This window comes from Pygocentrus nattereri, chromosome 7 (assembly GCF_015220715.1).
Source record: "Pygocentrus nattereri isolate fPygNat1 chromosome 7, fPygNat1.pri, whole genome shotgun sequence".
NCBI lineage: Eukaryota > Metazoa > Chordata > Actinopteri > Characiformes > Serrasalmidae > Pygocentrus > Pygocentrus nattereri.
In genome coordinates this window covers 11815632-11959810 of record NC_051217.1, presented here as the reverse complement: position 1 = coordinate 11959810, position 144179 = coordinate 11815632, and the positions used below count along the sequence as shown (strand labels likewise).

The 144179-nt window shown below is 38.6% G+C and overlaps 6 protein-coding genes across 8 annotated transcripts in view; all 6 read right to left on the bottom strand.

Moving 5' to 3' along the window:
• Positions 1–22300, bottom strand: part of tcf25 (transcription factor 25 (basic helix-loop-helix)) — a 23733-nt gene extending 1433 nt beyond the window's left edge. The window contains exons 1-17 of the mRNA XM_017710897.2: positions 22079–22300; positions 21834–21959; positions 20630–20707; positions 20377–20504; positions 20146–20211; positions 19956–20038; positions 19065–19195; positions 17569–17668; positions 13468–13561; positions 12900–12992; positions 12596–12701; positions 11791–11950; positions 8165–8252; positions 7844–8002; positions 5304–5394; positions 4925–5004; positions 3303–3378 (exon numbers count right to left, since the gene is read on the bottom strand). Coding sequence (XP_017566386.1) covers positions 3303–3378; positions 4925–5004; positions 5304–5394; positions 7844–8002; positions 8165–8252; positions 11791–11950; positions 12596–12701; positions 12900–12992; positions 13468–13561; positions 17569–17668; positions 19065–19195; positions 19956–20038; positions 20146–20211; positions 20377–20504; positions 20630–20707; positions 21834–21959; positions 22079–22300 — 1881 coding nt within the window. The remainder of the gene's footprint in view (positions 1–3302; positions 3379–4924; positions 5005–5303; positions 5395–7843; positions 8003–8164; positions 8253–11790; positions 11951–12595; positions 12702–12899; positions 12993–13467; positions 13562–17568; positions 17669–19064; positions 19196–19955; positions 20039–20145; positions 20212–20376; positions 20505–20629; positions 20708–21833; positions 21960–22078) is intronic.
• Positions 22301–25099: 2799 nt separating this feature from the next.
• LOC108435264 (cytochrome b-245 light chain) lies at positions 25100–29498 on the bottom strand. The gene is made up of 6 exons (XM_017711029.2): positions 28993–29498; positions 28564–28633; positions 27624–27698; positions 27417–27500; positions 27074–27155; positions 25100–26256 (listed from the first exon to the last, which is right to left on the bottom strand). The coding sequence occupies exons 1-6, from the start codon at positions 29048–29050 to the stop codon at positions 26062–26064; spliced, it is 564 nt and encodes a 187-aa protein (XP_017566518.1). The 5' UTR covers positions 29051–29498; the 3' UTR covers positions 25100–26061.
• A 113-nt stretch (positions 29499–29611) lies between these two features.
• Positions 29612–34961, bottom strand: mvda (mevalonate (diphospho) decarboxylase a). Its single transcript, XM_017689644.2, has 10 exons — positions 34780–34961; positions 34529–34599; positions 34289–34403; positions 33898–34041; positions 33600–33799; positions 33146–33220; positions 32716–32934; positions 30586–30701; positions 30032–30140; positions 29612–29840 (listed from the first exon to the last, which is right to left on the bottom strand). The coding sequence occupies exons 1-10, from the start codon at positions 34853–34855 to the stop codon at positions 29760–29762; spliced, it is 1206 nt and encodes a 401-aa protein (XP_017545133.1). The 5' UTR covers positions 34856–34961; the 3' UTR covers positions 29612–29759.
• A 1487-nt stretch (positions 34962–36448) lies between these two features.
• pdcd5 (programmed cell death 5) lies at positions 36449–40593 on the bottom strand. 2 transcript variants are annotated; one of them, XM_017711233.2, is made up of 6 exons: positions 40374–40593; positions 38414–38454; positions 38256–38317; positions 37194–37285; positions 37038–37109; positions 36449–36910 (listed from the first exon to the last, which is right to left on the bottom strand). In XM_017711233.2, the coding sequence occupies exons 1-6, from the start codon at positions 40437–40439 to the stop codon at positions 36863–36865; spliced, it is 381 nt and encodes a 126-aa protein (XP_017566722.1). In that variant the 5' UTR covers positions 40440–40593; the 3' UTR covers positions 36449–36862. The 2 variants fall into 2 exon arrangements, with proteins under 2 accessions (XP_017566722.1, XP_037395712.1); XM_037539815.1 differs by lacking the exon at positions 40374–40593 and adding an exon at positions 39249–39272.
• A 2483-nt stretch (positions 40594–43076) lies between these two features.
• uraha (urate (5-hydroxyiso-) hydrolase a) lies at positions 43077–45449 on the bottom strand. Of its 2 annotated transcripts, XM_017690080.2 has the most exons (5): positions 45363–45449; positions 44986–45078; positions 44316–44458; positions 43835–43970; positions 43077–43759 (listed from the first exon to the last, which is right to left on the bottom strand). In XM_017690080.2, the coding sequence occupies exons 2-5, from the start codon at positions 45034–45036 to the stop codon at positions 43670–43672; spliced, it is 420 nt and encodes a 139-aa protein (XP_017545569.1). In that variant the 5' UTR covers positions 45037–45078; positions 45363–45449; the 3' UTR covers positions 43077–43669. The 2 variants fall into 2 exon arrangements, with proteins under 2 accessions (XP_017545569.1, XP_017545708.1); XM_017690219.2 differs by lacking the exon at positions 45363–45449 and having other exon boundaries at positions 44316–44492; positions 44986–45065.
• Positions 45450–48081: 2632 nt separating this feature from the next.
• On the bottom strand, positions 48082–139238 carry LOC108435460 (heterogeneous nuclear ribonucleoprotein C-like). The gene is made up of 8 exons (XM_017711359.2): positions 138990–139238; positions 126158–126236; positions 69531–69581; positions 58615–58772; positions 57125–57238; positions 54764–54921; positions 50438–50491; positions 48082–49522 (listed from the first exon to the last, which is right to left on the bottom strand). Exons 1-7 carry the CDS (start codon positions 139024–139026, stop codon positions 50453–50455), a joined length of 636 nt encoding a protein of 211 aa, XP_017566848.1. The 5' UTR covers positions 139027–139238; the 3' UTR covers positions 48082–49522; positions 50438–50452.
• Between the last annotated feature and the right edge of the window lie 4941 nt (positions 139239–144179).

Here is a 144179-nt window from a genome sequence, read left to right as displayed (position 1 = left end):
TTGAGGTGGGCAATATGATTGTAACTGTGATAAATTACATCATTAGTACTTAAAGAACACTGACCAACTGCATGTTCCATTACAAAAAGAGTATAATTAGGCCTGTTAAATTAAATTTACTGCAACTCAGTATGTAAAACACAGAATAAAAAACCCTGTTTTCAGTTTTTGATAATACTTTCTAAAATGTGGCACTACACGTTTCATCATATCAGACCTCAGAAAACCTCAATTTCAGATTCATATTGGATATTGTGAAAATGTTGGTATCATGATTTGTATTTTTGCCATACTAACCACACCACTTGTTACGTGAGTGTGAACAAGTAATAGAGTATTCTATTAACCATTCTGGTGCTGGCCTAAAATCACTATTCACTTTCATAGTATCACTTGAGTTGTTAACGGATTCTCCATTCTTTAACGGTTACAGATACATGAATATCAAAATTAGTTGCAATGCACATCTACATTTGTTAAAATATGAAGTTGTTTTCACCCAGTTTGGAATGACAAAACATTTTTACAGAGTTGGAAATGCATTAATAACCAATTATAAAGTAATTGGTTACTACTAGCACAGTACATGAAATGCTGATAAAAACAAAGCAGTGATAAGTAAATTCTCTCTGGTCTGCAGTATATTTAAAATAGCACAAAAACAATATATTTACACTTTTTGAACTTCACAGTTTTCGTTCCAAACAACTGGGGGGGGGGGCATTGTTTACCACTGTGTTACATTACCTTACCTTTTAACAGCACTTAAACATAGTGGGACTGAAGATGCCAAGTGATCCAATTTTGAAAGAGTAAATTTTTGCCACTCTTCTAAGAGTCTTCAGGTGTGCAACCACAGAAGGTTTTTGTTGTCTTATTTTGAGCTTAATAAGAAGTTTCCAATGTTTCTTGCAGACAGCCAAGTCTAGCACCTACTCTCTCTGATTAAACAGCTATGCTGTTGCAACATGTGCAGAATGTAGCTTGATGTTGTCATGCTGACATAAGCATAGGTGTCCTGGAAAAAGACATTGTATAAAAGCCAACATATTTTGCTCCAAAACATGTTCAGTGTTAATTTCACAGATGTACAGGTTACCCATTAATGCCACAACAGAACCTGGCTTTTAAGCTTTAGGCTACTAACAATCTGGATGGTCCTTTTCTTCTTTAGTCTAGAGAACACAACGTCCATTATTTCCATAAACAATCTAAAAGGTTGACTCATTAGACGATAGCACGTTTCCACCATGCATCAGTCCATTTCAGATGAGCTCAGACCCAGAAAAGCCGACAGTGACATAGTTTTTGTCACGCACTGTCTTTACAGCAACGCAGTGTTTACTGACAAGGGTTTGTCAAAGTATTCCAGAGCTTATGCGATGAAATCCATCAAAGAATAATTACGTTTTTTATGTGCTGCTGTCTCAGGAAAGGAAATGGCATTCAGTTGTTTTGGAATTGGGTTTGTATAAGAATGATATTTACTATGGCATGGTAACATTAAATCAGTTGTGAGTTCCATTTATTTCAAGGAAAATTAGAATATTATACAGAAACCAATGTATTGTTCCTTAGATTTGTACAGACTGATGCAGAATCAGCATGCATTCATTTGCCTGCTCTGAATAAAATATATGAATGAAATCTATAGCAAAGAGAAGCAAAAGGATGAAAAAGACCAAGATGCAGAAAGCCATAATCATATCTTGACTAAAAAATTCTTAAGGTACTATTTTAATATTAAGACAGTGAAGTAAAATGTGTTATTTTGTTGCATAGTTATGAAATGTATAATTCAGATCAAAAGATGCATATAAGGCTGAAGTACTGAAAGTGATTTTATTTCTGGGTATTGTTTTTACAAAGGTAATTTTTGCATTTATTCCATCACCAGAGTCTTCATACTCTAAAATGCACTGTCAACATAACTGCATCCTTTTTGAGCTAATGCTTGCTTGATGGGGTCGGGGTGGGGGGGGGGGGGTGTTCTGACTTTAATTTCCTCTTCAACATCTGAAATACTGCTCAATTGTTTTTTAAATAAGCCAACTGACTTGGCTAGTTCTGCATGTCCCACTTTTTCTATCAGTAATATTTATTATGTAGAACAAATTTTTAAATTACTGTGTTACTATATTATGAATATCTGTCTGGAAAATTTGGAGGCATTTTTGTGGACATGGACGATGGTTCTGTAAACTTCAGAATTCATTTGGCTGCTACCTGTCATCAATAAAGATGGGTGAGCCAGTACAAGAGGAAGCCATGTGCGCACGTCAAGACACTGCCTTGTGGGTTTACAGTCATTTGCAGTCCCTCTCTTTTGCCATACTCTGTCTTTTCTATCACACTGGTAAATATCAATCTGTATCTTATAAGCAAATTTCGTTCCACTGTTTTTTGGAGAACTTTTCTACCATCAGCTGCTGTGACTGTCCTTGAAAGACTTTCATCATTGCAAACAAACAAGAGCTTCTTAGTTTTCAAAGTATTTAATTTTGTTTATATTGAAAATTGTACAAATCTCAACTGCAGTAGTTCTAACTAAGATTTGCCAAGCTATTAATCTACAGGCTTATGATATAGCTATTATGATCGTTTTCATCTAAAGAAATACCATTAGCAACCCCTCTGAAATACAGTCTCAATATTTATGCTAAAGCAAACTGGGGGGGCCTAAACATATAAAACAAGATTGGTCCAATGAAAACCTTATCCAGAAATAAAAGCTGTTATTTTGTATGTTTGTAATATTCAACTTTTGATCTGAAATAGAAATTTGATGAATATTCAAGACATAGACAGTGACTTTCAGAACAAAACCTTGTATCTCAAAACATAAAATAAAATAAAATAAAAAAGTAACTTCACAGGAATAAAAAATGTTCTAAACTCGCAGGTTAAAGCGGCAAGACAGTGTACTGTTTATTAAGAAATTTTGACACAGTAGAAAGAGTAGCTGATATTATAAATTATGTTAAAAACAGGCAAAAATGGACAGCAAAGATAACCAATTTCACTTCACATGAGAATTTTTATCCTTATCATTGCTGTCAGGACAAAAACTTTATTATAATTAGAAAAAAAAAACAAGCTGCTTTTTATACTTTGTAAAACTACTAAACCAATAGCAATGATCCAGATCACCTTCACAAGGTTTTGTTCTGACAGCATCATTACACTTCTCACTTCATGAGTTGTTTTTAAACATGTGTCTGCAGTTCTGCTCCTCTATTCTTCAAAGGCCAATCAGGGATGATAAGACATTCACCAATGCAAGCACCTTCAAGTCAACTCACCTGCAGGTTGAAGTTCGGCAGCAGAGAGCGGAACAACAGAGATAAAGTGCTCTCATTAGAGGCTCGTGCATTCTGCCTACAAGGGTATAGAGAAAATTAAATCACCCAAATGTGACAGTATGTTCATGTGTATTCGACTTGTGTTCTGTATCACATATTGTATCATCAAAAATCAAAGCTTTACATCAACTACAGATACAGAAAAAAATAAACAAAACAAATGTAAAATAAATGGGTCAGACATTATGAAAGCCACTTAAAGTAAGTAATGCTGTCTTCAGTGAAATTAGTCTCATTTGGGGCCACTGTCACATACTTAAGGAACAACCATCTAACTCTCAAATTTCTCATTAACAAATATCACAAGACCTGAGTTCCAAACTAGCTCCAAATTATGGCGTGGCTGCTGTTTAACACACAGATTAACAGAACATGGAAAAGTAATGACTGCATGTGTGCTTGTAATCCTAACAGTGGGAGTAAGGTCTAGTATCATAATGTATTTCAGTCTGTCCTTATACAGTGACAAAATAATAATAATAATAATAATAACTTCATTATACAGAAATAAGAAATAAGTATTCAGACACCACATCTTATGTCTGGGGTTGTTGTCTTGTTGAACTTCCTTCTTCTCCCCAGTTAGAGTTTCTTGACCAATGAGAAATAATTCTCCTCTATGTCCTGATAAATTGCCCCATTTATATTTTCTTCAATAATATGCAATGCTCGAGCTATTTTGCAGATAAGCAAGAGCACTGTGGGGTGTTGTTTTATGAATTATACGTATAACCCTTCTTCGTCCAAACATGATTTAAATGATCTGAAAAAGTTTCATCTTACAAGTGCATTGCTCCAAAAGTGCTCTGGTTTGTCTACATGCTTGTTTGCATATTTCAGATGCATGCTTCTTGTCTAGCATAGGATTTTTGTGTAGGGCGTTGGAACAGAGTACTGTGAGGCACTTCATTACTTATGTAATTGTTGTTCCTGCCGCTTTCAGGTCATCCTGCAACTCTTTTCAAGTGACTGCTGGCTTCTCTCTTACCCTTCTTATTAGTCTGAGAGCACATTATATAAATGTTGCAGGTCGCATCTGTCCAGGAACAGTTACTTGTGGTTCCATGAACATTCTACTTGTTACATGTTTAAGTTCTTTCCTATGGTGCTGTAGCTTTTTTCATAGAAGTGTTGTTTAATAATGTTGTCCCTGCAAACTTTGGAATGCTCCTTCACGTTGACTATGACTGCTACTAGCTGTGTGAAATCTTTGACACTAATGGAAGCATCTTTTACAATAACACAAGTTTGTACCAGAAGTTGTTTTTGCACCATTAATATCCCAAATCTAAATACATATAAATATATTTAGTCTCTGAATTGTTTTTCCCTTTAACAATTTTGTCTCACATATCTTTATTTATGCTTATGAATACATTTTTTTATGGCATTTATTAGTATTAGACATTATATGTGCAAATTCTGTAGTGTATATAAGCACTGCAGTTATACTGAAAAACAAATAAAGTGACTGCCTGTTTCCCCCCACTGTGAACTATAAAACCAAAAAGAACACAATAGCATTGTCCAGAAAGAAAAGAGTTACTTGGAGAGTACAGTACCTTTCTGGTCTTGTGTAGGACATTATAGAATCCAGAGGGGGGAGCGGGTCATAACTCATCACTGGCTGTGTGGTCACTTCCTGCAAAGAAAATAAACTACATGATACATTCAAAGCACTGGGTACAGCAATATTCATACAAACAACAAGTTAACAAACTATGTATTTCCAAAGCAGTGTATTTATACTAGCCATCAACATGCTAAGTATGCTAAGAATTTATTTTAACAAACACATACAATCTTTTTCTGTAGAAACAAGGCATGCCAATAGGTTAAATAAATTTTAAATGAAAATGATGCTTCTTCATGAAACTCCTGGGTCAGCTAAGTTCCACTGAGTAAGTCTGAGTGAATTTGAGTTCAAAAAGTCTCCCTCACCAGAGGCAGTGTAGATGTGGCCTCTTTAATCTCAGACAGAAGCACATGCCTGTGGATGCTCCTGGGAGCACTCTGGTACCGCTGCTTCCTCCTGACCATGAAAGGAAAAAAAAAAAAAGAAAAAAAAAAAAAAAACACACGCGCACACACACACACACACACACACACACAAAGTATGCATTTATATATATATATATATATATATGCACACAGCATTAAGAATCAGGGCACTTCTGAAAAACCTTTTTTCAGAAGAATTCTGTCACTAGCCTTAAGCACTATGTGGTCTCGATGCCCGCTGTATGAACGTCACACATTAAGAAATTGGTTTGCACTGATTCCAAGACCTTATCTGAATGTTTATCTGAATGTTTGAGCTGTCTAAAATGATTAGACTGCCCCTACTGTAGTGTGATCATGAGAAATATAAACAAGTTCTAGAAGCACAGGCATAACTACTTATAACATCACAGATGTTTGGTAGCAACAATTACAGAAACTTAGTGAATATCAACCCTCTTACTGCAAAAGTCGTGCAAAAGTCTGAGGCAGCTGAGAAAAGAGATTGATCTGGGAAAGCATGCACAATCCTTTTTTACTATATTATGTCTTCTTTGCAGTGTGCAAGCCACATTTCTTAAGTTAATCTTCGAAAAAATGTGTGTAAATAGCTCTTCTTAACTATCTCCGAAGCACTACTTTACAAAGCTCAGAATTTACAATTGCCGTTCAACACCTAGCTCAGCTAATCAATCCCTCATGAATTAAATCCAGTGTGCTGCTGATAAAAATCTAACAAATCCATGCAATAACTGGGATGCATTGAGAAATCAGGAACCAAACCTAACTGTATTCTTCTAATCAAGATATTAAGACATTAAATTATAAGATGTATTATCATTTTTTTAAAAACAAAACTTTTGTTTAATTGTATTTATTTATTTGTATTTATTCGAATGAGTGTTTTACATCATACATTGGGGGGGTATGGGAAGGGGGTTGCTGGAGCCTATCCCAGCTGTCATTGTGCAGAAGGCAGGATACACCCTGGACAGGTCGCCAGTCCATCGCAGGGCAGACAGACATCAATATGTTCAATCACAGAGTGACAAATTACATGACAATACAGTTTTCTAAGTATATTGTGGATATCACTAGTTCTTACTGAACATCTGCATGTTTCACTACAAAAAAGAGCATAATTAGGCCTGTTGAACTGGATTCACTGCAGCACAGGCTGACAAACAGTACCACTTAGTGTTATAGCATTTAACATGTTAAATAACCGGTCACTGGCTGCACTCAAGTCTGAGCTCCAAATTATCTCTGGAAGCAATGCCAACACAAAAACTGTTCAGATAACCAGCACCATGCCAAATGTTCAGCGGAACTGCTGTTGGACTCTGGAGCAGTGGAAACAAGCTTTTTTATGTTTGGGGAGATCCCTTTACTCAGGGGAAAGAAACTGTAAAGCCACATTTTAGAGAAATGTGTACTTCCAACTTTGTGGTGGAAGGTCAGGAAGGTCCTTTCCTGTTTCATGAAGATAATGCCTTATGCACAAAGCAAGGTCCTTAAGGTTTTTTCTGGAAGTTTGGTGTGGAAGAACTTGACTGGCCTACACAGAGCCCTTTGAACACCTTTGGAACATCATTGCTTGACTTTATAATGCTCTTGTGGCTGAATGGATAAGAATTTCATCCCCAACACTAAGCACAAATCTCATACTAAAGCCTATGGTTTTAGCCATATAGAGTAAATAATACCTAATACCCTCTAAGTTTTACATTAACCATTTAAATGTGTATGGTTCTTAATGACACACATTGGATCTGAATACTCTTGATGTGTATCTAAAAACAAGCTGGATCCATGAAAGCTATACATAAAAAAGCTGAGAAAAGAGCTGGATAGGCACAGCAGAGTGTCCTCTCGCATGTCAGATGACTCTCGTTTAGCTACGATGAAAAGTGGAGACACACTTATCAGTGCCTGCCTTGTAGAAATGTTCCAGTCTGATGCAATGTGAGTCAATGATAGACAAAACTAAAACAGATTGATGAAGGCACATTAAGGCTTGTCCCAAATGCTGAAACTTGTCCAAAATGCTGCAGTCTGCACTCTGAAAGTTACCTCACATGACTTTTATTTTAGGATCACTATATTAGCTAGCCAGCTAGTTTATTTTGACTTCGTCTGAATCAGCGTTGATCTGCTCCTATTGCATGTGTTACTCCTTATTTTTGGTCACTTTTTTTTAGTTGCATTTTATTTTGCCAATGTGATAATGGGCTCTGTCTTCATGTTTACTGCTGTTTTCTCCCTTGTCTCATTCAATAGTTCGCTGTTAACTTTTGAATAAAAAGAGCTATTTAACTCAAGTACTATTACTACTATTATTTAGCCCCATTGCAATGAATTATATCAAGTAATTAACTCATAATATTTTTTTTAAAGGCCTAATATTTATTATTATTATTCAACATGGTAAGGGTAGCAGAAGTCCTTAAGGAAAGTCCTACACATAAATGTGTTCTTACTTGTTTTGGCAGTCATCCACCAAGGGATCCTGTGAATCAACCCTTTTCAGCACCTCACGAACATTGCCCTCCATCCAAAGCATCACTCCTGCCTCCTTCCAGAGGCTGTGACAGCGACCCACATAAAGCCCTTCCAGCTCTGTCAGAGCAGGGGGCTGCCTGAGAGAGAGAGAGGGAGGAGCCAATATGATTACATTTTTTTGTTTAAAATAGCAATAATCTTCATACCAATAAATGAAAATTGTAATCCAGTTTAATTTAAATGCACCTGAGGCATTTCTCATTTTAAAAAATTTGAAACATACAGACATCAGTAATTACCCAAAACGGCTTTTAGGTCCAAAGAATGCATGGGAAGAGACAGCTGCATCAGGCTGGACTGTGCACAGGTCCAATAAAGGCATCAACACTGTAACACACAGAACCATAGTGACAGCCACAATTTTGTAACCATCAAAGATAAGACAGACTTTTATTATCCCACTGGGGGAAATTTGCATTGTAACAAAACAAAAAAGATCAGTGTAGTCCAAAATCACAATTAACACTGACATAAAAACCCTGAATGACAACATTAAAATGACTATTTCCCCATTGCCCATATAAATATCTATAACCTTTTGATACACTGTTTTGTCAAAAGCTGAGACTAGGTATGTGCTCAGTGTAGAGTTAACAGAGTTACCATGGTAACAGTCCCCACTGATGGTAAAAACTGGTTTACCACTCGTTAAAAATAAAAGTTGTTAATTATTGATTTACTTCATGCAAACTGAAGCAAGACACTAGTATTTCCACATGTAAACTTGAAAATGAATTTTTCGATGTTGGGTGACGTGATATACTGTTATTATCATAGTTAAAGAAACTAATATAGATGAGACTGTTCTAGAAATGCAGCTGTGCTGGATAAATGTACAGTGTAGACAGATATTAAGCCTGTACAAAAAGCCACATACACTATATTTCCGAAAATATTCACTCAACCATCCAAATCATTGAATTCAGGTGTTCCAATCACATCCATGGCCACAGGTGTATAAATCCAAGCACCTAGGCCTGCAGACTGCTTCTACAAACATTTGTGAAAGAATGGGACGCTCTCAGGAACTCCATGAATTCCAGTGTGGTACCGTGATAGGATGCCACCTGTGCAACAAATCCAGTCGTGAAATTTCCTTGCTATTAAATATTCCAATCAACTTTCACTGCTATTATAACAAAGTGGAAGCGACTGGGAATGACAGCAACTCAGCCAAGAAGTGGTAGGCCATGTAAAATGACAGAACGGAGTCAGCAGATACTGAGATGCAAAGGTCGCCAACTTTCTGCAGAGCCAATCGCTACAGACCTTCAAACCTCATGCGGCCTTCAGATTAGCTCAAGGACAGTGCGTAGAGAACTTCATGGAATGGGTTTCCATCACTGAACAGCTGCATCCAAGCCTTACATCACCAAGCGCAATGCAAAGTGTGAAATGCAGTGGAGTAAAGTGCCACCACTGGAGTCTAGAGCAGTAAAGACGTGTTCTCTGGAGTGAAAAATCACACTTCTGTCTGGCTGGATGGATGAGTCTAGATTTGGCAGTAACCAGGAGACCGGTACTTGTCTGACTGCATTGTGCCAAGTGTACATTTTGGTGAAGGGGTTGTTTTTCAGGAGTTGGGCTCGGACCCTTAGTTACAGTGAAAGGAACTCCTAATGCTTCAGAAGACTAAAAGATTTTGGACAATTTCATACTCCCAACTTTTTGGGAACAGTTCTAGGATGGCCTCTTCCTATTCCAACATCACACAAAGCAAAGCCCGTTAAGACATGGATGAGCAAGTTTGGTGTGGAAGAACTTGACTGGCCTACACAGAGTCCTGACCTCAACCCAAGAGAACACCTTTGGGATGAATTAGAGCAGCGACTGCGAGCCAGGCCTTCTCGTCCAACAACAGTGTCTGACCTCACAAATGCACTTCTGGAAAAATGATCAAAAATTCCCATAAACAGACAAAACCTTGTGGAAAGCCTTCCCAGAAGAGTTGAAGCTGTTATAGCTGCAAGGGGTGGGCCAACATCATAATAAACCCTACGGATCCCAGTAAAACCTGAAATAATAATTTAAAAGTCAGAGGTGTCAGGGCGAATTATAAATTTTTGTGAATCCAGAGATCAGCATTATACTAATGAAGATGACAATAGTAGGTATTACAATGTAATTACAATTACATCTACGAAAGACACATCACTAACCAAGTTTTGACCGAGTTCTTTTTCCATACTCTTGCAACCATCAGATTCAGCCACTCATGAGTGTCAGAATTGTAATCGATATTACTAGAATGTTCTTCCACATGTTGCGTGCATTTCCACATTTCCACCAGAGAGGTTTCCAAATCCCCACATCTTACATAGTATTGTTCTACTTACAGTTCTGTGGCCAAATCAAAGTCATACTACAACCACAACTGTTATTGATCCACCCTCTTCAGTGTAAGGGGCCATCACAAAATTACTAGACGAAAAGGTGAAATAGAAGAAAGTCTCCTCCTTCCAACCTAGTTTAACTGCTTACCATGGTTACTTTCCACATGGCTACATGTGAGGAATGTCAGGCTTGGCAGAGATATTTATTTATAGAGTTTTTATCTATGATTTTTAAATCTTCCATACATTCAAATATGACTATTTTGAATCTTAAGAGTTGACTGGGACAAAGAGAAAATATTTTCAAGGCAGCTTAACATGTAATATTAAATAAACACACTTTTAAAAACAATTACACAGTTTTAAAAGACTTCTGTGCAACAGTATCAGCCTTAGACAATGGCAAGTGGATATACAAATTAATGCAATAGTTGTGATTTAGCAGAGTGCAAAATCTCAAAACAAAAAGTTTCGTTAAAGAATTAAGATTTATGTGTGTGAAACTTCTTATGAAACTTCTAAATAACTGTTACAATCCCTGCTTTGTAATTCCTCTGATCGTTTGACATAAACACAGCTAAGGCTAGTCCACATTTAGATACAACCAGACAGAGTCAGACATAGTTAATGCAAATATGTCTTAAGCAGCTGAAAGATCTGCGCCAGCTTGAATTAAAACCTCATTTTTTATTTGGCTTGGAACTACCCATTAAGGAGACCATGAAAGATCCTGCACAGCACAAAAAAAGGTCAAAACTCTCTCTTTCTCTTATAACATGCATGCACGCACACACACAAAAGGTATGTGAGTAAACATCTGTAATTTAAGAACAAAGTCCCTAAGAATGAGAACATTCAATCAAACGTGGTGCTATCCATAGAAGCATGTTGCTAAACTGAGTCACAGCTAACAAGCTAATGAGAGACAACACAGCCAGGCCCTTTTAATGCACATAAACACTTAGGATTTACTTTCCCGAAATAACATTTCATGGCATCGCTACTGAAAGCTGCGAGTCAGCATACTGTGTGCATACTAGGGATGTGCATGGGCTGTCAAGTTAAACATGCCAGTATTCATTATTTTTGTATTTTTATATTTTGTTAATACATTTTCAAAACCTGTAAAAAAAAAATTGTGCTGTATTTTCATTAAAGCGAGCCAAATCACCTAATTTCTCTGACAAACTAACATGTTGGTCCACTGAGGCTACCTTTTGTAAGACAACCTTACAAAGTCCACATCAGCACCCAGCATTGTACAACTTAGTTCAAACCAGAGTTTTAGCTCACTTTTTTCAAATGCATTCATCTGCTTACTGCTAATTCTTTCATGCTACTCATTTTCACTCTCAACACCAGTTTCATCACTTTTACAAGTAAGCCTCCAGCTTCAGCCCTACATTAATGTGAGCTGAAGGACCTTTTTTGGCTGTTTTTTGTCTTCCACATGGATAACTGCATGTCAGATCAACTCTTGCCATTATCAAAATGAGTCAGACCACAGACCCACGTGTGCATGTGATTCTCACCTCCTGGGAACATGATAAGAGCTTCCTGCAGCATTATGTCTGATTTAACTTTCATGCGCTGGCTCTCATCAGATGTAGTCTCCTCCTGCTGACTCAGATGGTAGCAAGCCAGCGCTACTGAGAAGGCAAAGTTAGGCAGCTGGGAGAGGTTACGATGGACCTAAACCAACACAGCAGATCACACGGCATTCAATAGTTACTAATAACAAGAGTCAAACAAATACATTTGGCTACATTTTTAATAAGCCATTCTTGTTTTCATAAGGCTGCCTAATATAGACCAAATGTAGTTTTCTTGACCAAACTGTAATTTGCTAAAATATGATGACATAATAGCATGATGAAAAGTATGCACAAAGTTATGTAACCTTAGGAAAGAATCCCTGTTAATTTGAAACTGATATAAATTTGAGTTATTGTGATTGTGTTTGGTCACTTGCATACAATGAACCCAAAAAGTTTTTGTATACGTGTCGTATTTCTGTTGATTATATTCGGTAATTAAATGTCACATTAAATTGTATTTATTTTAAACAAACCATTTTAAGTCCTTTCAAAGGTGACTGGTGTGTGTCAGATCATTGTCCTACTTCCTTTTTTTTTCTTTAAACAAGTTTGCATCCAAAAAGGTCTGATACATTTCATGATCCCATCAATAAACAAAAGCAACCAATTTCTTATAATTTAGCTTTAAGTCTTGAAAGGTTAATCTTTTTTTTTCTCTCTCTGAACAGTGTTAGCACACTAAAAGCTGTAGGAGCAGTCAGTTATAAAAAAAAGATGGGGTCTGGACAAGAATTCTCACCTTCCACTCCTCATAAAGTCGGATGAGGGAAGCATACTCCCGACAGCGCAGACACAGGAAATCAATCAGCAGCAGCATACACAGAGGATCATTATCTGGGTCCAAACTACACACATACACAAACACATATGTGTTAAAAAGGTTATACAGTTCACAGACTTTTTGCTTAGTCTATGTCATCTATTAATATAACCACACAAAACATGTCTGGGAACTAGACATAAAAAGAAAAGAAGTTCTTATTATGCTTTACACAGACAGACAGTACATTTGATTTGCAGGTGAGCAGTCTGAATAAGTTTACCTCAGAATGAGTTTGCAGTACTCCAGAGCAGTGCGGGGACAGCCTCTCTTCTCCAGGAACATCATATGCTTATAAACTGCTAGATAAAAGGCTCTGCACAGTACAAAGGGACTGAACTAAAATACTGAACACATTACTGAAACATTACAATTCTGAAACATTTACTTCTCCTCATATATCTGGCATGGGAAATTCAAAATTTGGTTTTATAAACAGATAAATAAACACAGACATGGTGTTGCAACTCCATGCAAACACTTGGTCATGACAGAAAGTTAATCATGTGTTACATGCAATCTTAAAAGCCCATCTTAAAATATATTTTTAATATATTTAAAACATATTTTAAAAATGTTAAAAATTGTGAGATATAAACGCACAGCAACTTTACAACTATTTTTAAGCTTAACAATAGCTTTTAAAAATTATGTAGATTTTAAACAAAAAATTTTCAATGACACCTTATTTGAAATCATAATGGTAAAATGGTAAACAGACCACTCTTCCTAGAGAACAGAATGACGACAAATGTGCAGAGTTTCGAGGAAGGAAGAAGAGAAGCACTAACCTGTTCTCTGGTCTGCGGTAGTCCAACCTGCTGGTACCTGAGGTCAAACTGAAAACTGGGTGGAATGCACACTCAAAGCTGTACAAAGCCCTCTCTGAAAACAGTAAACACAAACACAGACACAAACATATGTTAAGTGAAAGCATAAAAAAGCAAAACGGGTAACTAAAATGATAAATACAAATCAATTGCTTGTCATTGAAAAATAGAAAATGACTTATTTAGCAGGGATCACTGCTAAATAACAGAGATTCAACAAGCAAGAAATAAATCTGAAAAGTCAACTATGCACACATTATGTAACAAATTTACACATACAATAGCTGCAACAGGCTAGTTTTTGTTATGTTTGTTAATAGGATCATTAATGACTGCGATGCTTGTTTAGTAGTGATATATGGAAAGAAAAACAAAAGAACTACCCATTTCTTAGAACATGATCAGACTGTCAGCAAGAGCAGTCCATCCACAGCTACACAGAAAGGAATATTATACTACAGTTACAAACATACACCCCTTATTACAAGATGAATGCACACTTGCGAGTTCCATGATGTAAAATCCATCAGCACTGATGGAAAATCTGTGCCAAAACACATTGAAGCTCTTCTGGTGGCTCATGGTGGTCCATAAAACACTTCAGGGTTTCAGTCAGGAGACAGGAAAGAAGAATGATGAAGGTTCTGTATTTGAGACCACACTGCAACATCAGCCTGCAATGCCCCAGCCTGACTGAAGCTTCACACTGCCTGTTAATGTACCATTATTGACGGCATATAGCACACCAGTTCCCTTGGCATTTAATGGCGGGAGCTATGTGTAACAAACACCTATGCCTTGAAAGGCCTTGTAAACTGGCCTGGAAACTTTATAATAGTCTTAAAAATATGCAGCAAGCAACTGTTAGACTGGTGTGTGCTTAGAAACATACAGATATGTAAAATGTTCAAATTGTAATTTAAAAGTGCACAGCAATTTAAGCTTGCGCCAAGTGACAATGATACTGACACAAAATTACAAATATTTTCCATCAGTCAAGACTGTCAGTAAAGTCAGATGATTTAAATGCCTGAAAACATGCTGTCAGCAGCTTTACAACACGTACACAAAAAAATGTTTTCTTTTAAGATTTTTTCTTATGAATCAGCCCTGATACATTGTCTGCTTTAGAATATCTAGTACCAGCATGATATACATTTTTGTCCACACCCCTTGCCATGCAGGAACCTTCTATGCACAAAGCTTCATCCCTCATCACAAATGAACTGGGGAGTAAAAGATTATTTCTATGTTATAATTACACAAGATATTAAAAACAAGAAAGAAGTAGCTATGCATTTGTAACAGTAGTCTTTAGGCTACTTCACACAGTTGAGCTTAAACTGTTTTATTATTCTAACAAGAAGCAATTCAGAGCCTGTTAACACAAATTATAGCAAAACCTACTAAATCACGCCAAATATACCAAAACCATACACACATCTAAGCCACTTCTCCTTCTGGGTCGTGGGGTGTGCTGGAGCCTATCCCAGCAGTCAATGGGTGGAAGGCAGGATACACCCTGGACAGGTCACCAGTCCATCACAGGGCAACCAGACAGACACATGCACTCACACATTCACACCTTGGGGCAATTTACCATGTCCAATTGGCCTGACTTTGGGGGGAAACCAGAGTACCCAGAGGAAACCCACGCAGACACGGGGAGACCATGCAAACTCCAGACAGAAAGGACCCTGGTCACCCGGCCAGGAAATCAAACCCAGGGCCTACTTGCTGTAAGGCTACGCCACTGTCCTGCCCCTACCAAACCATAGCAAAAACTAAATTTTCTGAGGAGTAAGTATGTTTGTTTAAGCAGGCATAATGTACTTTTGTGGCCACAACCTGCCATGTTCAAACAGATTAATGGAGAAAGGTGCTGCATGGATTATGGATTAAGAGGATCTTCCGTGAATGGGCACAAGGGGCAGCCCGCAGCTTGTATTTACAGCTCCTTTTTTCTTGCAGCCGCGTCCTGATATTATTGTCAACCACGATGAACAATAGTATAGTGCACACAATATCACACACCTACAAGCATCAGAAGCAATGTTATATAAATGTCACGTCTATCTGTGATCTATATAAATGTATAGATCACAAGCAAATCCAAGGCTAGGTTCTGATAAAGAAGAGACTCCTCTGGTCTCTTACAGTGCACCAAGCTAAAATAGCAACACTTAATAGGAAATGTTCACAAGAATATGAAGATGAATGAAATAAGAGTAACATTATGCTGTTCTATGCAGAGAATTACACTCTATGTCTCCGTCTACTGGCTAAAGCTGTATATTACACCATCATCTCTTTCTTCAACAGACTTCTTTACATTTACATTTATGGCATTTGGCTGACGCTCTTATCCAGAGCAACTTACAATTTTGATCATTTTACACAGGTAGGCCAAGGTGCTGTTAGGAGTCTTGCCCAAGGACTCTTATTGGTACAGTGTAGGATGTTTGCCCAGGTGGGGATTGAATCCCAGTCCACAGCGTAGAAGGCAGAGGTGTTAACCACTACACTAACCAACCAACCAACCTATCTTTAAAGTGATGTCAGCTTAACCCAGTATTCAGAAAGAAAAACAATTTAATTTACACTCATTTATGAACATTTAAGGTCTTCAAAAAAAATTAATCACATTACAGATGTGCTAGTTCAATAACCTGACTGAAATCTCCATTCAATTATATTATAAGCTTTAATGCTAATGTAAAGAAACCAAACAGGTTTTAAAGACAATCTAAAGCGACCTTCTTAAATCACTGTGGTCACTTATAGATAACAAAAAATTTCATGTAAATATCCCTGGTAACAGAGACATAACAAGCAAATGGCCAGCATGCTCATTTCTCATAACAAGGTTTCCCTGAAAAAGACAGCAGCAGTCATAAGCTTAATCTCATTTTAAAGCTGCTTATCTCAGGCTTCTGCAGCTGCACTGTTGATAAATCATAAATCATAGCTGAAGGAATTTCAGATATGGCTTTAAAAAAAGTGACCAACTGATCTGAATCTGATATTTATTCTGTACACTGCTGTGCAATTACACTTAAGGTTACTCTATACTGATACATTCAAAAAAGAAGCAGTTACATTAACTCCCTAAATTAATTCTACTGCCTTTGCCCTCATCAGTTTGATCCAGGAAAGCTGATTTGATTAGATAATCATATCATCAGTGGGTCTACGAAACCACACGCAACAAATTCACATATTACACAAGTGCATACAGAGGACTGAGAGTCTATTACAACAAACTGAATGATCCTTGACAACAGATTTTATACTTCTAGGATGGCTAGATGCTGGAAATTGCTGTGAGGATTTGACTGTATTCAGTAAACATTACTGAAGTGAGTGCTGGATCACAAATGCCAAACTCATCCCAAAAGTATTCAATGGTGCTTTTTCACCCCGTTTCACAGCCCATTGCTGAGGGGGCTTGAGATCCCTATAGTCAACACCTGGCATTAGGCAGGCTGATGTGCTGCTGGCAACTTTTTCCAATGGAGATTATTTAAGCTGTATGCTTGTGTCAGAAATGGGCATTTAACCTTAAAATAGCTTAATTGGAAGGAGCCTGAAATTATCAAATTATTGATAAAGACGGAATAATGCAGGAAATTAATAATAATAATAATAATAATAATAGGGAAGTGACTGGAGAAGAAAACGGAGCAGACGTTTAAGAAAACGTGAACAGTGTCAGGATTATGATTGTCCGTAATACAGTCACAAGATTGAAATTAGTTTTTTTTCCGCTGTGCCATTAGCAAAGTTCCACCAAGGGCCAAAACAGCTGCTTAGGTTTTCTCATTATTGCCCATGGGGGCCACCTGGGCACACCTGGACAATCAAGGCCTGAGAAGAAATGTCATGATACTTTTGGTGATACATACAATGTCGTGATACATTACAAAATTACATTAGACACTATACAATTACAATGTTTTAGATTTTGACAGCCACAACTTCAATTTCTAAAGTTTCTGGCACTTTACACCATGAGGAAAGGAACAATTAAAATGACGTTGCTCTTTGAAAGGACTTTCTCACCAATCAAATCCCTGGCAGTCTCTTGGTCCTCTTGGATGCGACAGACATCAGAAAGTTGCAGTAATGAGTCAACATGGTAGGGGTTGAGCTGCAGGAGAACCTGTTCAAAGATAGAGACTTAATAACTTTCATTTTCTCTATGAATCTTGAATCATCTAGATTAAAGTACAAACCTCAGTAAAATGTAAAATGCAAATGAAAATAATGCAGTGGTCTGTAAATCCACTTTGACCTGTACATAAACAAAAATAGAACAAAAAAGGTATTTGCTTTGTTTTAATATTAAATAAATCCTCATTCTGAAATTGTCTGATGTTAAAAAAAAAGTCACAGGGCAATTTAAGACTAGGAACATTTTACAATGTTCAAAAACATCATAAATAGGTAATGCAATCAACCAATAAACACAACTGAATGATCATGATGTTCAATCGCTTAAAAAAAAAAAACAACAAAAAAACAGCATGCCTCTGTGATGGATATCACCACATAGGCTCAGGAATACTTTGAGAAACCACCATCAAAACACATTGCTTGTAGCTGCATGCACAAATTAAGGTTAAGACTGTCTTATGTACAGTGGAAGTCAAATGTCAACAATGTCCAAAAATGCCACCAACTTCTCTGGGCTTGAGCTGAAGCACAGTGGTAATGTGTATTATAGTCTGACTAGTCAACCCTTTATCATGTTATCGGAGCCAAAGTACAAAAGGATCCTCCAGAATGTTACCAGTGTAAAGTTTAAAAAAAAAAACTTTACACTGGTAACATTCGGGAAAAAAGGGTTCTATCTTGGTCTGTCTGTCTATTAGTACCATGGCATATGTAAATTGCACATCTGTGAAGGCACCATCTTTCACCAACACTGAAAGATATATAGATGTTTTGGAGAAACATATACAACATATGTAATGTTCATGGTTATATCAACTTGACAACAGCAAGCCACAATCTGCATGCGTGACAACAGCACAGCTGCATATTCATGGAGTGCTGGTGCCGGACTGACCTGCCTGCAGACCAGACCTGTCTCCCATTGAAAACGCAAGGAGCACTACGAAGCTTAAAGTATGACAACAGCCCAGTACAGCTGCACAGTTGAAGACTTACGTAAAAGAATGGCAAAAAAATTCCACTTTAAAAATTGGATCAACTGGTGTCTTCAGTACCCAAAATATTACATGTCATTAAAAGGAAAGGTGAAGCAACACAATGGTGAACACCTATCCCAAATTTTAGAAACATGTTGCAACATCAAACTTGGAATGACCATATACTATAATATATACATATACATTTTTTTTTTAAGTTGAACAGCAAATTTTGTGTTTTTGTACTGTTTTCAGTTCAATACATGTGAAATTTACTTATCACCTCTTTCTGTTTTTATTAGTATTTCACACACAGTCCCAACTTTTTGTGAACTGGGGTTAGCAGAAAACATAAACTGACATACACAAACACTCTGTATATGAACAATGCTGTTATTTATTTACCACAATGTTATTAGGATCCATGGATTCCACAGCATCAAAGAATTTGAACTGGACCTGCTGGTAATCACGACTGTGCTCAAACACAAAGAACTGGAGACCGTCTTTGGACTCCAGCAGGCTCATAGAAATACCTCAGGGACAAAATAACAGAGGTAAAGAGGGTTAAGCAATTTTGTTTTGTTTGTTTGATGTTAACACTATACCATTTCATTATGTTTCTTTTTTTAAATGACAATCATGTCAGAAAATATTTATTTTTCAAATGAAAAAAAATTAATTAGGTTCCATTTACAAAGCAAGTACTCATTCATGCAAATAAGCTTCAAGGAAACCCACCACCAGTAATAAATAGGGTCTCAATGGTAATGCTACTTGGATTCTCTAGAGAAAATAAACAATATAATCTTTGGTATGGTCCCATTCTTCCTAGGAACTGGGAGGTCATAACCACAGGACCCACATCAACAGAGTTAAATTAACACCTTGAGCCCTGCAGGCCTTGGGAAATATTCAGTGGCACTGGCAGTGTTAAATGACCCTGAAACTGTCTTTTAAAAGCATACAAGACTTATTTCAAAGCCAACACTGAGATAGGAGCTCTAAGAGGGTAAGGGTATATTTGGTAAGGGTTTCTGTGAGCAGTCACATTATCAGAAGTCAAAAGAAGGCATGACTGTGTATCTTTCCCTAAAGGGAAACTAAAAAGCTAAAAGACTAACACAACACTGTCAACTTGTTATGCAATAATCAAGGTGACAGTGGATGTTATTCAGCGGCCAGACAGCTATTTTAGATCACTTGTTTCACTGTATCAGTGATACTGCAAAAGTCAAATGACCTTTACAAAGACTTGAGAATATTTGGCTCGGTGTCAGAGTGTACTAGGCATACCTGGTCGGCTAAAGCGAGGCCAAGTGTCTTTGGGTGTGGTCATCCATGTGTTGCGGTGAAACTGTCTCTGTCTTTGTCTTGGCCTTAATTGAATACAGTGAATGCATCAGGCACATACACATACAAATAACTCACAAAGACTACCTGAAGGTACATAAACATTTTCACAGCAAAAAAAAAACAAACCAACTTTTGGTCTCCTAGAACAGCCCGAGCTCCAAAATATCTCTTCAGTTCATTCTCTGAATTAAGATTCCTAAAAGACAAATAAATAAAATAAAACAGATGAAAGGATGATGTACTGTCATATGATAATGATGATGTCATAGCTTTTTACATACTGAACAACAATCAAATCTTTAACAGCAACATTTAATATAAATAGAGTTTAAATAGAGTTTTAAGCAAAAACAACTTTTACCTGTGTTCCACATACAGCACAGGTCTATAGCCTGGAGCTCCACAGTCCTCACTCGTATGTGACAGGCCATTGGTCTTTTTTATGGTTTCCAACAATGCATCTATGTCGTCCCCTGCACCTGATTCCTCCTACGAAAACATGTTACACATTGCAGATAATATGAAAACATAAACACACAGATAATCACTCGTTCAAAGCCCCGTGTTTAAATGTTCGCGATGTGAAAAGACCAAACGTGATAGGCAGGTCATACCTGCACATCCCCAGCAGAAGCCTTTTTTTTCTTCCGCTTCTTTTTTTTCTTATTATTCAGTTTCCTGTCACCATCAGACTAGGAAAAACAAGTAAGGGTTAAGATTAGGATGTTTTCTAATGAAAAATTAGAACCTCTTCTCTGAAAAACAAGGTCCTCATTTTACATCATCATTAACCTGCACATTTTATTAGGGATACAAAATGTTACCACAGTGGCAGATAACTGTTTTAAAAACTTTTAGCAGCACTGAGCCAATGTTTAGATTGATATCCAAAATGAAATTTAATTAAGCATTTATTGTACTCTTGCAATGCTGGGTTACAACACACATATTTACATTTTTATTCATTTTTTTGTATTTGCCTCCCCTCGGTAAATAAGTTGTATTTCTCCTTAATGCCAATTAATCTAGTCTCAGTTTCTACATTTTGTAATGGCATCAGTAGAAATGTACACAAATACATATTTTGGTATTGCTTGAGAATTCCCATATAAGTGCATTGCTAAACAGGGTTCGTCGATATTAAAATAATTATCACTTTCGTGAAAAATTATATTACAATATGCCTCTCTGAGTACATTGTAAATATCAGCAGTACTTAAACAACACCTCACAAATGCATGTTTGATTACATGCATGTTTTGATCATTAATTCTGTTTAAATTTTGTGTAGCAAAGTGTGTTATCAATTAATACTGAATAAAAATCACTGTGTATAGATGTTTATTCACTGCGTAATATATATACACACACACACACACACACACACACACACACACATACACATACATACATAGATACATATAGACGTACATTCAGTAACATATCATGTGTCACAAAAACTAGCACTGTGATTACATTTTTGCCTTGTCAACCAGCTCTATGACTAAATAGTTACACTTTCATAATTTGAAAGTGCCTATTGTCTTTTACATTTTGTGTAATTCTCATGATGAATGGTCCAGCAGAAATGGATTACTTGGAAAAAAGTCTGGTTCCATTGAAACTAACATTGAAAATAAAGAATGTTTTTTCCTTCTCCTGTTATGTTATTTTACACTATGGCTGCTATATATACACACATTTACTTGTTCTTTATTCTAATGGTTAAGTAACCTAACCTACAGGCATACCACTGTTTGAGGGCAAAACAAACATTTAGTCACTATTTAGTCACTCCTTATCATGCTAAAGGTCAACCTTTGGAGTCTCTGTCTCTTGCTTCGGTAGTTCAGGGCTGACACGGCTCTCCTCCGGGCTTCTCGCTGCCAAAACACTCTCCTCGTCGGTGGGATTTGTGTCCACATCGTTGTCAATTTCGCCTATCTGTAACAGGATAAAACAAACAAAACAGCTGGTGACTTATCAGCTCCTTGAAAAGGCTGCCATGGTATAAGCTAGTGGGCTAGACCGTTGTATGACAGCTGTTTAAGCTCCTGTCTGACCAGTTCATAAATATTGCTGATGTTTTTCTGAGATTTGCTCTTCTTGGCTCTCCGGCTACTGCTGGCTTTGGCCGGCTCTAACACTTCGTCCAGCTCTTCGTCCTTCTCCTCCTCTAACTCCGCTCCTCCTGCCTCTTCACTGTTGAGTTTCAGGTCTCCGATGTCGATGGCCTCCTGTCCCCTCTGCTTGCCTTTTAATCGTCGCAGCGCACGACTCGACATGTTTAGAGAAACTGCAGGTCCACGGAAGAGCAGGGCCGAAGGAGAAGACCACCATAAACAGCTGAAACACACAGCGCAGCAACACGGCTCCTGATTGGACAATCAGACGGAACCGCTTTCACTTTTACCGGAAATGACGTAGGCGAAGAGGCTGAGAAACAAACATGTTCAGAAGTAAAAAAAAAGGTTCAATTGTTTTAGAAAATAAAGCTATATTTCAGTATTCACTTCAGAATGTATGCATTTCAGAGCTTACTTCTAGATCTTAAAACATTTCTGAATTGTTTTGTTTTTGTATTTTTCTTATTTTCTATAATGTAACTTGGTATCTCTTTCTCAGAATCCGTTTTATAGAGTTCACATTAGAAAATTCTTCAAAAGTGTCCAGCAGGAGACTAAATGTTAACCTTTAGTGAAGAGGCAACAGACAGGCATAACTATTCTAGGTAAAAAAAATCTAATAAAAAAAACAGGTAAAACTTTACGGAAGACCTGAAAATGTATTTTGTTTAATAAAATATAGACTTTTTTTGATAAGCTTAATTAATTTTTATAGGCATGAGTGAGGACTCTTAATGTGAAAAAAATGTAAGCGCGCTAAGGGTGATGCACATTGAGGATTAGCCAGAGAAGATTCATTCAACTCATAGAAAGTTTCCAGTTTTCTTCATCTAAGCGTCTCCTTCCCTTTCTGTGATGAAAGAGGTCCACTAGAAAATTTCACTGAATACTGAATATTTGTCTTTTTGATGTTTTTCTGCAATGAAAGCAGCTTTTCTTTTTCAGTGTGAGTAGCTAGCATTGGATACATTGGATAGTATTGGATACATGTGCATAACTGAGTATCATATCAAAATGAGTAGCTAATGTATCTCTTTATTACTATTAATTTGGTGATGTATGTGCTTTTGTGAATGAAACAACAATGCGGCCCTGTTTATTTATTTGCTTATGTTATTTTCATTGTTAAAAAGATGAAGAAGATTAACAGAAATAACTGCTCGGAAATAACTGTTCAGCTGCTATTAGTTGGTTCAGTCAGCCTTGCCCTTCATCATTTCTTTTTAATCAACACTTCACATAATCACCTGTTCTGTTTGTGGTTGGTTCGTGAGATATTGTTCCATTGTTAGGCGAAATGTCAGATTGTGACCACTGGATGTCACTGTTTTACTGCCTGAGAAATCTGTCTGCAAAACGTGACATGAAAAATTGAGCATATTACTTTTCATATTGAAGTTTAGAATTACACCAAGTAAGACAAGTCCTTCTACAAGCCTATGCCTCATAGGAGGGAATGATGTTTTGAGGCACTGAGTTAGAAGTGCTTTGTCAGAATGATAATTCCTGTGCAAGGCTTAATCTGTGGTACCTTTCACAAAAGGAAGTTATCTACCAAAATATTGTTTGTCTCTGAGGAGCGGCTGCCAAACTTGAATGTTACTTTTAGTGTGACTAAAACTAGTACTGTAGGTTTTTAATAAAGCAGTTACTGTGCTGTATGAAGTACCTTTCTTGCTTTGGTTGTTGAGGCCTCTGTGTAATTTCATGTTAAATCATTTAACAAAACACTGAAGTATTCCTTTAACAGAGTAAACAGCAATCCCATAACTATTCTGTATTTTTTCCTTACACTGAAAAATAAATAACTTATACTTAATGGCTGTTTTGAAAGGAAATCAAATAAATGAAGGGGGGTCTCTGACTTTTGCATAGCACCGTATGTCCTTCAAAACTTTCCAGAAAACAAATTTCTAGACTGTATCTGAACTTTTTGACACATCTAACTTGGAGTGAAATGAGGTACTTCTCTAGGTACAAGAAAACATCTCAAAACCATTTTCTGTGGAAATCAACCATACAACACAGATGCAGCACATACAGACAATGCCACAAAACACTGAAGTATTCCTTTAACAGAGTAAACAGCAATCCCATAACTATTCTGTATTTTTTCCTTACACTGAAAAATAAATAACTTATACTTAATGGCTGTTTTGAAAGGAAATCAAATAAATGAAGGGGGGTCTCTGACTTTTGCACAGCACCATATGTCCTTCAAAACTTTCCAGAAAACAAATTTCTAGACTGTATCTGAACTTTTTGACGCATCTAACTTGGAGTGAAATGAGGAAACCACGTTTATTTCCATCTTCAGTCAGAAAAGTCAACTGACTCATAAAACATTAAGCTGTATATCTGTACTTGAAACTCTTGAGATAAACCTCTGAACATGAAAGGGCCTCTGTGTGTACCGGTTAGAGGAAGTGTCCATTTTTCCTTCTTGTATGGAAGTAAACGGTGTGTCTGCGTTCTTGCCAAATTTACATCATGTCACGGAACAACCTCCTTAATGTTGCTTATACAAACAGCACATTCCTGATGTAAAACTCATCCAGATAACAAAAGACAAAACTATTTTTTTTTTTTCCTCAGGAGTGCAGCTACAAGATGTCCTTTCTGTTTTGAGGTTCTGTTTCTGACACAGGTCGGTGAAATACAACTTCCCTTTCGTTACATATTTGAAAATGAAACATGAATTTCACCATCATTGTCCATTGCCTTCTATGTTTGTGTCATTTTATGCTATAAGAATAGGAACAAAGAATTTCCCCACGTTTTGCAACTGAGCGGGCGAAAGAAGGAAAAGCATATAAAAAGCAGAACTACAACTTGAAATGTGCTACACTGCTCAAGGAGCAGTATTATCCTAACCGAAATTAGGACTCAAGTTGTTAACGTGATCTTTGTGAACTTGTGAAGAAGATATTGTAATTTTGCATTTAACAAAACATCACATATAATTTCCTGAGTTTATTAGTATAGTATAAAAGCATGAACATACACACCATGAGGTAAATCATCATTAACAAAGATAACAGTAACTGTTTACAATAGGTTCATCCACTGACACTGTTAGAAACAAATTGAAACTGTATTGCCAGATTCATGCATAGTCTCAACATCTGGTGTCCTATATTCTGCATATATAGTTTGTTCTCTGTAACTGGGTAGATACTGCACACAATCAGCGTTAAATGCACTTAAAATGCTTTTGTTCATACAAACTGACACAGTAAATACAAATATATAACACATGGATGAGAAATTCACAATCAAAAATCTATAAAATTGGTTTCTACCCTCATTTCCTCAGTCTAAACCAGTGATTCACAGATTCATGGCTGGACAGTCATACTTGGTAAATAACATGCATGTCCTACTGAGTGCAAAGAAAAAAGAAGAATCCTCAGAAGAACAGTGTGTGACCAACTACTATAACAGAACATTTCACAAACATCATTACAATATATACAGTAACATGAAAGTGTTACAATTCAGAGCAAACTTTTCCATCCCGTTCCCAGTCACTTTAAAGAATCTCTGCAGCGTTATTCAAACTCATCTCAATCTTCCACACGCATATCATATAGTTGATTTTCATAGATGTGTTTCCTTGTACTTAGTAAAAGAACAGGAAGACTGCTGTACTTACTAAGTATAGGGAATCACTGAATCCTCATAATAGAAGCCAAATCTCAGGTGCTGAGGTAACGTTTTCTTCTCTAGGTACAAGAAAACATCTCAAAACCATTTTCTGTGGAAATCAACCATACAACACAGATGCAGCACATACAGACAATGCCACAAAACACTGAAGTATTCCTTTAACAGAGTAAACAGCAATCCCATAACTATTTGTATATGCTATGATCGCCTTCGTACGGTAGTGGTCAGCATTAGTCCTTATGATCAGCAGATCAGGATTCGTTGGCAGTCACAGGTATGGGGTTAACATAGGCTGCAGACTCAAGGTCATCTGTTCTCTTTCTGCGCAGTTCTGGGGGTGGACGTGGTGGGGGGTTCTGAGGAGGATGCTTGATGCTCTGTGCGGCATGTTTTAGGGGCTCCATCTTGGGCATAATTGGCTCCCAGTGCTCCCCATGAATGGCTGCCTGGGTAGAAGGAGTGAAAAAAGATTTTAGAGAAGTTGTAGTTCCCCACAGAAACCATTACTCTACGCAGTCGAAGCCGGGCCAAACACAGATGTTGCAACCAAAAAAAAAAAAAAAACGACTGTTGAACAGCTGAGAAACATTCACCTATTGCAAGATATCACAACAAACTAAGTCAAGATACCCAGCAATCACTGTGGGTGGTGCATTTTATTATAGGAATTGCAGCTTGCATTTAAGATGTGTCTTACTCTCAACTAATTTCAAAATTCTTTTACAGAGGGTGGATGACAATGTGGTATCTGTTATTCTCATATTGTAACAAAAAATACATGTCCAAGATGGTCAGGACAGGGGAGTAGGCAGGAGAAGGTTCTAAGCTTCTAATGTAAGTTAATGTAAACAGATGTTATCTTTTATCTTTGCAACTCTGGAACATTAATATTTTCATCATGAAATGTTCACATAAAAAATTAATAAAATAAAAAAAATTAAATAAAAAAAATAAGAGAAGTATATGTTTTTGTTTGCTTGTTTTTCTTTGACAGAGGCAGTATGGGTGAAGGCAATTACCAAATAAATAAACTATGAGTCAGGATGATGAGGAAAAGGACCACTAGCAAAACTAACACAGACACCAGATGAGCTTAAATTACAGAGAGGTGGGTGTATGAACGGAAATTCCTGACAGACAACAAGAACCTCTTTATTTCCATTTCCTTATTTCACAGTGAGCTGCATTCAGTTACCTTTCTTTAGCTATGATCACATGCTCTTTCAGTCCTAAAGCAAAAAGAAAGAATCAAACAATACTTACTGAGAGGTAGATGAGGCTGGCCATTCCAAGACAAACACAGCCTAAAACTGTGGCAAGCATAAAACCTCCTGGGACACACAGCCTGTAGGTTAAACCAAAAAAACAGCACAACTTACTGCCAAGAATAAGAGACTTTTTGAAGACTAAATTGTCATCTACACAGCAACATTGCAATATGAGCTGTTATGTGACACAGTAATAACAACATGCAATAGACACAAAAAGATCACAAAAAGCATCAAGTAACCTGTCTGTCAGCTTAGACCCTGATCTTTTTAAGAGACAAAAGGGAAAAAAATGCAATCTAAAGAGAAGACACAGGCACAAGTCTGAATTTACTCACGCCGCATGCAGGAATGCTCGAACATAGTAATTCCTAGTCAGGGGCCCAAATGCCTTTACACATACAGTGAAGCAGTACTGACCGCTGAGAGAAAAAAAAAAACAGAAATAACAACTGAAATTAAGGTGCAACAGAACATGCACTGCAGTTACAAAAATAGATCAGGGGCAGTCTTGCAGAAACATTTGACTGTAAAGGAGTACTCACGTTCTCTCAACACTGGTGCCTTTGGCTCTCTTGCTCCTTGGGTACTCAAGCAAACACACAAACACACCTGCAGCTCTGTGCAAGTCAAGGGTACCAAACTATGTGGAAAGACCTGTCACTTAAATAGCTGAGCAACCTTTACTTTTCAAAGGCACACTGGTGTTTAAATCATTTTAATGAATATTACATGAACCAATTTAGATCACTACTTCTACAGTTTGTTTTTTTTTACTTTTATTTTTTTTTACTTTTATTATTTTGACAATTCTTAGATTGTAGATGGATTTACAGCAGGGGAGCATAAACCTTTCTTCACAATGCACCAAAGTGCAATGTTTGTGGTGGACTAAATTTTTTGAATGTTGCATGCTATATTTTGTTACTAGCATATTTAAAAACACAATGTGAAGCAAAAGAAAAATTTATAGTTATACATAGTCAATAAAAATTATGTTTGTACTTGAGGGGAAGGGGTTAGGGTAACTTTGGCAAGACAAATCATATGTTCTTACAGCTCACACTTTGGGCAGCCCTGATATACGGTAATATAGGAATTCTTATAGGGGTGAATTCAAATAAATACTCTTGGTTACTGCAGGATGGTAGAGATTAGTATAGTAATCCACTACCGATTAGTGGATTAGTGTTACATTAAAACAGTAACACAACACATGAATATTGCAAGAGGTGAAATTACTATAGGACTATCACAGATCACTAAAAAAAACTATCACAGGAATATTATAAGAGGTGAAAATGTTATAGATTATAATAGAAGTGTTATACACACTAATGTATAATAATAGAGAACTAATAGAAAAGAAGTGACTACTGCTTCACAATGTTCATATGATTCACAGGGTGGTTGTGGAGAAAGATGCCTTTGCTCACAGATGACAGTCCAAAATTAAATCAGTGGATAGCTCATTTGAAAGGATACATCCCAAAAGCGGCGAATTCCCAGCCTTTTAGCTGTCCAGCCACCCCTACGATGCCACCGGTCAGATAAACTGAAACAGGGAAGTAGCATAAAAATAGTTTACATGAATCACTGCTGTGTTTCCTCAAAAGGTTAGAGGACCAGACCTAACTTAAACTTAAAACACAGTTCCCTGAAACTTTCACCCAGCACGCTATCAAATATAGCTCACTTTCCTGCGGGTGACTGCATTCACCTATTAAGACGCCTCGTCTCTCTCTCTCTCTCTCTCTGCGGTGTCAGACTTTAGTTTACCTACTTATTAGCCGTCAGTTATTCTAGCGTAAATAAGTCGTAACATATCGTCTTTTTTTCGCTGATTAGTCGCTTTAGACGTTCGCACAAATGTTAGCGGAATGTACTGAAGCGAATGTAGTTTTGACTACTTACTGAGTCCAGACGCCAGGGCTTGTTCATTGGCCCACATCGCCCACTCAATCTTCCCCATTGTCGCAGAGCTGGTTCAGGAGCACCGCAGATGAGTGAAGGTGAGCTGCTGTTGCTGCTACTGAGCACAATCAGTAATCACGCAACTTCATTTGGGGAACAAAGGTGGGAGGTACAAAACTTCACAAAACCCAACCCAGTTGAGCTCGTCACTTCCTTCAGGCAGGATTCCTGCAATGCCCCGGTGTCTTACTCGTCTTACGGGTCAGAGAGCAGCGTGGACTGGCTCACATATACCCTATCTATAACTGTGTAATTACCATCAATCAGCCATGCAGCGCACAGTGGGTTCAGAAAAACAAAGGGTAGAAAGGCGGGAAGAAAAGCAGAATGTAGATAAAAAATAAATACATTTCAAAACGAACAAGGAAGGAAGATGCTTGAATGGAGTCATAAAGAAAGACACATTCATGTCATCAATAAACATGTAAGCTATATTTTAATACAATTCATTTCCAAAAAGCTAGAAAAATATAATAAAAAAAAATCTACACAAAATTAATGTAACATATATATATATATATATATATATATATATATATATATATATAAATAACTGTCCAGACCATTCACATAGCCTATTGTTTATAACTTTAACATTTAAAGAAAATTATTTCCTTTAAAATAAGCTTTTAATCAAAATCATTTGTTTCTTTGTCCAGTTTCACTGCAGGGCAGGTTTTAGTGCTGTGTTAATTCTATTAATTTATTCAGGTGCTTTTCTTGGGTAGTCCTTCTGGGTTTAACAGATGAAGCTTTGGGTCCTCCACCACACAAGGACCAGGGCCAACCTGAAAGCAAACACAAAGTACTCTCTTCTCCACTTTACACTTCCTCCTTATGAGAATTGTGAAATATGATTATCTGCAATCCTCGTGCGTTAATGATTATAATGGATTTATCTCATTCCTTTGGAAGCTTGTTTACCGTTATGGAAATAAACATAGTTTCCTCGAATTTACGGCAAGCCTGAGTCACATACCTTAGTGCTGATGATGTAGCTGATGCCCTTTGGAACAGGCTCCAGCCCGATAGCTGTCTTCAGATCTTCGGACAAGGAGGCGGGGCCCACAGGAAGGCCCTTCACAAACCTGAAGAGACAACAGACAACACAAAATTCCACAACATGTTATGATAACTAACAAACCATAACTTTTTTTTCTTGAATTTATAATCTCAATGCAGAAAAACAGATGTCTGGTCAAAATTGCATTAACAAAACAACTTGAATATATCGCTGCTGTCGGAAGAAAACCTCGTATCTCCAAACTGGTAACTTTACAGGAGAAGGAAAAAACCTGCTTTACTTTTAATGGAAGTCAACGGAACCAGATCTTTCCAAGCAATTTTGGGTCATTTCTTGTGGTCCATTCATCATGAAACTTACTAACAATGTAAAGAGCAACAGGCATTTTCAATTTATATTAAAAACTGAAAAACATCAAAAATGGAGATAGAAGGTTTTCTTCCGACAACAGCGATATATTCTACTTCTGTTTTTAAGCTATGCTGGCAAGGCAGAAATGAAAAACTTACTCTCCACCATTGGTTTCTGGGGGGAAGAAATAACGAACCACCTGTATGAATTCAGGCACATGGTCTTCTAAGGTGTAGATCACAGCATTAGGACCTGCATCGAAAGTGTATGTTACCTGAAAACATGAAAATGAGAAACATTTTAAATGTGTTTATTTTTATAGAGGATGTTCACTGATTTACCAGAACAAAGAAAGCAGAAAACACCTTTATTGAAGCACATCATGGGAATTATGAAAATACGTTATCATTTCTCAGTGAGTGCTAGAACACATTTATAAACCAGTGCTGAATAACGTCTGTTTATTTGAGCTCCAGATGTATCCATTGTCAGTTTGGAGTTACTAAATGCTGACAGCTAGGAGACATGATAGCACTGCAGTGAGAACATTGATGCATCTTTTAAGTGTATATGTACTGTAGCTTGTGAGATGCATTTGATATCCAATTACAGCTTATTATACATTAGTTGACAATAAAACTAAGAATTACAACTCAGCTTGTTGGCCAAGGACAACACAATAAAGTCCAACACTTATTTCTATCGTGGTCTTTAATATACAGCTATATGTAAAAGTTTGAACACCCCTGGTGAAATGACATTTTGTTGATCTTCTATGTGAAAATAAGTTAATACATCCTCTACAGAAAGCACACATATATAGTATTTTCTGTAAGTCAAAGTACATAATTTCTATTGATTTGCTGAGTTTAACATATTGGAAAAAAATAAAATATAAAATGTGCCATAACTTTTGAACATGCCACATTTTATCCCTCTCATCAGATCAGCAGTATATGGTCTTGTAGTGTAAATGTGCATTTCACTGACATGAAAAAAAAAGTTTTCTAGGTACTATTGGTTTTAATTCCATGCACTAGCTAGCTGAGCTGCTCTATGTTCCACAGGTAGCCAGTTATGTTCTATGATATTTGTCATCATTTCTGTAACTGACACAGACAAAATGCATAAAATCCATAAATATAGACCCTATTAATGAGATTGTCATCAGATAGCTATTTCACTTGGTTCTACAATATGGCTCTATATGTCTGAGGCGTATTTTACACGATGTTCAGTGATAACATTTTCATATTCTACTTACTCACACTTTCTTCATGTATGTTATCCCACTCAGCAATAGAAAGCATTAGGACACCACAAATGAGTGGTAACTGGTAAAATATGTTTTGCTTCTTTAGAAGGGACACGGTAATTATAACAGGCAATGATGTTTTATTTTTAGGTCTGTAAAAAGTAATTGAGATCAATAAAACTTGTCAGTTCTTAGTACATAAGGGAAACAATTTTACTCATGTTTGCTTTGCAATCAGGAACTTTTTCCACAAGACTTTCAGTTCCTGATTAACATGGAAATAGGGAATAAAGAAAAATGTTCACTGAGGAATACTACTGTACATGTGCACTAGCATGATGATCTTGAAAACAAAAGCTTTTATGACAAATTACTAAAAATTGAATTAAGCAAAAAGAAATTTAATTACTTTTTACACCATAGTGAAAATTCATCAAGTCTCTGAGAGCTTGCTTGTTAAAAGCTAAAAAAAAAAAGAAACATGTCTTTTTGGAGCGTAGTGAAAATGTATGACGTCTCTGAAGGATTGCTTGGTAACTGGTCAGGGGACACGGGTTGTGATAACAGACTACAGAAGAGCAGCCCCCACTCTCCAGTTAAAACCTGCTTTGACACCCAAAGGCCAGGGTCAGGCCTGAACATGAAGTCTCTCTGACTTGAACATTTCAATTAAAGGAGGCCCTCTAGTGTTCAGTAGAGAAATTTAAGAAAACTGAACAAAACACTGGTGCTACATGACTTTTTAACAATGTATTAAGTAAAACACTGTCAAAAGTATATGCTGTCCTGCTGGCTAAGCAGAACAAAAATCTAGGACCAGTTTGTGGATCCTGAGGCAGTGTACACATGACCAGTCCTACTATCCAATATAATCGTGGATGGAAAAATGAAATGTACACATCAAGCTTTTAGTCTTCCCAGAAGACTAGATCACTGCAGCAAAAAGAGATTTATGAGTAAATTTCATTTCAGAAATTAAGAAAATTTGAACAAATTTGCATCATTGTGAAATAATAAATATAGCTGAACTCACTCTGGTGTCTTGGTAATGTTGGTTGTAGCGATGCACCAGGCTGATGACTTTTTGTGATATATCATTGAGGTAGAATATAGGTGGGTAGGTGTCCAGGCAGGTGGCATGGAACTGGTTACTGTCCTTCATAGTCAGCTCACCAAATGCTGCAAAGTCCCTTCTCTGGATAGCACTGATCATCTCCTCCATACGACCAGGGACCACACAGTCTGCACGGTGCTAAGGGGAAAATGTGCAAAACGTATTACCAACTTTTCAGCAGAGAATGTTTTCATACGTGCGTTTTTTATATACGTAGGCAAATATATCCTTAAAATAAATCCATTCATAAAGTCTTTTTTAAATTAGATTTTCATAGTGAAAAACACAAAGTGCTTAAATTGCAGTAACAACTTGAATCCAAGCCAGAAGATGCATGCAGTCTATGTACCTTCAACAGTTTGCTTGTCTTTACACTTGTCTGCATGCCAGAGGTACTTCCAACAAGCTTCCGCTCTGCACTTACCTAAAAGTATTCAAGGACAGTCCATTTCCTTATAAACAAAATCTCTTCATCAGTTTTCAATGCATGTTTCAATGAAAAGGTGACATAAGATTTTAGCTATACAACAATCCTTTGCCTATTTTTATAGAATATAGTATGCTATACAGCATCAAACATAAGCATAAACATGTCTATTCTATGTCTAATGTAGTAGGCTACACTCTTCCATTACTTCTTAGCTAAATGATCTTTGTAGCTTCATTGCAAAAGAACAGAAACAAACTTTGCCAGTGTAGCAGCTATAACTGACTAAAGTTGAGATTTGGGATTTGTTTTTGTCTAAAATATAGCTTTACAAATAAAGCCACATGGAATGTGTCACTTGATGATTGTGACTCACCACCAGGACCAGCACTCTGAGCTCTGGCCAGTGACTCTCAGGTTCCACCTGTTCTGCCAGACTGTCTTTCCCATCTTGTCTCTCACCCATCTTCCACTGGACAAAACCCCCATACATACTCCTACAGGCACTGCCCGAACCCTGTCGCGCCACCAAGGACAGCTCTCCATCCACCCCAAACAAACGAGACAGGGAGTACACTGAGAGACAGACATGGATAAATAGCAAGTTATAACTGTATAACAAGCAAGCAATAAGTTAAAAACTTAAATGGTGACAGGAAGATTTTCAAACTTACCGAGGCAGGCATAGCCAGCTGCAGAGGACGCCAGCCCAGCGGCAGTTGGGAAATTATTGACAGAGCAGATGTGGACTCGGTGAGCCAAACTGATGTCATTACTGAGGTCTTCATCACTTCGCCTCTTCCGTGCTAACCTTCGGACTAGTCAAGACAAAAGAGAGGAGAATTCAACACCATAAATGACTGGTTCGGTGAACTACACTACACCAGCACTACACTGTTGATCATAAATTCATGACATGCCTCAAAAGAATATTACAAAACATTTATAGTAGCAGTATAAGACTTCTAGAGTGCTGCACAGTAAATGTATATTAAGCTATAATGTCCGAGTACTATGCATGTAATGATTATCATGAGAAGCACAAACACTTAAGTAAGCACCTACTTTCTCTAAGGCAAGACTGAATTCTCGGCTGGTTTATATCTTCCTCTTTGCCATTCAGCCAGATGCGGTCCTCCTGGAAATGTCTGCTGCATGCCACTGTTGTGGTTGTTTTAAGCTGAGGAAGAAAGAGTGTGAAAGGTAGGATGACCACACTACTACGAGTCAGACAGAATTCCTTTCATAATGATGAAGCTCAGACAAATTATAAGCATCCTAGAACTCAAAGCGACCTCATTTTACCTGATCCTGGTGCAGAGTGACACTGAGTGAAGAGTTTATGGGCAGAATCAGCTCTTCGTGCCGTTTACCCCCTAAAGAACGAAAGATCGAGAAACTCGCTGCATTCAAGCAATTAATTAAAGCTTTACAGATTGGCTTTATGCTAAAAATGTAAGTACAAATCACAGAACTGAACCTCTGCGAGTGTAAGGTTCACAAATCTAACTTTATTAGCTACAATATTGAGTCGCTCCCGCTGAACGCACACTTACAGTATTTGATGACCGCGATGTTTACTGGCGCCGTGCATGTGATCATCGTAACATCTTGGCTGCTGGTTTCCTGCATGTTGTTAACTGCTGTTTTCTGTAAAATGAATATACAGCGCTGGAGAAATCACAAAAACCCTGCACAGTACGAGCTGTACGCAAAAGCACTACACGCCGGAATTTAGGAAGCCATGGTATGACAAAGATGAGTATGATTGGTTAGTGTGAGACCATGAGGCTCAGCTCTCCACCAATCCGAGAGCTGTTTGTCCGGCCCCTCATGAAATCAACCAATGGCTGAGGTCGGACCATTCTCACACCAAAGAAAGGATTAGCTGACCTGGCTCCGCCCTCTGCACTCTGCGCAGGCTTAGTTAACTGGACAGAAAGCTCAAAAATGAGAGGGTGTCAGACGTAAGAAAGTAGTGAATTAAGTAACCAATTTCAGGTAAATTGATTTTTTTCTAAGTTATCTTCCATACGGAGAATGGGGAGGCCCGGTTAAACACTAATTCGTTCCTAAATTAGTCTCAAGTGCCAACATGTGGTGCACACAACAAGCTAAGCTTTAACGCCTCCCCCCCCATGTACCAAATTAATCGAAGTTAAACTTCATAAAATTGACATGTAGCCATGACTGCTCTGTCATTTATAAACCCAGGTTTCAAACCAAATTCCACCAACGTTTGCATAACGGAGCCACAGAGACGGAAAAGTTCACACACTGTTTACACAGCTCAAACATAGCCATTTATAAGTAAGTGATACTTTTTTTTGATCCCACAACCGGGGAAATTCCACCTCCGCATTTAACCCATCCGTGAAGTGAAACACCACATACACACTAGTGAACACACACACAGTAGGGGGCAGTGAGCACACACTTGCCCGGAGCAGTGGGCAGCCCTATCCACGGCGCCCGGGGAGCAGTTGGGGGTTAGGTGTCTTGCTCAAGGACACCTCAGTCATGGACTGTTGGCCCTGGGGATCGAACCGGCAACCTTCCGGTCACAGGGCCAGATCCCTAAGCTCCAGCCCACGACTGCCCTTTCATTTGTAAACCCAGGTTTCAAACCAAATTCCACCAACATTTGCATAACGGAGCCACAGAGACGGAAAAATTCACACACTGTTTACACAGCTCAAACATAGCCATTTGATTTACCATCTAAATAACCATACGTGTATAAAAATGTGAGCTTTTATATTGTGTTCATATTGGTAAAATAGTGGTAAATCAGAAAAAGCACTGCGCATAACTCTCCACCATAAATGTGTTTCAAAAATATATATAAAACAACGACTCAGGCTTCTGGCAACATATTTCTATTCCATGTGGCAACATTTTGTGAAGCAGCTTTTAAAGGCTTTAACTGCTTTGGAGATTTGGTTCCTACCACCAGCAGTCTGGTGTCTAAGTCTAAGTTTCTCTAGTGCAGAGTACATCAAACCACTGTGAATTATTATTTTATTTTATTTTATTTTTTTTACATCTTAAAACTAGAAAATTCTAGTGAAATTCCCCTTTGTTTCAGACTTGTATTACTGGCAGGTTGCAGTGACTAAAGAGAAAAATGGTCAACCATTCTTAATATTTACACACAGAACACAAAACAGACAACAGATATACTCATCTTAATGACCCCTTCATATTAAAAATATTATGTGAGCATGATGTTTAAGGCTTTTTTATTATGTAAACAGCTGCACATACATGTCAGAAAAAGGAGGGAATCTACAAGTAGAGATATGATAATGAGGCATGTTTATTTTTAACACTAATTAAGAGATGACTAATGTATTCCCAAAGCAGTCCCTAGCAAAATGTAACTGCAGAAATACTCCTTTACTGCAATTTGTTGGCTTGTGGCAAAAAACATCCAGTGAACCGTAGTGAAACGTGATATAACAGAGACAACATGAGTGAGAAGTTTCTGTGTCCCCAAAAGTCTAGAGTCTCTATCGCAGGAGGTTCTCCTTAGACAGGGCCTTTGGTTGGTCACAGTTACTTACTCTGGGTTTAAAGAAACAACCAGAATATCTCAAAAATGCTTTTCCAGCAAACTGATTGTTGTCAGCCATCATTTCAATCATCGTCCTCTTCATCAGAGTCCATCACTCGCCGTCTGTTAAACTGAAAGAGCAAAAGTAGCTATTAAAACATTTCTATTTGTGCTTTTGAAATGAGCCATCGGCAGCTTCACATTTTGGAATATGCTGCTTTTTAAACTGACTAAATATTGACTATGACAAGGTTTTACCTTGACAGTTGTCTTTTTTTCTGTTTGTTGGTTGACTTTTTCAAGGATCTCTATCAAACCGTTCTCTGTAATCTGAAAAGTGAGAGAAGATTAGCCTTAAATATTGTACATGCAAATACATACACCTACAGAGCAGTATTTTTGTATCTTCCGTACCTTTCCACCAAGCTGGCCAAATCGTGCCATTTGTATCAGGTAATTTTCAACTGCTTTTGCTTTGTCTGGCTTTACCAGTGCCAGGTTACTCACTGAAGAGAGGGAAAAAAAGAAAGAATTTATGATTTTTAGAAGCACACTGCCACCTACTGGAACATGGCTATATCAATTTATGAATAATTTGAGATGGATAACAACCCTGATCCTGGAGTATCTCTGCCCCGCACATGTAAATATTTTTCTGCTCCAACACACCCAGGAAGAGCTTGTAAAAGTCCTAATAAGAAAGTGTGTCCACCCTTGACAATGCTCCTGTCCAGTTATTTCAAGTCATACAAGACTAGGATCCTAGAAGAGAGACTTATAAACCCAAAACTGAAAAACATACTAATGTTTTAAAAACATATATGACATCACTGTTAAACCTGACAAAAACAGCTTGAACAGTTTGTAGTGTCTGACTCAAATAACAAAAAACTCACAGGTTGTACTTGTTTTAAGGCATAAGAATTTTATACAACAAGGGGGCTTTCCCCACTTTACCTATAATCAAGTCAGTTTTATTTGTGGCACTTTTTACAACTGATGTCACAAAGCAGCTTCACAGAAAAGTAAAGAAAAAAAATTCCAGTAAAGACAAAGTTTTAAAAATGAATGTAAAACAGGTGAGCAAGCCAGGGACGACAGTGGCAAGGAAAAACTCTCTCAGAGCTGAGGAAGAAACCTTGGGAGAAGAAACCAATGCTCACAAGGGGGGACCTATCCTCCTCTGGTTAAACTACCTACAAAGTTATTGTACTACTAATAGTAGTAGTATTAGTAGTACATACAAGGCTATCAGCTCTTTCCTTAATAGAGCCGCCATGTTGAGCGTTAACAAGCCATCCCATTCATTTTACAATCAGTAAACAGTCTCCTAACATTACATCGTTTCTGTTGTTAATTACTTAAATCAGATGTGTTAGAGCAGAGAAACATCAAATACACAGGGGAACTCCATGACCACACTTGGAATAAGTGTCATATAGACATAGTGATGAAAATTAAATAAATTGAACTTACATCTGGCACGGGCTGACTGATCCAGAACTTGAGCCAGTATGGAGTTCCTCATTTCTGTGTCTCTGTCAAAAAAATAACATTAATTCAATACAGAATCATCTGTACAAATCATCTGTATAACTGTGCTGATTGGCTATGACTGTTCTGACTGGCTGTACCTCTGCTTAGCTTCCTGTTGGCCTTGCTGATCACTGGAGTCCTAGAAAAGAAAAATGCACTGCATTATACAAAATTTTAGTTACTTAGGAAACTGTAGTGAATTTCAGATGAACATTTCAATATTTTGATTGTAGTTAGCCCATTTTCCAGTTTATATTGTTCAAAGTTTCATGCCTAAAAGCAATGCTCATATACTGTATATATTTTACACTTCACAAGACAAATGGCTTGCAACAAGAATAAGCGTTTAACCCAACAGCAAGTCAGGTGAGCGATAATAACTTAATGCCAGTAGCCTCTGGACAGCAAATGCCTGATGGAAAATTCCTCTTGAGTAACACATTACACATATTCAAAATTATATAACCAAGCCCATCTATAACAATGATCTACAGTGAAACTGTTCATGTTCAGTAGAGTTGTATAGGTGTGCACATAATCTACACCTCTGAATCCATATCCCATCTATGACAAAACGACAAATTTACATCAGCCCCATTCAGGGCAAAAACTCTAATTTGCACTGTGCTCCACAAGCCAGGGGGGTAAAATGGAGGTCAGTGTAACAGAGTGCAGAGTTCTGGTTCACACTGCCAAAAGTGCCAAAAGCAGTGAAAACAATCACCGAGACTAGTGAGTAGTATAACTATACTATGCTGTTAGGCTAGTTGGTAAAGCTTTTGGCTAACATGCACCAGGTTTCAGTCCCTGCTTGGGATTAGACCTGCTATACATGCCAAAGCTGTATCACCTCTACACTGCTGAAGCCACTGAAACCTTTTTTTAATCTTTAATCTTATAAATATCTGCTGCATTAAGCACAACAGAGCTTACCAAGTCCATTTGATTCCACATTAAACCCTGAGGGGAAAAGCTGACATTCATTCAGTGCACTTTTAACACTTTACATTTTACACAAACACAATGACAACTGTAATGACTTGCTAACTACTCTGTGGTACATAAGCCCTGAAGTACGCCAAGTTGTATTTTGATTGTGTGGACAGTGATACACCAAGTGTACTAGATTAGAGAACACTGAGCTGCACATTGCCACACTACATGTGGGGAACTGTCCATCCCTGAACAAGACAACTTGACTGGTACCACAACACACAAGAGGCTCAAAGCTTTGACACTTGGAGATGGAGGCCAACTGGCTTGTCCAGAGACCTTTCCTCCTAAAAGAACAGAACTTTAATCTGAAGTTACGTAATCTGGCTAACTAAATACCCCTAAATAAGCGTCAGTCACGATTTCCATCAGTACATTTTTTTCTGTTAGGTGGATGGTGAGCTGGCTACTTCAGTGCTGAAAGCTGGAGTCCTCCTGCACTGCATATTTAGTTAGCGTCTCCCTGAACAAACCCATTTTAAACTCATTAATGGTTTTGGCAATGTGCTGATGAGTTGGGCTGGGCCTTTGAATGTAAAACTCCTTGCAACTGTAAAATATTGAAGGCGCCTTTGCGAACCACGCCAAGTCATGGTATGTAAAGTTAGCCAACTTAGCTAGGTTAGCTAGCTAACATAGCTAGCCGCCCAGAGCGATCTTACACTGCACCGTGGAGTGACACAGGCGAACGAGGCTGAAGTTGGCCTCCTTTTCGCCAGCTTGTTCCGAGTTTTCCCGTTCCACTTTAAATGAAACAACAGTAGCATCCTGGCGCCTGCACAATTTAAGGTGGAACGGGAACACTCAAAACAAGAAGCTAACTCTAGTTTCGTCGGAGGCGACGCCTGCACTAGTTACACTACAAAGCTAGTTGGCTGTGCTGATTTGTACAAGGAAACGTGCGTGTTATAATGAGCAGAAAAACATATCTGGGCAAAATGTCTCATTGCCGCTAGAAAGTTCTTTGTGCGTAACGTTACGCTCTGGCCTAAAATGTGCTTTTCCATATATGGTCGGAAACGTCAGCCGAGCTGGCTCGCATTTGAACGGTTGTATCTCACTTACCCCATGTTTTGCCTGAAGTTCTGCCATGCGTTGCCGTCTAATCGCTTCCAGTTCTTCATCAGCCATTTTCTAAGAAAGTATAATCAGTTTTAAGGGCGAAATATAAGCAATGCCACACCGCCCAAGATGCGCTCAAATCAGTTCTACAGCAGCTAGCAAGTCTCTATTAATCAACGCAAGAGCAATCGAGCAGCCCCGTGTAGCTCTTCAATACTGTGAACTTCAGAGTGGAACTCGGCGCCTCTGCTGCCCTCTGCTCAATCAGGCTTAAATCTAAGTGTTGTTCTGCGTTAAGTTTAATCTTCATGATTTTAATTAAAAATATTTTCTGACACTTTCGCAGTTTCAATACCGACCCCATCCACCGTGACAAACTGATGGGATGCTGGCTGACTGCACTGTCCAGGACTTTAAAGGGCCCATATCCTAGACTTTTTTTGTTAAACTGGTTAAATTACATGTTCTGATGATTTTTTTCAGTGGAGAATAGTTTTCAGCAAGAATACACTTCTGCATATTGTAATGCACAATTTCTATTTAATTGCTGAATTTAATATTTTGGGCAAAGGGGTGTGTTCTTTGTGCCATTTTGTATGCATACATGCACATGATTTGTTTTTTGTGACTTCACTGAGACAAAATAGACTCAAAGCACACTGCTTCTGCACTTTATTTCCATATAACCCATAAGCATTGGAGAGTGATATATACTCAGAAAAGCATATTGTGATGTTGCGTCACCTCTTCTTTTAACAACACATTGTATTTGTTAACTGTGGAGACGAGCTGCTGTAGCTTTGAAAATGAAATATGTTTTGTCTTTCTTTTTTAATATAGGATTTCAGCTGTTACAGTTCAGTGGCCCTTTATTGTGTTTTTAATTTTATGTTGCACTAGATGTTTTCAATTGTTGACAGGTTTGGACTGCGGGTAGTCCAGTTTAGCATCCAGACTCTTTTACTAAAAAGCCATGTTGCTGTAGCATGTGCAGAATGTGGTTTGGCCTTGCCTTGCTGCAATAAGCAAAGCCTTACCTAAAGAAGTCGTTGCCTGGATGGCAGCCTATGTTGCTCCAAAACCTGAATATACACCGATAAGGCATAACATTATGACCACCTCCTTGTTTCTATGCTCATTGTTAATTTTATCAGCTCCACTTACTACATAGGAGCACTTTGTAGTTCTACAATTACAGATTGTAGTCCATCTGTTTCTCTGCATACTTTGTTATCCAACTTTTACCCTGTTCTTCAGTGGTCAGGGCCTCAATGGACCCTCACAGAGCAGGTACTATTTGGGTGTTGGATCATTGTCAGCACTGTAGTAACACTGAAGTGGTGGTGGTATGTTAGTGTGTATTGCGCTGGTCTGAGTGGATTAGACACAGCAGTGCTGCAGGAGGTTTTAAACACCTCAGTGCTGGACTGAGAATAGTCCACCAACTAAAAATATCCAGCCAACAGCGCCCTGTGGGCAGCATCTTGTGACGACTGATGAAGGACTAGAGGATGACCAACACAAACTGTGCAGCAGCAGATGAGCTATCGTGTCTGACTTTACATCTACAAGGTAGACTGACAAGGTAGGAGTGTCTAATAGAATGGACAGTGAGTGGACACAGAGTTTAAAAGCTCCAGCAGCACTGCCATGTCTCATCCACTCATACCAGCACAACACAAACTAACACACCACCTCCAGTGTTACTACAGTAATGAGAATGTTCCACCACCCAAATAGTACCTGCTCTGTGAGGGTCCATGGGGGTCCTGACCACTGAAGAACAGGGTGAAAGGGGGGTAACAAAGTTTGAGAGAAACAGATGGACTACAGTCTGTAACTGTAGAACTACAAAGTGCACTAAATAGTAAGTGGAGATGATAAAATGCACAGTGAGCGTAGAAATAAGGAGGTGGTCATAATGTTATGCCTAATCGCTGTATTATTCAGCATTAATGGTGCCTTCACAGATGTGCAAGTCACTCATGCTATGTGCATGAACACACCCCCATACCATCACAGATGCTGGCTTTTGAACTGTGTGCTGATAAATAGCCAGATCAGAGCACAGGATGCTTTTTCACTTCACCTCTGTCCATCTTAAATGAGCTCCAGACCAAAGAAGGTGGCAGCGTTTCTGGATTATGCTTCTTTTTTGTATGGCAGAGTTTTAACTTGCAGTTGTGGATGCAGCAATGAACAATGGTTTTCAAAAGTGTTCCTGAGCCCTGCAATTATTTCTACTACAGAATCAAGTCAGTTTTTAATGCAGCGCTGTCTGACGGCCCAAAGATCATGGCGAGCAGATACTGTTTTTTTGCATTGTTCTTTGCATATAAAGATTCCAAAATCTCTGAATCTTTTAATGATATTTTGTAGATTTTTTGTAGTTCTTTGGGAAACATAATTCTTGGGTTGTTGCACTGTATGCCTGAGCAGTCCTTCACAGAGTAGTGAACCCCTCCCCATCTTTACTTATGAAAGACTCTTTTTATTGCCAATCATGTTACTGATCTGTTGTCAATTAACATAATTAGTTGTGAGATGTTCCACCAGGTATTTTGCAGTTTTGCAATTGAGGTAGAATGTAGGTTTAAATCATCCAACAATAGTTAGGTTAGCAGTAAAGTAGGAAATACATAGTAGGTTTGAAAATGTTTTGTAGTAAATTTTAATATAATATCGAACAAAATTCAGAGACTTAAGTTAGCTACCACATTTGCTTTATTCAATTGTTCATACACATTTACATCTCCAGTAACAAAGTAGAATGTAATCTTTATGTAATCTTTTAGCACCAGAAAGCTCAGATCCATTCTGTCTTAAACAGCTCAGTTGATGCGATAGAGATGAAGTGCTGCTGTTTTACTTTCCAACTCCTTCCGGAATATTTGTAGTTCCAAGCACGTCTAAAATAAAATGCCATTTTTGATCTGTTTTATCAAAAGCTGTTGTTTTTTAATACAAACCATTTTTCTGATAAACCTGATCAGAATATTTTTTTTCACTTTTGTAATTTGTTTCATATTGGTAATAGAGAATACAAACATTCCTGGTATTGTAGAATGTAATATCGATGCGTTTTGTGAGTACTTAACATGGCTGAGGTGTTTAATAAACTGGATTTTTCTGGTCAGAGAAACAGGAGATTGCATCAACATCAAAGCACAAGTGTGCTGATTTTAGATCTTCATAGTTCTAAATTGTTTATATGTGATGATCATCATTTGTTTAAGAAAATGAAAAATAATACTCCAAATGTAGGTGAGCAGATAGTATGATAACAGCCATTGGATTATTTAACTTCCTCTGTAGGTACTGTAGGAGAACCGACTCAGGAGAAGTGGGATATGAAACTTCTGAGATGCGTCAATGATGGTGAAGACGATCTGCGGGCAATAAATTAATGTCACATTTGCTTCTCAGCAAAACAGAAGTTCATACAATATTTTTTATTAACCTACCTCAACATGTGGGTAGAAACAGGTCTCTCCTAATGCTTCCCAGTACTGTCCAGTCTCAAAACGCATCTTATAAACACCAGGAATAAATGCTTCTCTAGTGATGAGGCCTGGGCAGCGTCCATCATCATTGGTAGCTCTAGAAGGAACAGCTTTGCCAGTGTAAGAGAAATGATCTGCTTGGTCTGTGTGCTAAACCTACACAGTCCAAAAGTATTCAGCTATTCTAAGGTGCACATTTGACCCACTGACACGATCATTCAATTGCACACACACAGTTTGCATAAGCTTAATAGAAAAGCACTGCTAATAGAATTAGATGCTCTGGAGCAGCTGCGCACATCAGCTGAAGAGGTATAAAGCTCCTCAAGATTGGGTTGTGGAGCAGCGGAACTTTTAATGAACAGATGTTTGTCAAACCTTCTGACAAACAGTAAAGTTTTGTATTGCTTCTGTAGTGCATGGCTTTGTTATAGTATTTTACCCTGTTCTTAGTAGGTTCCAAGACGGTGAAGTGGCATCCAGGAGGTAAAGGCTGAGGTTCATGTTGGCTGCTGGTATACCTCGACCCGTGTTCAGCACGTGAGTAGTGAGGGGGCTCAGTAGTGGAGTGGTCATTTCTGCACACTATGGCAAAGATTTCAACTTTGTACACTGTCAGCTTACAGTGTAAAAATGTTGACAATGTATTCAGTCAAGTTAAATGTCATCTTTAACAAGAAAGACATTATCTTTCACAAAATATGCAACTTACTATCAAAATCATCTTAAAAGTCATTTTGGACAGTCGTATGCAAAAGTACCCCTGTTTTGTTTGTTTCGAGTTAAAGAATAAGCCATAAATTACAATAAGGTAACATTCTCTACAGAGAACACACTTTTAACTCACATTATAATGATCAATTACTCTTAATTTGCTGAACTTAACATATAGGGGGAAAAACATAAAATAACACCTGTGCAAAAGTTATATATATATATATATATATATATATATATATATATTCCAATATGTTAAAGTTTTCAAAAATATATAAATAAATGGAGGATGTGTTAACTTATTTTTCACTTCACAGAAATCAACAAAACATAATTTGACAAGGGGTATTCAAACCGTTGCATGAACTATATATGAAGCATGCTGTTGATATTACTTGGTTTGCTGCAAAAATATGGTGTTTGATGTGCTGCAGCCGGACACTCATCGGTAGTGCTTGTTGTTACTAGCTCACAGCTGGTTTCACAACCTACAAAAAAGATTAAATTGAACTGTTGCATATAATATTAAAACAGTAAGTAGATGTTTATATAATATTTACATCAGAGCCCTGCCAATAGACATAATACTGACAATGTGTGAGAAAACAGCCACTTACTGCCATGTTGGACAAAGCTGGACTGAGTGTATAATGATATGCAGATTACAGCTTGCCAACCAGTCCAGTTTCTGAATATACTGTATAGCTAGAAACTTATTATTTATTCTGTTATTAACGGTGATAATCTGATACTTAATATATTTGGTACTTACCATGAAGAGGTAGAATGTCTGAATCCACTAAAAAGCTGCTTCAGGAAAAGGCACTGACCTCAGGGTTTTTCACCTGCTGTTGATTCATCGGTACAAAGTGCAGATATACTGAAATTCACAAATGAGTACTGCAAATGTAAAATATTTTTTATAATACACTGACAAGAAAAGTCCAACTTCTGCTTTCTGTCCCAGCCAAGACATTAAATATGTTTTGGAGGAGCAAGATGTGATCTCTTATCCTTGGAGGATATTAAACATTCCTCAGGCCCTCTGTATCTGAAATAACAAAGTGATATATTAAATGTACTTGACTCAAATTTTTACATCATGTCCACAATAATAAAATATGTTGGCCCATTGTTTTTCAGTTAAGATTTTGATATGATGGATACATTTGAATCAAGTAAATTCAATTTAACAAAAATATTTTTTTTTTTTCAATGAGAGAGGCTGGTGTATTCATCATGTAACATTGTGCTTTGGAATAGGAATAGCCAGAGTGGTGATATACTGTAAGATTCTTATTGGTTCCAGCAAGGCTTTGTATAGTGCCATGTGCCTTTTTAATAAAGCATAAATATGAAGGCCAGGTTATACTGACATTATCAGCAAGCAAGTGATCATGTGCCATGTTGACTGGAAATATATTATGAAATCATGGACTGTAGTAACACTGAGCAAACTGCAGATGGTGATACAAGACTTTTCACTTAATTCCAAATTTACAAGACACATTAATATAGAACTGAGTTTTTAAAAAGCATGTTTGGCACATGCAGCATATTTTGATTCACTCTCAGCCATACACATGCCAGCAAAAGTGAAAAACCTCCAGCATCTTGTGTTGTTTACAGATGTGACTGCTAGCTATTTGCATTTGGTCAGTTGCATGTACTTAAAGGGACATTTTGACCTAAAACAAGACTTTAAGAAGTTGTCATGTTATGTAGTGTCCTGTATTACAGTGTTGTATCACTCAGCCACACTGATTTGTCAGAATTCACAATTTTATACAGTTTTCATGTTTTGTTCTGTCACTACAATGCCCAGCATTCATTATACAAATAGATCATGCAACTATTAGGAATGCTACTGGTGCTCATTCAGTCCTGAGTGATATTCTAGCCACTGATCTCTAGGATAATATATACAACCGAGAGTGCATTAGTATAACTCTTACACGATATTAAAGATATTAGCAATACAGTGCATTCATTCTCTGTGCATTGTGACATTCCCTGTGACTATACGGGGTAAATGGTAACCCTTCGTCTTTGTCAGATCTGATGAGAGATGTCTGCTCTGTTCATTGTAATGATGATGAAGGCTGTCACTAAAGTTATATGGCTGCAATAATATGGCTTTCAGTAATGATAGATATCCAGCTTATTTTTGCATTCGCCAGCTAGAGAAAAACTCAAAAACAGCTATTGATCATAAACCAACCCAAAGCAGTTATAGTTTTTCAAAAGTTTAAATGTAGCAGTGGCTAACCTGATGCATTTGTACCTTCCTGTGTATTTTCAAGTGATAATACTACTCAGGTTTTTCTGTGAGGAAAGGAATCAGCCTTTTACTCAATTACATTTTAGACTCATTTCAAAACTTTATGATCAGCATTTCATTTATATATTTTTACACCCAAAAGGTAGAACTGAAAACTGCAGTTTCTGTGCTGATAGATGTGGTATTTACTGAGACGTTCCATTCTAGTTCTATAAGTTACTCAGTGCTTCTTTTGTACTTCTATTCAAATTCTGTTCAGGAATTTTGACTTATACTTGAGTCATTATTTTACAGATGTAGCAATGCTTTTAGTTGAGCATGAGTGTAAGCTACTCTACCCACCTCTGCTTTCATAACACAGTGGTGAACTGATGGTAACCCAATAAAAATATATTAAAACCATTTGAAAAGCATAAAAAATAAATGTTTTTTACATCATTATGTTACTCCTCACTACCATCTCATGAAAGAATCTTGTATGTATATTTTCCTTTATCAGGCTCTGTCTTGCTCTGTTTGTTATAGCAGTGATTTTCTATCTAAACTCCTATGGATCAGATTTTGAACCCCAACTGCTGTAATTAACTATAAATGTAACCTGTAACTTTAGAGCGAGCTCGAAGTTGTTGACAATGGCTCCTTTGCCAGCTACAGAGAGGTTAAACATTTTGGCATCTGTGAGCGGAGTGTGAGGCGATGGATCATCCATTCACCTCCCCACCCTGCAGGGTATTGTGCTGAAATGAGCAAGCTGTGTCCGAGCTTTCTGTTCAATCATGCTCTGGGCCAAATCAGTCAGCCTCTGACTCACACTGCACTTAGGGCCTCAATGCTCACGGTTGGTCTTATTTGTCCCAAATGTGGCGATTATTCATGGTGCTGGTGCTGGAACGGTTTTGGTGCCTCTACTGAGCTCTTTCCAATGCCTGTGTTCTGAGCTGAAACTATGCACTGTATTGACTTAACATCACGGAGCGGCAGGCATGCCTGCAGCGCTAATGAGCTTTTTTGTGTTGGACGCAGAGGTATATCCAGTTCCGCTTAGTCACGGACAAAGACAAAACTACTTCAATTGTCCATTTTTTTCCTGGCCCTCTAAATAATAATAATAATACGGTCAAAGTAGCACACTGTCATATAAATGGCCTTGAACAAAAGGAAAACATAAAGACAGAACACCCAGAGGCATTTTTAATCAATATGAAAATACCTTTACTACTGTGACAATGTACGGTCTCCACTCAGCTTGATGTGAATGCAAAAGAAGAAAAAAAGAGAAAGCAGGTTTTTTTTTGTCTAACAAACAGCACTAGAATTCTATTGAAACAGTCTCAGATATTTATTTTATTTCTTCTCTTTTTCAAAAATAAAAACCAGTTAAACAAACTGCAAGATAAAATCAGACAGCAAGAAACACATAAAACAAAGTTTTACAATATTACACAATATTACACATTGACCCAGACCATTTCTTTCAGGCTGAAGCGCCATATACACAGAAGAGGATCTATTATTATGCCTCATCCAGAGAGATATTTCTCTGATAAGAGGATGAAAACAGTCTGTAGGGCAAGTCCTGCCTCTGCAAAGGTAAGCATGGAGCAATATATTCTCTGGGGGATAAAACCATAAGAAATCTATACCTTTCACAGTGAAGCATAATGGCCTTTTTGATTTTATCTTAGTGTTGCGGGGAGGTTAATGTTTATAGCTAAGGTACTTTCAAGATATTGCATGTTGAGATCAATTATGGCTAATGGCAAATATGACATCTAGAACTGAGCAACCTAAAAGACAAGTAAAACTCATGAATAGCACTGATTATTATTAAGGGACTTAAAACATCTTTGACTGACAGGCTTAAATCTCCATTTAAAATGACAAAGACCTGGACAAAAGCTGGGTCTGGGGAATGATATTATCTCAAAAGTTAGTACAAATATCTAAGGACTCATAGTCTAAATGTGGCCCTCATTTAGTGCCTTGTGACAGCAGATATACAGTTATTATGCTGCCTGAGAACATTATTTTCTGTCCAAATCTAGCAGCTCAATGAAATTACTGTTCTTTAATAGAATGATAAAGCCTTAGCCAACCTTCTCAAAAAGCTCATTTGTCTTTATGGATACATTACATTTACATATTTTATATATCTATATATTTTTGCACTCTGAAATACATACATGAATGCCATGATGTTGATTAGACCTGCAACATGTGAATAACTTATAGGTATTACATAAAAGTTTAACACTTGATATGTGATTAGACTCATATAAAGCTTATTTATTAAGGTGTACTCTAATTGGTAGAACCTTTTTGATGGTTTGCCTATACAAATTACCATATATTTGCAAAAAAGACTGAACGCATTCAAATTTAAATTACATTACTGCATACAGGCAAACTGTATCGACACCTGATCCAAAATGACCCAAAATAGGGGACAGTAGCGTACCCTTTGGACTACTAGGGGGCAAATAAACATAAACTCTCAAAACTTCCAAACAGTTGCTTAGTGGGAGGCACTGGAAACTATGTTGCAGGGGACATCCTGTGAATTCTTGGTCTGGATATAGATGTGCTCTTCTGTGTGCTCGTCTTCTGAGTTTGGCGCTCTTTCACCTTTCTACATCACTCAGCAATCCAGTCTGCAGAACAACATGAGCATTACAATCCTCATCGAGCTCACACTTTACAGTGATTGCATATAGATATCTTCGCTGTCCTTGTAACTCCATTTTCACACCGTTTGAAAAACGGCAACTGCCGTTTCCACTATGAGAACATTTCATGATGAATGGACCAATAAAAATGTCTAGTCTAATATTACTGGGATTCAAATCATGTTACATTAACAGATGTTAAGTACATTGTTGTTGTTCTCCCATAAAGTTATTATTTTGGAGATACTAGTTTTCATACAACGGCGACGATATCTGAAGATAAACTGTCTGTTTATCTTCACATATCATTGCTGTTGTGTGACAACAGCAGCAGGTAGAGCCACGTCTTAGCAGCCTTCTTTATAAGGTAGTCATTTGACTTCTGAACTTTTTAATGTATACCAGTTATAAAATAAATATACACCATTTCCCCTTTACATTGTGTGTTACATTTCAATATAAATGTAATGAAACAGAATTATTTGGAATAAAACCATGCCAATAAATGTACACTAGTTTTCCAAAGTTGAGAATCACTTGTCATATTCATAAATGCTGTGATTTTATAACATTTTAACTTATACAATGTAGATGGAATACTATAAGATAGACACCGAAAGGTATTTCAGGATGTTTTATTTAATATTTCTGGATTAATGTGTGTTGGTCCCAGTGATAGTTTAAAGTTGGCTTAGCCATAACACAGACAGGGAGAAAAAGTAATGCTAGTGTAAACCTGTGGGTTGTGATGTGAATGTGGGGGCTGATGGGACTTTCCTTTAATGTGATGGGACATTCCTTTAATGAATCGATCAGTGTTCAATGTTCATTGGCAATATGAGGTTTTGTTTGCTCCAGTGATGATAACTGGTTGTGTCTGTGTTTGGTTGTGTTCAGTACCTGAGCAGTGCCTTTTTACATTTCATCCTCCAAGTCAGAGTTGTGATGATTCATCTGAAGCAGACAGAAACACAGATCCTCATTAGAATGGTTTCCAGTGCTCCAACATGTAGCTACAATATGTTCATAGCCATTATGGAGAAAGCACTGTGGGCAACCTGGAGCTTCTAGCTTGGAATTAATGACATATGAGTCAGTATGCTGGAGCTCATTTCAGTGGGTTGGGCTGCAGAGATGAGCTGCTGATTTCCCAGCAGCACTGTCTAATGGGTGGGAAAGGAGGCACACTGAGATGACAGAGAGAGACCAGTCGGCTCTCGCTGAGACACTCTACTCTAACATATGGGCTCTCACCAAGAGCGAGGGAACTCTCATCAGTTATGGAACAATGCAACCACACGGGAAAACAACAGCTTGTGGAAAGCACTGTTAGGTGGAGAAAGTGAGAAATGTAGCCTTAATAGCAAACTATTCTATCAAACTACTGAACCAAGCCAGTTTTCTTTTCCAGAGGTGGTGACATGCCCCATTTCTTTATCTTAAAGTACATAACAAGCTAGCAAACAATGTGGTGGAACCAAACCCACTGGACAAATGAAATAAATTGTTCTCCATTATTTTATGTTAGAAACCAGGTGAAGAGCAGACTATGCAGAGAAAGGTACCGTTTTTTCCTTGACTTTTTAGAGATTGTGTGTAAATGTTGCTATTATAGCTGTAGTCAGCCACATTGTATGCTAGTTCGTGAATGTGCATGATTGGGTTCTTCATTTGTTGTTTTCTTGCTGTGCTTCATTGTTGGATATTATTTTTCCAATTGGCCTATCTATTCTCTGCCTACAAATGTGTTTTTTCATAGCAACTGTTGCTAGGCTGGACAAGCATTCAGAACAATATTGCATTTAACCTAATGAGACATTATAGCAAACAACTGTTAAAGTATGGAAATTTACCTTATTATATTAATTTCAAGTGATATTTATTTTGTACACATGAGAAAGGTAGCTAGCTGAATTGCTATGTATATTGGCATTTTTAATAAAATAGACTTTATGGAAGCATCAAATGTTAATTTGATTTGAAATGTGGGCAGTCGTGGGCTGAAGGTTAGCAAGACACCTAACCCCCAATTGCTCCCTGGGTGCCAAGGATAGGGCTGCCCACTGCTCTGGTTTATGTAAGTTTGTACACTTGCTTGAGGTGAATATATTTTTTGCCTTGTATGTAAGTTTGGTGTATGTAAGTTTGTATGCTTGCTTGAGGTGAATATATTTTTTGCCTTTAAAAAAGATGGAAACTCATTAATAAATACTGAATAAATACCGTAAAATGCAATTTAAAAAGTACATCTGCTCAAGTGTTTCCATTTTTGATCTGCCATGACAACAAAACGTGACAGAAGACAGCAGGTTCTAGTGGACTACTAAAGAAATCAGGGCCGCCAGAACCTCAGAGGTGAGCAGGCATTTGACCCACAACTTTTCAAAGTACTAGGGTGATGATCCACCACTATTTGATTGCTTTCAAAATGCTATATACATGAAACAAAAAAATAATGAAAATAAATCTCCATTTCAACTGGAGACAAAGTAAAGTAAAGCCATTGTGAATTTGTGTTCAGTGAGAGGAGCTGCAACTCTCTAATCCAGTAACTAACGAATACACTTGATCACAGTTTATGTTACTACACTATGAATTTACTGTAAAATCTGTTTATATATTTCTTAATCGAGGACGCACATCTACCTTGTTCGGTGCAGAACTTTTTCTTTAGTCCATTTTAATGTGTGAACACCTAGTCCACACCAATCAACTGAACCAGTCCAGCAAAAATCACGGGTCTCTGTTCACTTCTAGTGAATCCTGTCTCAGTACAATGCTAGTAGCAATGTTTTTTTTAAGATGGTTCTAATCAAGTGAGAGAATTCAACACCAGAACATGTTTTTCTCAGTGCACTTCAGTGCTGTGCTGTCTGCATAATCTGCCTGTTTTACATTTTACTCTTTACAGATGCTCATATTGTTCCTGCTGCACAATGTTAATAACAGCAAATCAATAAAAATAAATAACAGCAAAGAAATGCATTTGATTTCTGCACATGGACCACACAGCATATTTTTGACCAAGCATCAGCAACCTGCTGCTTTGACTGTGATAAACATAGACAGCATCTCTGACTTGTGTTTTCAGGGTGGTAAATGTCAGAGAAACTGATATTCCTGCTTATATTCCTGCAACACGTCTGACGACCAATAAACGAACACCCTTGTGTGTAATTTGGTGCCCTTCAACTAAAAAATACAATATCACAAACAACCAAACTCTGGTACGGACATTTAGGTTTGAACCAAGTCTGAAAACAGCCTGATGTTCTTCAGAGATTTTAGCTAGCAAAAGTTATTTTGCTGTTTTTCTTCTTTTTTTTTCAACCAAAAGTTTTGCTCCACTACTTTGCAGGTATGGCGCCACACCTGAGAAATGTGATTTTAGTTCATCAAAAGAAAAATGGTGATATTACATAATGGTGATATTAGACGGTAAACCACCAACATAACCAACATTGTGTTTGCCAGTACATCCGTCTGTCTCTTAGACTGTTAAATACAGCCATAAAATTAAACAAAAATGCAAAGAGAAGCTGCTCAACATTTAACACTTCTCTCTAAACTCTGTCCATATGTCTGTCCAGTATTTCTACAAAAGTGACATTAACAATTTAAATTTTGATTAGCTACAGTAACCTAGTCCTTTGTAGCATTTTAAAGTGGAAACTCAGTGTTGTCTAACCTCTGGACTAAAATCCATTCAGTTGAATGGAATTTTTGCAAGTATTTTGTAAAGCTTGTGCAACCTGGGACCCTTAGCCACTATAGAACTCATTTGTGGGTGGAATAATTGGGTGCAGTCATTGTTCTACCTTCCTATTTGTTTTGCTTCACCAATGAGGCAATATTTTAAGAAGGGGTCTATGGGAATTCTTCTTCCGTATCTAGAGGATATTGCCTAAACACCTTCAGTTTCTCTAGCTTGAAGTTATTGCTAAATGTTTATAATATATTTTGGCCCAAATGAGCATTTCAGTTTAGCCTAGCCATAACACAGACAGAGAGAAACAGCAATGCTAGTGTAAACATGTGGGTTGTGCTGTGAATGTGGGGGCTCATGATGCAGTTCTGCAGTGTTTTGTAGCCAAGGCAGTGCGGGGGGAAGCCCTTGGTGACATGAGCACTGCAGCAGAGTAATTGAGGCCTTGCTATTGTGTGCAGAAGACATGGAAAGGGGCTAAAAGTACTTAATGTGTCACTGCTACCAGGTGGGGGATACTCTCCACGGTAATTACACATAATTGTAATGTGCTCTCTGGGGGATAATAGTTGTCTATATATATATATATATATATATATAGGGCACAGAAAAGCTGACAGTGAAAGTGTTCTCTCTAGTGGCTCCATTGTCCTTCCTCTGCCTCTTTGCTCACTAAACTGTTTCTCCAATAGCTTTGTTTTTGCTTATTGTCCTCTTGTGTCCCAGTAAATGCTTTGACTGTATGTGTGTGCGTTTGCTAGTGGTTGCTTGCTTAAGGACTGCTGTAGGTGGATGCAGTCTAAGAATGAAAGTAGAAAAATGGCCTAGCTCAGTGTAATTTTATGCTGCAGTGAACAAATCTGTCTCATAATAAAGCTGTGATGTGTCAAAGTAATGACAGCGTGATTAGATTTGTTTTTCTCTGTTTGTTTGCGCTCTTTACCAGGCGTGAGTGAGATGGAGGTAGGGTAATGTGTTTATTGAGGGTAAAAAACAGAAGGTTTTTTATGTGTACATATGTGCAGTTCTTTGCTTGTGGTTCCATGTTTTGGCTGTTTCATGTGGAGAATGGGTAAGAGTCTGTGGGAGTAGTTGTTGCTTGTCTGCAGGAACCAGGCATAGTTTTACATTTGCAACATTTGAGAGGCACTTATCAGCTGACAGACTGATTTGCCATGCAGCAGCATTCTGTATTGTGCTTATCTCTTTTCTCCCACATTCACACACACTCTGCACAATGACACAATTTGAAAAGATGTAGAACACACACACACACACACACACACACACACACACACACACACACACACACACACACACACACACACACACACACACACACTCTCCTTTTTAAATCCCTGGTGTGTACAGGGGGATGAAGGCTGTGCTGCTTACTGTTTGGTTATCTAAAGAGACACAGCTCAGGCAATGCATGCTACTGTGGCCTGCAGAGTGGACTTGACTTGCATTAGTTTTTTTTATCCGCTTGATGAACATCAAAACACATCACATATATTTACCATGTGTGAATCATCGTCACTGGCCTCCCCCAGCTCAGGACTATCTCTCCGGCCCCGACGAGGACGGGGACTGGGGCTTCTAGGTGAGCCCTCTCGACTGCTGGCTGATGGGTGGTATGGTGACCCTCCCAAACTTCCACCCTGAGAAAAGGGTGAACCTGTAGTATACCCAACATTTAAAACTATAAGACTTTCACTGAATGTAGATACATTATGCATCATGCCTAACAAAACAATGGTAAAATTATAACTCACAGGTGTCTCATGGCTTATTGCCTTTATAATCAGTGACAAAATGCAATATGATAAAATAGCAATTTGATTTATGATTATAAAGTGCAATAAACAATTCTCACTTAACAATGTAGTTTGTTAATAGTAACCAATGTTGCCAAGAAACATAACAATCAAAGATTATTACATGAACAGCACAACTTTTTAATACCCTGGCATGTTTACACAGAATCCAATTGATAATCAAAAAAAATTGATTGTGAAAATATCATTGATAATCAAAAACCAGAGATCACCCTTCATTTGTTTAGTTTCCAAAAAAAAAACAACAAATGAATTACAAATTATTTATATTTCAGGAGACATTTCTGAAGAGATTAGATTTACAATAGTCATAAGAGGAAAGGCAAAGGAAAACAGGGGGAAAATACAAGATTCTTAAACTGCAGTTCAGAAAATCATTAAAAGTTACTGAGAAAATAGGGCTCCTAATAGCCATGGAACCATCAGATAAACAGTACTTAAAGCTTTTATCTTTGACAGAAGGACATCAAGCTTCACTGTTCATCCTTCCACTGTGAGAACTCAACACTATAGATCTGAAAGGAGGTGCAGCCATTGAGAAGCCATTACTGAGAAAAGCAAGTAGACAAAGCAGAACACACAAAAAGCTGCTGGCCAATGAACTGGCCATTCCACAGTCCAGATTTCATCATCACTGAGCATGTTTGGGATTATCTGGATCAAGAGAATCAGAAATTGCACCTTTTAAGACTGAACAAATATAAAAAAATATCCCTACTAAAGAACTAAATATCCATCCATCCATCCATTTTCTAAGCCGCTTCTCCATCAGGGTCGCGGGGGGATGCTGGAGCCTATCCCAGCAGTCTTCGGGCAGAAGGCAGAACTAAATATAGTTCTTTCAAAAACTTTGAAAGCAAGCCCCTTGAAAAGAATAGAACCTATAATAAAAGCAAAGACTGGAAACACTAAATACTGTAACAAGCATAATAAACTGCTGAGTTTTTGTGTCAAGTTTAAGTGTTCTGCTTTTCCCTGATGCTGAAAAATAAAAATAAATGAATAACAAATTAATGGCTGTGCTTCTCAGAAATGAAACAGAGTGGTCTCTGACATTAGCACACTGTATGTATGTCTATATAAACTATTCTGCAATGGATTTGAATGTGGCTCAGCCAATCTGATTTTAGTCTCTTTTAAAGTGTTGCCAAATAAGCAAGACAATTTAGTAATCTGGCATTTCAGCAGTCTTAAATTTACTTATGAGTTCAGTTTAGTAAACATTCATAATGCATTCTGTAAAAAAGCTGATAATAACAGAAGGTATTGCTTTTTCATTTACTAAGACAAACCTAAAAGCTACATTTTCCCTATATAGAATTAATCAAAATGTTGTGAACGATTATATTTAAGCCATAGAGATTTGGAGTGCATTCTGTGAAATCTAAGGCAAATTGACTGAGAAAGCTCTCTGCTCTCGTCAACTTGCTAGTATTACTGACTCAGACACATTGATCGCTCATCATTGGCAGCACTGTAATTAAAGAAGGGCTGGATAAGAATTAAACAACATGGTGAAAAATGGAGAGTGTCTTGAAGAAAGACCATAGATTTTAGAGACGGGAAAAAGGAATTTATGGTTATTCATATACATGAACATAAACATTAATGTAATATTCAGTCCACCTGATATAAAGACTAATTTGTATTTGAAATCAAGTACTTGTGTATATCCAGTAGCAACATCTCTATTGGCCTCAAATCAGTGATTTCGGTAATGATTCACCATAGCAGTTTCCTTAAATGCAGTTTGAGAATCAATTTGAATGGAAGGCTAATGGGACTGTCCATAATTCTAAGATTTGTCTACAATCTTTAACTCAGCCCGCAGAGTCAAGCTCAACAGTTCTTTATGAGGAGGAGAAGAGATTAACACTAGGGGGCAACATAAGCTCAAATGAGGCAATTCTCACCACAGTCAGTCAAAGTTAAGCTCATGTGAGTCCTTATTTAAACCATAATGTGCAAAGTTTGAATCTTGTTAAAGGATCAGAGGAGGTCAAGATGTACAAACAGTGCCTCATGCATTTTTAGAAGACTGACCTGTGTGCTCCTGCCTTTGTCTGTCCATCCTGTCCAGACTGTCCAACAGCCCATCGATCTGAACCTTTATCAGTGTCAACTCTCGCTTTATAGTCTGCAGCTCCTCCATTTTCACTGCAGAGAGACAAACAGAGAGAGAGGGAGGGAAGTGCCACAGTATACAAGAGGTTAAACTAAAAGTAAAAGAAGACAATAAAACAACTCTGAAAGGAGCTCTTCTTAAGAAATATTGACTGGGTCGAGATAAGCTATTATCTCTTCATCTGTACTCTTCAAATAACTGCATGCACCACTCTATAGTTCTGGCAAGTCTCTATTATTCCTCCTCTCGTTTTAACACATTCTTTGTCACCCGTTTAGGCACTGTGCCATCCCTAAGCTCGTCTCTATAGTGAACTCTGGAAGAGGCCATTTGTCCCCAAGCAGCTCCTCAGCACCTTGCCTGGCCACCTCAGAGTACAGCAGTGCAGCGTTGGGGACAAAGTTCTCCACAGTGGAACACAGCAGAAAGAGAAGAAATGGAAGTACAGAGAGATGGATTAATAGTCCTGAGAGAAATACTGCAAATAATACATGGAATTAACCAGATACAGACAAAATTACTGACAGAACAAGGAAGATAAATGAAGAGACACAATGATAGAGATGGAGACACAGAGAGTTTAATTGAAAAAGACAACATTCTGACCCCTGAGTACGAGGGCTCTGAGGTGACCTTGCAGTGAAAACTGGTAATAAGGTTTGAAACTCTTTTTTTATTCGTCGTGCTCTATTAATTTGGTATAACTGCATGTTCTGATAGACCTGTCTCTATTACAGAAGAAGATGCTACAGAGAAGAGGCTTTTAATGAAAAGCCATCTGGAGTCTCTGCCCTTCTGATCCTCACTTACTCAACTAAACTCAAATGTGCTTAAATAAGATTTATAAATACATTAAAATGGACATAAATATGGACAAAATTCAATCCTTCAAAGTCTTTATATACCTCTAGCCAAGGCTGGGTATCGAGCATGGTGACCATAGTTTCATGTATAATGAGTGTCTCATTCTACCGGCAATGCTTGTCTCTGGGGATTAAAAACGTTGTTTGTGCAGTTGAACGCCTGTGTCAACATTGGCCTTAAAGTAGCTGAATTCATAAATCAGAAGGGGTGTCTGGTTACTTGTGGATAAATAGTTTACTTTGGTCTTTCTAGAGTACATCATATAGTGTCAGAAACTATATGAGCAATTCTGTTTTAGATTATTTAACAAGTCAACATAGTTTCAGGCAAGTGTGTGATGATGTAGGCATCCAGTCTGCACAATACTAATGGGTAGTAATAAGCTTCCATTAGCCTCATAGCTCAAAAGTGCAACAATGGAGAAGCATATTTCACACACCAAATGTGTCTTGGTTGATTGACTACATTTGCAGTTAGAAGTACATTTGGAAAAGTAGATTACTGAACCACATTTATTAATGTGTAGGTGAGTATTTTTACTTACACTTGGCTCTGCTGGATGAGTGGGGTCTGGAGCTCTTGGAAGATGAGCGCTCTCGGCTACGTCTCTGCCTGGAGGAGGACGAGCGGGCTCTCTTGGCCAGGCTGGAGCTGTGAGCCAGCGGGGGTGCCGCCGATGGGACACGCTGATAGTCATACATCCTGAAGACACAGTACACACTGCCGTCACCACACACAGTAGCAGTATCCACAAACACAGAACAACGTCCACAGATCTACACACTGCACAGGATGGAAATATAGACTAATGCAATTTAACATCTTGGAGACATTTTTATCACTCATAAATAAAACACATATTTACTCAGTTTTTCAAACCTCATGTGGTAGCATACTGTGGCAGTGTAGTCAAGTTTTTACCATAAAGGTATGTTGAAATTACTCAATGTTTGCTAGTGTCTGTTTTTTTATGGTCTGACAAAATGTGTTAAAGCTCTGATAACACAAAATGCTTTTAAATTAACACATCAATTTTTAAGAGCACAAGAAACTGAAATGGCACTTTTTGGCTTTTTAACCAGTGAATAGAAGTTTTATATATTTCAATAATTTTTCTTGCAAGTAACTTCCAGTGAGTGAGTTATGTTCAGTAATGCATTCAGTTTGCATAATATTCAGCATAATGTACTGTGTATGCATGCTATCAGTGCATTTCAGGACTGCTCTGAGTGTTTGCATTTGAGCAGTGAGGAGAAGAGAGAGCCAGGTGGAGAAACATCTGACAGGCGTGGGAGCTGGGAGGGTTACCAGCATTCTCCATACCTCACATAAACAGCCAGAGATTCGATTTCTCTACTGCAGCCATTGCTGTTCTGACATGATACATGTCATACTCCTAAATATACAGGAAACAGAAAGGGTTCTTTGGAACACTGCCATAGAAGAACCGCTTTTGATTCCTTGAAGAATCTTTCAACTAATGTTTCTTTTTTTAAAAAAAGTTTTAAGAACCTCCACATAATGACAACATTCTATGCATTTTTTGTGTTTTTAGTGCTTTTTAAGTGTTTAGAGTATATGGACCATTCGTCTTTAATTGTTCACATTGCTGTCCCACAGTAAAAAAGGCATTAACTGTGATAGTATTAAGCTAAATATTTACAAAAGCATTATTTATATGGTATTTTCTACTGGGAGGTGACTGTCCCAAACCCTAATTTTTTCAATGATTTTTAAAAGATCTTTTTAAAGATTATCAAAAAATGCTGTCCCATGTTTTCATGTCACTACTGAAAAACAATCCATAGGCAAAGTCTTATTTTAGGCAAATCCCTGCATTTTAGGGCAGGAATGAGACTGCATCCCTGTCCCTTATGGCCACACAGTGAGCATTTAGTTACCGTTGTTTTGAAGTAAATGTGTCCCAAAGTCTGAAAATCAATGTGTAACATTAAAAACTGTCAATACCGAAAAATATTTTCTGCAATTTAGTACACTTTTTTGTGTTTTAATGAAAAATATTATGAATTTGATGGTGTTAAGCTAAAACTGTCACTACCGGAACAGTCAATACTGAAACATTTTGTAAAGTTTTGATAGTGACAACATGGAATATTCATTTAATATAATAGAATAAACATAATTAAGGTATAGGGTTATTCATCTCAGGATTGTAAGACAATCTTTTAGCACTTTTAGCTTTTGAGTCCCAGTTATTATTAAGAGATAGTTCATTCACTTTATTAATGCAAACTTAAATATCATCTGAATGTGTGACTCTCTGCTATGTCCAAATTACCAAAGCCTCAGACAGTTATTCATTATTATATTTTCATTAGTCATCCTCTTATTCATTCTTACATAACTCACATTGTTTTGTTGTGTTATTGTTTTGCTATCTGGTGTTGCCAGAGGATGGATTCCTATTTGAATCTTGATTCCTCTCAAAGTTTCTACCACTTGTCTTCAGTTTTTTCTTTCCACCTGCCGTTCTCACTAGGGGTCTGGACCCAAATTTCTGTATAGCTGCTTTGGGACAACAGCTGTTGTAAACATGTCATGTAAATACATTTTAAAATTGAACAGAACTGAATACTTGGAGACTTTTTAAATTGTGATATTGAATTCTAATACCTCTCAGCACTGCTAGCACTACTCTGTTAATGATTTAAAACACTCCATTTTCTCCACCAACCCACCTCTAAGATCTTTTTCCTTCTCTCTCTAGCCTCTTGAGGCATTTTCTCCTCCTTATGAACAGTGGTAAGCTGTTCTTATCTCCCACAAAAATCAAATTGGTACTGCCAGAGCCAATCAAAAGCTCTGTGGCAAAGCACTGCAGAAGCTGACAGAAGAGTTTAGGAGCATGTGTCACACAGGATACAGATACCAGCCATGATAAATCAGAGGAGAAAAGAGACTGAGGAAAAATGAGAGAGAAGGCAGAGGGGTATCTGGGGAAGCACATTAAACATGGCTTGCTCTAACTTTGATCAGATCAGAAAATCATCTGCGGGTAAAATAAGAGACATGTGACAAAATAACGTCAGTTGTTACAAGTTATGAATACATATCTGTAAATGTGCAAAAATACAGCTGTTTTTGTGCCCCTTTGGGTTCTGTAAAGTCTATGATGTGAATGTATTATATTTTCTCTACACAGCATATTCTTTATTGCGGTTACCACACCATATGAACCCTACACTGTTAAAAATGAGGGCTCCTGAATTGTTCTTGGATTGGACTTATGGGTCTAGGAGACACCTTCAACTAGCAGAGAACCTCAGCACTATGTAAAGGTGCTATAAACCTTTTTAAGGTTCTTACATGCTTGTGTAATATATTTTCAAAAATGATTGTTTAAAGTGACATTCCAGCCAAAATGAAAAAGTTATAAATATGCCTACTCACATCATACAGCAATGCTGCAATACAGCAATTTGAGGGTGAGTAGTTTGACTGAACCCAAAGATTTGTATGTACACTGCTCAAAAAAATAAAGGGAGCACTTAAACAACACAATATAACTCCAAGTAAATCAAACTTCTGTGAAATCAAACTGTCCACTTAGGAAGCAACACTGATTGACAATCAATTTCACATGCTGTTGTGCAAATGGAATAGACAACAGGTGGAAATCATTGGCAATTAGCAAGACACACCCAATAAAGGAGTGGTTCTGCAGGTGGGGACCACAGACCACTTCTCAGTACCTATGCTTTCTGGCTGATGTTTTGGTCACTTTTGAATGTTGGTGGTGCTTTCATACTCGTGGTAGCATAAGACGGACTCTACAACCCACACAAGTGGCTCAGGTAGTGCAGCTCATCCAGGATGGCACATCAATGCGAGCTGTGGCAAGAAGGTTTGCTGTGTCTGTCAGCGTAGTGTCCAGAGGCTGGAGGCACTACCAGGAGACAGGCCAGTACACCAGGAGACGTGGAGGAGGCCGTAGGAGGGCAACAACCCAGCAGCAGGACCGCTACCTCCGCCTTTGTGCAAGGAGGAACAAGAGGAGCACTGACAGAGCCCTGCAAAATGACCTCCAGCAGGACCTGGGTTCCTCCTAATGCAGGACAATGGTAGACCTCATGTGGCTGGAGTGTGTCAGCAGTTCCTGCAAGATGAAGGCATTGAAGCTATGGACTGGCCCGCCTGTTCCCCAGACCTGAATCCGATTGAGCACATCTGGGACATCATGTCTCGCTCCATCCACGAACACCACGTTGCACCACAGACTGTCCAGGAGTTGGTGGATGCTTTAGTCCAGGTCTGGGAGGAGATCCCTCAGGAGACCATCTGCCACCTCATCAGGAGCATGCCCAGGCATTGTAGGGAGGTCATACAGGCACGTGGAGGCCACACACAATACTGAACTTCATTTTGACTTGTTTTAAGAACATTACATCAAAGTTGGATCAGCCTGTAGTGTGTTTTTCCACTTTAATTTTGTGTGTGACTCTAAATCCAGGCCTCCATTGGTTAATAAATTTGATCTCCATTGATGATTTTTGTGTGATTTTGTTGTCAGCACATTCAACTTTGTACAGAACAAAGTATTCAATGAGAATAATGAGGGGTCTAGACAGTCAGACAGTCAAGGAGCCAGCACAGGGGTATCGAGGGACAGACACAACTTAAATAAACACAGACTGGAAACACCACGGAGGCTGGAATAAACAAAACACCACAGGATCAAACAAAGACCACAAGATAATACAAACACCACAAGTGAATACAAAAACCAGCAACAAACTACAACCCCAATTCCAGTGAAGTTGGGACGTTGTGTAAAACATAAATAAAAACAGAATACGATGATTTGCAAATGCTTTTCAACCTATATTCAATTGAATACACTACAAAGACAAGATATTTAATGTTCAAACTGATAAAACTTATTGTTTTTTGCAAATATTCACTCATTTTGAATTTGATGTCTGTGGCTATGCTAGCAGTAAGGATCTCTTTATTGCTACTGAGGGATTCCCAATGATATTTGTATAATGTGTGCTGGGTATTATAGTCAAAGTTCACTGATGAGCAAAACCACAACAAAATTCAAAATCATAAATTCTGTCAAACTGATGATTCTCATGGATGCAATGCTGCACTACAGAATACTGCATATTTGTGACACATTTTATACTCATTATTCTCTCTAACATCCCAGGAGCGTTCCAGTGGTAAACTGGTAGTGAACTGGCAAACTTTAGGTCTTGGATTTGTCTTCTACAGTCTTCATTGTGCAGGACACTCAAGCAGACCTTTGCAAATACATCAGGTCCCTCTCCTGTACCTTTCTTCAAGAAATACTTTCTGACACAACTTTCTGCTACCGCTGTGTTCAGCTATGTACTGTGCTTTTGTCAATGAAATGCCATAAACTGTTCTAAACGGTTACTAAGTCTATTTGATATTACTTGACGAATCAACAATATTTTAAACAAATTTGAGATGATTCAGGTGTGCAATTTGTGCAGTACTAATTGGTGATGTATTAGCTTCCTTTATTTGTAGCTGCATTAGTCTTATTGCTCCACGGCAAAAATAAAGATCATCAGGGTGACCAAACTCAATATTACTATTAACTTGCAATTAATGCTGTTTCACAATGGTGATCCGTAGAGTTTGTAGAGAAACTTGTTGTACAGTTATCTTTAGGACTGTGCGCTAAATAGCCACAGTGACCAGGTCAGCCTTTGTCTTATTGTTGACTGACAGCTGAAATAGTGTGCTGATTACGAGTGTATCAAGAAGACAGGATTAAGATGAGAGAAAGCCTTAAAGCCCCTAATCCAGAACTGAGCAGATAAGAGAGAGTAAACAATTACACAGATACTCCTTTGGCAGCTGCTGTTCAGAGCGCTGAGAGTTCATTTGCAAATTGGATGGTGTTTATTTAGCTGTCCAGTGTCACCCTCTGAAGCCTTTACACTACTCCTTCTTAAAAAAAATTGCTCTCGCTCTGAGTGTGAGCAGATTGCTGGAGGCTTTGGCTTTTTATTAAACAAGCTTTGAAGTGACTGCAGTTAATTGGTGTGGGGAGATGGCAGCCATGTTGTTTTGTCATTTTGGCGTAGGTACAGTAATTGCAGCGGGTGCCACTCAAACCTTGGATAAAGCTGAGGAAAAGCCTCTTCTCTTAAATAAAATCTAAATCTCCAGCACCCTTCTCCCTAACACATAAGTCTCCCCAAATGAGCAGCTTATGGTTGAGAGAGAGAGAGCGAAAGCGAGAGAGCGAGAGAAGACTAGCACTGCACAAGGACATGAATACACAGTGAAATATATCTACAGGCCACCACCACAGCTGCGTGGTAATACCTCTCTCACTACGCTCTGTAGACGGGCTTTAGATTCTTACACTCTCTTTAGGTGGTAAAGTCCTTTAACTGAGTTGTATTATGTAAAGAACAGCAGGCGCAAGCACTTTGATGTGCAGCTGGAAAGAAAGCAATCTCTGACTGAGACAATAAGACAGCTCTCTCTCTCTCTCTCTTTCTTTCTTTCTCCTCAAGATGACGGAGGTGGAGACTGGTGGCAGCAGAGCAGAGCTTTGTGTGTGTATATGAGAAGAGAGATACAGCAAAAAAGAAAGAGAGAGAGAGAGTGAGAGACAGAAAGGGATGGGAGAGACAGTGGTGAGGGAAGGAAGGATACTGTGAGCAAGAGAAAGTGAGTGAGAGAGAAGGAAAGAGAGGAGGGGGAGAAGAGGGGCGACAGAGAAGAGGGGGACAGCGAAAGAGAGGGAGAGAAGCAGTCAAGCGCTTATCGCCCATCAGTGTGGAGTAGCTGAATTAGCTTCTCATGCGGCGCAGGCCTCCAGAGTGACGGACTCGTTTTTCATACTGTCAGCCTCTCCACCCCTCCCTCCCTCTCTATCTTTCTCCCTCTCTCTCTTCACACATTTCATTTAGCTACTTTTTAGCTATTTCCTTTCTTCCCTCCTTCCCTTCCTTATTTTCTGTTTTCTTTGCATTTCCCTTTCATTCTTTCTCTTCTTTCTTCTTTCCTTCCTTTTTCTCTTTAATTATTTTTTTCTGCCTTTGTTCTATTATTTTTCTTTCCATCCTTCCATTATTATTCATCTTCCTTTCTTCCTCTCATTACTTCTTTGTTTTTTTTCCTTCTCCTTTACAAAGTTGTCTTTAATTCTTGTGTCATTTTCTTTCTGTTCTTCCTTCTTTCTTCCTTGTTTTTATGTCCTTCCCCCCTCTTTCTTCCTTCCTTCCTTTCGGTCTTTCTTCACTCCCTCTCCCCTTTCCTTTCTCCTCTCCATTCACTCTATGCTGTCTCTGCAGTAGTTGGTTTCAGTAAGCTCAGTGAGAGAGCAGTAAAGGTAATGAATTACAGTAACATGTAGCAGTTCTGTGTTCAGTAACATTCAGAGTTGTAATGTGGGTAGAATACTATGCAAATTAAGCAATTTGATACATTAACAGTCAAAGAAAACAAATACACAAACAGTATTTAACCCCTTAAATGGCCAGCAGGCCCAACATTTTATTACATACTTAAGTACAGCTCAATCATTTTGCAAGTAAGTCCCTGTAGTTAATGAATAATAAGCCTTAGTATGTAATAAGTCTCAGATTTTAAGAGAAATGCACACACACACACACACACACACACACACACAGACTCTACTGTCTTATACAACTATAGAAGTTATTAGCTATTACACTTTTATTACCACTATTACCATTTTGAGTATTGACTCCTGAATCTCTCTCTTTAGTGTGACTATATGTGTCTGTATGTGCATCTGTCCAAATCCTCAATTCCAATCCAGTCTCACCACCCATAATCTCATCCCTTCTGACTTAATGTTAGTCTCAGCATTCAAGTACTCAGATGCTATACACACTTTCCTATGGCAGATGCTCCAGTGTTCGTATCTGTCATAGGAAAGTGCTTATAGGTTTACTGCTATCCACACACCCAAACATCTCAGACACACACTCTCAGTCTCCTCCTCAGTGAGTTGGCAGTAAAGGGCATAGTCAGTCTAACCACAGGACAGTCCCACTGATGGCTCTGACAGAGGATGCTCCAGACAGACCTTTACTGCTGTTTATTTACAGCTGCCAAAAGCCTGTCCAAAATTTAGTGCTTCTCAAAAGCTGGGGTCAGTGGAAGCTCTGTTCTGGCATGTTCTGAAAAAACAAGATGCTTTTCATGTGCTTGATTTAAACTTGTGCATCATTTACACATACAAAATACATTACAACATTGTTATGTAATTAATTATAATATATTATATTGATGTAATATATTGTTATATTGTTATTGTTTTTTGTAAGATTATGTATGCAAGATTATTATGTCAGTTTAAAAATATAAGATTTTATTCCAAGTAATTTGGAACAATGTCTATTGGTCCAGCTGGCATTTTCAAATCAAAACTCGGGTTACGATGTTTTGATACAACAGTGACAATATTTTATTAATATGGAAATGAGGAAATGATGCACACATTGATGTTCAGTGTATCACTTTTTTCCATTTTATTTATTGAACTAGATTCCTGTCTTTTCCAGTGAAACACAGTTTTAGGAAGGGTCCCTGAGCTAGCTAAACATTTTTCACGTGATGATAGGTTGGAACACAATGTTATAGGGATGCACTGAAATTTGGCCACTGAAAATGGACTATTTTCAGCCAAAAATTGTTGGTGGCCTAAATTTCATAAGATTAAAAGGACCAACAACCTGTGTACAACCTGTGTCAAAGTTTCAAAACCTTAGACTTTACAGATGCAGACATTACAAATGTCTGCAATGGCAATAAAAATGAGAAGTAGTATTTAAAACCCCTGTTTTCTTTCTTCCCTCTCCTACATTGTTCAACGCAGACATGTTTAAACAGTTTGAGTGGCAGCAAATCAACAGTGAAAATGTTGCTTGTTTGGAACAATTTAACAGTTTCTGTGAGCAACATTAGGCAAGCAATTTGTAATCACTATTCATGCCAAGCAGGAGGATGTATAAGGAAATGACAGGTCCAATGAACTAAAAAAATTATAAAATTCTTTGTCTTGAATGAACATTCTCTGTTGTTGAGCATTCTGGATTTATTCTCACTGTAATCATTTTAGAAAGCTTTTTAAGTAAACCGTTTTCATTAACTGTGAACTTGGTTCTGTCACAGTATGCCCTGAATTTTGTTTTTGGCTAAGAATTTTAGTTTTTAGTGCATCATTAGGTATTTCCTGCCCTCTGTGCAGAGTGATCTAATCAGGATGATTTTGGAAAACCACAATTTTGAATTTCTAATCATCTGATGCAGTGAATCAAGCTTAATATGACAATGGACATGAACTAACAAGAATAAAAAGTAAATTCTGATGTTAGGTTGACACAGTAATTAAGAATACTTACTGTGTTACTGTGTAGAACTGTGTTACTGTGTAAGACTTATGCTATAATCAAGTACCTTAGTACTATGACAGCAAATACAATGATTGACAGCTGATTTGTGTTTCCATGATTGTGCATGCGTTGAGAAGCAGGACATTTTCTAGGTAATCACGTTTGTTTGTTTGTTTGTTTATTTGTTTGTTTGGGTGTGTGGGTCTGCATTTCCCTGCAAGTCAAATTTAAATGTGCTGACTTTCTGGTTTATAAATGACCTATGTGCCCTTCACGCTGCATGAGGGAGGCAGTTAACTCCCAGAGCAATTATGAGTACGAATGAACAACACACACACACACACACACATTCACACGTACACATACAAATACAGACAAAAAGCAAATATGCACTTGAATTGCACTTTTGCATATTTGCATAATTTGACATTCGCACAGACCCAAAACACAGTGCAAACCTAAGTCATTTATCACACTCTAAATAATGTCTGCACACACAGTTCAGGTTGCTCTTTTTTCGCTCATTCAGAGCATGCTTCGTCAGCAGCTCTCACACTGCTGCCCATCTTTATATGAGTGCTGAGCAAAGTTGGCCTCTGACTTCTTAAGGTGGTCTAATAATGAGCCCTAACTGTGCCTGACTACTGAATGGGAGAATCCTATATAAATGGAGATTTAACAGGAACTAGATATCTGACCAGTTCAGGGTTTTATTATTTTTGTAAAAGAGGCTTGGATTTAAAAGAGCTACATGTAATACTAAATGATTAATGTACTATTCCATAGTACTGTAAATGCATAACCAAGTCTATACTTGCTCTAAAGATCTGGCCAATGCAGAACACTTTTTAAAGCAAAATATATTCTGATATAAATATGTATCCCTAATAATTATTAATCCTATACAAGCTAAACTTACTTTTTACTTTTACTTTTTTTTTACAGCGTACTGCAAGTCATCCTGCTACTTACTTGTGGAAAAGTTTGAGTGCCCCAGTCAAATCATACATTTTGATGGGTTTTCTAAGTGAAAATAATTTCCTACATCCCCTACAGAGAATATACATCTATGCATTTTAATACACAAATATTTCTGCTGAATTAAAAAAAACAACATAAAATGTGGCCTGTGGCACATTTTATTCTGTATGTTTATCTATTTTTCCTGAACTCCAAAAATAAACAGAAACTGCACTAATGTCATGAATGGCCCCTCCCAGTCCGGTCCATGTACATTTGTTTTGGTCTAGTCCATGTGCTTTTTGTTTTTATCCTAGTCCGGCCCCTTGTGTGTGACTCCACCCCTGATTGTCACCACCTTTTTTCCGCCTGTCCCTCGTTATCCCTGTGTTTTATAAGCACCATGTTTGCCCTTTGTTTTCGCTGGCCTGGGATTTGTACAAAATTTGCATTGTACAAATTCTAAATCATCACACTTTCCTCAAACTACTGGGTTGTTAAGTCAAATATACTTGCTTATTCTGACACTGTATGACATACCATCTATAAAAATGGACAAGAGTCAATGCCTTGAGACATGCTACCAAGCTAAAAAAACACATAAGCAGCCATCTGCCTATGCAATGCCTGTATTTTTGTCCTTTTATCTACGTATGCAAACATAACAGTATGATGTTCAGGGCAATTTAAATATAATTTTTACCAAACTATTCCTTTAAATGCCATATTGAAGGCTGTGTCGGCAGTAGTGAATGTGGGCATAAGCATCACGCCCTGCGGCCCTGCAACCATCTCATTTCTGATGTGGACCTCTTTCCCACCATCTTATTTCATTTCATCATTCACCTCATGGCATCGTTACATGAATTTTTAACACAAACTTCTTACGCACAATTCCTTTAAAGTAAGATGAAAAGATAAATGTGAAGGACAACAGTCGTCCCAAACCGCCATGTACTAGCACACACAAACAGGCAGGCTTAGGGGCCCACAAGGGGAAAGGACAGTGACAGTGCAGCAGACTCAGGGGCAGAGCGGCTGGGTGGCTTTGAGTTTCGTGTCCTGTCTGACAGACACCACTCAGAGTGAAAGGCCGGCTGTGAGCAGAAGACAGCACTGACAGTACCTGTCATACAGATCCTCCTGATAGCAGTCGTAGTCCAGCTCATGCTCCGATCTGTGAAAAGAGGGGCAGAGAGGGAGAGAAAGAGAATGAGTGAAAAGGACAAAGCATCTGTCATCTCAGCTGACAGACACATAAGCTCACAACACTGTCCGTCTGCACCGTCCATCTTCACACCTGACAGAGACATTGCAGACCAAAGACTCTCTCTCTCCTTCTCTCCCTCTATCTCTCTCTTTCTCTCACTCTCTCTCTTTCTCTCTCTGTCTTACACTTGCTCTCACACACAGTGGAAGTAATAAACCTTGAAATTTGCAGACAATTTGCATATTTAGGAGCATTTCCATAAGCACATGCAAAACTACATTAAAAACCTCATTAACTAAGCTGGTACACAAACGTTTGCAGACCGGGGAAGGTGGATTTCCTTGAATGAAATCCAGTTTATTAAGGTAAACAGTTTGTGGGGCAATGCTAGAACATAATGGGTAAAAATATAATAATGTAAACAGATTAGTGATTATATGTTAGTTGAATGCAAGGCCGCTGAAACGGCTTTAAAGGATGCCATCATTATCAGTGTTAATAATAATTCGAATAATACATTTTAAATTTGAATAATTCCAATAAACATGTAGGACTATCATATTTTAAAATGTTGTAGTGGAAGTGAATAGCCTACAGTGTAAAAAAAAATGAAAGAAATCTGTAAACTGTAAAAAGCCCAGCAGCAAAGCCCAGCAGCAATCTGGAAATTAACAACAGCAATGTTAAAATACAGCATATGCTTCAATTATAACAATTGTAGCTGCAATTGATCCAATTATATCAGTGTAATGAAGCATTACTTCCAAGCACTTTGAAAGCAGACACCTAGTGTAGACCATCACATATCAGTTCCTTGCATGATTTTGATGTCCGCAAACTTAAAGTGATAATTTTCATACAAGTTTTCCCGTATGTATATACATATTGCCAAATGAATTTGAGTGACATTACAGAAAGCAGAGTATCAAAATTAGAAGTATGTTGATCTATAATAGATCATTATTGAAATACCATCCATTTTCTAGTCACTTCAGTGTACAGTGTACCATAATGTAACTTGTAAATTAAGTTTGACTTCTAATGAATGAAAATTACCAAGAATGGCAGGGACCCTCTGTCCATTATTGCTGTGCAAACTAGCAGCCAACCAGACATCTGTGTGGTCATGTGGCAGAGTGAAGAGCTTAAAGCAGGATTGGACTACTCAAGCTGGGCAATGACTGAACTCAAATAATGAGCACAAATGATTCAGAATTCACACTTTATTCTGACTGACAAGATGAGTAAAGCAGCAGGTCCTTTTGCTCCCAAACAATAGGTGGCCACATGCTACATATGTATATTAATTGCAGTTATACCACTTACAGTTCGAGTGTGGTAGTTGTAATGAGGACCTATTTCTTCTTTGACTTTTTTTATCACCATCCAATTGACTAGGGGGTAATGACAGTATAATACACGTTTTGTCCATACAACTGTAAATGAGATGAATATGTGATTAGTATGATGCAAAGGAACTGCATTTTTATTACCAATCTCAAAATGAATCAAACAAAAAGAGGTCCATTAAACAAATCATGCTCTTGTCATCATTCATGGAAAATAGAAACTGAATCAAAGAGCAATATTTAGCCAGTCTTCATAAATCACTCCCTTAATCTTTGGGAAAGAGGAAAAGATTTCAGCATAGAGAATTACTGCACACTCAAAGCAAATTTTCCTTCTCCAAGGCTATTCCCAGAACTGCTCAAGATCTCACATGTATGTAGAAACAGAGGTTCAGACATGAAAGCTTTAATTAGTGGAACATTTTCATTTCCTCAGAATTCAATATTACATGTGAGCAGAGCTAAAGGAAATGGTGTGTGATGTGAGTGTGTGAGTATCCAGCTCAAGAGTGAATTTGCTATTCATAGTCTCAGACCAGCTGGAAAAAGACATCTGATTTTTTTTGTTACTGCTCTGATAGTGGAAAGCTCCCAGTATTTGTGCCACGCTTTGCACTGGTAAATGTCAGACCTTAATGTTTGAAGGGATGCTGTGGGCAGGTTTAGTGATGCTAATGAAAATAAATGAGATAATAAATACCTGTCACTGGTGCATATGCACAAACATAAGCACAGAGCCTCATACATAAGTAGAAGCTAGTAATATTTGGTTAGTGAGTCAAATTCAGATTTGTGAGGAAAGATTTAAAACCCTGACACTTACCTACAAAGCCGAAAATGGCCCATCTCCTATCTACCTGATGACAATGGCCAAAGCTCCATCCAACCACATGCATTTCAAACATAGAGTATGGCTCAGCTTGACCTGCCATCTATTAAGACACTTAAAAGACAAGCATCAAGATTCTTCTCTGTCCTTGCACCCGGGCGTGGAATGAACGTCCACTGGCTGTCCCAACAGCACAGCCCCTCACCATCTTCAAACACTTACTGAAGACACATCTCTTTGTCAAGCACAAGTCTAGCACTTACTGAAATGTTCTGCACTGCACATATGCCATATGTTACAACTGTGTATTGTGTATGTCTCTTTCTAGGTGTCAGCACTGTTTCTGGCAATGTTTTAGCTCTAAGATACTTTGGATTCTAACCTGTATTTGTATTATCTACAGTACATTCAACAACAGTTATTTAAGAGCTGCTATATGTCAGAAATATAAATAAAAGGAATTTACTCAGTTATATTTTAGTCATTGATATTTACCTTTTTTGTATCATTTTCGATAGGGATAGGCTCCAGCATGATGGGGGGAGAGGAAGGGCCATCCTACCCTAACAGTGGCTATGTTTACATGCAGAGATTTTTGCCAATCCGATTTAATACAATCGAATTACAGATTCTGACTGAGGTGTTTATATGCTCACTCTGTTCAACAATCTGATGGAAAATCTTCGTTTACATGCTCACTACAAGTAATCCAATGCAAAATGATGCGCATGCGTGGAGTATCTCTTCGAGTAAACGTTACCATGACAGCGAACATCACGTGAGGTCCAATCAGAGAGACGAGTTTTCATCTGGCGGGCTTGTGTTTTTAATTACTTTAAAATGATGTTAGACTCAGAAAAACGTCCTTCACATGTATTTAGAAAGGAAGCGGCGAGAGGAAGACGCCTTGCTCTGAGACACATAAGCTGGACGTCTGTCCCACCGCCGTCTTTTAAATCCCCTCTGCAGACCAGTTTCTGCTCCGCCATGTTGAACGCTATAAACCTTTCACTATGACGCGCCGCACATGTGCAGAACATACTTACACATTGCGATTGGAGTGTAATCGGATTCAGGCGTTGACCTGGCTATTATTCTTCTGTTTAACGGATTATTTAGAGGTTTACCCACCTCGTTCAATCGGACAGAAATTGTATTCTGAATGGCCTCAATCGGACTAGACTATTCCGATTGAGGTGTTTACATGGATGTATTCCATTCCGATTGAGCTATTAGTCAGATTACTAACGGATTATTAGGCTGCATGTAAACGTGGCTACTGAGAACAAGGTCAGTTGGCTGTCTTGGACTCCTGGTCATGGCTGAAGCATCATCAGGGACTGAACTTGCAATGTCCATGAGAGGGCCCACTTAGACAGCTGCGCCATTCAGGAGCCCAAATGTACAAAATTTTTCAATTACCACAAACATAGTTGTTCAGTTGAGACATTTTGGTGTCCATATTTTGCTTCTTTAATTTAGGGCTGGAGCCACTTCTATTCACTAGAAGTCAATAGTAATCCAAATCTTTTCTGCTAAAATTCCTCAACACTTCTCTCAACCTGCTGAAACTGCTTCCTGGTCTTCATTCAGGTTGCAATGACTTGTTTTTGGTTTAGGGCACAATGTAACTTCCTGTGGCCAATAAAAATTAACAAGACTTCACTGTGTTGCTGAATGCTGCAGACAGCCAAATAGCCTTAAGTCTCTTGCTGCTCAGGTGAACCCAGTAATCTGATAAGTCTCCTCTTGAGCAAAGTTCTCGTTAAGGTCACATATTGTGCTGAGACAATAATTCTAATGTTTAACTGCAACTGAACTAAAGGGAGCAATCTCAACATGATACTTTTAATATACACCTGTTGCTTACAATGCTTATCTACATAATGAAATGGTGTGCTTTTTTATAGCATAGTAAGGCAGACAGTGTTCTAAACCACACTGACAAATCAAATGTAACCTTAATGAAGACATGGCTGATGTTCGAGTGGGTTGAGAGAAACCTGTGAAGGTATTTACAAAAAGATTTGGGTGACTATTGACTTCTAGTGGTGACTTCTAGTGGTCAGATCTGTAGGTCCAGTGCCAAACTAATCAAACTTCTTATACACAATTTTAATAAAACAATATTTCACAGAAACAACAATACTTTTTACTTGTTTATAAATTTGGATACTCTACACATGTCAGGGTAAGTGCATAAACATGCATATGTACACTGCAAACCAAACACGGTTTGATTGTTTTTTCAATATATCTGCTGAACATAGGCACTATGCAGTATGTACTTCACTGCATGGCCAAGAAGAAAAGCTGAACAACCTGAAATGCCTTTTTAATGTACCACACTGTGGTAAACAGCCATGCTATTAAAGGAAGATACCTAATGAGGATGAGCATTCACAGACAGACCACACACACACACACACACACACACACACACACACACACACACACACACACAGATGAAGAAACACTACCCCACTCTAGCTGTCTGCAAGCTCCTGGAGATTTTCCAAGTTCCTGTTGCTTTCAGTGAACTGATGTATCTGTAAACACTTAAAGCACTGTAATAGAAGACAGAACCTGCTGTTGGTATACACACACACACACACACACACACACACACACACACACACACACACACACACACACACGCACACACAGAGACTCTTGCTGCAGTCATTCTACTCATTCCTCTTCCTCACTCCCTTCTGTTCTTATCTTTATTCTTCTGGACAAAACTCTCCACTCTGCATGTCCCTGAAGGCAGCGGGCTACAAATAATCACTAATAAGTGTCAACATTTATGCACCTTACAAGCCTGCCAAATGCAGTTTATGATGGTGCCGGAGCTGCAGGTGATTAATGAGACAGGCTCTGTTTTCCTGAATAGATCTGTAATCAGAGATGGCACACATCTACATTCTCCAGCAGTCAGTATGGGGCAGGAGACAGCAGTCCATGCCACTCTGAATCACCTCCACTAACACCACTGTCAGACTTTTATTATCACCTAAGACTAAAAGCTTTCTCTCCACCAATCACTGTCAGCACACTCAGCAACAAATGACAAACTCCGAACTTCAAACCGAGACAACTAAACAAGGACATTAAGACAAATAACAACACAAAATACAATAATATTAGATCACAGATTTACATACATATTCCAATAAGGCTAATAGAGTTCTGGCAGAATGAAAGTCAGGCTTCAGTACAACCACATTTTGTTATGCTGTTGACACAATACCTCATATATTTGAAATGGTAACTTTATTTCAAATAATTTTGGGCCAAAGGCCTCTTAACTCTAAATTCCTTCTGTAGTCGGTGTCATGCCCTTATAAAAATTCTGGGTCTCAATGGGAAAATTAATTTACACCTTGAATCTCACTGGGTACTCTAAATTATGAGGTTGTTGAAGTGTCAAAATATGAATACTGCTACATGCAAGCCAACACTGCTGCACATTGAACTGCCATAGTAAGACTGGTAAGCTCACCAAAATACCCCATGTAAGCCAGCAAGCTTTGTCAAATGTGGTTAAGTTGTTTTGGTTGTAGTAGGCTACAGCTTGAGTAGCTAGTTTTGGTCTATAAAAGTTTAATAGACATTTATGTTGTTTGCCATTATGTTTCTGACCTTTTTTATCCAGAGATCTTAATATACGCATGATGCCAACTACAAAATGATACACGTCTTCAAAGTCTATTTTTACAGGTACTTTGGTCATGAAGTGTCAACTGGCATTTTCACACACACACACACGCACACACACACACTATCTAAGCCATTTATCACAGGGTCACAGGGGATGTTGGAGCCTATTCCAGAGGCCACTGAGCATAAGACAGGGTATACCCTGGACAAGTCATAGCTCAGACACACAGACATATACATTCACACGCAGGAGCAATTTAGCAAATCTTTAGACTACAGAAACTGGAGCACGCAGAGAAAGCCCACATCGAAACAGGGAGAACATACACACAGAAAGGACCGTCTGGAGATTTGATCCCAGGAGTCAGGAGTTTGAAATGTAACTTTTCCTTTTTTTCATTATTACTACTTATTTTCTATGTAATGCATTTTACTATGCTTCTACACTAAAAATACTGGGACTCAAATATATACATTGTTTCCACATTTATAAAATGTATTACACTGATACAATTATATTTCTTTGAAGATTTCTTTGAAGATGTATATATATATATATATATATATATATATATATATATATATATATATATATATATATACATCTTCAAAGAAATTACTGCCATATACATCGCTCTGTCTCTCTTTCTCTCTCTCTTTCTCTCTGTACATTATAATATCATTCTACTAGGCAATATAAAACACTCAGTCACACAAGAGATGAGAGATATGGGGTGGCAGCAATCTCAGCAGAGTACCCTCTGATAACGGCTTCCGATTTAATTAGAATGGGTAATTTTAATTTTACAGTTTTTACCAGTCCCTATGTGATTTATGAGCAGAAGGAGCCCTGAATGTTAATTGTATTGCTACTTTGAATCTGAAATAACCTTAAATATATAGTGAAGACTAGTTATTTTCAGCAAGAACATATACAGTGGGTTGCAAAAGTATTCAGCCCCCTTGAACTTTTCAACCTTTTGCCACATTTCAGGCTTCAAACATAAAGATATGAAATTGTAATTTTTTGTGAAGAATCAACAACAAGTGGGACACAATTGTGAAGTGGAACGAAATTTATTGGATATTTTAAACTTTTTTTAGAAATAAAAAACTGAAAAGTGGGGCGTGCAATATTATTCGGCCCCTTTACTTTCAGTGCAGCAAACTCACTCCAGAAGTTCAGTGAGGATCTCTGAATGATCCAATGTTGACCTAAATGACTGATGATGATAAATAGAATCCACCTGTGTGTAATCAAGTCTCCGTATAAATGCACCTGCTCTGTGATAGTCTCAGAGTTCTGTTTAAAGCGCAGAGAGCATCATGAAGACCAAGGAACACACCAGGCAGGTCCGAGATACTGTTGTGGAGAGGTTTAAAGCCGGATTTGGATAGAAAAAGATTTCCCAAGCTTTAAACATCTCAAGGAGCACTGTGCAAGCGATCATATTGAAATGGAAGGAGCATCAGACCACTGCAAATCTACCAAGACCCGGCCGTCCCTCTAAACTTTCAGCTCAAACAAGGAGAAGACTGATCATAGATGCAGCCAAGAGGCCCATGATCACTCTGGATGAACTGCAGAGATCTACAGCTGAGGTGGGAGACTTTGTCCATAGGACAACGATCAGTGGTACACTGCACAAATCTGGGCTTTATGGAAGAGTGGCAAGAAAAAGCCATTTCTCAAAGATATCCATAAAAAGTCTCATTTAATGTTTGCCACAAGCCACCTGGGAGACACACCAAACATGTGGAAGAAGGTGCTCTGGTCAGATGAAACCAAAATCGAACTTATGTTTGGCGTAAAAGCAATACAGCTCATCACCCTGAACACACCATCCCCACTGTCAAACATGGTGGTGGCAGCATCATGGTTTGGGCCTGCTTTTCTTCAGCAGGGACAGGGAAGATGGTTAATATTGATGGGAAGATGGATGGAGCCAAATACAGGACCATTCTGGAAGAAAACCTGTTGGAGTCTGCAAAAGACCTGAGACTGGGACGGAGATTTATCTTCCAACAAGACAATGATCCAAAACATAAAGCAACATCTACAATGGAATGGTTCACAAATAAACGTATCCAGGTGTTAGAATGGCCAAGTCAAAGTCCAGACCTGAATCCAATCGAGAATCTGTGGAAAGAGCTGAAAACTGCTGTTCACAAACGCTCTCCATCCAACTTCACTGAGCTCGAGCTGTTTTGCAAGGAAGAATGGGCAAAAATTTCAGTCTCTCGATGTGCAAGACTGACAGAGACGTACCCCAAGCCACTTGCAGCTGTAATCACAGCAAAAGGTGGCGCTACAAAGTATTAAAGCAAGGGGGCTGAATAATATTGCACGCCCCACTTTTCAGTTTTTTATTTCTAAAAAAAGTTTAAAATATCCAACAAATTTCGTTCCACTTCACGATTGTGTCCCACTTGTTGTTGACTCTTCACAAAAAATGTCAATTTCATATCTTTATGTTTGAAGCCTGAAATGTGGCAAAAGGTTGAAAAGTTCAAGGGGGCTGAATACTTTTGCAACCCACTGTAGGTTTGTATGGTGGTAGTCTAGCAATGTAACTCAAAGACAGTCTGAAAGCGGTGCTATCTAAGCATCCTGGGGCCATTTCAGCTGAGGGAGGACAGCAGTGATTTTCTCCTGTTTTTGACCCATAAGTGCTATTAGAAATGATGGGGTTTTCAAGTTGCTGCAAATTGTAATAGTTCCACTCAGGAAAGAGTTGACAGGAGCACTGAACTTAACCTCCAGCCGCAGATCCTAAAGTCCCTCTGCATTCACTGAAAGTGCAACAAAACAGTCACATTAGCGTGTGCATGTTAGTATCAGAACCTGAGTAATATATTGGTTAGTGATTCAAATTACATACTGTACTTATTGGTTTCAAGGAAGAATCTATCAATAAAGCACAAATTTTACTTTGAAATTGCTTGGTCTATATGATAATGACTACACAGGTCTTGCCTAATAAGACATAAATTAGCCAGGCAATGAATTAAACATACATTTCCTCTATATCATTTATTTTGAATTATGTTCATTGTGGCTATTTTTTCTCAAAAAAAGGACTATAAAAGTTTTTTTTTCTTTTATAGTTGATGTAGAAGTGTTTGTGTTTTACAGAATAATGTAAAGAACTATTTTTAAAAAGTATTAAGTAAAGTAACGCCATTACAGAAAGAAGTACTCAGTAATTTGCAATGAATTCATTTTTTGAGAAACTAACCTTTATCAGTATATTAGCTCCATAAACAGTGTTGGTATCGGTGGCATAATGTTGATATCAGTCAGGCCTTAGTCAGCATACATGTGTTTTTTGTGCCAGTGTGTGTGTGTTTGTGTGTATTTGTGTGTGTAAGAGAGAGAGAGAGAGAGAGAGAGAGAGAGAGAGTGTGAGAGAGAGTGTGAGTAATAGGCCAGTCAGATCTTTGGCATGACAGGAGCAGCCTATTTAAATTCTAATTACCTCCAGCGCAGGCGGCCCAGTGTCAGAGGCTAAAAGAGGCACACTCTTCATCCCATCTCTTCTCCTCTCCCTCTTCCCAATTCCCTAACACCCTTCCAACACCACCCACACAGAGCACTGTGTTTGGGGGGGGATTGAAGGTTGGGAGGGATGGGGGTTGGGGGTGCATGAGTGAGACAGAAACAGACAGCAGGGTCACTAAAGGCTAATTAATTTCTTTTCATAATTTCTCATGCAGCAGGGCAATCCATTAGATATGGCTGGTTATAAATCATTCTTGTTCCACAATCCAGGCGTGTGGCAGTCTGTGTGTGCTTTGGGGGGGCTGTAAAAGGATTAGAGAGTGTGTGAGTACATGTGTGTCTACAGCCCTACGCTTGTCTGACACTCTTCTTTCCTCATGGTGCCTGACAGACTGACAGACAGACAGACACAACATGTGCTGCACACAAACCCTAACACCAAACAGTTACACACACAGTTGTAAAAAAAGGTGCCAAAAGGAGTAGAAGTGCAGCTCTAGAACCAGTTTGATATGCTAAGGAGGCTTTCAATGGATGTTCAGAGACAGTTTTGTAAATGAGATGTGCAAATGTAAAAATACTTTTTAAAGATTAAAGAACCTCCACATGAATCTAGGAGGGTAATGTTGTACAGCGTAATGCGTGACAGTAATTTGATTACTTTTTTCTGTGACAAAGTAGTGTAATGTATTAGTTTATATTCTTGTAATCACATTACAGTTGCTGACTTAATAAGAATTTTGTCACTTCTTTTAACCATATGTAACCAAGTAATCACCTGCAATGCATTGAAAACATGAATTTCCACTCTGCAGATTATCAGTGTCTGTCCTTGTCCATAATTTACAGTACACATGCTACTTGAGTCAGCTGTCAGTGCAACTTTTTTTCCCATAAGGTAATGAGTCCCAGTACAATTTGAGACATGTAATTAGCAATTTGTAATGCGTTTCTTTTTTGTGAGTACTACCCTAACACTGCCCAGAAATACAGAATTGATACAGAAATTTCATTCAGTACTTTGGCTGAACAACTGCATGAACCACAAAAAAAACAGACTCAAGATAGCATAAACAACATAGTAAGCATTTTAAATGCAGTCAATTCTAAAGTAAGCATTTGAAGTGCCCAACACAAAAATCAGGATTTTCCGTCTTCAAATGTTTTTGTTTGTATAATGGCCAAAAAATTTATGTCAATTGTCATTAGCCTTTTGATATTTTTGAGATTTAATATTTACGCTCCAAACTGAAAAACTAGTTTAACCTCTGAATTTTTTTTTAGTTTAGTTAACAAGAAAAATTTACATGGGCCAACAAGCTTTAAATTGGGTGTTTTTACAGTGTGTAGCTTTTTTGCACACATAGCTTTTTTATAGCTTCATAGCTTTTTAAAGTGTGTCATGACTCTTTTGGTATGATTTATCCATTTCAACTTATTCACAAACATCAAAAAAGTAAACATCATAACATCAAAATGTCAAGTACTGTGATGTTATATTGTTGCCATATTGCCCAAGCTTATTTGCACACATATTGTAACCTGGCCTCACATCTGAATAGAGGTTATCAGAGATACTGCGTTCCTCCTAAAGTGCATCTTGTGGATGAACTGCAGTAGCTGGTGTACCCTTCAACTCAAGAGCTAGAACACTTATTCCAACCATTTTTGCTTTGTGTGTGCATGTGTGTGTGTGTGTGTGTGTCTTGGAGTCATCAGCAGTAGTGGATAATGACGCCTTCTGTAGAGCCACTCCTTCCTTATCAGTGCATGCCCTTCACCCTTCACAAGTGTATTTTCATTTAATGCAAGCAGGCGCTCTAAAACTGTAATTACATACATACACACACACACACACACACACACACACACGCACACACACACACACACACACAAACACACACACATCACATACACATACTTGCCATCTGCTGCAGCATTTCCTGTGAAGGGACATCAGGCATAAAACAAGCTGAAAGCAGACAACAGCTATTCATCCCGGCTATTGTCTGAGAGCACTTTCAACTCTCCAAATCAGACATGAAGAGGGCTATTCCTCTTTTGCTTTCTCTCCTGCCTTCTCTCTCTCTCTCTCCTTCCTATCTCTGTCACTCTGCCCGCCCCTCTCGCCTGCTCGACCGCTCCCTGTTTCACTTTCTCTCCATCTCGTACTCTTTCATTTTTGCAGTGATGGTCCATTTCTCACCGTAGCAGAGCAGAGGTGCAGGAGGGCAGGCAGAGTAGTTGTTAGTAGAGCCATTACACTAAGCCCTCAGGCCCCACAGAGAGAAACAGAAAATGAGAGAGAGAGACAGAAAAAGGTGGGTAAGGAGGAGGCCATGGAAGTCACAGTGATTATCCTTATGATAAATACACACACACACACACACACACACACACACACACACACACACACACACACACACACACATATATATGGTCACACCTACTGTTGAGTGAATAAAACTCCCTCATAATTGAAAATATATACATATATAAATATGTATGTATAGTTGTTGAAACTCATTAGAAATGACCCAAAAAGTCTGGCTCCAAACAAGGTTTTTTCTTTCTCCTGTAAAGTTACCATTTTCTTCTTTTTTTTCCATTATGAGAGAGTTTTATTCACTCAACACTAGGTGTGTCCATTGCTGTTACCTCCAACTCCTTAGCTAATTTTGCCCTTTCTGTTTAATGCAGCTCATGCATCTCAGTAAGGTCTGTGGCTCTCGAGGGCACATAAGATAAATAAAGTTGTGTAAATCAATGTGCATGCTATGACTATCCAGTTAGGAATTGCTACCTTTTAATTTGCTGGAGGTTGACATGTCCATTGTTTGCCACCAATGACTGTTTGGTGTGGTCTGTTGAGTATTACCAGGACTAACACTGTTGGTGTTGTGATGTGAGATTGGCTTGCGTGTGATATCGTAGGCTGGATGTACTCCAGTGATAACTAAACTCACCCTGACAGTAACTACACACAGCCATCTGGCAGTTTAAAGAGTCCTTTCTCCATCATTCACCAAATGAAAGAGTGTAGAGCGGTTTCCAATTCAAACTAATTCACCTGAAGCCTAAAGTGGTGCACATTCAATTTGCAGCTTGAACTATGGGTGATTCTTAGGGTAAAAAAAAAGTCAACTGATAGGCACTTTGACTAGAAATTAAAAAGAATAAAATGCTGATCATTGCACAGTTCATTGCACAGAACTGTGTGTGCATAAATATATATATACATATATATATATATATATATATATATATATATATATATATATATATATATATATATATATATAAATATATATATAAACACACACACACACACACACATATGTGTGTGTGGGTGTGTGTGTGTGTTTTACCTTCTTCTTCTTCTTCTTCTTTCGGCTGCTCCCTTTAAGGGTCGCCACAGCATCTTGCCCTATCCACTGCCTCCTCTACTTTTACACTAACAATCTCCATGTCCACCTTCACTACATCCATAAACCTTCTCTGAGGTCTACCTCTTCTCCTTCTACCCGGCAGCTCCATCTCCAACATTCTTTGACCAATATATCCACTATTCCTCCTCAACACATGTCCAAACCATCTCAACCTGGCCTCTCTGGCTTTATCTCCAAACTGCTCCACCTTCACTGTCCCTCTGATCTGCTCATTTCTAATCTTGTCCATCCTTGTCACTCCCAACGAAAATCTCAGCATCTTCATCTCCGCCACCTCCAGCTCTGCCTCCTGTCTTTTAGACAGAGCCACAGTCTCCGAACCATACATCATAGCAGGACGCACTACTGTCTTGTAAACCTTCCCTTTCACACTTGCTGCTATCCTTCTGTCACACATCAGCCCTGACACCTGTCTCCACCCACTCCATCGTGCCTGCACCCTCTTCTTCACCTCTTTTCTACACTGTCCATTGCTCTGGATGGTTGACCCAAGATATTTGAAGTCATCCACCTTTACGACCTCTACTCCTTGCATCTTCACCTTTCCACCTGCCTCCCTCTCATTCACACACATGTATTCCGTCTTGTCTCTACTGACCTTCATTCCTCTCCTCTCCAGTGCAAACCTCCACCTCTCCAGATTTTTTCCACCTGCTCTCTACTCTCACCACAGATTACAATGTCATCTGCAAACATCATGGTCCATGGAGCCTCCTGCCAGACCTCATCTGTCAACCTTTCCATCACCACTGCAAACAAGAAGGGGCTCAAAGCTGATCCCTGATGTAACCCTACCTTCACCTTGAAACCATTTGTCACTCCAACTCCACACCTCACCACTGTCTCACTATCCTCATATATGTCCTGCACCACCTTAACATAGTTTTCAGCTATACCTGACTTCCTCATACAGTACCACAGTTCCTCTCTTGGCACCCTATCATATGCCTTCTCTAGATCCACAAAGACACAATGTAGCTCCTTCTGACCTTCTCTGTACTTCTCTACCAACACTCTCAATGCAAAAATTGCATCTGTGGTACTCTTTCTGGGCATGAAACCAAACTGCTGCTCACTGATCTGAACCTCTCGCCTTAGCCTTGCTTCAACAACTCTTTCCCATACCTTCATGGTGTGGCTCATCAACTTCATACCTCTGTAGTTACTGCAGCTCTGCACATCACCCATGTTCTTAAAAATGGGGACCAGTACACTGCTTCTCCACTCATCAGGCATCCTCTCACTCTGCAGGATTTTGTTAAACAACCTGGTTAAAAAGTCCACTGCCTTCTCTCCTAAACATATCCATACCATGTATGTCATCTGGACCAACTGCCTTTCCATTCTTCATCCTTTTTAAAGCTGCCCTCACTTCCACCTTACTAATTCTCTGCACTTCCTGATCCACTATCTCTCCCCCCGTTGTCCTCCTCTCTCTCGTTTTCCTCATTCATTAGTTCTTCAAAGTACTCCTTCCATCTACTCAACACTCTCTGTTAACTCACTAGTACATTTCCCTCTCTATCCTTTATCAGCCTAACCTGCTGTACATCCTTTCCAGCTCTATCTCTCTGTTTAGCCAAACGATACAAGTCCTTTACTCCTTCTTTACTGTCCAGCCTCTCATACAGCTCATCATAGGCCTGAGCCTTTGCCTTTGCCACTATTCTTTTCACTATGCAACAAGCCTCACAGTACTCCTGCCTACTTCCTTCATCTCTCTGGTTATCCCAATTTTTCTTAGCTGCCTTCTTCTTCTGAATACTCTCCTGGACTTCCTCATTCCACCACCAACTTTCCTTGTCTTCTTTCCTCTGACCAGACGAAACACCCCACACATTTTTGTCAGTTGTGTGTGTTTTATCTATTTATATATATTTATATGTATACATATTTATGTGTGTGTGTGTGTGTGTGTGTGTGTGTGTGTGTGTGTGTGTGTGTGTGTGTGTGTGTGTGCGTGTGTGTGGGCGCGTGTGTGGGCGCGTGTGTCTGCACGTGTGTTTTGATTTCAAGTTAAATCTGTGATTAAGAAGCCTAAACAATTAAACATATAATTTCATATAATATAATATGATTTATGATAATATAATAGAAATCTGAAACACATTTAAAGATGTTGAAGCCTGGACTTTGGGGTGGACAGTCCACTGTTCTGACAACACCAGCAGCTTCTTTGTTTTGGAAATTTCCTTCTATTTTATTTCCCTCAGATTTTGTCAGAGTGGAGCTTGATTTTCTCCTATTTCTCAAAGATGTAAGATGATTCAAGTTCTGTTTATCTGGTGTTGACAGTTTTGGTGGTCTGCTAGGTCTTGCACAGTGTCAGGAGTCGCACAGCTACAGTTTTGAAAACTCCTGTTTTTCTCTTATTTCCCTTTGCTTTTTTTCCCTTTATCCAAGCAGATTATCTTACATCTAATGAATTCTACTGAATAGTTGTTTTGACTGGAAATTAAATAAATGAAGGCTTGGCTCTGAATTCTGCACAATACTGGATTCACACCAACACACATATTTTTACTTAGTAGGTATATGTATATACACTGAATATGGTGTGTATGTCCAAATCATTTGAAACACATGCACACACCTAGAGATGCACACAAACCGTTCAGGTCTTTTTTGTTCTGTAAGCTCTCTTTCTAGCAGTGTTTTCAGGGGCAGACTGATTTATTCTCAGATAATGTTCACACTCAGAAATGCCCCCACAGTAATAAATCAGCCACTGCTACAGCGTGCCTAATGGCCTGGAAACTTGATTTCCTGCCACTTCAGCTGTTCTGCAGTCCAACCCGGCGAGATTAGTGCTGAATTACGAGAGTCACAGTGAGCCGCACTCACACACACACACACATGCATACACACACACACATACACAATCGCATGTTCAAAGAATACACAGGATTGACTGTGCATTCACAGGAAAGGCAGAAGACTTAAATGTAAGTGTTAAGGATCAGTGAAAAATCTGGTGTCCAGAGTATGCTTCTTTAGTTCAGCGTTGAAGCAACAGGGCTAATGCACTAAAGTCAATAGTCAGCCAAATGTTTTTCATAGATACATCCCTAAAACTTCTCTCAAACTGCTCAAACTGCATCCGGCTCTTCATTAAGGTCATGCAGACTTATCAGTCTGGTTAAGGACATAGTATAATTTACTCTGAACTAAAAAATTAACAAAAATACATAGTGTAGATGAACAATCCAAGTACACATTTTCAACAACAGTTTTTCTGACAAATTCTGATCCCCCTTCACATGCATGCATGTCAAACAGAAACAAAAACAACAGGGAATGCAATCTAGAGTCTATAAAGCTGGTATCTTGGGGTTAGCCATTAGCCTAGCATAAAGACCAGTTGGCTTTCCACATGCACCATTTACATCACCCTTATGTCACCTGCTCGGGGCACTGAATATGGCACCCTATGGTCAGCTGCTCAGGGCCTAGTCCTTACTATAAGCAAAGACACTTTGCAGATCCTCAGCCAGTACTGATAGTGTCAATAGCTTGTAATATTTCCCAAATGCCAACAGAGTCTGACCTAATGACTTAAGACATTTGGACATAAAACACTTTTGTTGAACTCAGAGAAGCCAAGATGCACTGACCTTTATCTTGCTAGGGTTACAGGCCCCATTTTATATTAAGTGTCTCTAATAACTGTGTACCTACACATGAATAACATATATGAGTATTTGGTTATTGTTACAGAATATGCATTACAGAAGCACAGCCTATGTAATAACATGTTATCAGCTTCAGTTTTGCCTTATGAAATTATCCCAGTGTATATTCTACACAGAAACTTTCCTGTGGTGTCTGTAGCGTAGTGTTACAGTTACACTTTAAAATAAGTTGACAGTTCCTGTGTAGTTTTTATATAGTTACTGTGTAATAATGGAGTGGTAATATAGAAATTGCATTGGGGGTAATGCAACACATTGAATTAATATCATTAGATATTAAGATAAGGAGCCATCTGCTATACCGTCACATATGCATACAGAATGGTTTTAAACTGCAATTGGTTACAATGTCACAGCATTAGCAATATAAATGCTAGCTAAATGTCAGAAAAGCTGGCAGCTACGGTGTTAATAATGTCTTCATGTACGTTAATTACATACTTCCTTTTACTTCTGGGGGAGAAATTAACTTCTAACACTGCTGTTCTAGTCTGATTATGAATGTAATTAGATTTGTGTTATTACCCTTTTGTAATTACGTGAAAGAGAATAGACTGTTACAACTATTAAGATACACTTGTGTAATTACATAAGCTGTACGTCTGTTATCTATCTGTAACAGCATTAGTAGTTACATTGTTGTTGCATATGTTGTTCACAAGTACACAGTTATTAAAGACATATATAGTGGGAGCGGATTACAAAGCAATGCTGATATCTGTCGATGTATTGTTAATTTTTCATTTTTTGCCCACTACAAATATTTTAGATTGACTAAATATCATCATCATCATTAACCACTTAATCCAGATAGCAGTTGAGAGAGCAGAGAATCGCAGGCAACCCCATCCTTCCTCCAGCTCATTCCTGGGAACCCCAAGCCGCTCCCAGACTCTACTCCGAGCTCCTCCTGGGTGACTGAGCTCCTCGATCTTACGATCCCTCTTCCCATCACTCGTGAACAAGACCCCAAGATACTTAAACTACTTCACCTGGGGCAAGTCCTTTCCCTTGAGTGCCATCCTTTTCCAGGCTAGGACCATGGACTCAGACTTGGAGCTGCTGATCCGCATACCGACTGATTCACAATCGGCTGCAGTATTCCAGTGAGCGCTGAAGGCATACATGTGATCCAGCCAAAAAACAACATTGTTTGCCTCCACACATAATGCCCTCCTGATCTCGGCTACACCTTGACACCCTGTCCATGAACATCACGAACAGGAGTGGAGACAAGACACAACTCTGGCGGAGTCCCACACTAACACTGAAAGAGTCTGACTTAATGCCGAGTATACGAACACAGCTCTCACTCCGGGAGTACAGAGATTACATGACCCAGAGTAGTAGCCCCAGCACCCCAAACTCCCAGAGGACCTCCCACAAGATATCTCAGGGAACACGATTGTAAGCCTTCTCCAAGTCCACAAAACACATATAGACTGGGTTGGCAAACTCCAAAAAGTCCATTGTTCCATGGCCGGGACGTAATCCGCATTGTTCTTCTTCAATCTCAGGTGCAACTATCAGTCGAAGTCTCTTTTCCAACACCTTGGCATAGACTTTCCCAGGGAGGCTGAGCAGTGTAATACCCTGGTATACCCTCCGGTCCCCTTTCTCAAAAATAGGGACCACCACTCCGGTCTGCCAGTCCAAGGGTACTGTTCCCAAGGTCCATGCAATATTGCAGATGTGTGTCAGCCATGACAGCCCCACAAAATCCAGATCCTTAAGCATCTCTGGACAAATCTCCCACTCCCAGCACCTTGCCACTGAAGAGCTTGCCAACTTCCTCAGTGACCTCCACCAGTGAACTGGAGCTTGCCACACCAGAACCTTCTGGCCCTGACTCCCATGATGGAGGCATGTCTCCCAGATTAAGGAGTTCCTCAAAGTGCTCCTTCCACTGACCAACAATATTCTCATTTGAAGTCAGAGTTTCTCCACCCCTGCCAAATACAGCTTGGGTAAAGCCACCCTTACCACTCCTGAGTCACCGAATAGTTGTCCAGCTTCAGCCACTGTTACTGCTGCCACTTTTTTTAACTGTCGGTACCTATCTGCTGAGTCGGGAGTCCTTTGGGCCATCCAGTCCCTAAAGGCCTCTTTCTTCAGCTTGACGGCTTCCCTCTCCACTTGTTACCACTCTAACAGGCACCCACAAGCTTTTGGCCACAGCAACACCTGGCAGCTTCCACAATGGAGGTTTTGAACAGGGTCCATTCAGACTCCATGTCCCCTACCTCCTCCGGGACATGAGAAAAGCTCTTCCAGAGGTGGGAATTAAAATCATTCCGAACAGGGCCCCCAGCATTCGTTGCCGGCACACCCGCACTATTGACTTTGGCCTACTGCCAAACATGAGCATTGAAGTATCCCAGTAAGACTATGGAATCTGTAGGCGGGGCCCTTTCCAGAACCCTACCCACTCACTCCAAGAAGGCAGAATACTCTGACTTCTTGTTTGTTGCATAAGCACACACAACAGTCAGAGTTTTCCTCTCTGTGATTTTAATTCGCATTGAGGCGACATTCTTGTCCACCAGGACAAAGTACACGGCCACCATCTGGGGACCCGTGAGTATCCCCTCAGCCGCCGGCGCCTCTCACCTTGTGCAATCCCTGAGTAGGAGAGGGACCAACCCCTATCCAGGAGTTTGGTTCCAGAGCTGACATTGTGGGTGGAGGTGAGCCTCTCAACCTCCTGTACAAGCTCTGGCTCCTTCCCCCCCCAGTGAGGTTACATTCCACATACCAAGAGCCAGTTCCTGCTGCAGGGGCTTTAGCCACCAAGGTCCTCCCCGTCATCTCCCACTGCCTGTACGGCACTGCGCCACTCCCCCATGCTGGATCTTGTGGGTGGTGGGCCTACATGGTTTCCCCATGTTGCCTCTTTGGGCTGAGCCCTGCCGGGTTACATGGGCTACCAGGCGCTCACTGAGGGACACTAACCCCAGGCCTTGCTCCAGGGGTAGGTCCCAGTGACCCTTTTTTGGACAGGGTGCACGGTCTGAGTAGGGGGCAGTCGTGGGCTGGAGGTTAGGGAACCAGCCCTGTGACTGGAAGGTTGCAGGTTCAATCCCCTTGGCTGACATTGCTCCCCAGTCACCGTGGATAGGGCTGCCCACTGCTCCGTGCAAGTGTGCTCACTGCCCCCTGTGTGTGCTCACTAGCATGCATGTATGTGGGTGTTTCACTGCACGGATGGGTTAAATGTAGAGTGCAAACACAGTGGTTGTATGGTTGTAAATTCTATTCTTCTGTGTCCATATTTACTAAATATGGTTCTTAAAAGGAAAGTAAAAGGACATCCCAGAATAATACACCACTGTTTATCTAGAAAATTGGGTTTGCTTAAGCATGCAAAATGGTTTTATTAAAAAAAATATACACAAACATACTCAAAGAAATAATTGTATAAACCTGATTCATTATGCCACACATTTCCATTTAAACAAATAGAGTAGATTTAATATACACAGACTTTGTTCAATTGTTAATGGAACTAAATTGAAACATTTACATGCAATTTATTTAGGTTTTGTTTGAATAGAATTCTCTCTGGATCAAAATATTTTAATTTATTTTACTGAAATGTACTTTCTTTTTTTCATTTATTTTTGGCCCTTTTATGTGAACATTATGTAAAAAGAACCCAGTTAATGCATTTAAAATCAACACATTTTCAGCTTCTAAGTCAAACAACCCTCTTGCTTTATTTTCCTGAGTATACACTATACTGTGATATATACTGAATGGGTCAGAAATATAAATTATACTGTAATATACATTTTTGGCCATACTGCACACTACTACCACAGGTGAAATATTCTAGTACTCCACTACTCTTCAAACTAGCTATCTGTTCTACTACGTTTTGTGCATGTTTATGTGTAAAAGAGAGACAGAGAAAGGGGTGGAGGTAGAAAGAGAAAAAAGGCAGAAAAAGCTGTGTGTGCGTGCGCGCGCGCGTGTGTGTGTGTGTGTGTGTGTGTGTGTGTGTGTGTGTGTGTGTGTGTGTGTGTGTGTAAAAAAAACAATGAGAAGTGTGTACGCGTGTGTACGTGTGTGTAGAAGAAGCAGTGAGGTGTGTGGGGTTGTGTGTATGTGCTTGCTTTCTTTGCTTTACTGCTCACTCCACACTTTTTCCTCTGTGATGTAAGTGAGCATTTCCTGCTAGGCATGCAGGAAATTTTTGCTTATTGCTCCCTTAAACATGGCCACACTAGCTTCCAGCATCAATCCACCTGTCTTTGTGCTGGCCTGCAGTCAGGGCCTGAGCACGGCCTGCCTCAGTTCCACCGCGCCCGGCAGGATGCAGGAGGTTAAATGCTGTTTGGTCCCAGAGCCTCTGATATTACAATGCTATTACTGAAAAGTGCTGAGAGTCTCTTAACTGCTAAATACTCGCCTTAGGAAAGCTGCTCTCAGGGGCTGAGGTATAAACGCACCATGACCCCCTGTGAGAATTTAGCACTCACTTAATGTTTGTGAGAATTGAGAGTGGACTAGTGACATTAAGCTAACGCTGCAGTTTGTTAAAGTGTGTCAGCTTCTACACACTCCGGTAGAAATCCCTGTTTACAGGTGCTCTACTTATGGTAGTTTTTGTTGGCGTTTGTGCTTCACTTGTAACAGGTAGTTCAGTATTACTCTTTTAAGAAATAATGCAGTTGGCCAACTTATAATGTGAAAAATTGTAGGCTTGCAGCTTTATTCATTTCTTAGAGGTATAAGTTTTAAAAAGTGAGTGTGGTCTTTTCTTGAAATTAATGCTACAGAAAATTTGTATACTTTGAGAAGCCACTGCTTTTGAACTATTGGTACAATATGGATGCCATTTTCAGGAAGATACAAAGATACACATTTGCAATTTTATGGCTTACTGAAAATCCAGGGGAAAAATGTATCTGTTTCTCAGTATTTTTGTTATTTATTACTATTCTAGTACTCTTTAGGTTATCAATAGGCAATAGGTTATCAGTCTTAAGATGATAATGGTTTCTGACTTGCGTTACAAGAAAACAATCACATTCTGCTTACATTTCAAATGTATCTTGCTTATGTCTGAAAATGTGTCTTTTATGTCTATAAAATAATGCATACCACTAGAAAGAGTCAAATATCAATACAGCAATATACTGTGGATAAGCTTGTAATGACATGCATATTGATACAGCAATGGTTGTATTATTATTCATAAATGTACTTTTATACAACATTTTAATGCGTGAGTGAAACTAATGATGCATCTAGTCTGAAAGTGCAAAACTATGACCACCACCTCAGTGAACAACATCTACCATGTAGTGCTTAAAATACTCCCCCAGCATTTTTAGGTAAGCAAAAAATGTCACTGTTACCTTTTCTTCAATATAAATGTAGGACTCTTGTAAAACCAATATCCAGCACAAGGAACAATTAATTATTCCCAGAAAATGATAAGGAAATTTTATTTGAGATCTTTTTCTGATGATTTGACAAAGATTTATTAAGATTATGTTAACACCAACACCAAATGTTATATATCGCCAAGTCCCATCCATCTGTATAGGTCCTACTTCCACAAAACATGTTTCTCACATAATATGTGAAGCCTGTCATTTCTTATTTTGGAACTCTGAGCCAGTGTGAGTGTGTGGTCAGCATGAGTGTGAGTATGGGTCAGCGTAAAGATGTATACATGGTGGATGTGTCTGGGAAACTTGGGCTGGGCAGCTGCTCTCTCTAGACACACTAATAGAGTCCGGCTGGATTATCAAAGCGGGTGAAACTATTTCTCACTGACTAATCTCTTCATTATAAATGGCGGCTGAAGCACAGACAGCTGCCTGCTGGGGGGGCTGAAACTGGGGCCCAACGGAGTCCCGGGAATCAGGAGAGATCAAACAAAACAACATGAAAACAAGGACATAACACTACCAAATTAAATTTCACATTCAACTTTAGATGCTCAGAACTTACTTTCATTTTGCTAGACTATTCAAATGTAAATAAGGCACTCCATATTTAATTATTTCATGCGTTGCACAAGGAATTACATTTACATTCAATTTACATTCTGTATTTGTCCACTTTTTTGGTTTGTGTTGATGTGAATTTGACACGAATAGCAAAGAATTTAAGGATCTTATCGTAAAACATGGCCATATATATAACAATAACCTTTACACTGAAATCATAATAATTCAAATCAAAACAAAAGTGGCATTAGACTCCACACTTTTGACCGAATGTGTCTGTGTGTGTGTGTGTGTGTGTGTGTGTGTGTGTGTGTGTGTGTGTATATATATATATATATATATATATATATATATATATATATATATATATATATAAATATATATATAGCCATTGTAATACAGCCAAATCACCAAAAATGTTGCACATTCCAGCAGTCTTGTCAACTTGTTGATTAAGGAATTTGACCAATTCAAGCTTTATTTTAGTTTATTTTAGCATATTTATCAGGTCACAAAAAATGTAATGCTGTTTTCTATTAATTATTTTGTTTTTACATTAATGTGATGTGGATTTGAACAGGACTCTATTACTAAGGGAGATAATCATTATTTAGCAAACTCCGGTCATTGCAGATTCATACTGGATTCAAATCGTGTCTCTTGTCAGCAATCACTCAAATTACAGCACCTCCCCAGGTTAAACTTAGCCAGCTCCAACAGGGCTTAAAGGAGTCGTGCAGTGAGCTAACCTGGCAGTTAAACATAGGCCTTATATAGGTAAAACTTCATTAAGTAGCACAGACTGAATAAGAGTATCATTACATATCCACATAGATATTGTACATCAAAAAGCACTTACTGATCTCCCATAGAGGGAAAGAGCTGGCTGGCCTTATGTCCCTGTTATTGTGTGCATTGAGCTGATAAGTCATCTCTGGCTCCCCCCAGGACCAGAGCCTTGCACCATGCAGTTACCCTCTACTGCCTGCCAGAGTGGACTACACGAAGTCCAAGTTGAACTCCTTTGCTTTTACTGGTCATAGACATACTGTTGATTCTCTGCCCAGACACACACAAACACACACACAGACCCATCCAGGGCGGCTGGAACCATGGGGCTGAGTAGGCTTTTGATCTTTTCACCACATTTGAAAGTACTACAGCAATGCCCTAGAAAGTTTTGACCAAGTTTAGTATTGAAAAAAATGAGTGGGAGCTGAAGCTCACAAATTCAGTAAAAATGTTTGTTACTGTGATACACAAACTAATGCACTAGGTCACAGTTTAGTCACAGTGATGTTTACGTGGATATGCTGTTATATTATAACTAAGACAATATAAGACAGCAATACAAATAGCAAAATAAGACAAATGCTATATGTAGTGCTGGAAGTTGGTTTTAATGAATCAGTCATTGGCTTAACCCTTTAAAATCCTAGGCTTAGCACATAGTAGGTACTATTATTTAGTGACCACAGGGACTATAATGCAAATTTAAACTACTCAGGTTATAGAAGTGTGTAAGAAAAATTTGGGCCAGCTGGCCCTGGCCTTTTAAGGGTGTTAAATGCCTTTTGTCTGTCACTCAGCTGTGGCTCCACTAACACACTTTAATTTTAATTTTTATCTGTTCATACATTCATTAATTCATTTATTTTATAAACAATGAGGTAAACTAACTGGACATGTGGCACCACCCCCAGACTCATCCACCATTTATTTTCTTTTGCGCACACAGAAGTAGGCTTTCTCTTTGTCCTACATTTTTCATTTTCATGTCTGAGGCTGATAGGAGACCATGCATCCATACAAAGGCTCTTTATCACAGTGTTACTGATTTAGATAGTACATCTGCACTGTAGCTCCACTTCCTCTGATATCATCCTCTCATATCTATCTCTCCATTTGTCTTTATCTCACCACTGCCACACATCAAACAGAGCAGAAACACCATGGTAATGAAGCCAGTGACCGAGAACCTTCCGGCAAAGACACTGAATCACAGAAAGAAGAGGTGAAAGAGATAGACACAAAAAAACAACAGCAGGAAATGAAAAAGAGTCGCAGCTCACAAGCCTGCTCCAGCAAAAGCGAGGTAAATCCACATGAGCTGTTCAGGAACACAGGATGACCCTAGATTACCTGCGTAGCCTCAGCCTCAGCAGCTGTGTCGCAGTCTGAGTGTAAAATGTAGAGATACGGCTAGAAAGCGTGCTGAAAAATTCACGTTTCACAAAAGAAAAATTTAATGTTAAAGAAATAAAAGGTCATCACAAATTTGTAGGTTGACTAAATTTCACTCCCACAGACAGTGTGATAGACTACAAAAAGTATAAGCCAGAACTCAAAAGGTTACTCAAACATCCAGTGAGAAGAAACTGCAGTAAGACACCAGTCTGCTAGTCGACCAGAACACATAAACACAAAGCTCTTTAAACAAAAAAAACAAAACTTTTATTTCCTGGGATTTAAGTCTTCACAGTTAGCTGGCTAATTACTGCCCACACATTTAGATTTGAATAAGTTTGTAGTTACTGTATTTTTATATTGCGCTACAATGTGCTCAGCAACTTTTGGGATTAGAATAAGCCATGTTCATACATTACCAATCCATAAATATATGTAACTGCTGTAACTCTAAAATTTTGAAAGTATCGCTTCTGACAGTATTAATACACTCATAGTTTTCATACCAGAGTAATGAGAGGTACATAGATTTAGCTCTGAAAATAGTAGCTTGGTGTTTGAGAGTGTTATGGTTATTTTTTAAACTGTGATTTAGATTGGTTGATGTAAAAAATGTTATTAATAAGATTTTAGTACTGAAACATACGGAAAGAAATTCTAGATAGTGATTTTGGGTGGTCCAGTGATAAAAGTGGATGGACCTAGTCACTTTGAGCCCAGTCATAGCGCTGGCATTGCCTCAAGCTCTGTCTGATTATAAATCTCAACTAGACTTACTTATGTAGTTTTTGGCACTGTATGACATACTGTTATCTCCGAAAATGGACATTGCACACATAATAATAGCAGTAGCAACAGAGGAAAACTGTTAAAACTTATTTTTCTGTACGTAGCTGTCATGATTGGCCCCTCCCAGTTATCCATATGCTTGCGTTTGGTCTTCCATGTGCTTTTGCTTACATGTCAATGTGCTTTGTTATCTTCACAGTCCGGCCCCCTTGTTTTTTTAGACTCTGTCCCTGATTGTTACCACCTGTGTTTTCCACCTGTGTCTTGTTATCCCTTGTTATCCCTGTTGTATTTAAGGCCTGCATCCGCCTTCTCATTGCTCCTCAATGTTACAGCAGCAGAAAAATACAATGTTTATGGTGTTTCAAAATCTCATGACAAATGGAAATGAAACTGTCCAAAATTATAGAAAACAGTACATTTGGTATGACTTGTGTTACATTGGAAACAGTGCAAACACAATATTTGAAGTTTTGCTTTATGAACGTCATTGTTTTTTGTAAACATAAATTCACTATAACTTTGATGCCTGCAACATGTTCCAAAAAACTTTATGCTGATAATAATCTTGAGGGTCTTTTTCTTTTTACCAAGAGAGCATCTATTATCTCCATAAACACTCTGAAAGGTTGACTCGTCAGACTATGATACATGTTTCCACTGTAAATCAGTCAATGTCCGATAAGCCAAACCCAGAGAAGCTGGCATGGTACAATGTGCATAGTATAGTCTTAACTTGCATTTGTGGATGCAGCGACGAACAGTTTGTTTATTGACAAAGGATTGTCAAAGTATTCCTGTGTAATATCCATCACAGAAATACGCATCTAAAGGGCTGAAGGTCCTGGGCATTCATTTGTGGTTTCAGCCTTGTCCTTTATACACACAGAAATTTTGCTGGATTCCCTGAATCTTTTGTTATTATTATGCACTACGGTGCGTGAAATACATAAAGTCTTTGCAATCTGTGGCTAAGGAATGTTATTTTTTTAAACTCTTGGATTGGTTGCTGATTCATTTTTGGCAAAATGCTGAGCCTCAACTGTCCTCGCTCATAAATGTCTAGGCCTTTTCTGCATGCTCTTTTTATATCCAAGCATGTTTGCATCACCTGCTCAAAATGCTTTTTGAATATTTCACAGCATTCCTAGTCTTACATTGCCCTGTCTCAACTTTTGGAACATGCTGCAGGCAAATATTTTATATATAACAAAAAATGAAAATAAAAAAATTAAGATATAAAATATCTTCTCTTTCTAGTGTTTTTGTTCAAATGCAGGCCAAAGTAGATTTACAAATCTTTACAAAAATTACACATTTTTATTGCCATGTTACCTACTGTCCTAACTATATTTGAATTGGTTTTGTACATTGAAAGTTAAGTTCTCCAGTAAAGCTACTTTCTTGTTATTTTATTGTGAGATTTTGTTCTGACAGCAACAATATGGCATGAACTGGAAATTAGCAGTACTATCAGTGAGGAAAATGTTATTCTAGTATAACAAGGCAGAGAAATGTCTACAAGACATGTACCAGAGCACTGCCTTGTTTGGATGTTGAAGGTGCATGTCTATGTGCGTAAGAAAATGTCACTGTAACTACTACTGCCATGTTGAATCTAAATCATTTCATTATTGTGCAGGTTGGGAAACATATCAGGAAGAAAAGGGGCAGAGTTTTAAAGGTGCTAAGAGGCTTTTATGAAGACAAAAGAGTCCATCAATATGCAGTGGCTAGCTTGGGTTCCATGGTCATCACTGCGCGTTTGCTTGTGTCCTATTGATCTGTGTTGCTACACAAAGGGGAGCGCCTCATTGATTAATGTCTTCAACCACGCTAAAGCTATTACACGCTCAACCACACTAAGTACCCCACATACACACATCAGCTAATTATCGTTCAGTGGCTTTACACACACGCATACACAATGACAAAGGAACACAGGTCGGCAGCAGTTGCGCTCTGATGCATGAAGGGACAGAGAAAATGATCAGGCCGAAAGCACATGTTCCACTACAAACAGGCAAACAGATGGCTAAAACCTCTGACTGACAAGGGATTTGTAAGGGGAGTTATACGGTATGCACACCGCAGTGTCACAAACATGTCGGTCTGTGCTTGATGTTTTATACACGCCAGTTCATGATTTACTTGAGGTGACAGGAGGCAGCTGTATCGATCTAAACACACCCTCTGATCTGGAGCAAACAAACTCCAGCAGGCCTCAGGAGAACTGCAGAAGTTACAGTCTATCTATCCATCTTTCTCTGCCTTGGTCTCTCTCTCGCGCTTGTTCTCACTCTCTGATTCTACTATCGTCCCAGATGAAAAAGTGTTTCTCTAAACCAACAGCTGATCATAAACACTTATTCATATCTAACAGGGTTTCCAAATGCACACAGTGAGGCTAATGTAGCTAAAAAGCAATGGAAGCTTGTACATCACCAATTTGTATCATGCAAACTGCGTACTTAAATCATCACAAACTTGCCCTGAACCACTGAGTTGTAAAAGGGGAATTTGTTTCATAATTAATTTGTTTAGATGCAAATTAAGTCTTTCCAAGTAGTTTGATGTGAAATTGAACATTGTAGAGAAATGTACAGACTCACATTGCTTTACAATGTTTATGACAGGGACCAGGGGCATGGGTGACTAATTCAGGTCCAGAAAATAAAACCCCTATCCAGAATTTTGTTCCAAGTGCTTGGAAAATTGTACTGCTTGTCTGAGCCAACCAAACAAGACTAAGAAATCCTTGGGAGTAACCGGCCTCCCAGTAACTCTCCACTTTTGACCATGGGCTGCAATGCAAATATAGCCATTTTATTTAATATTTTAAAATGATCACACCTATGTGTGTCTTCTGAGATTTTATGTATAATTTTGAATATTGCAAAATAGTGGTAAATCTGAAGAAATATGTTTGTTTGGGCATTACCTTTCCTTACAACACCCTGCCTGTACCTCTCTGCCATGAACAGATGAAAAAAAAAGGTTTTAGGCAAAAACTATACTTGCAGCAAACTCTTAAAATGTCCTTCTGACACTGCTATGAACAATCCTGACTCCCCAGAACTTTATCAAATCAAATCATCAAATAAGATTTATATGTATAACGCTTTTTACAACTGATGTTGTCATGTAAAAATCCCCAGGTGAGCAAGCCAGGGGTTACCGTGGCAAGGAAAAACTCCCTCAGAGCTGAGGAAGAAACCTTGGGAGGAACCAAGAATGATCAGCAGTATAAGTGAGGCAAGTGTAATTCTAGTATGTCCAAGCAATAATGGACATGCTATGTGTGGACTGAACATTACTCTATGATAAGATTAGTTCACTTACTTCACTTACTTATTTCAGTACACTGACTGTAACAGGACTAGGACAGTGCTACTGCATTAGGGTATTAACTTGAAGAGGGGCTCTAGGACTGCACTTGGAATGCTACACTCATAAAAGAAGCCATTCAAAGAAATAGGCTTCATTTAATGGCATAATCAATAACGATTTTTTTTCTCAGATAAGCAGATCAATACAGTGATGTAGCACAATGCTGTTTTTGACACATAGCCTAGACTGCATTTCACACTTGCTAACTAAAAAAAGTGACATGCTCATATAACAGTGTGCTTATTCAGCCAGCTGACCAACTGAAAAGCTATTTGACTTCTTTCACTGCTGCCTGGGTCATTTACTGCTCAGTAGTTCAACAACAGTCAGAACAGAAAGGCCCAGCAGAGCTCATTTAAAATGCACTAGTCTATTTCTTCAGCTTTTTTCTTTGCACGCTTCCATGCTTAGTTTTATTATTAAAGTGTGTCCAATTAACACGGATAACATAATTGACAAAATGCAGAAGCAGCTATGTCCTCTGGCTATGAAACTAATCTAAAGATGTGGAATGGAGGGTACCCAATAAATGCAAAAAATATCTGAGCAGTAAGAAAGCATTACATTAGCGAAGGTGATAAAGGAAACCTCATAAGGCCTGGCTTATATAAACTGGGTAAAAGTCGTTTAGGGTCTGAATGCCCTGCAAATCGTTTTCTGCAGCTTTTGAAAATGGCACTAATGAAAGGGAGTTAAAGTGTTCCACAGTGATAAGAGCAGGGCTAGAGAGTGTTTCTGTATCATTGCAACAGCGCTGCACCGTCAGCACAAAACACGCTCTGAAAAACAGTACAAAAGAGGAGAAGCATAGAAAAAGTAACTGAACATAGTGAAGCTGATGGGCTCTGCTGTAGTTGAGAGTAAAGGATTTATTAACTCTGGGTCTAGTTTATGATTATATTGATGCTGCAGACACACACACACCCACACACACACACACACAAACATATGTATGTGTATATACAATATATATATATATATATATATATATATATATATATATATATATACACACTTCTTAACACTGATTATTTATTAATTATAAATATTTCTTTCAACAGAAATGGAGGAGAAAACATTACTAAGAAGTTGTTTTTGGCCATTTCTATTGGTCCACACATTATAAAATGTTGTAAAGGACAAATAAATAATATGATAGACAAGTGAACAAATTTTTTGTCCTCGCACAGAATTGTTCACAATGGTAGTCATAGGAACCAGACATCAAATGAGATTAATAAAAGCTACCTCTCAAAAGGTTGACAGGACATGAAGACATGGTTATAACTGCACTGCCTGATGGCTGAGATATTGCTTTCTGATAGTTTGATGAGGTTTTGGCTTAAATGTTTTAAAAATGCTTTCATAACGGTGCAATTCATGCATGGCACTGGTGGTTTTGGATAGTAAAAAGAATTGCTATATTTGCGATCACTGGTTGTTATCACCACCTGTGTAACGAAATCCAAGTCAGTAGGTTTCTTTACAATTAACCATTTCACATCAAACTTCTCTAAATGATTTTGTTTACATCTCAGCAAGTGAATACCCAGAATAAAGTCTCATTACATTCACTTATATTAATGTTAGTAATGTTCCTTCTTTTGTAGAGTTACCCATTTGAAGACATTTATGTAATTTGCAAATATATAAAGTCTTTGCCTCACACACTCTCAGTGACTGATGGACAGAAGGGAAGGCCTTTTGAATAAATGAAGTCACCATGTTAAACTGTGGCTTTGTGGAGTGATCACTGACTGCAGGAGAATAAAGGATGACTCAAACTCCCCGGCAGCTGTCACAGGGTGTGGCCCATTGGCATTCCACTGCACGGACATCAGGCCTTAATATTCTAGGTGTTACAATACGCATATTGATATAAATTTTTTATATGGGGGCTGCAACACAAAACATGCTGTGAATTGAATACAGTTTGATTTTATAAAAACACGTGTTATATCAAACTTGAACTGGCTTCCCCTCCTCTGTCTTTCACCATAAACCTTTGTGTATATTAAAATTTATAATTATTGTTTTGGGAAACTTATAAAAGAAATAAAAACTGAGAAATTAAAGCAAATTTGGCTTTTCTTTTTTACTTCTGTACATCTTTGTGCAAACATGCCATATAAATAATATTAAGAAGTTCATATAAGATAATAACCCTACCTAATACTGCCGCACATGGCCACAACCACCTCAGAAATTCCTAATGTGCATGCTGTGCTCATTCAGAACCACAAAGCAAATTAATGATGAAAAAATCATAGCTTTTACATGGGAGCACAAATCTGGCTTGTAAATATAGCATGTAAATCTAGCGAGCTTTTGTTGAGTACTCACTGTTCAGTGCGCTAAAGCCAGATGATGACCTTTGTGGTGGTTGAAGTGGACAGACTGACAAAGAGCTCCATAAAAGCGCGTGAAAGCCTCCCTACGGAGAGAGTAATGGAGCAGTATGGAGAGATCTCGCGGGTGATAACTGCCTAGCGCCCACACTGCATACTAAACCTACAGAAGAGACCCACCAGTACAACTGTATACACCAATTTATTATGACCTTGAGAATACTATTGCCGTTTGAGGAAGGTGGGTAAGAGTCACGCTTTGACTAATGAAAAAAAAGCCAAAAAAAAAAATAATAGGGTGCATGTTAATCTTTTTTTTATATCTCTTATTTTCTTATAGATACTTCTCCCCAGGTGTCCACTTATAATGTTTAGAACAAATTGTGTTAATTATATTTTACAAGTCCATTTCCAGTCTCTCCTCATATCTTAGAATAAACAAAATTACACAGTTGTTTGTTTTATCTGTGCCTTTAAGACTGATCTATGTGAATGATTCCGATTGGCTACATATACCCTTGAATGTGCTTCATTCCTAAAGCAGTCCAGGCTGAACCACTCATTATAACTTAAATGTTAATGGGTGGGCTGAACTGCTGTGGGCTGGTATACTTACAGTATGTACATTCTAAATAAGCTGTTCTTCCAGATTAGTTTCCAACTCTTTGATTTCAAAAAGCAAGGATAATTCAGTTTTCCATGATATGAGCCCTTTAAAATATAATATCTGTAGGTACGGGTTGAAGTACAACAGTCTCAGCCTGAAACCTGTCAAATATCAATGTATTTTCAAACCTACAGGAATATTTCCCCAAACATTTCCCCTAAAGATGAGAAAACATTTCTAAAAAAAACATTCTACATACACAGTCCTATCTCAAACAGTACAGACCTGCTATAACTGTAACCTTGCAATGTTTGAGGTAAAGATTAACATAATCTGACTTTCAAATCATGTCCAGGTTACAGGTGTGCATGGAGATTAAAGCACTAAAGGAGTATTACTGTAATTAAACCTTTCCATGCTGGCCAGATGTGAATAAGTGGATAACGTTCATACATTCATGCAAGGATTCTGGCCAGCTAATCTGATTAGATGATAGATGAGTAAATCTTGCAGTTAAATATGGAAGGACAACATAAGGTCAAAAGCAGAGTAGAAAATAGCCCACCGTTTTGCATGCTCCCCAATATGCGATGAAAAGAACATGAATGTTGCTGTAAGGGCTGGGTAAACGTTTGGAGTGGGAGGAGCCTGTGCAAAACGCATCACTAGAGACCATCTGTAGAGCACGTGCTCTGGATGCTGCCGTATACATCCTTCAGCTGACTTTCAGGGAGAAGTTTCCTCTTAACTTTGTTAAAACTACTTTCCTGAGTGCACAATGTATATGTGAGTAGGTAATGTTCAAAACTGATTTGAATATAGTTCACTAAATTGAATACAGTTGTGACAGACAGTGACTGTAATTGGCCTGGCAGCTCTGTGGAAACAGCAGAGGTAGCAACTGCTGTTTTTACTTCTTTCAGCCTTTGCGTTATTAGAAGCTGTCAAAGCTGAAAGATTAAAGCACTTGGTAGAAAGGTTCTTTATTGGACATTCTGTAATGTCCGATAAATCTGCTGTTGTTTCGTAGAATGTGGAATATACACATAAACTTTATTCCTGACCAAAAAACCCCTGTAATCTTACAAACCCAATTCCCAGAAAGTTAGGACAGTAGGTAAAGTGCAAACAAATACTGAAAGCAATGGGTTATAATTTTATTGATTCATCTACTTGCACTTAAACAAAAATAACCAAAGATATTTAATGTTTTATCTTTGAATTTCATTGTCTTTTTTTTTGTAATATACAAATATTATGCCTGCAACACATTCCAAAAAAGCTGGGACAGGGCCAAAAGACTAGGAACATTTTGAAATGTTCAAAAAACATCCTGAAGCAGTGATGCAAAAGATTTAGGATATCAAAGGATATAAAAAGTATTGAATATAAAAGGATTTTATATTCTTTGGCAAAAATGTATCAGAAAAACATTCCTCATCCAGGGATTGCAAGGATTTTATGTATTCCATTCTCTACTGTGCTCAATATCATCAAAACATTTTGAGAATCTGGAGAAATCTGTGAAAATGACAAAAGAATGCCCAAGATCTTCAATCCCTCAGACAGGACTGCATTAAAATCTGACATATTTCTGAGATGGACTACATCACTACATGGGCTCGGGAATATTCTGACAAACCGTTTTCAATAAAGATCATCTATCGCTGCATCCCCAAATGCAAAATAAGACTATACTATGCACAGTGGAAGCCATATAGCAAAAGCATCCAGAAGTACTGCTGACTTCACTGGGCTTTAATAGACTGCTGCACAATTGAAATGTGTATTGTGACCTGACAAGTCAACCTTTGTGATTATTTATAGAAATAAATCATTGTAATCATCATGCTGTTAGGGCCACAGCAAAAAAGGAGCATCCATCCATCCATCCATCCATTTTCTAAGCCGCTTCTCCGTCAGGGTCGCGGGGGGATGCTGGAGCCTATCCCAGCAGTCTTTGGGCGAAAGGCAGGATACACCCTGGACAGGTCGCCAGTCCATCGCAGGGCAGACAGACAGACACAGACAGTCACTCACACACTCACACCTAGGGGCAATTTAGCATGTCCAATTGGCCTGACTGCATGTCTTTGGACTGTGGGAGGAAACCGGAGAACCCGGAGGAAACCCACGCAGACACGGGGAGAACATGCAAACTCCACACAGAGAGGACCCTGGCCGCCCGGACTGTTAACAGCATATAGTTCAAAAGCCAGGGCCTGTTATGGTATGGGGGTGGTATTACTGGGTAACTTTCATGTCTGTAAATGCACTAGTAACAGATTTTGGAGCAACATATCGCTGCTGTTGGAAAAAAAACTAGTATCTCCATTTTTGAGGTTTTTCAGTTTAGACATAATTTAAAACTCCCTGATGGCGTTTACATTGTGTGTAGATTTCATGAAGAATGGACCAAAAAATGGAACAAAATGACTCAGCAAAAAGTCTGCTTCCATTGAATTACATTGACAGTAAAGCAGATTTTTTCCTTCCGATAACAGCGATATGCTGCCTTCTATATGATGTCTGTTTCAGGCATGTCAATACATATTTCAACATGAGATCGCCAGACCACATTCTCCAAGTGTTAGAACAGTATGGCTACATAATCAGACAGTGTGGGTACTAGAATGACCTGCCTGCAATCCAGAACTGTCTCCATATGGTTGCACAGCTCAAGACTTCTATAACAAGAATGGACCCCAAACACTTGTTAAGCTTTATTAAAAGTTAAAATGATGTAGCACAGTGTTAACAAGCCCCTGTCCCAACTTTTTTGGAAAATGTTGCAAGCATCACTTTTGGAATGAAGATATATTTACAAAAAACATTTAAAATACTGTGTTTTAACTGAATACAGTTTAAAAAGAATTTATTAACTGTTGCTTCACAACTTTTTTCCTGTTTTGTTTTTTTTTTTTTGCAATGCTTTGGTAAATTTCAGATATATTTCTCATGTTTTCATGTACTGACAATGCATTTTGGAAGCAACAAAGCTGTGTTAGTAGCTGTAGATTCTATAATCGAGGAGACCTTATATCCTGTCAGAAAGACTTAGATTTAGATTTGGTCTTAAAAGGGCTTCAACTATTGGAACAGTGATATATTCTTAATATGGTATATTCTCCATACAGCTGCATTAAGTCTGTCAGTCTATGAAGTCTATACTGTAGACTTCAAAATATGTTTAATATTTAGGTGTATTACAAATGTTCTTGATTTATGCTTTGACTAATAAAAACAGAACCTCTGAGCCAAAATAATTAAAACCAAATGAATAGGCAAGATCTAGAGATATACTATTTCAAAATGAGGCACTGCAGGTGTGCTGCTTTTTTGGCTGCCCTAGATCCAAGTGGATGTCTTTTTGGCTGCCTCTCTCAGTGCCTCCTGTCTTACATACACTCTGGCTCCTTCACTCAATGAAAAAACAAACATATCATTGTCTCCAAAAAGGTAACTTTAATGAACATTAATGGAGAAATTATTTACTCCAAGTTGGACCATTTCTTTTGGTGCATTCATGATTATATTCGTACTGTACTTAAAATGTTGTAACAAAATATAGCGAGATGTTATACAATACTTTAATTTAAGTTTAGTTAGATTTAAGTTTATTCTTTATATGTATACTTTATATATCCCTCAGCCCACCATAAATATTATAATTTGGCCCTAAAACAAAAACTTTGGGCACCCTTGCTTTAGGGTCTGCATTTGATTATTTTCAATGTATTGTCTTAGCTAAGTGATAAATCTTTCCACAAAATGTAAAGTTAGCCAAAAAACAACAAAGTTTTAAAGTGGACTGGTTAATGCTAGCTTTAAGGACGATGTACTGGAGACATTAAATAGGACACTCAGCTGTGAAGCCAATATTATCTATGTGAAGTGATCATATTAAAATGCTGACAGTTTTATGAATAAGCCTGCTTAAATGTGAGGCCACATGCAGGTTAGTTTTCTACCAATATTTTCTCCGTGGGAAACAGGGGCACTTCAAACTTTGAGGACAATCTGGTATAGCCCCCAGCACAAACTTGTCTACCAGTATCACAGGTGATTTTCATTGTTATATTATCAAGGTTGTATAATAATTGCAACATTATGTATTAGTGAATATTTGCTACCCCTGAGGACTGAATCAGTTGGGAAGACAAAGATAGAATTTAGATGAGAGAGAGAAGGTCAAACCCAAGAGAAAGCCAGGGAAAAAACTCTTCTAATTCAAAGACAGAGAAGACGGTGGAAAACAAATGAGAATGTCAGAGAAAACTACTGCGCACTGCACAGAACCCCAAATTCCATTTGTTCTTATCAGAACTTTCAAAAATGGAAATGCAAGGTGCTGCTATATGGCCCGCTGAATGCCACACGTAAAACAAACTCAAATCAAATCACTTATGCAAAGGAACTCACTCACACATTCTTGTGATAAGAAAGACTCTAACAGATGTGGTGGAGCGTTCCCTCTCTGTTGGGTGCTGAAGCAGCACCCAGGTCTATTTGGGGTCTGTTTCAGCTCCATTCAGCACTGCTCCGTGATCGGGCTTTGGGGCGGATGTGATGGATTTGAGCACAGTGTGGCAGTGACATCACACTGTAAATCATGGCACTGTACGCAAAGGCACTGCTCTGTAATTACGTGTTATTTGGCTGGCTTCAACTGAGAATATATTAGCGGCTGTCCAACACATGCTTATATATTATAGTACATTACATATGCACAATTACACACACATACCCAAACACACGCACACAAACACACGCGCACACACACACACACACACACACTTTTCTACTTACACAATTGTTTTTATACAACGTTTTTTTGTTGTCGTCATGTTGTGTTTAATTTTCTGATGAACAATGGAAATGCTTCAAAATTGCTTTGAATTAAATCTCTTTATATAAACTATATTTTTTTGCTTTCTCCTTGAATTTGCCATTTTGGAGATACTTGTTTTCTCATTTTGTGGTCCAATTTTTCCCCCATTTAATCCAGTTCTACCTGCTAGTTAAGTCTCCCACTATCCCAATATGTCATTGGACAGTTCAACATGCTTGGAATCTGGGAATGAAATCAGAGTTGGAGAAATGTTTTAACAAATTGGCTGCTGACTTGAAATTGTAAATAGAGTGATTATTTGCCTGAACTCAACCAAGAGCCCCTCTGTCTACCGCTCTCACAGTGGAACACATCTTTCTCATTGGCTTTTGCCTGAAACACTCTTTTAGTTACATCACTGATCATCTCATACTACAAGGCTCATGAGTGTTAGAATTAAACATGGTTGAAAATATTAGAGGGCCTTCGAACACTTTAAAGCTTGATCTGAGGGCTAAAGAGTGCCTAGTTTCTCTTCTCTCAATGGTCAGATCATCCACACTGTCAAGCTCCCACCAACTGTATAACTTAGTTGGAATGGGCCTATCAGGGTTAAAATTAAGATAAAGGTTGTGTAGTGTAGGCCCAGCTTAACAGATGCCTGCTTCAACTACCTTCACCCTAAGTGAGGGAGGAGTCAGCTGACTGTCAGCTGCCCTGTGATAAATGTAAGTCTCACAGCTCCAACAGTGCTGCTGTGTCTCGCCCTCAGAGAGTGACTCCTTTAAAGCACACACCTTTTAATCCACCACACCCCCTCCACAATGACTCACAGCAGCTCCATCCCAATTTACAGGGATTAAAAAGCATTCCCTTTCCTTCCCCTTGGATGAGTCTACAGTGAATTACGATTATGCCTGTAGAGGACTGCTTGAGAATGCTTGATAAAACTATTCCACTTTACTTCAGACAATGAGACTTAAGAATGCAAAAGCATCTCTGAAATAGGTGCACCTCAATCCAAACACAACATCACCACAGTGAGGATCACTGCAGGAGGAAAGCCCCTAACCACTTCATGTGGGATTAACCAGGCAACGGTTTAAAACGGGTTTGAATGGGCTGGGATGGATCAGGTGACACCCTATTAGGAAACTTCACAAAGATCAAACAGAGCAATTAACTGTATTGTTAACAGAGTTAAGTTTGTGTGATGAGTGCACACTAAATTAAAGTGAAGTGTTTTGCATGGATTATGCACTTGACCTACAGAGAGACACGTTGGGTTAAAGAGGTAGTCACTACCCTGCAGCATCAGCACATGTCAGATTTAAAAGTAAAAGAGGAATGCGTTGCAGCTATTAAATGAGTGTATATATCTTGGTGAGGAGGTTCAATTCACTCGATTTACTCCACCCAGCACCTGTTGTTACAGAGTAACTGTTGCAAGGTTGAACAAGCTTTACAGAACAATGTAACACACATACTATGTTAACTGTTTGAAATGCTACACTACTAAGCTTGACTTTGTTATTGTAGCTAATCAAACTAGGCAGAATGGAAACAACGCTATGCCACCACACTAACTCTACTTCAAGGCCCAATCCTATTTCATGCCTTGCCCCTCTCACTTAGCCCTTAGCCCTCTGTTTTGCACATTCATGTCTAGGGTTAGGGTGTCCCAATTTTTGTTGAGAAAGAGGGGTAGGGTGAGGTGTTAGGGCTATATTGCCCTCCAAATGGAGGTGTTTCAGAGGCACACTCCAAACAGAGTGTTATGAGAAAAAATAAAAAAACGGCAAGATGATAATAATAAATAATTATCTTATACCCCCCATTTGAAAGCATATGATGACCGAAATGTAACTAAAGCCCAGTGGCCAGGTTGCTGAAATTTTCCCTTCTCTCCTATCACTGAAGTCGGGCCAGGCCACCTTCAGAGCACCGCTAATAGCCTGTTGATGAAGCGATGTTGTCCCAAGGGTTGTCCCATTTCGTAGGGCAAGATCTCTACCACTACCCTTTGTAACTTTGTTCCAAGGGGTTAGGGTGACACTCGAAAACAAGGGGTAGGGGTAAAAAGAAGAAATGGGATTGTCTATCCTAACTGTGTGACCTTTCAAGCACATATAAAATAAATATTATTAGAAAGTATCCACACACTTAAAATGTACAGATGGGTGATAAATTAAAAGATATCCACACACTTAAAATGTACAGATGGGTGATAAATTAAAAGAAAGGCCAACACAGAGCATCATGGTAAGCTGCCACCAGAACAGCTTCAGTACACCTTAGTATGTAGTTGCTCTACTGCTTCCATCACAGTCACTGAATGTAAGCTTTCGACATCAACTTTCCACCCGTTTACTTTGTCACCGATTTAAATGTAGATGTCACTTTAATCACTGATCCTATTGAAACACTAGCTAGTTGAGCAGTCTTTGTGGCTGAAGCACCTGTCATGAATTCTCTTTCATAATCTTTTAACTCTTTTTCTTTTGCCATTTTGAGCCAAAATCAAGGTCAAATGGAGCTGTTCAGCATTTTCATACATTCCACAGAGCATTGTGCATGAATAACATATTAATTGTATCATGTAGCACACCTGGAAGCATTTTGAGCTGTATGCTACAATTTATATGAGATATTTTATTAAACTAGTGCAACTTTGCAACATCTTTGTGGGTTGAGCATTGATAGGTCAATTGTAGGTCATTTAAAACTAAAGGAAAATACAATGCAGTTATTGTAAGACTATGTGTGATGGTGTAGTGGGAATGAGGGGTGGGGGTAAAGGCGGGGTCTGTATGAGATGCCCTTTATGAATTTGAGAAAGAAGGACCGAGTAGAAAGAAGAGGGAAAAAAAGGGTTCTGGAGGAATAATGACCTGCCAATCAGGAATGCCTCAGGAGAGTTGGCTGGGGTTTAGCTGTTGATTGACAGTTCTGACATTTGCCCACTCAACCTCAGAGTGGGGTCTGCAGTCCTGGTGGGAGTCAAAGCCGACCTGTGCACAGAAGTGCTCCCAAAACACATCCATAACCCTCCCCATCACACGCACACACACGCATACACTTTGCCAGCTGTACACCCATAATCACTCTCTCACTTTCTCTCTCTGCCCTCTTACTATCCCCAGACTCATGCATATAATGCAGCCTCATCGGCGGCTATTAGTGATGCACACCGCGTCCAAAGGTCTAGAACTCAACATGGCTGCACTCTGATCGTTTGAGATAGAGCTGACAGGGCTCAGTCAAGGCCCCGCAGTCGAAACGCGAGGTTCAGAAAAAGTCCAATGTGAATTGAAGCACACAACACAGTTAATAACAGCTATTAAACTTCAATAAATGAAGTGAACTTCATGCTGCTCCAGAGAGCAGCGTACCAGAGGAAAAATCACGCTGATGACTGACCTGTCTGTCTGCCTCTGTCTCTGTGATATGGAAATGCAGGCTAAACAGTAGTGAGTTGTGGCAATGAGACATTTGTATGGCTGCTGGGTACGTGCAGAAATAAATGAATGCTGTGCTTTTGCTGTGAGTAAAGCATGCGGCTGTATGAGCGTTTATGCGTACATACTGTTTTGGTCAAGGGAGGGCTTGACATGGATTTTGTGGCAATTAGGACATATTATAGACAAAATACTGGTATTGTGATTATATTGCTACATAGTGTTACTGCAGTTCACCTTGCAGTATATCAAAAGCGCAAAGATGACTTCATGTCATGACATGGTTAAAAACTGCCCTACATTACCTTGACTAAAATTATTTAGTTTTGTTAGATTAAGTAAACAGCTGCGACCAAAACAGACACTCCCACCGTTTAGTTCTCTGAACCATTTTAGTTTGCTAAACAGCAGTAAAAATGTGTGAATCAATGTGAATGTGAACATTTCATTATCATTAAATTGTATCAGTATTCACCAGTCAATAAGTCAACATGAGCTGTTCAGAGAGGTTGGCTTCTTGACGTTGGCTTTGTGCTCACAGCCACAGACATGCAAGTACAAGAAACAAGGACAAAACCTGACTGGGCTAAACATTTAATTTACCTAATGTTAGATAATGTATGTAATAGTGCGCTACAAACAAACAGTGATTTATTTTCATCACAACCCTACATTCACCGTCCTCAGGATCACTATCTGGAACTGTGATGTGTCAAATTCCCACAGCACAGAGTAAAAACACTGTGACTAATTAGTGCATTTATTTACATATTGCAGCGTTTTGCAAAAGCCTATTTTATAAGTTCAGACCATGCTTTCAATATATGGTTGTAGAATGAGAAGAGACTGTATGACTGAAAGAGTGGCAGGAACTGAGCTGGAGTTCTGGGTAGCTTTTGCTTGGGCTACGACTGTGGACCCCTCTTTTCATTAACAGTAGTAGGACTGACAAACAGAACTGAGAAACAAGGAATACATGTTTGAAATGTGGGGTTTGAAAACTTTATCACAGGAAAGAGAAGGTAGGACAGGAAAATTCAAAAGACATTACATTGGGAGGAGGATGGACATGGTACTCCCTAAACATTTTAGATATTCTATAACTCCAAATCGCAAAAATGATCAGCAAACAATCAGCAGTCCAAGTAACAACCCTTTCAGAATGCCTTGCAAGTAAATATAATTCATCTTCTTTTAACTGAAATGACTGTCTGATCCTGCACAATGTTACCTTTCACATAGTTATAGTTGCAGAGCTTTCGCATTACATCATTGTTTTGGGCTTTGTGTACACATGAGGAGAGTTTCCTAGTAATGTATTTTGGCAGCCTGTGAAATAAAGCTACACTTATCTAACCTTCTGCACTGGGTGTCCTGTCATGGACCTGTAGTTTAGCACAATGTTCTGCATTGTTCATACAGCAGCAGAAGACTATGGTCACTGTGTTAGACAATAGACGTGAATGTGTTTAGTGTATACTGTTCTGCTGTATGATGTCGGTGTGTATTTGCAGGCGGGTACTGAGCCTGTTGGATAAAGCGGCAGGAGAACAGCTGAACTGCTGCTGGGCAGCCAATGCCTCTGTCAGAGGTGGATGAATGGGCAGAATGGGGGCAATCAGGGTTCAAGGGTCAAATGAAGTCATGCTTGATTGGCCTACACTTTGCATTAATTACCATAACCTTGCTGTCAGGAAAGAAATCCAGCCAAATGATGGGACAAGGTCAGTCACTGCTAATTCACCCTTCATTTGAGCCCTGCATATTAAAACAACAGATCCACACAAACACACACCTATGCATTTCTGACACTAGGCCAATGAAAAGGAATCTGATACTGTTATAAAAAAGCATTTGCACTGTACTTGATTCAAAACCTCTTTCTTTGCTTTGTTTCTTTTTTTAGTGTGTGACTCTCAAACTCACCTATGCTATTTAATTTTAACCATGACTCATATTTCCATCCTTCTCTTATTGTTTTGCTGTAATCTCTACTAACCACCATATCCTCCAGCAGATGCCTCTCAAAGAATGTCTGCTGCCTTAGTGCAGACTGTGAACTCTGAGTCATGCTCAGCCTCATGGGCTGAGGAATGTGACATGGCAGAGCGCAGCAGCATGAGAGCTATGGGCTCTAATATGATGAACACAGAAATAGATTTTGCCTTTTTATGATAACTATGAACCTGGCTCCCTACTCACCCAGATCCCAAATCCCCGTTCCCCATTTCTTATTGACCAAACAGAATCACTGCTTATTTAATCTATCAGACACTTCTGTGAAGAATGGTGAACATTTATGTAAATAGTCTGGGTGATATGGACAAAATATAATGTAACAAAAAAAATCTAATAAAATTTACATTCTTAAAGAATTTGTAATGATTAGCTGGCAATTTGCACAATGTAAAAAACTTTATTCTCTTACTGTTCTCTCTTATGATAGGAAACATTGTAATTTTGTACAAGTTATTAATTTTTCAGCATATTAAATATAAATAAAATCCACTTGCATCAGGAATTCCCACCCATAGTGGGTGGAAGATTCAACGTGCCTCATATGACTTTCAGACTTACTGATAGATTTGTAAGTAAAGAAAGCAAAGAATGTAAGCTTAAATAAAGACAAAGGGTTGGCACATTAAGTACTGAAAAAAAACATTATATTTAGTTGCTGAGGCTGTATGTTTTCTGCTCCACAAACAGAAAATGAATAATGTGTACATAATGGCCATTTTGAGTGGAAATAAAGGAATGAAGTGTGTTCTTTGAATTTGCACAATACAATATATATATTTTAGGTCTTTTGAAGCTTCTTAATCTGTCCTTTTTCTAATAATGTATTTCTACATTATAAAGTATTTCTAATCTGGTGATTTCTCAATAATGATAGACATAATTGCAGTCTACAGTATTATAACACACTGAGATTGTGATTACCTGGTGAAATATCTATGTGACATGGCAAAGCTGGATGGTTTTGACAAAAAATCCTGAAACATCCATTTGTCAATCTGCTTAGTTGCCTGTATTTTGACAGAATGCTCACAGAACATAATGGGTGCAGCAGGTTCATATGCTTGCAGCGCACTCAGTAAAAGTCAAGAGTAGTTCTAAGTAGTAATGCTTGACTTTGAGGCACCAGGTATACAACTAAGTGGAATGCAATCAGTACAGCAATTATGACAGCTATTCACACATAACAGTAGTTCTGCATGCCTAATGTGCCCAAACAAATGAGCTACACAGTAGAAAAAATTAAACTAAAGGGGTCAATACTGCTTAAGTTGTGTCCTGTGAAAGCTACAATTGTCAGATTTAGTGGCTTTGACATTTCTTTCTAAAGGACTAGTTCATACATATCCTTTGTCTCTGTATTTCAAACATACATATACACCCACGCTGCAGGATAGGGGCTGATTTATCCCTGTAGTTCTCTACTGTAGTCCTGTGCCCAGAGCACTGATAAGGGCGATTGATAGCGGCAGCCTGAGGGCTGCAGTGCACTGCCTGACTCTGTGGCCTGTGGCAGCAGTGTCATTGTCCAATAACAGAGTCTTTAAACCCATGCTAACCTCTATTACAGCCTTCGTGCTGAAGGGGAGCTTTCACAAGCAAGACCAATGCACACTCACACACACACCATAGATCAGATGCTACTGAAACACAGAGACAAACTCAAAAATGTTCTGCTCTATACTGTTATAAGTTGAGGGTCAGCTACTGTACAGTGACCCACAGTATGACTCACTAGAGATATGAACAATATCTTTCACAGCATTTCACAGTTTACTGTCAGTCAAAGGCCCTTGCATTAACATGCACTTTTAGTGATCAGATCATAGTCATCGTATTTCACTTCACTGATCACTAATTGGGATCCAACAATGATCAGATCACTCGAATCACAGAATCCTTGTTCGGAGGTGGTCAACTTGACCACATTTATCACAACTGTAAATGAAATGTATTTTCATTATCTGTTTACAATTATGTGAGTGGAAATGCATCTGCTGAGTGCTAACTAGCAGGTTAGAGAATAAACGAGCCAAAAGATAGAGGATGCACAAAGTTCACGTTAGCCCCAAACCCAGAACCTCAGAACCTCCTTGCATTCCAGGCTGATGAAAGGGTTGTCCACTCATATCATAACAGGGAAAAGAGTAAATAAAAGTAAAATGGAAATGACATATATAACGACAATGAAAAGTAAAACCGGATCTCATCTGATCAAACTGGGGATGCATTTTAATCAATGGAATCAGGTCAAAGTTTATCCAGATATGATCCAGACACGAATCTGTGATGATGGAAGATGTAAACACACTCAAGATGTTATGCTGCTCACTACATTTCATCCATTCACAATACAACTATGGACGCTGTTAGTTGGTCCTGATAGTAGATTTTTTAAAATATGTTCACATTTCATTAACTTTTCATTCTCCAGGGTATATTTTGGCTTTTCCATCTGAATTTGGAACATTTGCACCTTTTTATTTTTTATTTTTGTAAAAAATGAACAAAAAATGTGTTTTACATGCTTACAATTTACTGCTGAAAGCTCTTTATATTTTATAAAAAAATTTTTACAGAGCAGATCACTGAAGAGACGCCATCCGTTTACAGTTTATAGCCCAGATTTGTGGAAAAATGGGTCGACTATCAGTAGACAAAACCTGTGAGTTCAGCTTCTTCTATTGTTTAAAATTTCATCACCCATCTATTAGACTGCAAAGAAGTTACAGCTCTCATATGACACCCACTTTTTGAATATAGCTTATGAAATATGAAAGTTATGAAGAATGTGACGAAGTGCATTTTGGAACCACCGGTGGTTCCAAGTGTCATTAAATTTTTTCACACAACAAATTGTGCTAACTGCAACGAACAAATTAAGCATATTTGGGGTGAAAATATAGATTTTTTATTTATGTCCCACACCTACGATTTTATCCCTCTGGGGTCTGAGGGTTTTTTCTTGCTTTTTGCATATCTTCTTAACATCCCCTTTAAAGGCACTTACATATAACATGATACCCATCAAAACTGCTGCAGTTACTTCAGTGGCTGTAAACTCTTTGCATGCCATCTCACACGTGTCTCTAATGTCAACTGAATGAAGAATGAAAGGTTTCCTGCATGATGGGTCAGTCCGTGATTAGTGATTTCCTGAATGCCTGAACTGGCCAGTTTCATACTACATGTAGATGGACACACAAATCCAGTCATTACACACAGTGAAAGGCAGATGACATGTTTCTCGGCCCCTCTTCACAGTCTCCTAACTCTAAAAGTGAGTCATATACAATCTCTCAATAAGATGGATTGGAAAGGGCGACTCTACCAATTCAGGAAATGTTTGAACCATATTTCTATGCTGTATTATCGTAATGATAAGGAAATTGTTAATGACTAATAAGTAAGTTAATATTGCTGACAAATACACTTTAGCAACCACAAATATGTTTTACTAACCACTTCAAGCCTCTTCATTATGGCTGTCAATCAACTGAACTTGATTACTGAATTAAAAAATAATACATTGAAATGTACTATCTTGTTGAATCTGCAGTGATGAGTGGTCACTATTCTTGACCATCAGGCATTCAAATTCTCCTATGGATTTCTTCTGGAGTACTCCTACTGATGTCTTTAATACATAGCTCAATGGACAAACCTGTTTTTTCTGCATAATGTGTTCCTGGTTTATTTTTTTGTAGTTAAGCTTTTTAAAATATTTTTTTTAAGGTTATGCATGGTTTGTAATAGATCAGGTAAGTATATGTTATTGCTAGACCTTGAAAAAAAACTCTGATTACTTGATTACTGTCAAATGAGTGATAGAATATTAATAGACTGAGAGATTGGTAGACTAATAAATTACTCAGTATAATGAATAGTGACAACCCTAGTCTTGAAATGCAAATATACATCTACACACATTTGGGAACCTATAGTGTTGTTTAAGTCTTTTTTGTAATTTGTATACATTTCTAAAGCTTCTCCTATTATATGTATATGATACAAATAATTCATTTTTACTGCTGCTGTAACAATTTCAATTTCCTCTGCTAATAAAGTGTATATCTAAATTACTACAAATAATACATTCTCAACATATTAACCTCCACTCAAACCTGCCATGTCTTTATTTAGATACAATTTCACAGAATCTGTGATATTTATAAAGAATGAACATGCATTTATTCCTGAGACAAAAGAACATTGCTTCATTTTGATCAACCATTCCACTACACCGACTGCATTAATGATCTATTCCCCCGGCACTTTGTATTCTGAGCAGAGGTGAAACGCTTTTATTTGTTTATTTGTGCATGGGTTTGTTTTCCCCAGGGAGAAATCCAGTAGAAAAGCTCTTAATGTATGGCTGCATCGATCAAAGCCTCTCCAGGGCTCACACACACTGATGCTTTAAACAGATTAAATGACTTATTATCTCCCTGTCAACAGCCTGTCTGCCACAGGCCTGTGTGTGTTTGTGGCTGGGAACAGGAAAAAAAAAACAGATGAGGTGGTGAAGGAGGGACTATGAGTAGGCTAAGTGTGTGTATCTGCGTGGGTCTAGGGTTGGGGGGTGGAGAATGTCTAAACAACTGTGTTTGCATGTGTGCAGGTGTATTGGAGGGATGTAAAAATCAGTATGTGTGTTTGTGTGCTTCAGGAATATCTAAGTAAACATGTGTTTTATATAAAACTATTCCAAAGTCAGAGACCAACCCTAATTTATGGAATTTCCAGCTATTAAAAAACAGCCATTGAGTACAAGTTATTAATTTTTCATTATTAATTTGATTTCTGAGGAGATTAGATATAAGACAACCACATCCTGCATAAGAAAGGGGAAAGGAGACAAAGGGAAATTCAAAAAATTATTAAAATACATAGAAAAAAATGTGACTCCTCACAACTGTCATTTTTACACTACCCCTTGTTTTCAAGTGTCACTTTGCCCCTTGAAACTGAGTTACAAGAGACAGTGGTTGAAATCTTCACGTTACAACCCTCAAATAAAAAAGAACATTGCTTCATTAACAGATTTCTTTGTAGGCAACTCAACCAGTCTGCAGATAGCAGAGGAGGGTAAAGTTCAGCTACCTCACTGCTGGTATTTAGTTAGATTTAGGTAAGTATATCCCTTCAAAGATGGGGGATGACAAGTATGTATTATCACCCAGCACTAATTTCTGTGAGAATATAACTGCTGCACTATTTAAGGTGGAACAGGAATTTTTGCAAGCTAGCTACCGACATATCAGCATACTACTAGCAATTCTTTATGTTTGTTATAAAGAAAAAGACCATAATACATTAAAACTACATTAAACCAAGATAAAACAATTGTTCATCATTATTTTTAACAGAGGAAATACTTACGTTTGTGGGTTTCTTTGACTGCTTGGACAGCCATCTTGACAATTTTTTTTTTTCTCACAACACTCCATTTGGAGTGTGCCTCTGCAAATCCTCAGGATGGCCATATAGCCCTAACACTTCACCCTACCCCACTATCTCAAAAATCAGAACACCCTACCCCTATACGTGAGCACACGAAACAGAGGGGCAGAGCTAAGTGGTAGGGACAAGGAGTAAAATGTCCTCACTGCAAAAGGTAAGACACTGAAGAAAGTTGTTACTTCAGGAAAGAAGAAAAATTACAAATCAAACAAAAAAGCTGCTGATGTTCTCAGAACAATGGGCAGACCATTGAGTCCATACCTCAACATCACTGAATTTGTTTGGGATTAGTCAGATCATATAAAAGCAGAAAATATAACCAAGTTCTATGACTGAACTTTGGAGGTGTGGAAAAACAGCACTGCAGGTTTCTTTGTAAACGAAAATCAAATCTCTCAAAAAGAATGGAGGCATGAACACACTTTTGTGCTAACTTTTTCATATGTTTTTTCAGTTAAATATAACTCTCCTGCTTTTACTTAATGTATGTTTTGACTAGAAATTAAATAAGTGAAGGTGGTCTTTTGCACAACACTGAAAGTCTCAGCTGGCGGGCCTGAGTTCAGGCCTATTGTGTTTGTGTGTGTGTGTGTGTGTGTGGTTCAGAAATGTCTAAGCAACTATGTGTGCTTTATATGTCTCAGCTGGCAGGTGTGAACTGGGGTGCATCATGTGTTTGTGTGTTGCACAGCAGCAGGGGGCTGTCCTGTCTCAGTGCCTGAGGGTCTCCGAGCCCATTTCCTTTGCTCCTCTGTGATAAGTTTGCCTGTCAGATTTGCCCAACACCACAATATTTTTGATAAGGTTCGCTGCTAGTTTTCTCCACCTCTGGCACTGAGATCAATTTGAGATTGATTCGGAGTGCCCCGCTGCAGCCAGTTGTGAGATCAATTTGAGATGGATTGTTCACGCCGGGGGGCAAACGGCATGCAGTTCAGCCCCCCCCCCCCCCCCCCCCCCCAGACGCATACACACACATACACACACCCACGCTTACTTGCTCTCTCGCTCAGCATTGCTAGAAATGACTCCATTAGCCTAGACCTCTGCCCATGCACTGTGATAACCTGAAGGAACAGATGAATGATCTGATTGGTAATATACACCATGAAGTGAAAAGTGAGGGATTTTGGATAGATGGATTCTGTTCTCTATCTACTAGATGCAGGGGTTTGCGATGGAGGCCCTCTTTGGCCCATTCATATCCATGCCACACCGTTCCACTGTGGATTATGACCTTATCTACACTGCAGAAAAAGCACACCGGCCAAAAAGCGCAGTCAGCATTACACTGTCCCTGATCTCTCCATACCTGTGTCTGGAGAGAACACCACAGATCAACTGCTTTCTAATATGAGTCTGCTTGTTTCAGTAGATAAAATGCATGAGGAACAAAAAGGTCCTTTTATGTATAAGTAATTGCAAAGAGTTGAACATCCAAGGTCAATAAAGAAGAAGAAAAAAAAGAAGAAAAACACTACACTTTTTAAAAACAAATTTTAAGCTGGTACAAATTACAAAGTACAGTATCATATAACTTGTGGACAACATAACATGTAAAAACGCACTTTTAAGATTCTTTTTAAGAGTTCAGGCTGAGAATTTGATCTGCAAATGTTAGCAGGCCATACTGTTAGAATAAACAGTATTTTTGTCATGTAATCAAGCTGACATTAACATGTTCCCAGCCTGCCTAGTTTCAATTAACTTCATCAACATAGTCCAGCAACTTAGTTCTGCTTAGAAGTATAGCATTGTAGTCTTTCTGCAGACACCCTACACACACATACACACACACAGACACACACACACACACACACACACACACACCCTGCAGTCTCATATATGTCTAATTAATATAATCAAACTATAATCAAAATTTCCTGTAACTCTGTTATAATGGCACTGGCGAGAATGTTGTGGATTGCTGAGGTGCTAGTTAGCAATGATGAGTGAAAGGTGATGGGGGGAGAACCCCCTGCTGTGAAAACAATGCATACCTCACCTTGAGATATTCATGCTGAAACAAAAAAGATAGCACAACTGCAGATGTCTTGATATCAAAACATTGTGTACAACTGCTACAGAAAATATTTATCATTTAAGCACTATAAAACCACTTAAATTACATAAAAAAATACTTGCTTGCACACCTCTGAAGGCATAAATCCAGTTAGTCTTTTTTTCAAATTATACACATTTCCAGCATACAAATATATTCCATCCATGTTATTAAAAACAAAAATACATCCAAAATTCCAATGTATTTCTACTCTGAAATTTGAAGATTCATCATTATGTAGTGACTGTGGATATAGTGAAATACATTTTCTCATTATGTTGAACAGGATTTCTGCCCATGTTAATGCTTGTCCGACTTCACGATTGCTAAGAAAAGACATGTTATAGGGTGGAGCATGGATTTCAATTAATGTTAACATATTTTCAATATGTAAGTTCCACAACCTTCTCGGTTCAGTGTAATTTCAGATGAGTCAACAGTTCTGTATTCCCCGGTATCTGCATGTTGAAAACTCAGGCAGATCTACAGGACTCCCTGCATGGCTCTGGTTCGGCTCACATGAAGATTCGGATCCCTAAAGTGGCTGAGGTTCTGCTAATGTGAGCACAATGCAGCATCACTCCTCACCCTATTAATCAGCCAGTGGTGTGAGCAGTACAAACAAGTATGGCATGGTAACAAGACCTCTCCCACTGCACCACCTCATTAACAATAAAGGTTTTTCAGACATGTGACCCCAATACTGCAATGCCCACTGTGGCTCTCAACAAACTGACCCACTGTTGATCGATCTCGCTCCCCTCCTCTCCTTCCTCAGGCTCTCCAAGCTTGCGACAGATGGAGTGGGCCTATTATTCTAGCCTTGCAGCCTGTGCTGCCTGACCAGACTGTTGTCTCTACTGGCGGTAATGAAAACAGATGACAGCATGGTGGAAGAATGAGGCAGAGGGACTGAAAGACCCCTCACGACATACACAGGACACTATTATCTAACAATAATCAGAACATATCAAATCAGGATGTATAGAAGAGCAGTTATTACATGCCAAATATCTGAAGTGCCCTCTGCAGGGACTGTGAGTAAAACTGCACTTCAGGGGCAGCTGTAATAGCCCATGATGTATAGTGCAGTCAAACTACTTCAACAGTCTGCACAACAGCGGCGTCACAGCACTGATTTTAGGCTTGACTCAGAGACCTCTGCGGAATTCCACTACACATCATCTCAAATCCCCACACAGACGGGCGCGGATATTTATAAGATGCACACATGTCCTGTCTGTGTTCACTAGTGCAAATCTGTTTGTCTAAGCTGACCTTACTGAAGGCGTCCATGTCCCTCAGTATGTTCAATCAAACAGCACAAATGCCTGTATGCATTTGCCTGGTTGATTCTGCAAATGAGGAAAAATTAGTAAACCATTTGTACTTTAACACAGAAATAAGACAAATATTATTAATTATATTATTAAATAATAAGGCTGGCAATAAAAAAAAATTACACTTCACTTGCTAATGCTCATGTCTGCTGTACAATCTCATCTTTTATAACTTAGTAAGCACATTGCACGTGTAGTTTTGTGAGTGCTCGTGTGAGAATGTGCACTTTTTTTTGTTGAGAATTTGTTTTTTCAGCTTATGACTATGTAGGAAAACCTGAGAAAAACAGAGGTATACAAATCATTAAAATGCTCCTGACCAGGAACAGAGTATGGGCTTTGGTCACCAGCATCTTTGGATACTCCATGAACTCAAAGAATTACACTAAATAAATACATACAGAGTAAAATGTAGTTCACTTCTGTGTTCATCAGCAATGCAAATTTTCACTTTTTTGTTTTGAGAATACACAAAAAGCAGCCTTAATGATTAATGTGCAATTTTCTATTGTGTTACAAAGTATAACCATTTATGATTTTATGTAAGGTTATATGTACGAAAAGATGAACTGAATCAATGTTTTTTCTCTTTTTCCTTTAAGCCAAAATAAGTTATAATCCAGAAACATGCCAAAAAATGGTAAAACATCCCATTCCCATCCTAACTAAATTAATGATAATATAAAACCTGAGTGGCCTGAGAATACATTTTTATTTCACTCATTTGAACATATTCCTTGACTATTTGTTTATCTAATACACGTTTCTAAAATTCTTATGACATATATACAACATACACAACATTATTAGGACAGCTCCAAAGTTGAGTCCTAGTAATCCTGTAATCCAAATAACAAATTTAAACTCATCAGCCCATTAACCCTTTTTTGTTCTAGTGAAAAATGTATTTTTCTTAGTCATTCAAGACTTTGTGACAACTACACAAAGTTTCAGCCTCATAGAATAGCCTGCATGGCTCTGGTTGGGATCATACAAAGATTCAGACCCCTAGCGTAGCTGAGGTTTTGTTAATGTGAGCAGCACAACTGAGTATGGGATGGTAATATTACATGAGATCCTTCTAGACCCATAGCGCTGGGTTGTCTTCTCACAGTTGAAAGACGGACAGAAATACCTGTTAATTTTTTCAGGTCTGAAGCAAGAGCGGGGCTTGGTTTTCTCTCTCTCAAAGATGAACGCTCTATTTTATCTGATAATGACACTTTTGGTGGTCCACCAGGTATTGTCGGATTATTAGGAGCCCTATTTTCTTTAACCTTTAATCATTTTTTTCACTTATTCTCCTTTGATCTGACATTCAGTCTCCTCAGAAATATTCCCTGAATATTTTGGTTTTGACTGGAAATTACTACTAACATACTAACATCACCAAAATGGTGACAATGATGATATATAATATATATGAGACATAAGTATGACCCCCATGTCCTGACATACAAAAACAAACAATGCTTGTGTGTGTGTGTGTGTGTGTGTGTGTGTGTGTGTGTGTGTGTGTGTGTGTGTGTGTCTGCGTATGTGTCCTCTGGCTGTGCTGCGTTGAAACACCTGGGTCTGTGTTTCTCTTTTGTGGCAGTGTGCTGGAGTGGAATAAAAGCAGCAGCATCTGCTCCCTCACACCATCACAGCTTTAATCACACAGCTGGCGCAACACACACTCTCACTGAGCACATCTCCAGCACACAACACACACACAGCAAACCGATCACCTCCACAGGAGCCGCAAGACATGTAGACTGCCTTAATGCTCCTTAGCACTCTTCCCTACTACTGTTTCCCTCTCTCCCTTTCTGTCTCCTTCTGTATCCGTCTATGTCTGTCTTTGTCCCTTATATATCTCTTTGGTGTGAAAACATGCCACAAAAGTGATATGACTGATGAAGTAGAGCATGAGTTCATGGGCTTGGCCTCTAAATCTCTCTTGTATGTGTAAAAAGTGATGGTGATCCCAGGAGAAGAGCTGTGCGTGTGTGTGCGCGTGTGTGTGCGCATGTGTGTGTGTCTGTCTGGAGCAGGGTAATCCCCTCAGGAGCTGCAGTCTCTGGAGCGTCCCAGTCAGGCATGCCTGCCCCACCATTCTCACTATAGGTGTCTCCACAGCTGAGCCACAGGCTCTTTCAGCTACGATATTACACTACAACACAACACACACTTCTCCTGAGCACACACACTTGAGATCAAACATTTGGAATCATTTGGGACGTTTAAAGCTTCAAATAAATTTTTTCAAATAAATAAAACCAGTTTTTTTACACATGTACACAGAGACCACCCTTCATTTAATTTTCATTTACAACCCCAATTCCAATTCCAAACAGAATATGATGATTTGCAAACCCTTTTCAACCTATATTCAATTGAATACACTACTGAATACACTACAAAGACAAGATATTTAATGTTCAAATGGATAAACTATTGTTTTTGCAAATATTCATTCATTTTGAATTTGATGCCTGCAACATGTTCCAAAGAAGTCGGGACAGGGGCATGTTTACCACTGTGTTACATCACCTTTCCTTTTAACAACACTCAATAAGCGTTTGGGAACTGAGAACACTAATTGCTGAAGCTTTGTAGGTGGAATTCTTTCCCATTCTTGATGATGTACAACTTCAGTTGCTCAACAGTCCGGGGTCTCCATTGTCGTATTTTGTGCTTCATAATGTGCCACACATAGTACCTGCACTCTTTTACTATGAAGCCACGCTGTTGTAACACGTGCAGAATTTGGCTTGGCATTGTCTTGCTGAAATAAGCAAGGATGTCCCTGAAAAAGAAGTTGCTTGGATGGATATTATCTCTATCTATTTTAGTATTTTGTTGAACTCCTTTGACTTTATGCATGCTTTTGTATGCAAGCTGATTATCTTATCTTATCAGACTATCTAATCTCCTCAGAAAAATTTCATGAAAATAATTAAGTTGCTGTTTTGACTGGAAAATATATAAATGAAGTATTGTCATACACTCTTAAAAAGGGTAGCTAAAATGTTATTTAAAGCAATGCATAGAATGTCCAAGCCAAGAACCGCTGCAGAACCTTTATTATTAAAAGTGTTTGGAAGCTGTAATAGGAATTAAGAAATTTTAGACATGTCTAGAATGACGAACAGAGCTATAGATGGTTCTAAAATGGACAAGAAAGCTGTCTTGCATCAATAATGTCAAATTATAATTAAATCTGTTACCTGAACACCTTGTACACTGTCAGAAAAAAGGTACTATGCAGGTACATTTTTCATTTCTCAAGGTACAAATAAGGTAAATGTACACTCAAATGTACAGCAATGGTCCATCTTGTTACCTTAAATAAGATTTTCTCAGCAAAAAGGTACATACGTGTATCATTTAATAACATCAAGGCAGTGTGTGTGGTCTCAATACAAGTTAAAAATATAGTTTCATGGTAATATGGTACAATAATGCTCCCTAACTAGAGGTTTTGAAGATGTACCATTGAGATTACCACCCCCGTGACAAGAAGGGTCCCAAAAATTCTTGTAGACAGATAATCAAAGCATAAAGTTTACTAAAAATATTTAAGAAAATGTTTGTTGTCTTGTTTATAATATTGAAATCATTTAAATCCTTATTTAGTCATTAGTATATATAAAATGATACCTATTATTGTGACAAGTGAACAGTAGGTTAACCCCATGCATAAGTAATAAGACAGGGACTGAGGCTACTACTTGTATACATCACAGCAACACAGTGCAAATGATGCTCAAGATGTACTTTCCTTCCATTGTTGCATCAATACATGACTGATTGATTACAGCGAAAGAGGCAGAGCTGGGTTAGCGAGTAAGATCAATTTGAGCAAAAAATAGATATAACGTGCAGTAAATTAGAGACGCCATTGCTGAGCGAGACCAGAGCAGCAAACTACAGTATATAATAGGTACAGAGCAGGGGGCAAGTGCATGTGTGTCACTTATCGCATAAACAGATTGTGTTGTGCCATTTGAGCCCCCTGACTGGGTTTTCAGTAGCGGTCCTGGAGGAGATAAATCCAATCTTCTTTTGCGCTCTGATTTATTCCTCTGTTCCTCCGAATCCCGCTTTATACAAGACACGGTATGCCAACTGAGACTATCAGCATAGCGACAGAAGCACAAAACAGGCCAGGCTCAGAGAAAACAGGCCCTCGCAGCACATACTCAGTAAGACACTCAGGAACACACACAAAGATGGCCAAAAATGAAAAATGGACTTCTATGAGTGTATTCTGAGATTCTATGTGCCAGTGATAACTTTATTTTACACTGCCGAAAATAATGATTTGAATTTACATGATTCAATGTGTCAGTTGCACATGAATAAAATCTGTTACTTAGAGATGCACAATCAGAGTCGTCCAGAAACCAATAAGAAACCATTCAGATTTATGTATGTTGTCACTGTCCAAAAACCTTGCATCTTATATCCATCTCTATTGATCTATTCATCATGAAACATTCTCACAGGAGAATATATATGTGTGTGTGTGTGTGTGTGTGTGTGTGTGTGTGTGTGTATATATATATATATATATATATATATATATATATATTCCCACATATAAGGTTTGTGTGGTTGTATGCATTAAAAACTGTCATAATAATTATTTATATGACAACTTCTCAACCCCTCTTTATTCCTTAGAATTAAGGAATATTTCAGGCAGATTTCTGTTACTGCGCTTTTATGATTGATACATGTATATAATCTCTGCTCTGATTGGGTTCCCCTAATGTGCTCCATTCTAAAAAGCAGTGTGGGCTGAAACACTCAATTCAAAAATGGCCTGCATTTGCAGCTTAGTTAGAATATATGGACTGCATGACCTGGAGAGAAAACTGTGCAATATGAAACTTTAACACTAATGACATACTACATCAAAACATTTAGTTTTTGCAGATATGGGCCTTTTAAAGGTGAAACAAGAATTTGTTCTGATAGCAAAGATATATTGTGAGCCAGGTGAGTGCACTTGTGCTATATTTGAATGCTGCTGCTACACCTATACCAAAATGTATGTATGCAAAATGTATTGTGCTGAACAGCCAGTTGTCTCTTACTTTCAGTTTAGTGCTTTACTTGATTCACGCTATTTCATTTTCATTTTTCACCTGTTAAACTATAAATAATGTTATTTATATTGTGACTGGAAAAGTGTGTTTACACATAATGTGAGCTTTGGGTACAAATAAACAGCTAATACAAATTTGCCAAAGTATCCATCAATATGGCTGTAAACAGCACAGCATATTGTTTTCTTGTGCAAGTGACACATTTGAATAACCGGCAGTATTTTTCAGTGTTCTTTATTTGTTCTTTATATAGACAATATACACCCCAGCAACATCATTTCATGACGTAAATGTGCCTGCTTTAGCCAAATAGCTCATTCTCATCTGCTGTCTCTGAGTATGTTGATGTAAAAAAATAACTATATCTGTGCATCAGCTATGATGATAATGATGAAGTTTAAATTCCTGATGTTTTCTAGAGTCAAAAGTGTATGAGTTCGTAGATTCGAAGGATTTCTGCACTTGAAAAATTTTGAAAATAAATGTTCCAGGCATTTTATGCTCACCCGTACACAGCACTGCTCGGCCTCTTGGTTCCCCCCATCTTTGAGCGGCTCGATTTCAGCTCCCCGGTCATGCTCATATCTGCAGGAGAACAACAAAGAGGCAGTCAGGTAGGCCCAAAAGCCCCAGCTTTGGGGTCACCTCTGTACTCTCCACAGGCTCAGAGAGGCTGACGCACAGAGAGGATTCTTCAGAAGTCAGGCCAAAACTATGGCCTACAGCAGGCAGGCAGCCGGCAGGTAGTTTTAAACACTGTAGAGGTGGCTCACTCACCCGCATTTCCTCTCTCTCTAACACAGCAAAACAAGGCCTCCCTGCAGAGCGTGCCCACCACACAGCCAGCTTGTCAAAATTCATCGAAGGAAACATGAAACAAGAGACATCTAATTTCAGGGCTGTGTTCCATGACACTGGGAGATTGATTCTTCTAGGCTACATTATACAGAATTACTGAGAGCCTGGTTAGCATGGCATGCCATCAGCACTGCAATCTCCACGCGCTGGCAGAAAGGGCCACACTGTGTGCTCTCAAAACAGCACCACTGTGCGCACACACACACACACACACACACACACACACACACACACACACACACACACACATACACACACACACACACACACTTACACTAATACACAGATGGGGAAAGAGGAGCACAGCATGACATGGACGCCTGCCGCCATTTTGTGCAACTGAGTGTGAAACAGACTATTAATTTTGGTTCCTCTGAAAATTAGTCATTTAGTGGAATGGTGTTAGTAGGCCTAAGTAATTGATTGGTTCACTTTAGGTATCTTTATTTGGATTTGCTTTTATTTGACAAATAAAAACCTACTATACAAATCTACTACAGAGTTCATAAAAGAGAAAAAAAGCTCTACAGTTGGGTCTATCATCATCAGTGCCCTTTGTCCAAAGGCTCTATGCCAGGCACTCCACTGGGCTGGTGGAGTTGGTACAGAGGGGGCAGAGTGGAACCTGCTGGCACTGAAAGCCCTGCTCAAACCTGCCCCCTGACCCAATCCTGCACTCAGACAATCAAGTGCTCTGGCGGAAAATTACCTTCCATCTGCCAGAAGGACATGAACTGCTTCTTTAAGAGTTCATTTCACATGACCATAAAACTCACTTTTTGCAATGAAAGAATTTGGTATAGTACATTAAAATAACTAACATATTAATCAAAATGTAACATTCACTTCTCAATGCAAACAGTGCACACATGAAAATTAAACTGCAAAAAAGCAGGTTTTTTTATTGTTTTTGTGATGTCACAAAATGTATTTACATATATCCACTTATTCAACCAACAGCAGAATGAATTAAGAATTAATGACTTAGGACTGTCATACCATGAAAAATCACATTAAAACATAACATACAAAAAAAGAAAATCCTCATGTAAAATCATCAAGTACTGACTAACGTAGCACATCCAGCATCTATCACCATAGCAACTGTATGTAAAATGTAATTACTAAGTGTATTTGGTTAAGTGGAAATGTAACTGTAATGTTACCAGGCAATTCTGTTACACACATTAAAACCTAAACAAAAACTAAAACTATAAATGTTCAATCCTTAAACTACTAAAGCACTAGTGTAGACAAGACCACAATGATCTAAGTGAAAACGTCCTATTGCAGTCCAGCCACAGACACATGCAGTGTTTAGGAAAAAACAACCTGGCCTAGACTATGCAAAGTTCCTCAGTCTCCCACTAGCACATCAAAGCCAGAGATGAAAACACTAGAGAAAAGCAACTTTTAAAGAGAATAGACCTGAAGACCTCAGCTTCACAGCACATATAAAGCAAGTAAACAATCTGCTGCTTGGGAAAACAGCGTTGGTCAGATGAGGACATGTACTCTTCCATCTCTCTTGAGGCTCAGTTATGTTTCAGCCACTTTAAGGGCAGCTGCACTCCACAAATTCTCTCTCTCTCTCTCTCTCTCTCTCTCTCGCTCTCCCTCTCTCACGTTATTGGCAAACAACCTAGAAGACAATGGTAGCTGACACCACTTGACCACCACACAGGCCCAGCAGCAGAACTTAACCATGAGTTGGACATCCAAAAATCTCTGTGAGGCAGGCTGAGCACAATGAAACTGAGTGAAAATTAAACTTCACTTAAACTTATCTGGACACAAATATTGTTTCGGTGCTAAAATAACAGCATATAAGAGAATAATACTATTGTTTATTTACAGAACAACAGGCGCAAACAATGAGCTATGCTGCTAACAAATAAGCTGGAATTGCCAAAAGGTATTCTGAAAGCTAGTTAGTTAAAGATGTTTGGCACAAGTCTGGCACAGCTAGTAAACTATCATGTGGATATTTTGTGATAATATGGATCCGTGACCAGTTCAAGTTGAAAGTTTCCAGCCCAGTGTTCTATACTGAAAGAGACACAAAGAAAGTGTAAAATATTTTTGTTATAATGTTCTAGACATATATCAAATGATTTCAAATAAAACAATAAACATTTTACACACTTAGCTTTTATTGAGACTTGTACTGAGACTTCAGTTTTTCCCCATATGTTTAGTAGGGCATGCTGATTGGTTGGCAGTGCAATGGTCCACTAAAATGTTCCCTGGACACAGGGCCTGCCATCATATCATTACAGTGCTGAGTATGAAAGCCTCAGAGGGACTCATGCGCTGTACACTTGGCCTTTAGGTCAAGCACAGCCCAACAAACACACAGATTTGCTACTAGGCAAGGACGGGTGATTTTTTATCATTTCTGATCTTTATTCCTATACAGAGAGCAACTCCTAAACTTTAAAGTTTCTTTTTTTCTCCCCGTCCTCAACCCCCCAACCTACCAAGCACAGATCCAAACATGTGAACTCAAAGCCTCAGGGGGTCTTTCAGCTTTTCACCTTTGAAAATCTCTGAAAAGTACAAAAAAATAAAAAATTCACACTCAATCAAACTGGCCAAAGCCGTGTTCTGACTCATATTCATTCACTTCCAAATCTACTTTTCTCCTGCCGGTTAAAAGGAGGAGCAGAGGCAGCAGCACGTCGCCCATATTAAAGCCCTGCAGGTCAGCGCCACTAACAAAGGCACTGAGCGGCTGAATGGGGTCAAGGCACGGGGACTGTGTAGAGCTAGCAGTGCTAATCCACAGCATGATAAAGCCATTACACTGCAAAAGGCTTCAGGACCCCTGGAATCACGCAAAAACAGTGTGCACCGCCTCAAGCAAGCAATTTGCTCATGTTTAGTGAACACAATGCAACACAATGCAATTAGCTTTCCTGCTGTGATCTCCATGAAAATACGGCACACCAGAGTGCCTTTGAGCTAGAGTATGATGGAAATAAACAGCCAAAAAGCTTTTAATATACACTAGAGGATAGAATTACGGGGGATAAATTAATATACTTTCCATTTTCTGAGGGGTGAGGGGTGGAGGGAATCATGCTTTTTTCCCTTGTCTCTTTCAAAGGCTTAATTACATTAGTGTCATTATTTTCAGTGTTTTCTGCTAGCAGCCTCTCTTGAAATTTTCTTGTAATAGCTCTGACAGCAATAGTAAACATTTTGAAAAGCCTGAATGTGCTGAGAAACCAGGAAAGGGTGACAGTTATGACTAAATACACAGAGCATTTGGCATCAGTAAAAAGGAGCATTATGAAGTGGACAGCTGTGAAGATGAAAACGAATTTATTCCATCAATTAAACAACCAGGGATTTAAGCATCCCAGTTACAGAGCCAGGAATAGTTCATACATTGTGTGCTGTCTGGCCCAGGAATACAGAGCAGGCTATAAAATATTCCTGTTTTGATTCAAAAGCAATACATCAGCAGGCCAAACACTAGGCCAAGGTTTACAAGATTTACATAAGGTTTTCCTCAGCGCATGATTTGCTGACTCCTAAGACCATGAAAAATTGAATGTTGAATTTTTTTGCTTTTCTTTTTTCTTTTTCTTTTCATCAGCAAGCGACTGCACACAGGAACTGGGCCATACAGTCTAAAACAGTGTAGTCTGAGCTGGATTAGTTATTTAATACACTACACATTTTGTTAACCCTTATTTAAATCCCAACATAATTCTAAAACACTTTTATGAATTCCTGACATTTTTCAGAGTTAGAAGCTCATTAAATGCAATTTAAATAAAACATATTCTAAAGCAAGAGAAAAGTGACAGTTAAGTTCATTTTAAAGGTGTGATCCCCTCTTAAATATGAAAGTGAAACCAAACAAACAGAAATGAACACAAAAGGTGAAAAGGGCACTAAAATTGCAAAAGGTACTGAATGCAAAATATTTAAAATACACACAAAAAAATTTGAATTCCTATGAATAAAGAACAGGGACATGAAACAAACTGAATTCAACAACTAAAGTTCTTCACCTTCATTTCCTAGTGGTGAAAATGACACACACAAAAGAAAATCACAATGTCATACCAATATAGCAACAGGCTTCACACATAGTTTAAGAACTCTTTCCAGATATAATTTCACTAAGCCTATGTGTTGCTTTGAACTGAACTGAAGAATGAAGTAAGATATTAAGTAGCAGATAAGAGACAAAGATCATTTAAACAAAGAAATACAACTACACACCTGCTGAATTACACCCAGTGTGCCTCCCTGCTGAAAAGGTAGCACAGACCAGCATGTATTCCACACTGGTGCTGGTTAAACTGGTTACCAAGCATGGTCATGCTGATTGACCAGCATATCAGCATCCAAAACACAACATGTGGTGCTTTTTTCAAGCAAGGTCATTTGGTCAGTGTAACTGGGACTGAGACTAACTATAAAGTGTCAATCAAAGAGATATCAGGCTAGCTCACCAGTTCAGATTACTCATACATGCTATTATATGTCTCGATGAATTCATGCATATTGATATCAAATACTGAAATAACAAACAAAATCATTTAGACTGATGAGATTTATGTTCACCTACTGTTATTTCATTTGCATGAAGTTGACTATGTGTTCAGTAAGTAGTAAAACTATAAAATAAGTGTGAAAACACATCACTAAACCAAGATTTTAAAATAATTAACATCTTCAACTGTATTATCACTGCCATCTAGCTCAGACTCCTCTGTCTTCATTATTGATAAACAGAATACTTTTGAACACTGTAATGCTAGCTAGCTAAGTCTCCTCATAAAAAAGGATTTATAAATGTTTTTGTTGCAGATTGAAAACTCTAATATCTTAAATTTTAAAAAACTACATAGCGAATGATCTAAAATGGAATTTGTGAAAAAAGATCATTGTAGTTATCAGATTTTCTGTTGGAAAACAAGACTGATACAGTGAAGTGCAGAGCAGCCAGTGCCCTGTGGAGTCTAGTTATAAGTTATGGAGTTCTATAGTTATAATGAAAACTGTCTGAAGTAGTGTTTGGCATTTCATGCTAATATTCTAAGTAAAATAAGTTTACACACCCTCTACATGAAACAAATTGAAATATGCCTCTTTTATACAAGCTTTACTATTTGGACTTTACTGAACATGCTACATAATGTTAAGATATTTTGATCTTACAAATCAAAATCATAAAAATGTAAATGTATATTGAAAAAAGAAAATATACATATGTATTTATGTTAGGCCCCGCAACAATTTGAAAAGAACAAGGTTTAAGTGTATCATTACTGTCCAAAGAAAAGCAAATATCTATAAAATAGCAAACTCACAGGAGACGGCAAAACATTGTTTTTCTACTTTTAATGTTCAAGCTGTTAGAGAGCATTTCTATTGATTAATTTGTCATAAAAATTCACACAATGTAAAGATTGATGATCTTCTCAAATTATGTAAAAAAGAAAAAAAAATATATAGCCTTTTTTTGACAGTGACGATAAGTGTATTCTTCACTCCTGTTGGAAAAGTGTCTCATATGACTCTTCATGAATCTGCTTAAGGCAATGATGAATAAAGTGTAAACTGCATCAGAGCAAAAGGGACTGATTTCTAAAACAATACAAAAGATTGACAACTTTTTTTAGTCTGTGTTATTTCATGGTTTTAATGTCTTCATTGTTACTCTCAAATGAAAGAAATAGTGAAAAAGAGCGTATGTGTGCGGTTGCACAGCAGCTAACACCACTGTCCTACTTACAACTGGGGTTTGAATCCCAGCCTGGGCAAGCACATACAGATATGTGAACTCCAATCATAATGACTTGGACTCCAGTTAGTCTCAAATTTGATGACTTGCACTCAACTTGGCAAAATCAAAAAAGACTCGACTTGACTTTTGATTTGAACACTAATGACCCAAAGTAGAAGACAGGATGAAACCCCTGATACAGGCATGTCAGAACTGCATCAGATGTAAATTTCATATATAGCAAAGTTGACAGTTGTCTTCTGTTTAGCTTATTTTACGTCAGAAGACAAAGGAAGTGTTAGAAGTTCAACCCCATAAGCTTGTAACAAACAAAGCATAAATCGCATCAACAAGCCCTCACTCAGCACTTAAACTTACCATTTTCCTCATGGTAGTTATACAAAAGAAATAGATCACTCTCTGTTTCAGTGATTTTAATGGCTTTTTCCAGTTTCTTTTTTTCAATTTTCAATCCCACCTTAAACAGTGCAGCAGTTACATTCTGATGCCTTTTGATGACAGCATTTAATATGCTACAGAATATATACTGACTAATTTGCACTCCAAGTAGAGAACTCTGAACCTCTACTGCATTAAATTGTAAGTCACTCTGGAGAATCTGCCACATAAGTGTCCAAACTTTTGTCTGATATTAAGCTGGTCCCTACAAGAAAATGTGTTATTATGTTTTTGTCAATTAAAAAATATCCCACAAAGATAGGAAACCAGCCTGTGTGTGTGTGTGTGTGTGTGTCTACATATGAGCGAATAGTGTATGAAGTAAAGAGGGCAGCTTTCACACCTGAGGCCAAAGAACATTTCATATTTCATTGCACTTCAGAGAGGTCAGCACAGACAGCACTATGCCAAGAGCCACTTACTCAGCTCATTTTTGGCACTGGACATGCACCCATGCCTTTGGCCTTCATTATGCTAACAAACCTTATAATTAAAGCAAGCAACCTCCACTTTCACACACTGCAGCTTTCACTCTCCTGTCCTTGTTATTTCGGAACTGTCTCTGAGACATGACTGGCCACTGATGCTGACAAACTCAGTCCAAACACTTCCACTGCATTAGCTCTACTAACTTCAGTTCAGTATTATACTAGTCATCACATCAGGCAACAACAAGCAACATAACAGAGCCTTCATTAGCCAGGCATCACAGCTACATAGCTAAGATCAGGCCTATGTGTACCTAGCAGATGAGAAGCTTTACAGACATAAAAACATGTACATCATCTCCTGTGTAACTAATTCCTCCAGTCATTTTTTGTATTCAGCATATTTTAAAAAATAATTCTGAATCATACTAAAATAATCAAACCAAATTCTGGTAAAAATTTGATATTTCATGATGCATTGAATTGTCTCCTAAGTATTCAGAACTATACTGAATCATTCTGAAGTTAGAGATCTACACACCTACCTGGAGGTTAATGGCACATAACAAATATGAATAGGACATTGGTCATCAACAACAGTGGAATCCACCCGAGGTCGCATAAATGTGGAAGTAATAATTCAGCGATTATAACCTAAAACGCTGCCAGGCAAAGCTCTGTTTATACCCATGTCTGCAATGACATCTCAATGTCAGATTTTGATTCTACACTTAAGAAACCTCGGATATATTGCAAAACGGCACATTTTCAATAATCCAGGGTTACCTTGGATTAAATATCTGCTGATGCAACCTTTCCTGGCATATATATCCAGGCAGTAAAAGTAACAGATAGAATTAAAAGGTATGCAATTTCCATGCTGAGTTGTGTTGGGCACTGTGAAGTAACTTCTGTGCTTCAGAAGTTAATGAGCAGTTAAGTTCAGCTTTCCCCAGGAAAAGATTAATTGTGTAGATTCTGCCTAGCTTAAAAGTGTGTGTGTGGTTTGTCAGCACACTTGGCACACTTGGCAACATGCTTGGCATCTTACAGCTATTTTATTTTATTTCACTAGCAGCAAAAGTTGTCACAGTATATTACACTCTAATTTCAACATGGTCTTTTATCTCTGCACTTTTTTATATTATTGGCTTTGAGCCATGTTTTTAATCTAGGGGTGTAACAAAACAAGGTATTTTCAGGTTTCACATGATTTTTGATTCTGAGGTCAAAAACCAAAATGATTTTTGATAACAAAATAACCCTAAACTCTAATACAGTCAGGGCCTGCCGGCAGGCCCAAAGTTTTATTATACACTTCTATAACCTGGGAATAGCTCAACCAGTTTGCATTGAAGTCCCTGTAGTTACTGAATAACAAACCTTAGTATGTCATAAACCTGGGATTTTAAGGGCCAAAAAATGGTCACCCTTAGATTTTGTAAGCTACCCTCAGATTTTGTAAGTTATTTATAGGTAAGTTATATAAGCCCTCTCCCCATCCTCTTCATTCTGATAGGATGACCCCAGATTATTGATAGAGATCCAATAAGAGAATAGGCCAAGCGATACTGTTTAAGTCAATACAGTTATGAACTTTCCTTTCTTTTTAGTTTCCTAGTATTGTACCAAACTTTTTCCACACTTGCCTAAACCAAAACCCTCTTACTCTTGTGTTTTTATTGTGTATTTCACTTTACATGACCAACATGCCAAACGGTCAGCCTGCTGTTTTGGAGCGGGGTGTATGAGAAGGCAATCTCACAGATGTATGTCTTTCTCTAAAATGCTTGTTTTTTTTTGTTGGCTAACATGGGCAAAAGTTCACTACGGCTGACTAGAATTTAGCTGGGAAAAGAAAACTGTTTCCTGTCTTAATTCTGTACAGAAGCATGTATAATCAGAAGTGTGCATAGCCACTCAGAATGTAAGGGACAAAGTCACAAAAGTTGTGGCCAGCTTTGTGTGCAAAAGATATCAGATGTTTCATCTGTGTGTGGGTGGAGCATCTTAAGCTAAGGCTAGGGGCACTATAGCAACAGCCAAGACTGGCCAAGCTGTTTTGTACCCCCAGTGTGCTTTCATCCACAGTTATGGCAGACAAGCAGTTTGATGATTTTCTCATAGCTGGTTCACACATGTAAACATATTTCTAATATACAATTGCATCTTCATTCCAATAGAGCAAGTGAAACAGCACACTCACCACTAACATGTTTAGTTGTTGTGGCTACTGTAATAAGTGTAGATACTGTGTACAGAGCTTTTCTCTTCTACCCCCACCTTCAGTGTTTTCAGTGCAAGACGATGTGCTTGCAATATACTGGCCAGGGGTTTATCTGCATTTGTGTATTTGTGTTGAGCATTGATATTTCTCCACCAAGCATTGTGGTTACAGTATGGTACTTTACACACAACCTCCAGAGAACCATGCCTACTTTTAAAGCCCTGTGTGATGGGAAATGGACACAAGTACCAAATCAGGGTACGGACAGTTCTGGATTTGGATTAATAAATATATTGTGCCATACTGCGCTGCCTGGCCAAAAAATAAATTACATTTTTGGTGTTAGGGTTGGCAACAGAGTGAGGGTTAAGTTCAGGGTTAGAAAACGTGAATGGAATTAACATATATTTCATTGAATGTAAGGTAGGTTATAAAGGTAGTTCATAAATTCACTATTCACTGTTAAAAAAGACATTTCAAGGAAATATCTCAATGTTAAGTTTACAGTTCTAGCCGTTTTATTTAAATGATGGTTTGAAGGGAGAAAAAAAAATATTTTGATTTTGATTGTTCCTATTCAGTGTTTTACATCAGTACAACCCACTCTGAGAGACAGACTCCCTGCACCACTCATCCGGCTGCAGTGGAAGTGGTAACAGACAGAGCCCATGAATAAATGATCAATGACAGGCATGAATAATGAAACAGATTGGAAAGTAATCAGTTGATGCCAGAGATTGGGCCGGTCACTGAGAGGAATTCCCTGGGGCTTCACATCCGGAGCCTTTTAACAGCAGATGTGACTGAGGGGGTAAGAGCATCTGGAAGATGGTCCCTGATCCAACTCTCTATCTCTCTCTCTATCTCCCTGGTTTACTCTCCTAGTCTTTCTTCTGATCTTGTGTTGAACTGTAAGCAATTGCAAATGCAAACATCTCACTCAAACTATTAGGTATCTCTATCCTCCTCCTTCTTTACTCTACAGACCTTATAGACCACAGTCTCTTTGCTTAATGGTGTAGAGTTTACATAGCCTGAAGGCATGTATGACCAGTTTGTCAGCACACTTGGCCTATTTGGCAAGTCATGTGGCATCTTGCAGCTAATTTAATACATTTCATTTATTTCAGTGACAGGAAACATTGCTACGGTATGTTGCACTATAATTATAACACATTTTGATTTTGCACCTGTTTTCTATAACTTATTTTTATTCTGAACCATGTCCTAAATCAAAAATTGACATCAGATAAATGTGAATGTAAATGTTAAATAAATATGGGCCTGCCTTCCACCCTGCAAAAATGTATCTTGACAAGTTAAAAAAAACAGTTTACAGTTAAAACTTTTGCTGTAAAATCATAGCAAATTAACAGTAATTTTGAAATAACAGCAACAATTGAAAATTACTTTAGTAACAGTAAATAACAGTAAAATAGCAACTGTATACTCTGACTCCATGGTCACCTGGACAGGATTACTGTGATGTAGCTGTATTCTGCTGTACACAGTAGTAAGTGTTAATCAAAATACAGTAACAAACCGTAAAAGTAATGCAAATTTTAATTTTACCTAAGCTATAAACATGTACATTTTTTAAATTTAATGAACAATTAATTCACTGCATTTTGTATTGCATATGTGCAGAATATAAAGCTTACGTGTTTAACATTATTTCATACAGTTCAACATTGCTTATAAGCTCTTACTTCTTGCAACAAACAAAATTACCTGCCATTAGAATAAAATGATTTCACTAAAATGACTTAAAACAAGTAAACAATGTTTAGAATTAAGTGAAATACTCTAATAATATTCTTACAACAATCTCAAAATGAGAAACATTGAATATACTGACTGTTGAGCCTGTGTATCACAATTTAAAACTAGTAACTAATTATTGATTATTAACGTGATTTCCATTCCATGGGATGAATCCAAGGAATTCATCTGATATATTCAGCCAACTGATCTCTGAACTCATCAGATCATATCTTACATGACTGTAATACTTCCATATTACAGAATGCAACAGAGTGAGTGTTCACACTTTTTTGGCAGGAACACGACCCCTTTCTGCAGCAGCTCATGTACACATCATGCACAACAGCCACTACATTTCTCTTCTGCTCTTCTGGGACTGATGCACTCCCAGGCTGAGCAAGAAAAGAAAGTACACAACTTGTCACAATTATTACCGCTTCTGTGAGTTAATCTTCTGAAGGCTGCTGAGTTTGTGTTCATATAGTATGAGACTCCCTATAATATAAGCATCTTAAAATGTAAGAGACTGTAATCAGGTTATTACTTGAACTCCTAATGCTTAGAACTACGTAAGTTATATATTGCTACTTTCGTAAACAAAATATTGTGCATTACGATAAAAACGTCCTTACTTTTTAATATAAGTTAATGAAACAGGAATGTAACAGGTACAATTTATTACAATACAAAACTGAATATGTGTATTGTGGAGAATGAACATTCTTCAATGCCATCTAATGCAACTGCATTGTGAAAACACCTACGTTTGCAAGCAATCAAACAACAACTCACTTCAGCACTCTTCTTGCCTCCGAGCTCTGGTGTATTTAACACTGGGCAAGAAAACTATAATGAGCAATTTTCTTAAATTGAATTTGCTTAAAATATCACAAGAAGAGCAAATTGTGAACTCAATATCATCAATTAAATCAATTCATGCATTGATTGTTTGGTTACCATAAAAAAACATTTTAACTCGGTCCAACTTGGTTGTACTATTTCTTTTGGTCCATATATTATATAATGTTCACACCATATGAAAGGCAGCAAATGTTTTCTAATTATTTTAAAGGAAATTAAAAATGAGATACAGGTTTTTTGAGATACAAAAGCAATATTAGTTTTATAGCAATTACTGAATAATAATCCATTAATAACTGAATAATAAACCTGCCGTTTGTGAGCTTATGTTAGATGGAATGGGCCGGGTTTGATGTTACAATTTTAATCAGCTGCCCCTGAGAACTGTGCACTGTCGGCTCGAGATGCAGAAAGAAAGCAAGTGAGAAGGGTGGACAGGTGAGCTTGAGCCCACCAGCCCTTGCGGAGAAAGAGTCTTTCTGCACTCAGAGACACACTCAGTATTTGACAGTGTCCCTAATTCCCCTTTACTCACTCCGTCTTTCGCTACCTCTGTTTCTCTATGTCAATCTCTTTCACAATTGCTTTCAGATATCAGGGGGATCCTTTGGAGTGACACATGGAAATTAGCTAATATATTTAAAAAACTTACACATATACAAAAATACATGCAATATGCCTGTGGCATCACATCCACACAGAGCCAAAGACAGCAGGCCAAGTTCTCTCCGTTCTTATGACACACTGGAAGCCTCTACTTCGGTATGTCACCTTTAACAGCATGCCCACGTCTTCCCCACTCTCAAAAAGCACTGTCAACGCTCCAGGAAGAAAACAACACACCAAAGAACCATCCTATACATCATGCCGTTACTTCCCATCGCACAGCAAATTGAGAGCAGGAGTGGAGGACACAGCAGAGGAGAAGTGAGCTAGAGAAATAAACGAAAGGAAAGACAGAGAAGACAGATTAAGTGCAGGGGCATACTCACATTGTGGGCTGTGATGTTCACTCTTAAAAAGGGTCATATCAGGGATGGCCAAACAAAGAGGGCTCACTTGCGGCAGCAAGCTGTAGATACAGACGACCACCTGCTTCCTCCCTTCTTTTCCTTCTTATCTCAATCGACTCTCACTCCTACTTCAGCTCATATAGTCGCGACTCTCTTGCTTTCTTTCTCTAGAGCTTCTGCAGCTTCTCTTCTCAGCAGCCTGCTCTGTTACTACTGAATCAATGACAACACTGCCGGAGCTTTGCCGGTGGGTTGTACCAACTCAGTCACTGCAGTGGGTGTAGGGGGTTGGGGAAGGAGGGGGGCGGCGGCTGGAGCGACGGGTTATACCACCTAGTTCTAAAGAAGGGGAGGAGGCTGAGGGGAGTAGGCTGAGGGGTAGGGGGAGGGAAGGAGAAAAATAAAATAAATAAATAGAGAAAAAAGAAAGAAAGAAAGATGGACAAGTGAGAAAACGGGAGAGACACAGAGAGAGAGAGAGAGAGAGAGCGCAGAGAGAGGAAATAAGGGAGAGTAAGTCAGAAAAAAGAAAGGAGTGACAGAGAAGGGGTGTGTGAGAGAGAAATACAAAGCGAGAGATAGATGTAGAAGGAGTACAGAGAGATATCAGGAAAGAAAAGAGAAAGAGAGTCAGAGAGAGACAGTGAGGGAGAGAGCAAGAGAGGGATTGAGAAAAAAGAGCAAGAGAGAGAAAAAGAAATACAGAGAGAGCGAGAGAGATAAAGGTAGAAAGAGAACAAAGGGAAAAAAGAGAAAGACAGCCAGAGAGAGAGAGAAATACAGAAAAATTAATTTAGAAAGAGGACAGAGATAAAAGAAAAGAAACAAGAAAAAAAAGAAAAGGGAGCGAGAGAGAGATATGGCCTTCTCAAAGCTTTTTTTTTTTTTTGCTGAATCTCAAGGCATTCAGTTAGGAGATGCATAAGAGTGTTTGCCGCACAAGGAGAAGAGGTTAGAGAAACTCTATCTCAGAACCATGTGTGTGTTTTGAGATGGAACCTATAAGGCAAAGTGTAAGAGCAGAGCCACTGCCAGAGTCCTCAGCGTGTCTGCACAGCAACAATGGCAAAGGCAAAAGAGGGAGACAGGGAGAAAGAAAGAAAGAAAGAAAGAAAGAAACAGAGAGAGAGAGAGAGAGAGAGAGAGAGAGGGAAAGAGGTAGGCAGACCCACAAAGAGAGACAAAGAATTAGAAGAACCCTATAGTAATTTACTTATGTAGTACAAACACAAACAGTTTAGATAAAAATATTGAGTTCCAATGTATATTAAGTAAAGAAAGTAATAATAAAGAAAGAATAAATGAGTTTATAGAAAGAGGAAAAATACAAGTACTTTTAGAGTGATATCACAGAAGAAACACCATATGGAAACTTTCAATTAAGTAAATCATCATATCATCAGCACTTACAGAACACTGACCAACTGCATGTTTCATTATAAAGACATCATGATTAGTCATGTTTCACTGGATTCAGTGCAGTACAAAATATGAAACACTGTATAACAATCATTACATAGTTTTAGCTCTTTATAACTAAACTAAATAAAATATAATCATGCAGCTTATGTATTGTGAAAATGTCCCTAAGTGTTATGATGTTATACTTTTTCTACAGCACCCACCCCTCTTATTTCCACACTAGTAACATATATGACATGAGCACATGTAATGTCACATTACATTAACACATGCATTTTCATAGTATTTTTAATGCAGTACAAATGCTTTTTTCTTTTTTTTCTTAGAAAAAAGGAAATATTGTGATGTATATAGTGTACTGTAAAAATGACTTGAAGTATCATTGTGATATATTGCCCTGTCTTGACCTTGTCACTGTCTGTTTTTCCAGAGGCTGTTTAAGAGGAGCCTGGCCACTTCTGATTTCCCTGAATGAATGCAAAACACAAGAGGGCACCCACAAGCGGATCCATCATTTCCTTTTTTCAACAGCAAAAAGATTGTGGGCAGTAAAATGCTAGCATTACTGCAACTCTGTGCTGATTGGTTGGTGAATGGAGTAGATTATTGGCTGTTCATGGTAACTGACTTCATGAACGTACGTGAGGTGCCATTTTAAACTCCTATAACCAGAGTTTGAAAGTGTTAACAGTATAACAGCTGTGTTAAATTTTTTATGCTTTTCAGTGTTCAGAAAATCACTGTTGTTGGAACAAAACCTCATATCTTCAAAATGATATCTTTACAGGAGAAGGAAAAACATACTGTAATTGTAATGGAAATTAAGGGAAATACATTTTTTACTAAGTCATTTTGGGCCTTTTTTGGTCTAGTGATTATGAAATTTATGCAAAATGTAAAAGGCAACAGGTATTTTCAAATTATGCCAAAAACTGAAAAAAAAAAGAAATACAAGGTTTTGTTCTCATAGCAGCTAAATTAATGTATTCTTTTACATTGAACATGTTTATCCATTTATAAACTATGATTTTGCTTCAACGCTCCACACTAACCCATTCATTTTAGACCTGCTCAGTGTTTGAGAAACATGGAAGACTTTAGAGTTGTAATTCTCCTTTCTACAAGTTTTCCAGTTTTCCCTCTTTTTTTACGTACTTCCTCAGTCTTTTCCTCTTCCTCTGTTTTTATTTTGGTTTTCCTTTCTCCACCCACTTGTATCTCCGTAGCTCTGCCCGTCATCATGTCCTGCACCTATATTTTGTCTGTTGCAAGCAAGCAAGCAAAGTTTATTTATATAACGCTTTTTACAACAGGTGTTGTCACAAAGCAGCTTTACAGAACAATCAGTATTACAAAAAGAAAAGAAAAGAAAAATCCGGGTGCAAGCCCCCATGAGCACGCCAGTGGCAACAGCGGCAAGGAAAAACTCCTTAGAAGAGGAAGAAACCTTGAGAGGAACCAAGACTCAGAAGGGAAACCCATCCTGCTCTGGTCAACAACAGATAGCAAACATTGTTGCTATGAAGTATTATAGAACAAAGTGGGGGGAAAAAAAAGTTTCCATGCTGTTTGAGTATTTCCAGGTGTGTCTCACTTGTTTTCTCCAGTATTTATACCCCTTCTGTTTGTCCTGTGCTTTGCATGACTTTGTATGTTCACTCTCCCATGGACCTCCCATCTGTGGGAGAGGCGCTTATGGGGGTCTGGTGCAATGTGGATCAGGTGACAGCCGAGTTCGGGTTGGGAAACAGGCTCTGACTGTTGTCTGTGATTATGCAGAGTACCTGGCCTTCTTGTAGACCCTGGAGGGGGTACTGGAAAGTGCCCTCTGTGGGGACTCCATTATCTTGCTGGGTGACTTCATCGCTCATGTGGGCAATGACAGTGAGACCTGGAAGGGCGTGATTGCGAGGAACAGCCTCTCTGATCTGAACCCGGGTGGTGTTTTGCTATTAGAGTTCTGTGCTCGCCACAGTCTGTCCATAACAAACACCATGTTTGAACACAAATGTGTGCGATCCCCCGAAATGGCAGACCAGGGTGGTGGCCCCTCTTTTTAAGAAAGGGGACCAGAGGGTGTGTTCCAACTATCGGGGGATCACACTTCTCAGCCTACCTGGTAAGGTCTATGCAGGGGTACTGGAGAAGAGAGTCTGACCGATATTTAAATCTCAGCTACAAGAGGAACAATGCGGGTTTTGCCCTGGTCTTGGAACACTGGACCAGCGTCCCTTGGGGGATCCTGTGGGAAGTGCTCTGGGAGTGCGGGGTGAGGGGCTCGTTGTTACGGGCCAATCGGTCCCTGTACAAACGGAGTTCGTATAGCCGGCAGTAAGAGACTGGTTTCCAGTTAGGGTTGGACTCAGCCAGGGCTGTCTGTTGTCACCGATTCTGTTCATAACTTTTATGGACAGAATTTCTCGGAACAGCCAAGTGGCGGAGGGTGTCTAGTATGGTGGCCTCAGGATTTCACGTCTGCTTTTTGCAGATGATCTGGTCCTGTGGGCGTCATCAGGCTGGGACCTCCAGCTTTCTCTGGACCAGTTTGCAGCAGAGTGTGAAGTGGGTGGGATGAAAATCAGCACCTGTAAATCTGAGACCATGGTCCTCAGTCGGAAAAGTGTGGAATGCTCTGTCCAGGTCAGGAGTGAATTCTTGCCCCAAGTGGAGGAGTTTAAATATCTCGGGATTTTGTTCATGAGTGAAGGAAGGATGGAGCGAGAGGTTGACAGGCGGATTGGTGTGGCATCTTCAGTAATGTGTACCCTATACTGTTCCATCATGGTGAAGAGACAGCTGAGCCAGAATGCGAAGCTATCAATTTACTGGTCAATCTATGTTCCGACTTTCACCTATGGTCAAGAACTTTGGGTAGTGACCAAAAGAATGAGATTGTGGATACAAGCAGCTGAAATGAGCTTTCTCTGCAGGGTCACTGGGTTCTCCCTTAGAGCCGCTGCTCCTCCACGTTGAGAGAAGCCAGTTGAGGTGGTTCGGGCATCTGGAAAGGATGACCCCTAGGGAGGTGTTCCAGACATGTCAGACCCCAGGAGACCCCAGGGAAGACCCAGGACACGTTGGAGGGATTATATCTCTCGACTGTCTTGGGAACACCTCGGTATCCCTCCGGAAGAGATGGAGGAGGTGGCGGGGGAGAGAGAGGCCTATTTGCTTAGCCTGCTGTTCCTGTGACCCAGACTCGGATAAGTGGATGATGATGGATGGATAGATGGATTTATTGGATGGATGGATGGATGGATGGATGGATGGATGGATGGATGGATGGATGGATGGATGGATGGATGGATGGATGGATGCATGGATGGATGGATGGATGGATGAAAAGTTTTTTTCTAGAAATGAATCCAAGCCAAGAGCTATTTCAGAGCCTTTGATTTTAGGATCATGATAAAAACATTTTGTGAAAATCAATAAACCAGTCATGAACTCACAACATTTGAATGACATTTCTGCTAACATTATAACAGCTTTACAAAAACTGGTTATACAATAATACAAGACATGAATGAAAGTTTAAAAGGCCATCATACAGCTCCAATCCATCTATCCATTTAGTCACCAGATCGTTCTTGATCAGAGTGACTAAAGAGATAAAAACATTCACATCTGCATATGAGTCTGTATATGAGTCAATATGAGAGAGTCACAGAGAAAGAAACAAAGAAAGACAGGTTCTTCTTTGTGAAGAGAAGCATTAATGAAGTCTTATCTCTAGCAAGAGAAACA

Coding starts and splice junctions, on each gene's coding strand:
- uraha (XM_017690080.2), bottom strand. CDS start 45,036: ATGAGTGTCCGGCTGCAGCACATCAAACACCATATTTTTGCAGCAAAC. Junction 43,971..44,315: donor TGGAACCTACTAAGAACAGG/GTAAAATACTAT, acceptor TGTTCCTTCTAG/AGCTACCAATGATGATGGAC. Junction 43,760..43,834: donor GTTTCTACCCACATGTTGAG/GTAGGTTAATAA, acceptor TATTGCCCGCAG/ATCGTCTTCACCATCATTGA.
- mvda (XM_017689644.2), bottom strand. CDS start 34,855: ATGCAGGAAACCAGCAGCCAAGATGTTACGATGATCACATGCACGGCG. Junction 33,800..33,897: donor AGCTGGCTATGCCTGCCTCG/GTAAGTTTGAAA, acceptor TCTGTCTCTCAG/TGTACTCCCTGTCTCGTTTG. Junction 30,141..30,585: donor CCAGAAACCAATGGTGGAGA/GTAAGTTTTTCA, acceptor TTGTCTCTTCAG/GTTTGTGAAGGGCCTTCCTG.
- LOC108435460 (XM_017711359.2), bottom strand. CDS start 139,026: ATGACCCTTTTTAAGAGTGAACATCACAGCCCACAAT. Junction 57,239..58,614: donor CTCATCCAGCAGAGCCAAGT/GTAAGTAAAAAT, acceptor GTCTCTCTGCAG/TGAAAATGGAGGAGCTGCAG. Junction 54,922..57,124: donor ACAAAGGCAGGAGCACACAG/GTCAGTCTTCTA, acceptor GGTATACTACAG/GTTCACCCTTTTCTCAGGGT.
- LOC108435264 (XM_017711029.2), bottom strand. CDS start 29,050: ATGGGGAAGATTGAGTGGGCGATGTGGGCCAATGAACAAGCCCTGGCG. Junction 28,634..28,992: donor AGCCCTGGCGTCTGGACTCA/GTAAGTAGTCAA, acceptor TCCCTGTTTCAG/TTTATCTGACCGGTGGCATC. Junction 27,501..27,623: donor GGCACCAGTGTTGAGAGAAC/GTGAGTACTCCT, acceptor TTTTTCTCTCAG/CGGTCAGTACTGCTTCACTG.
- pdcd5 (XM_017711233.2), bottom strand. CDS start 40,439: ATGGCTGATGAAGAACTGGAAGCGATTAGACGGCAACGCATGGCAGAA. Junction 37,110..37,193: donor TTGGCCAGCTTGGTGGAAAG/GTACGGAAGATA, acceptor CTCACTTTTCAG/ATTACAGAGAACGGTTTGAT. Junction 36,911..37,037: donor AAAAAAAGACAACTGTCAAG/GTAAAACCTTGT, acceptor TTGCTCTTTCAG/TTTAACAGACGGCGAGTGAT.